General features: G+C 52.8%; 4 protein-coding genes across 12 annotated transcripts; 1 reads left to right on the plus strand and 3 right to left on the minus strand.

The window, feature by feature from the left end:
- Positions 1 to 17,990: 17,990 nt before the first annotated feature.
- On the minus strand, positions 17,991 to 27,054 carry MIIP (migration and invasion inhibitory protein). Of its 5 annotated transcripts, none has more exons than XM_010957519.3 (10): positions 26,939 to 27,054; positions 25,330 to 25,525; positions 24,757 to 25,080; positions 24,234 to 24,318; positions 20,940 to 21,048; positions 20,806 to 20,858; positions 19,968 to 20,097; positions 19,710 to 19,806; positions 18,616 to 18,750; positions 17,991 to 18,325 (listed from the first exon to the last, which is right to left on the minus strand). In XM_010957519.3, the coding sequence occupies exons 2-10, from the start codon at positions 25,441 to 25,443 to the stop codon at positions 18,239 to 18,241; spliced, it is 1,134 nt and encodes a 377-aa protein (XP_010955821.1). In that variant the 5' UTR covers positions 25,444 to 25,525; positions 26,939 to 27,054; the 3' UTR covers positions 17,991 to 18,238. The 5 variants fall into 5 exon arrangements, with proteins under 5 accessions (XP_010955821.1, XP_045374480.1, XP_045374479.1 ...); XM_045518524.2 differs by lacking the exon at positions 26,939 to 27,054 and adding an exon at positions 26,626 to 26,922; XM_045518523.2 differs by lacking the exon at positions 26,939 to 27,054 and adding an exon at positions 26,516 to 26,922.
- A 7,777-nt stretch (positions 27,055 to 34,831) lies between these two features.
- Positions 34,832 to 62,062, minus strand: MFN2 (mitofusin 2). Of its 5 annotated transcripts, XM_074377416.1 has the most exons (21): positions 61,923 to 62,043; positions 61,167 to 61,292; positions 60,562 to 60,699; positions 60,072 to 60,139; positions 55,965 to 56,143; positions 50,994 to 51,129; positions 47,939 to 48,101; positions 47,124 to 47,248; positions 46,307 to 46,415; positions 46,086 to 46,193; positions 45,012 to 45,165; positions 44,721 to 44,788; positions 44,458 to 44,579; positions 42,977 to 43,103; positions 42,513 to 42,617; positions 42,169 to 42,271; positions 41,515 to 41,735; positions 40,758 to 40,913; positions 39,151 to 39,347; positions 38,177 to 38,311; positions 34,832 to 36,977 (listed from the first exon to the last, which is right to left on the minus strand). In XM_074377416.1, the coding sequence occupies exons 5-21, from the start codon at positions 56,137 to 56,139 to the stop codon at positions 36,908 to 36,910; spliced, it is 2,274 nt and encodes a 757-aa protein (XP_074233517.1). In that variant the 5' UTR covers positions 56,140 to 56,143; positions 60,072 to 60,139; positions 60,562 to 60,699; positions 61,167 to 61,292; positions 61,923 to 62,043; the 3' UTR covers positions 34,832 to 36,907. The 5 variants fall into 5 exon arrangements, with proteins under 5 accessions (XP_074233517.1, XP_074233514.1, XP_074233515.1 ...); XM_074377413.1 differs by lacking the exon at positions 61,167 to 61,292 and having other exon boundaries at positions 61,923 to 62,062; XM_074377414.1 differs by lacking the exon at positions 61,167 to 61,292 and having other exon boundaries at positions 60,072 to 60,156; positions 61,923 to 62,062.
- A 4,675-nt stretch (positions 62,063 to 66,737) lies between these two features.
- On the minus strand, positions 66,738 to 92,006 carry PLOD1 (procollagen-lysine,2-oxoglutarate 5-dioxygenase 1). Its single transcript, XM_010957787.3, has 19 exons — positions 91,761 to 92,006; positions 84,731 to 84,822; positions 83,587 to 83,720; positions 82,971 to 83,134; positions 81,752 to 81,864; positions 80,317 to 80,380; positions 78,966 to 79,063; positions 77,982 to 78,083; positions 77,305 to 77,436; positions 75,667 to 75,788; positions 74,513 to 74,617; positions 73,982 to 74,107; positions 73,527 to 73,668; positions 72,737 to 72,850; positions 72,009 to 72,074; positions 71,329 to 71,433; positions 69,951 to 70,097; positions 69,071 to 69,196; positions 66,738 to 67,630 (listed from the first exon to the last, which is right to left on the minus strand). The coding sequence occupies exons 1-19, from the start codon at positions 91,834 to 91,836 to the stop codon at positions 67,475 to 67,477; spliced, it is 2,184 nt and encodes a 727-aa protein (XP_010956089.2). The 5' UTR covers positions 91,837 to 92,006; the 3' UTR covers positions 66,738 to 67,474.
- Positions 92,007 to 96,765: 4,759 nt separating this feature from the next.
- On the plus strand, positions 96,766 to 102,839 carry KIAA2013 (KIAA2013 ortholog). Its single transcript, XM_074377418.1, has 3 exons — positions 96,766 to 97,977; positions 99,922 to 100,775; positions 102,135 to 102,839. Exons 1-3 carry the CDS (start codon positions 96,945 to 96,947, stop codon positions 102,150 to 102,152), a joined length of 1,905 nt encoding a protein of 634 aa, XP_074233519.1. The 5' UTR covers positions 96,766 to 96,944; the 3' UTR covers positions 102,153 to 102,839.
- The last annotated feature ends 1,256 nt before the right edge of the window (positions 102,840 to 104,095 follow it).

Raw genomic sequence — 104,095 nt, forward strand, 5'->3', positions numbered from 1 at the left:
AAAGAAAAAAAGAAAACTATAAATACAATCATGTTTTTTAGAACATTCATTGTAAGTTTTGGAAATACCCTAGTAATCACGATGACAAGGAATAATAGTTAAGGAAACTGTGGTACATCCATTTAATAGAGTACTACACATCCATAAAAAATGATAATTATAGGGGGAGAGTATAGCTCAGTGGCAGAGTGCATGCCTAGTATGCACAAGGTCCTGAGTTCGATCAGTACCTCCATTAAAAATAATAATAAAATAAAAATAAATAATAAATAAGTAAATAAAACCTAATTACCTCCCCACTCCCCACAAAATGAAAATTATAGTGATGCTGTGGAAACCAGTCTCTCCCTCCTGTCTTTCCTCTCCTTGGGTAGAAAGGGACCTTTTACCAAGCCTCCTCTGTAGGGGTTCTCATCACCTGACAAATTATATCTTTTACTTATTGTAGGAATAGTAGCTGCCTTGGAGTGCTTACTTTGTGCTAAGAGTTCCCAGGCATTGGTTCTTGACTCAGGGGAACCCTGTGCAGAAGATCCAATGTTTGTGCCCATTTTGCAGGTGAGGAATTGAGGCACAGAGTCGTGAATCCATGAGACCAGGGTTCCCAAAGCCAATGGTGCTCCAGGCCCTTCCCCAGCCGGCTCGGTCCTGTGTCTCCAGCTTCACTCGTGTCTCTCCCCTTCACCCTCCAGTCTCTCATGCTCCGCTGCCCCCCTCCATGCCCTTGCCCGTGGCGGTCCTCCTCTTGGAACACACTTCAGACTCCTACTTATCTTCAGAACCTGCTCCAACGCCACTTCTCTTTGCTGCTTTCCTGGCACTGGTCCCTCCCCGCCCTTAGCCGTTTTCCCAGTCAGAAAGGCGGTTTCTGTCGTTTTTGGTACCTCAATTCTAGAACTGATCTGGTTGCTGCGTGCCAGTAATGACTGACTGATTCATGTATCCATCTGCCTCAGGAAACTGTGGGCTCCCAGAGCACCAAGATGTCCCGGGGAGCCGGACACAGTGCCTGGCCCAGGGCCAGTGACCGGCCAGCCAAGAGAAGGGCAGCTTCCGTGGCCAGGGCACAGGCTGGATCCCGGGAGGGCTTTGGGGGCAGGGGTCAGCCTCTCCTGGAGACACTGCAGCAGCCTAGGAAAAGGGCAGCTGGGGGGGCAGAGGGGGGCCTCTGCAGAGCCAGCCTTGGACAGAGCTGACTCCGTGGCTTCTGCAGGTTTCAGGCGGTCCCTGAAGCCCTGAACGCGTGTGAAAGTGCTTTGAAGAGCAGGAGGGGAAGTCCCTCGGCCCGGTGTGAGACACGGCAGCGGGCCCTGTTGTGGGATCGCAGGGGGCCCCACGGGAGCGAGCCAGGGAAGCCGAGCTCCCAGGCCTGCAGGAGGCAGGGAGGTGCACAGCGCTACCCGAACTATCTCATCTCAGAGGAACGGGGCGGAAGGCAGGTGCAGCAGGAAGCTCTCCCAAGGGGACCAGGGACCTGTGTCACCAAAGGGATGCTGAGCAAGATACAAGGTTCCGACTTGGTTCAGGAAATTCAGGGACTTCCCCAGCAGCTGGGAACCCCAGCCCCAAATGGCCCCAAAATACCCTCAGCAGATAAAGGGATTCTTTCTGCCACAGGCAGCAGCAGGCAGGTAGCAGGCTGAAAAACCAGGCGGGGGCAGGGGGGCGGAGGGTGAACATCTGGAACTTTCTTCTTTAATTGGCACAGGTACTCCTCTGAGCACCTTTCTTGAGAACCTTGATGGAAATGGACTCTCCATTTGTGGGCCTCTCTGGCAGGCCCTAAGTGCCAGGCTGCCTTAAAATCAACCCCCCAGAGCGCTCCCCTCCTCAAGGCCCAGGCCTAGATAGATCTACCTGGTCACTCAGCTCCTGCCCCTTGGAGGGAAGTAAGAAGTGGCCGCTGAGAGCCCAGGGCAAGGAGTTCAGGCCTGAGTTGGGAGCAAACACTAGGGGCTCCCAGCTGGCTGGGTGAAGCACCCACAAACAGGATACCCAGGCCCTTGGCCAGACATTTAAGCCTGGCAACAAGATTTCATTCAAGTCAATGCAGCTATCTCTGCTTCATAGATGAACAAACTCAGAGTGGTTAAGTAACTCGCCTCAGGTCACACAGCTTGAGGGTGGCAGGGCTGGGATTTGGCTCCAGTCCTGTCTAACTTTCAAGACTCAGCTGCCATCTCTTCCCTCTCTAGGCCCCTAATGCCCTAGCTTTCCCCAGGAGAAACAGCACTGGTGTGGGAGTCCTGGTCTGGCCGTGTGACTGTGGGCAAGTCCTCTCATATCTTAGAGTGTAGTAGTTATCTATGGCTGGGTACCTCAAAACTTGGCAGCTTAAAACAGCAAACATGGTATCACACAGTTTCTGTGGTTCAGCAATTCAGGGAAGACTTGACAGGGTGATTCTAGCTTGGGGGTCCTTGTGAGGTTGCAGTCAAGATGTCATCTGGGGCTGCAGCCATCTGAAGGCTTGACTGGGGATGAGAACCTGTTTCCAAAATGAGCCGCTCAGGTGGCTGTGGGCAGGAGGCCTCAGTTCCACGAGGCTGCTTGAGTGTCCTCACAACAGGGCAGCAGGCCTCCTCCAGAGCTGGGATCTCGAGAGAGCAAGATGGCAGCCACGTTGTCTTTTATGAGCTAGCCTCAGGAATCACACGCCATCATCCCCATGATGTTTTTCTTTTTTGGTTGCGCAGGCTGGCTCTCCCCAAGGCGAGTAAGGACTGCACAGGTGCAGAGAACCAGGAGGTGGTGGGGATCATCCGGGCATGTTTCTTTCTCTGCCAGATGTGGATTTAGCCCTACCAGGCAGCCCTGAATAAAACAGTGGACACAGAATGCTCTTTGGATGCAAGGGGGGAAGGCTCTTCCAACCGGAGCCCAGGGAGGGGCTCCCGTCCTCAGCAACAGCCTAGCCTCCAGGCTCAGGCACTCTCGCCTGCTCTGCAGCCTCGTGGCTGTTACCCCTCATGAATTCCTGGGACTGGTAGCTGGTGAGGAGTTCCTGTTGTGTTCCAGTGTTTCCTTCCACCTTCCAGAGAGACAGAGGAGGAAGCTGAGACCAGAGAGGGAAAGAGACTCGGCCAAGGCCCATGGCAGGGATGACCCTGTGGGCGGAGACTCTCCATCACGGAGTCCCTCTCTCCCCCAGACCTTCCTGCTCAGCAGGTCCGTTGTGAATGGGGGTGAGTCATTTAGACTTTCAGGAAACCAAACCTAGTCCAATATTAATCACGGAATCAGAGGCATCGGCTGCAAGAAGGAAACAGAAGCAACGGATGGTGGCAGCGACTCAACCAGAGGTGAAGGTGAGGAGGGTATGTCCGTGCAGGGAGGTCCCCGGTCCTGCGTGTCCCGATAGGAAGGCCTGGGGCTGGCCCCCAAGAAGGAGACGACCACTCCTCAGTGCCTTTTTTGTCCCGATGAGCCATACTCCCTTCCAAGAAGCACTGTCCCCACCCTACAGAAGGAAAAACTGAGGCCAGGGTCTGCTGGCTTCTTGGAAAGAGAAGAATCTCCCCAGGCAGGGATTTTGCCCATCGTGTTCAGTGCCTGGGAGTAGGTAAGACGCTCAGCAAAAAATGCAGAATAAATGACTCTAAGGTGCTTACGGGGTACCTGGCACAATGGCCCTGCAAAGTGACAATTTTTTAAAGTTCTATGGGAAAACAGATGCTCAGAGCAGTCATTTGCCCAAGCCACCCAATTAGTAAGTTCTAGAGCCATGATTCAAACCCAAGTCTGTGACTCAAAGTCTGTGTCCCCTCTTTAGGGTGATTTTTTTGCTGTAATTTGAGCCCCCACATCTAGTTGTCCTGAAGGCCGCGGGGCAGCCCACACCCCCTGGTCACTCTGAAACCTGCTCTTGGCTCCCAGCACTGTCTGTTGTAAAGGAATTTACTCTACAGAGATTGGTCTTGGGTTCCCTGTCCCCTCGTGGGCTGAGTCTCTGGCAGTCAAGCCGGGGAAGACTCCCAAGGACCAGCTCTGGAGGATTTGAGGGGGCCAAAGTTACCCCATCTTCAAATCATGACTTACAACACAGCAGGTTCCAGAAGCCAGCTTCTCTTTCCTGAAGGCTGAGAATTTAGCGACCCAAAGAGGGATTGATCAAGACTCCAACCACTGCCTGCCCCTCGGCCTGAAATTCCACCATTACTCACTTCTTCAGGCCAAGGTACTAAATGCCCTGATTAACATGTAAATTATTTCTGGGGGAAACCACTTGGTAAGTCATTAGTGAGTGTCACCGCCCTACATGAGCTGGTTCTCAGAAGAGCCTCGGAGGAGAACAGGGCCAGAGGGTCTGATGGCCAAGTGTAACATGCTGCTCATTCACCAATCAAGAGGGTGTCAGTGAAGCATTCAGATTCAGACCCAAGCTTCTCAGCTTGGCCAAAAAGGGCCCTGTGGGACCCACACCCCACTGACCTTATCCCTGTCACATTCCCCACTGGCCTCCTTTCTGCTCCTGGGGTCACCAAGCTTGTCCCTGCCACAGGGCCTTTGCACTCGCTAGTCCCTCTGCCTGAAACTCTATTCCCCCAGCTCTTTGGCCCTCTGAGGAAACTTGGGGTAATGGAAATATTCGTTACCTTGGTTATGGTGATGAATGCATACAGATGCCAAAATCTGTCAAATTATATACTTTAAATAGGTGAAGTTTATCATATGTCAATTACACCTCAACAAAGCTGTAAAAACTATTTTTTTTAAAATGCTGCTCCTTCTCATCCTTCACGTCTCGGCTTAGAGGAAACCTTCTCAAAGAGGCCTTCCCTGATCACCCAAACTGATACTGCCACTCTGTGTCACTTCACTCTGTTTATTCCCTTCAAGGGACACATCACACCACCATCTGAACCCGTTTATTTGCCAGTAGCCTGACTCTCCCCCTAGGATGGGAGCCTATGGGCACAGGGACTGTCTGATGTGAAGGGGGCTTGGCTTAATGCATACTTTCTGGATGACTGAATGACCAAGGCCAGGGGCCCTGGGAGGCGCAGCGGACATGAGCCCAGCCTCCTCCCTCCAGGGGGGCAGCATTGAGGCTGAGACAGACAGACACTGCTCTGAAAGTGAAACCCGGAGCAGAGCCCTAGCGTCAGTGCCATCATCCATGCAGTCACGGCAGGCGGGAGGTGGGCCGCACTCCGGGTGAGGGTACCCTGTTCCCAGCAGGAGCTGCCCATGGATGTGCGGAGTTCATTCAGGAAAGCTCTCTGGAGTTTCACTCAGCAGTCCCCTCACACCACTGGGGGAGGATCAGCCTCACACCCAGGATCTCTTTCTCCAAATAGGAGCCATGAGGCCCTAAGGCCTGGTGGAGCCTGGGGCTCACCAGCCATGAAATCCTGGAGATCTGAAGAAACTGAGGCATGGCCCCGACTCTGGCCTCAGTACTCATGGAGTTCCTGCTGGAGACTGGGACCAAGTTCTGGGCTAAGAAAAACCAACAGTTATCATCCACAGCCCCCAGCTACTCATTGCTGACTGGTTTCTGGTTTGCATAAGAAGGTGGCCCAGAGTGTGAAAGCTTAGAGGGGTCTAGCGAGCATGAGTCCCTTCCCCACCCATAGTCCCTCCCCTACCCAACTTACACTGACCCTGAGGCCAAAGTCAGGCAGCAAGTTAGTGCAGAGACAGTCCCAGACCCAGGCTCCTGACCCCTCACCTGTGCCATCACTTGCATTGTCATGTTTACCTGCCACTTTGCATCATCTGCCTTCTCCAGGCCTGCCATCAGGGGAGCAAAGTCTGGACCCCAGAGTTTCAGACCCCAGCCAGGGAAGTGGGCAGGGAGCCGGGGTGTCTGCGTGGCCGTGACTGCAGAGACTGCTGGAATGTCACGGGTTGGGGAGCAGTGGGCCTGTTTGAATTCCACAGGCACAAATTCCCACGAGCCCACAAGTGCCAGCACACCCTCCTTCCCCAACACTCAGAACAGCTCACCCACCTGCTACCTGGAACGAGTCCTGGTGTCTATCCAAAGAGATACCGGGGAAATGAGCGCTGCAATGGGGATAAGAAACAAGTGTGACATCTGTCCTGTGCCACCCCCTGGGGACTGTGTGCTCGTGGGCTGACAAAGCATTTCAAAGGCCCACTGGGTTGGCGGCCATAGCCCAGAGGAAGCAGCCTGTCCTGTGTTCCTCGAGGCCTAAAGTCCAGCCACTCGCTGGCATCCCACCCTCCTGCGTGGTCGCAGTTAGAGCGGCCACTGCCCTGCCTGGGACGGCCTCTGCTCCAGGGACCGGGGCACCTTCTGAGCCATGACCTTCCAACTCTAGAGGGAGGGGTCACTGATCTAAGTCAAGTAAATGAACCATCCGTGCCTACAGGTACTCGTGGCCGTCACTGTGTTCCCAGTCCCCGAGGCCCCTTCTGTGCTGTGCTCCAGGGACCAGAGCTTGGCCACTCAGGCCTGTGTGGTGTGTCTAGCGGGGCAGGGTGCCCACTAAGTCCTAGAACTCCACCAGGCTGCTTCCCACGGGACCTACCAGTGCTGTGGGTCTAACATGCCTTCAGGAACGAGGACGGATGAGAGAAACACATTTCCACTTGTTTGAGGTGGGCGGTGGGGTTATCATTCATTCATGCATTCATTCAACAAACACTACAGGTGTGTGGGTAGCAGGCCTCGGACTAGGTGCTGGGGATACAGCAGCGAACACAGTCAAAACGCCCTGCCTTTGAAGAGTTTCCATTCTAGTGAGGGAAAGACAGACAACACATAAAATAAATGAGTAAAGACACGGGATTTTTGAAGGGGAGGTGTGCTGTAAAGAAAAATACGGGGAAAGGATGCAACACAGGTGTGCTGGGGCGTAGGAGTACACATTTAAATAAAGTGTGAGGAAAGGCCTCACAGAGAAAGTGATTTGTGAGCAAAGACCTGAAGAAATGAGTGGGGGTGGGGGCGGGGGAGCCAGGCAGACAGACAGGGAGCACAGAGCAGCCAGTGCAAAGGCCCTGAGGTGGGGGTGACCCAGGCTGGGCAGCAGGTGGGGGTGAGATCAGAGGAGCAAGGCAGGGCTGTGCAGGGCCTGTGGTCACTGTGCAGACTTTGACTGCTACCCTCACTCAGATGAGGGCCACTCAGGAGCCTTGAGTAGAGGAGAAGCATGACCTGACTTAGGTTCTTCCAGGGTCACTCTGGCTGACACGTTGAAAATAGGGCTGGGCAGTGGGGTGGAAGAATGGAAGCAGGAAGACCAGACAGGAGGCTGACCACAGCAATTGGTGGGAGGGGTGGGGGTTGACAGAAGCTCGGACCAGGAGGGAGCAGGAGGAGGGGAGGAGAAAAGTGGCCAGATGCTGGTGAACTCCAAAGGGAGAATAGGCAAGGTTTGCTGACAGAGGCATCGAGGACGACTCAAGGGATTTGGCCTGGGAAACCAGAAGGATGGAACTGCCTTCAACTAAGATGGGAGGATGGGGTAACTAATTAATCACCCACTGGTGACTGTTAGGAGAGAGGGCAGGTGCTGCAGGAGCACGTGTTCAGGGCCACCTAGCCAGATCGTGACAGAGTGGGCTTGGTGGTCAGAGAGGGCTTCCCGAAGGAGATGACATTTAAGTTGCGCCTAAAGGAAGAACGAATGGGCTGGGGAGAAAGGACAAGAACCAGGGCTGCTGGGAAGACCTCGATGAGGGCAGTTAGGGGGAACTTCCAGTGGCCTCAAGGGGCCCGAGTGTTGCTAAGGGCAAGGAAAGCGAGCTCCAGATGAGGCAAGAGGTGGGCAGGACTGGCCGGGCTGCTTGCTCAGCACCCACCAAGAAGGAGGCTTGGCCCTCAAGCGCCCAATCAGACCGAGAAATGGAAATGGGTAATAAATAGCCACAGATGAGTCATCTCAAGCCCCAATTTTGAGCCTGCTGTGCAGCTCTCCCCAGCCTGCATCTTCCCGGGAGGGGCCCCTGATTTCAGAATGACCAGGTCAGGCAGAGCTCAGCCCCCGGGGCCCCCAGCGCAGGGAGCTCAGCCCTGCAAAACCCCAGGCGGCACAGCAGCTCTTCCTTGCAGGACCTGGGCCCATCACCGTCCCCAGGACTCAGATTAACATGAACAGTGCACAGAAAACCTTTCTCAGGCCATCAGGGCTTCAGATGTTTTTCAAAAAGGAAAAGAAAAGCCTTGTACTCATAAAATGCAGTTGGAGGTAGTCAAGTATTTTGTTTGTTTATTTGCTTAAGCATTTGGGAAAGTCAGGCAAAGCTGGGTTCGAATCCCACCTCTGTCACCGCCACAGCTGAGCCACTTGGAACAAGTTGGTTAACCTCCCAAGGGCCTCTGTTTCACCCACTTCACAGGGCTGTGCGAAGATTAAAGGAGGTGATAAAGCTTAGCACAGAGCTGGGCACACAGGAAGCGCTCGAAGACTCATTGCCCAACCACTACAAAGACAAAGATCTCTTCTAACTATGTGGCCACCGAATCGGGCCCCAACCACACGAACAGATGAGGCCACCATTCTCTCCTCGGGCCCCCTGGGCCTCACACCGGAGCACCTGCTCCTGGCATCTCAAGACCTCCACTCTGCAAACATCCTTGGACAAACTGTCCAGGCCAACGCTGACGTAAGAAATGTAGAATCACCAGGGAGAGTTATCTCCCAGCAATGCTATCCACTACCGTTGTTCAAGCAGCTACTATGTGCATGCCAGAGGTTACAGTGCTGGCCCTGGCGTTCGTTACCGTCGCTGCTGCAGCAAAACGCCCGAGACTGGGTGACTTAAAGAACAGCAATTCATTTCTCACAGTTCTGGGAGCTGGAAGTCCAAGATCAAGGTGTCGGCAGCTGTGGTTTCTCCTGAGGCCTCCCGCCTTGGGTTTGCGCATGGCCGCCTTCCTGCTGTGCCCTCACATGGCCTGGCCATGCATGCATGTCCCTGGGGCCCCGTGCTCTTCTCTGGAGGACTCCGGTCCTACTGGATATGGGCTTCACCCTTATGACCTCATTTAACCTTATTTTACATCTTTAAAAGGTCCGTCTCAAGCTGGTGGTAGGGGAGGAATAAATTAGGAGTCTGAGATTAGCAGATACTAACTACTGTATACAAAATAGATAAGCAACAAGTTTCTACTGTAGAGCACAGGAAGCTATATTCAGTATCTTGTAGTAGCCTATAATGAAAAAGCATATGAGAAGGAATATATGTATGTACATGGATGATTGAAACATTACGCTGTATGCCAGAAACTGACACAACACTGTAAAACTGACTATGCTTCAATTAAAAATAAATAAATAAATAAAAATCCAAGGGAAAAAACTATCTTGTAATAACCTATAAAGAAAAAGAATATGTGTATATACATATGACTGAATCACTAGACCATACACCAGAAACTAACACAACACTGCAAATCAACTATAGTTTAATTAAAAACAAAAAAAAGGCCTGTCTCCAAATACAGTCACGTGGGGGTTAAGGCTCTGTAACAGCCCTTACCTGCATGAGCTCATGTGTCCTCCCCCATATCCCATGAGGCAGGCATTCTAATACCTGATTTATAGATGTGAAACTGGGTTGAGAGGTTAATCATCCAACATCACATCAGAAAAAAGGATAAAAGCACAATTTTCTGCTATTCCAGTGAATAACACACTTCTCCGTGCTCCTCCCTCAAATCCAAACAACCTGGCAAAGAAGAGGGAGTCATGGGACTTGGGGTCTGAAAAAATCTCTAAGCAGGAAGAGGCTGCTTTCTCCCAGGGACGCTCAAAGGCGTCCTGTACCCGACAGCGCTCAGGCAATGAGGGCTCAGAGCACCTTGCCCGGAGCGCCTCTGCCAGCAGCAGTCGAGCTAGACTCAAACACAGTCCGCGGGGAGCGGGTGGGAGGCCACTTGGAGATCCCAAGCGTGACGGCCGGGGGAGGCGCAGCACATCTGGGGCAGGCAGGTGTCAGCATCCCAGGGAGAACCCTGTGATCAGCTGGGGATCCCAGCAGCCTCAGAGTCCTCCCTCCCCGAGCACTTCTCAAATGGCTCACAGAAACTCCAAGCTGAGGAGGTGGAATGACAGGCCTGAGCTCTAGGGGTCTACCCACCCCCCAGCCCGGGGGCTCCCCTGTGATATCACGTCTCCTCCCTCAGCCTTCCTCTCTCCCCTCCATTCCGCAAATGGCTGGGCAGCGGCGGGGCTGGTGACGGGGCCATCCTGGGCCTGCCCCCAGAGTGGATACGCGGGAGAGGCCAAACGGGGCTGGGGAGGTGGGGGGCCGGAGCTACAGGCGCTGGGCTGTCAAAACCACGAGAGAGAGAGATTGAGAAAAAATCCTTCTCAGTCAGAATGAAAAGTGAGACTGAGAGAAACTGAGTGAGAAGATCCTGGCAAAAGAAAAGCCAAACGTCGGCTTCCATGAAAGCAGCACGGCCCAGTGGGTCGTCAGATGACTAAGTGCTGGGGCCACAGTGACAATGACGACGGGGCCTCCTGCAGCACGTGTGTGTGTGCGCGCGCCCACAAGTGTGAGTGTGCGAGCCCTTGAGATTACGCGTGTGAGGTGTGCGGACACAGGGCATGTGTGTGTGAGGGGGTGTGCCCGCGGCGATGTGAGTCAGGGGGGGTGTGTGCATGCACGTGTGCGCGGGGGTGTGTGGTCAGAGAGCATTAGGATCCTCTCCGCTGCACAGCGGTCCAGGTAGAGAAGCCCTGTCACCAGGGAGGAAAATGAAGCTCAGGGCAGGGAGGTCACTTGCCAGTGTTCCCAGCGTGGAGCCCACACTCAGGACCAGGCTTTGCCACTGGTCCCTGCCGAGCTGCCTCCCAAGGGAAACAAGTCCAACCCAAAGCCAGCCCCAGGAGGAAAGACAGACCAGGATAGTCGTCACCGCTGGGTGTGTGGTGTAGGTTAGACACACGGACTCTGGAGTTCAAGGTGGTCTGAATTCAGATCCCAACTTGGTCATGCTGCGTGGCCTTAGGTAAGTCACTTAACCTCTCTGTGCCTCAATTGCTCCACATGTAAATGGGGATAATAACCTTACCTCATAGGCTGGTTTTGAGGACTCAAAGAGATAAGAAATGTAGCGCTCTTAGAAAAGCACCTGGCACATAACAAGTGCCACATAAATCTTCCTTGTTATGATCACAGCAGTGAGCTTGTGGATTTAATAAGCTCCGGGGACAGGTGAATTCCAGGATTATAAAATCCCAAGATGCTGGAATGACCAGACACCAAGAACAGCTAGGCTAAGTCTCAGCGTGGTGGCGACTGGGGCAGAGGCAGGTGTGGTGGGGCGTCCTGTCCCCAGGCCTGTCTGCTGCACCCCCCAACCCCCACCCTCTGCCCAAAATCTTGTCTCCTCCATACATTGTCTGCGAGAGGCTGGTTCGGCTGGGAAGATGGCCCGAATTTTCAGGCAGAAAAAAACGAGGTCCAGGCCAGGGCAGCTCTGGAGCGCAGGGGTCACTGGTTAGGGCTGTGCAGAGTCCGCCAGCTCCCTCCCACCTCCCCAAGTCCCACAAGGAATTTCCGGGCGTGAAGGTGTCTTAGTCTACACAGGCGGCCCTGACAAAGCACCACAAACCAGCTTAAACAACAGAAATGTCCTGTCTCACAGTCCTGGGGGCCTGGAGGTCTGAGATCAAGGTGCTGGCTGCATTGGGTCCTTGTCAGGCCTCTCTCCTTGGCTTGCAGACAGGGGACCCCTGCCCTTCACAAGGCCCCCAGTCCAGTGAGGCGAGAGGATCCAATGAGCCCACCAGGCTCTGGCCGAGAGATACACAGGAAGATGCAGGCTGACAAGGCAGCCAGGAGGGCCGAGGAGGGCCTGTGGCCAAGCAGGGAGCCCAAGGCCAAGTTTGGGCAATAGACTCCAAAGGAGGAGACAGATGGAGCCTTGGGTAACTCCCACCCCAACAGCCCAGTATCTTCCCACACTGTGTCACGCACTGCCCCACATCCCCCAGAGCTCGAACCCAAGGATTCCTGGAAGGGCCTTAGTGATTTCCAGGCCTCTAACCCTCCCACCCCAGCCCAACAGAATTATTCTCACCCACTCAGCCATGTAACTCCCCCAGAAATGCAGGCCAATGGGGGCACAGCCCAGCAGGGACGCTGAGACAGAGCCCCTCATCAGTCGTTCACTGGAGAAACGACCTAGAGCCTTTCCTGCATCCTCTCTCATCCCTGTTTCAGGCCAGGGGGGGCAGACTGCCCCAAAGACAGGATCTGCATCTGCAATACGCACATGGGCCCCTGTTTTCAAATAATAACATCCCATATTTATTAAGTACTTCCTAAGTGCCGGTTACCGCACTAAGCAGTTCATCATCTCAGAATTGTCTCATTTACTCCTCAAAACACCTCTGTAAGATGGGTAGCATTATAACCTCCATTTTACAGGAAACTGAGGTTCAGAGAGGCCCACTGGCTTGCCCTGAACCCCAGGCCTCGGCTCCAGGCCCAGTGCTCAGCCCACACAGCATTCACTGACCCCGTACAGACCCAGGAGGGTGTCCCTGGAGCCAGGGGAAGTTTGTCAGAACTCGCTGGGAGTGGGAGGGCAGGACAGCTGGGTCTCCCTCTGGGCTGGAGCCTTCTGAGCCTTCTGATGCGGGGGATCCTCCCCCACACCAGATCTGGGATCCGGAAAATTCTCAACCCCCGACCTTCCCTTCCCTCCCATGGAGATCCCACAGTTCCTGAGCCCTGGCTGGCTGAGAAGGGTCTCGTGGCCTTGGGAGCTGGGCTTAGAGCGCCCAGGTCCTCCTGGCACCTGTCCAGACAGCGGGGTCTGGGGGGTCTCTGGTGAGTTTCAGGGGCTGTGTTGGGGGTTTCTGGGGAGAGAGGGCCATAGATAAAGAGGGCCTGAGGGAGAAAACCCTGTGGTCAGGGCTCAGCCCGGTGCCACGACAGAGGGATGTCCCCAAAGGCCACCCAAGCCACCATCAGGCACCTCGTCATCACCAGGGCCCAATCCCATGCCACCCCTACCAGCTACAGCATGGTCCCATGGGGCCCGGGCTTCCCCTCTTGACTTCCTGCATGGCCTCGGCAGCCACCCTCACACCCCCAGGGAGCGCTGCCGATGACAATCGCGATGTCTTATCACTTATCACCCTCTTCTCCCGCCAGCCATGGGCAGCCCTCCACCCGTCTTGAGCTCCCTCACCTCTCACTGGTCCTAACACCCTCTACAGATGATGAACCAAGCTGTGGAGGTGAGATGACGTGCCCAAGGCCACAAAGTCAGGAGCAGCAAACCAGGCTGGGGTCTGAACCCCGATCTCTTTGAAGCCAAGCTGTGCCACTCCCCCAGGTCAGGCTTTTAATGCAACTTTCCAGTCGGGAAAGCCACGTAGGAACTTTTGTTGCAACAAAATGTAAATCCTGAGAACACCATGATGCTATGTTCAAAAGGCACAGGGAAATAATTTTGGAAAATCCAATTCTTTGTGTTTTCTGGAGCCATGCAGGGTCCACCTACATGAGGTCACAGAAGCAGGAGGTCCAGGGAGGACCACCCTCTAGATGGCAATCAGGAGATGCTTCTGTTCTTTGGGAAGCGGGAGGGGTCCCTTGGGAAGCCAGGAGTTCATTTGTTTACACACACTCTCCATCCTCTTACCAAGGGACTGGGACCATGGCTGCTGACAGGTGAGGGAGATGTCACAGCTCTCCCCAGTCACTCCCCACCTCCCATCCCAGGCGGCCAGATACCCCAGGGGGCTGGTGCTGAGCGAGACCCACCACAATCTGCCTGAGACACAGGACAACGTGAGGAACTCCAAACCGGTAACAGCTAGAGCAGCTGCAGCTCACGCCCGGTGCCACGTGCCTGGAACACGCTCACTTCCAGTCCCTGCGCTGTGTGGCCTCCATCATCCCAAGACCTCAGGGTTCATTTATTCAACATCTGTTTAGTACACACCCATTATATGCCACGTGCTGCGCAAGGACAGAGCTGAGGGTCTTGACAGCAGAGCATAAGGGCAGGTAGGATGGGGACACAGAAGCAGGATCTCTGATTCGGCCATCTCAGCCAATTCTGTGGGACCCGGGAAGGCCTCTGAGGAGCGGACATGGAAGCTGAGGCCTGAGTAGGAGTTTGTGGACAGAGGGAACAGCGTGGATGAAGATCTAGGGGCCGGGGGAGAACCAGACAAAAGCTTCAGCGGGGCTGGGGCCATCTCTGCGAGCGGGCTCATTTCAGCCCCAGCACAGGCAGGGAGGCTCCCTGGGGCCACTTTTGCTGTCACTGCTGTCTCTGGTTCACCACTGGGTCTGCAGAGCCCAGCACAGTGCCTGGCAGGGTAGGCCCTCGGTGCCCATGTAAATGAATGAAAGGACGGATGACCTGTGTGAGTCTGTGTCTCTCTGCTGGGACACAGGCTAAAGTTGGACTCTCTGTTCTTCCTACTAAATGCCTGACATCAATTTTGGAAGATGTAGGTGATTTTGGTTTTTTCCTTTGGCATTGATGCTACATATTCAGAGTGGACACATAAAAGACAACACTGAATTTGGAGGCAGGTGGGAAGCATGCAAGGTGTCCAGCCACAGGGGTCCTTTGGTTCAGAAAAATGAAAGCATCCTTCCCACCTGTCATGATGCAGGTGGGGAAACAGGAAAAAGCCAACTCTGGAAATACAGTCACTACTTCTGAGAAAACTGGGGGAAAAAATTTCCAAACTAACAGAAGAATGCCACCTTTGCCATACGGAGCTTAAATTCTAGCAGGGGAAAGGGGGGCACTAACGCAAAGAACCCCATGATTAGGAATCGAATAATACGGCAGGGCTGAGATGAAGGAGGGTGTGACGGGGTGGGGTGCATCCGAGCGGCCCAGGGGTTCAGGGAAGGTCCTCTTGAAGGAAGAAGCACTCCAGCTGAGACACGGAGCTGGAAGGGGTGAAGGTGAGGGAAAGGGAGAGATCTGGGCAACCCCATGTGAGGGAGGGAAGGGCTGGAAGAATTAGGAATGGCTGGCAGGTACCTGGGAGGGCAGCGGTGACCTGGAACAGTGCGGGCTGCAGGCTGAGGGGGGCAGAGCCGAAGACCTGACGCTCTGTTCAGGGGCCGCTCTGCCCGTGACCTTCATTCTCAGGGCCCCTTAGGTTTGAGAAAGCCTGTTCCCCACGCTGAAGCCACCACACGCAGGGGGTGGCCCTGCAGAAGCCAGACACCTAAATTTTCCAAATTATTGTCCTTCCAGAGAGACTGCTTGCCCTGACAATTTAATGGGGTCTGGACTTTTATGGGAAAGAAACATTTCTGTCTTGTTCAAGCTGTTGCTATTCTGGGTCAGCTGAACTTAGGCAGCGATGTCAGCTGTAAATTTTGTCATTTTGTTTGTTAGAAGGTTTCCAGACTCTCTTCTCCCTCAGGCCAAAGAATTTCTAACAAAACCACTGACTCCCACAGGCTCTTTGACTTAAAATCACATGTGGAACAACAGAAAACCAAACAACCTCAGTCAAAAATGGGCAAAGGACTTGATTAGACATTTCTCCAAAGAAGATAATACAAACGGCCTCTAAGTACAGGAAAAGATGCTCAACATCGCTACTCATCAGGGAAATGCAAATCAAATCAGTAACGAGCGGTCACTCTCCCTTGCCTTCTGAGACGGCCGGCACTCTGTCTATGGCATGTGTATCTTCATGGCATGTGTACTTTAAACATCCTCACACCTCGTGTTCTCTCTCCCTCTCACCTTTTGAGGTGGTCCATATTCTGCCTATGGAGTATCTCCCTGATTAAACCTGCTTTCACTTAAAAAAAAAAAAAAAAAAAAAGAAAGACCTAAGTGAGATATCACGTCACACCCACTAGGATGGCTACCATCAAAAAGGCAGGAAGTAAGCGTTGGTGAGGATGTGGAGAAGCTGGAATCCCTCTGCTTTGTTGGTGGGAATGTAAGACGGTGCAGCTCCTCTGGAAAACAGTACAGTGATTCCTCAAAAAAATTAAACCTAGAATGACCATATGACCCAGCAGTTCCTCTTTGACGTACATACCCAAAAGAACTGAAAACAGGGGTTCAAACAGATATTTGTCCATCCAGGTTCACAGCAGCATTGTTCACAATAACAAAAGGGGGAAGTAACACAAAGGTCTACCGGCGGATGGATGGATGGATAAGCAAGATGTGGTGGAGCTGTAAAATGAAATACTTTCCAGCCTTAAAAAAAAAGGAAGGAAATTCTGATGCTGTACAACATAAACCTTGAGGACATTATGCTAAATGAAAGAAGCCAAGTAAGAAACAAAAAAGACAAATACTCCATGACTCCACTTGTAGGAGGTACCAAGAGTAGTCGAATTCAGAGACACAAAGTAGAATGGCAGTGGCCAGAGTTAGTGTTTAATTGGTGTGGAGTTTGGGTTTTGCAACAAGAAAAAAATCTGGGGATGACTGGCGGTGATGGTCACACAGCACTGTGAATGCACTCAATGCCACCAAACTGCACATATAAAAGTGACCAATTACGGTATGTATGTTTTATATAATTAAAAATCAATTTTAAAGTTGATTTAAAAATTACAAGTAGGAGACTGTTTCTCCAGGTGCCAGACTCAAGCAAGCAGCAAACCATGACCTGCTACTGAACCTGCCCAGACACGCAGAGTTTGCATCATTGAGGCATTTGAACTTGAAAGCCTTTGGAAGGGACATGTGCGCACCAGGTGGCCCTGAGCCCACCTTACCTGTCTGGATTCTGAGGCAGAGGTTGGAACCCCAGATGGAGTGAGGGAAGGCTTTTAGGTGAGAGTTCGTAGTGCCTGTTATTTTGCCAAAGGCCTGGGAAGTCTGTGTGTCTGTCTTGCATGGACAGACCTGGGGGAGGCAGGATGTGGACAGTAAGGCTCACCCAATATCTGGTGAGCCCCCCTCCATGTCCTGACTTTTTGCTATCAGGCAGGGCCCATGTGACTAGTTCTGGTCATGAACCATGAGCAGAAGTGACCTGTGTGTCATTTCTGGGCTGAAGCAACTGGTGATCTCCTCCACAGTGGGGCCTCCGTTGGCCTGGGTCCCCAAAAGACAATGTCAAAAGCAGAGGCCCCACGGGACCCATGACGGACAGGTACTGTGAGCAAGTCAGCAAGAAATAGCCTTTATGTCCAAGCCCCTGAGATTTGGGGGTTAATTTGTTACTGTGGCATAACCTCGCTTATCCTGACTAACACATTTGCTGTGAATGATGGGGAGAAGGTTTTCTCAGCTTCACAAGCTCCAGGTGGAAGCCACAGGGGACCACAGCCTGAGCTCCACCTCTCTAAGCTAGAAACCTCAGAAAAAGCACATGCCTTCTCTGGGCTTAGGTTCCCCATCTATTCCATTTTTATCCTAAAAATCAGGAATTTCATATTGCTCAACCTATGGGGGAAAGACAGGTCCTTTTAATTAATCCAAGAGGGTTGATCTGGGCTCTCAGCCAACCTGCTCTGATTCTGAATCCTGGCCCTCCATCCCCAATGTGTCCCTGCTGGCGATCTGGATCACCTGTGGCTTCTAGGGCTGGGAGCAATGGAGCCACCTGGCCCAGGGACTTCAAGAGAGCCCCTCCATCACTGGATCCCCCATTTCAGGGACCAAGAAGAGGGCTCACTCACTCCCCACTGTCACAGTTTCAGCCTCATCCCATAGGGGACAGCCTGAAACCCCAATCTCCTTGCTGAGATGATTTTTTTAAAAATAAATGGCAGTAATGGGGATTGAACCTAGGACCTTGTGCACGCTAAGCACACGCTCCACCACTGAGCTATACCCCACTGAGATGGCTTTTTAATGCTGACCTTGGTCCCCGCCTACTTGGGGGACCCTCACTCTCATCTGTCTGGGGAGGCCACACACCCAGAGTTGGGAGCTGCACAAAGAGCAACACTCAGGGTGCTGGGTTCAACCCGCCCAGCACAGGTTGTCAGAAGCATCGTTCCCCAGGTGAGGGGAGTGTAGGCTGAGGCCGGGGCACCTCCCGGGCACCGAGGGCACCAGCAGGGCAGACCTAGCACACGCGGGAACCAGGAGCTGCAGGGAGCTCTGAACTTTATTTACAAACGTGTCACAGAATCCCCTCACCCTGACCTCAGAGCCCACCCACCTCTGTACCCAGGAAGGAGACAGGCCTGGGCCCACCCACCTGCTCAGCCTAGGTGGGTGGGGCCTGAGTCTACCTCCAGCTGTGCTTGGCAGGGCTCCTCTCTCATGGGCGCCCCTGCCAGAGGGGAGAGGCTGGGACGACAGCAGAGGCACTGTCCTCCTCCAGGTGGCCAGTCCTCAGGGCTTCAGCTGGGGGGCGCAGGGCTGGGGCACCAAGGGTTCTGACCAGATCGGGGTTGGGGGTGGGACCTGCGTTGGCAAGGCCTGGATAGTGAAGGGAGAGGTGTCAGAGGGGCCACTTTGGGGGCAGGTTCCCCCCATATCCAGCCTCATCTCCTTCTGGGTCTCAGACTTGGGGTCACCTTCCAAAGTGGGGTAACCAATGCAGAGCAGTGAAGCCTAGAGGGGTGCCGTGGGTCAGGGCCAGGGGGACGAGACCCCACAGAGTCACTTCCAGGCTCTGCACTCCCACCCAAGTCCTGCCCCCAAGGGACTCTGCAGTCCTCAGGCCTGCTCCAAGGCATCTGATCCTCCCAGGGCACCCTGGGCCATACCTGGCAGGAAGGGTCGGCGGCTGACAGCTTCCGGTGCTGGGCCTCAGAGGAGACACAGGACCAGAGGTCCAGGCTCTTGGGGGCTGAACTTTTCTCAGACTTTGGAGGGAGAATGTCCCAGCCCAGGAGGCAGTGCTGTGGAGAACAAGGGGTTAAGGTGCCTGGCCTGGGGCAGGCCTCCTCGCTGCCTGAGCACACCCCAGGGAGGGGCTGTACCTCTCCTCTTGGACTGGCAGTATCCTCTAAGACACGGCTGTGTCCCCCGTGAGGGTGAAGGGGTCCCCAAATAGTCAGTGTCTTCCACAGACTGAGGCTCCCCCTGGACAGGGGTCTGTGTCCACCCACTGTTACCCCAGGCCTCTTTCCAAACCCTGCTGACCCAGGCCCTGGGCCTCGACCACACATAGGCAGAGGGAAGGCTGTGGACACTGACGGAGCTCATCCTGCGTGACAGGTTCTGCTCCAAGCCCCTGACAAGTATCGATTCACTGACCTGCCCCACCTCACCCCATAAGCCTGAGGACAGTATTTATACCCATTTCACAAATGAGCAAACTGACTTTCCTCAGCACCCCTTCTCTCCCGCCAACCCCAGCTTCCCCAGCCTCAGTTGGGAGTGGGGTCACCATTGACCCCTGTCCTACCCAGGAGACACTATGGAAGTATAAGGACCTGGGTTCAAATCCCAGCTCTTCCACCTGGCTGACCTTGGACAAGTCACCTCCCTTTTGCCTCAGTCTCCATCTGTAAAGTGGGATAACACCAGTACTCTTGGTTGCTGTGGTTCCACAAGATAATCCTCCTAAGGACTGTTCACACAGCACACAAGAGCTCAAGAAATGGTGTCCCTCTGCACTACACCAATATGCAGGCAGACACCTCTCCTGGAAGCCGTGGGGTAGGGAGGAGCCCCACCTCCCTCAGGGAACAAACAGTACCGATGATGCCAGTGGCCCAGCATGAACTCCACACACTTGGGTCCTTGAGCCCAGCCTCGCCGTGTGGCCTTGGGACAGTCCTGACCCTCTCTGGGCCTCAGGCAGGACTCATCCAGGGACTCAGCCAGACAGGGGTCAGCCCACACCCATCCTCACCCGGGGCAGTGCCAGCGTGTCGGAGGCGTCGAAGCTTTTCCGCCGGTGGATGCGGTACTGGTGTGGGGGGTCCAGGACGGACAGTGGGATGCTCACCCTGGGCAGGGGTGACAGCAGGGGCATTGCTGCAGGTGCCTCCTGGCTGCTATGGCCCATCCTGCCCTCCCTCAAAACCGCAGGCCCCAGGCTCTTCTTCTCCGCAGCCGCTGCCCCTACAGCTCCCTCAGGGTGGGTGTCCTGCCTGCTCTGGCCGCTCACCTGACCTGCGCTGGCTGGGCCAGGGTCTCAGGACCCCGCTGGTCCCGTGGTGTCCTGCACAGACGGCAGGGGGTGCCAGGATCCGAAGGCACCAGAAACAGGCGCCGGTTGACACGGTAACAGTACATGCCTGTGAGACCCGCAAGAAGCAGGAGCCCCGCTCAGCCAGGGCACCTAGATCCCTGGGCCCCGACCACGCAGGCCCACCAACCCCTCCACACCCCCGACAGCCACGCTCACAGGCCTGGCCACCTGCACAGACAGAGCATGCACGTGTACACGTGCCCACGTGCACACCGAGCAACCCCTTCTACACAAGCATGACACCCGTGTGCACACGCGCACACGCCTGCATCTTCACACGTGCACGTCACCCGTGCAAACACAATGCACGGCTTCGCTGAGTCATTTGTGGACATATGTGCATGTGCTGATGTGTAATCACACACACAGGGTGCACATATACCTGTGTCCATGTACCTCACACACACATGTACACGTGTATTTACACTGTATGCTGCAAGTGCAAATCCACAGCTGACTCAGGTGCTCGTGTGACTGAGCTGGCATTCCCCCCCCCCGCTGATGTGCAGAAAGGAGGGAAAATGAGGCAGCTGGGGGGGAAATGAAGGTGGCTGGGGAGCGGAGAGGAGGGTGGCACAGGCGGCCCTGCTCCCCACGAGGCCAGGCCTCAGCTCTCCCCTATCCCCAACCCAGGGCTTGCCGCGCCCCGTCTGGACCCCAGACCTCCCTCCCCGAGTCCCCAGCACCTCAGCTGCCTCCCCAGGCACCTAGGCCTTGGCTGAGCTACAGGTGGCCACCGAGGGTTTACACTCACACTCATGATCTCCCTCCACGGCACCGCTCTCCTGCAGGCCTAGGAACTGGGGTCTGTGAGGGCGAGAGGGTGAGCAGACCAGGGCGACGCAGACCCTGAGCCGCCCTGCCCACCCCTCGCCTGCCCCTGCTCACTCGGGGTCACTGCAAATACACTCCTCCTTGTTAGCTTCCCGGAACTTCTGCAGCTTTGCGAAGAAGGCCTCGGGCTTGCTGGTGATGGGAGAGCTATTGTCCAAGGACCCTGGAGGGGACAAGGCACAGAGGAGCTGCTGTGTGGCCAAGACTCAGGGGATGCTAGGCGCGGGCACCCCAGGCCACCTGCTTTGCCCCTCCCATGCCTCGCACAGACCTGGAGGGGACCCTCCACTCATGTGACTGTTGGTTTTGTGTCTATGTCTGTTTAACTTCGCACATACCCATATTCCACGTAAAAACATTCAGAGAGCCCCTACTACAGAGCCAGACACTGTTCACGTGCTCAGGAAAGAGCAGTAACCGGGACAAAGCCCTGCCCTCGTGAGGCTTACATTCTAATACGTGGCAACAGATGAACTAGTCACCAAAGAAACCTGTGATACAAAGTCAAAAGGTGACACCTGCCAGAAAGTAAGAGAGTCAGGAAACCAAGCTTGGTCAGGCAGGGAAGGCATGGGAGGCCTCTCTGAGGAGGTGACACCTGATAAAAGGAGGGAGGGAGCCATGGGGACGTCCCAGGAAGATGGAGGAGCAAGTACAAAGGTCCTGGGGTAGGCATGTGCTTGGTATGTTTTAAGAACATCCAGGAAGCGAAGTGGGTGGAGGGGTGAGGGTAGAGGAGATGAGGCCGGGAAGCCAGTGAAGGGTTTGGGGACAAGGCACAACACCATCAGATCAGCCACGTACTTTTAAGTATTGCCCTTCTGGCTGCTGCAAGGTGGAGGGAAGCAGGGACACCATGTAGGAGGCTACCTCAGGCATCCTGGTGGGCACAAGTAGTCGAATTCTAGAACTATGTTGTTACTAGGATGTGCTGATGGACTAGAGAAGGAATATGTCAAAAGGAGAGGCGTAATCAAGGCTGATTGAGATGATGGCCATTAGCTCCATAAATGGGGTTGCCATTTACAGAGATAGGAAAGACTGCAGGAGGAATACGTGAGGTGGAAAGCAGGACCTTGACTTTGGACGTGACATGAATCTGAGACACCTAACAAGCTAGGCAGAGAAGAAAGCCAGATCTACAATTCTGGAGTTCAAGGAGCAGCATGGGCTGGAGATAGCTGGAGATAGATAAATGGGGGAGAAGACAGCGTGGAAAGCACTAGCGCTAAGGGGGCCTCGGGAGTTTGGAGGTTGGAATAAGGAGGCAGATTTAGCGGAGGAGAATGAACAGAGCAGTCGGGGAGCTGGGGAAGAGCCCAGGGAGTGCCTGGGTCTGCAAGTCAAGGGAAGAAAGAGCTTCAGGAAGGAGGGAGTGGCCGCTGTGTCCTCGCCTGGGGCCAGGAAAGATGCTGAATGAGAACTGAACCGGGAGGTCACTGATGACTCAGCCGAGGATGGCCTCAGTGGGTGCCAGGGGCTGAAGCCCGATTTAAGAAAAAGTCAGGGAGAGGGTATAGCTCAGTGGCAGAGCATGTGCTTAGCATGCACGAGGTCCTGGGTTCAATCGCCAGTACCTCCATTTAAAAAAAAAAAAGTTGGGGAGAGAAACTGGAGACAGCAAGTCTAGTCCAGTGGCCTCTTGAGGAGCTTTGTTATAAAGAAAAGCAGAGAACGTGGGTGGTAACTAGAAGCAAACAGAAGGTAAAAGGAGAGATGCTTTATCAGTATGGGAAATACCAGACTGCAGCTTTACCCCAACCAGATGTGAGACTTGGCTAAGTTCCTCAGTCTCCTGGTGCCTCAGCCTTCCCATCTGTCAGTGGGGACAGTAACAGCATTAACCCAATCAGATCAGCATGAAGAGTAAAGGAGCTGATGGGAGTGGAGCAGAGTAAAGCTCTTGAAACAGGGCCCTGCACGTAACAGCCACTCAGTAAAATCAGTGCTCACTAATAGTCCTGGGTGTTCACGTGCTGATGGGGAAGAATGATTGTGGAGGAAGGAAAGGAGGGAATTACAGGGGGCAAACCCTCTGGGAGCCGAGAGGGGATGGGGCCAAGTGCGCAAATGCAGGAACAAGCCGGAGATGGGAGCTCAGAAAGCAGGGAGGGAACGCACGAACACAGGGCAGGCGGGGGCGGGCACATCCACTTTCCAGACCCGAAGCAAGGCAGTGAGCTGGCAGTCTGGGAAGTCCTTGGGACGGGGCCTGTGATCCCACCACTGCGGGTCCCAGCAACCCCAAAGAGCACCCCGCTTTGGGCAGCAACTCAACCTCTCTGTGCATGTTTCCTCCTCTGAAATGAGGATCCAACAGCACCAACCTCAAAGGACTGCCCATTTGCTCTCGCTCACTCAACCAGTGCTGGTTGAGGGCCTACCATGTGCCAGGCACCATTCTAGGCTCAGGCTTGGGAAACAGAGCAATGAAAAGACAGCCAAGCCCCTGGTCCAACGGAGCTTATGATCTACTAGAGTCAGACAAGAAACAAGCAAACAAGGTGACTTCTGAGAATGAATGACATGAAGACCATACAAATGGCCAATGCAGGAGGCAATAATGCAGGGACAGTGGCCCTATGACACCGTGCTCATGGAAGATCTATCACTGGAACTGAGCACTCAATAATGGAAAGGAACCAGCGTATGTGAACCTGGGGAAGTGCATGCCAGGCAGAGGGAAGAGCAAGTGCAAAAGTCCTGAGGTGGCTGTGACCATGGCAGGTTCAAGGAGGCCAGCAAGGCTGGAGGGAAAAGTCAGAAGGTTAGAGGTCATGCCATGGGGCCAGCAGAGGCCAGGCCTCACATCTAATAAGTCTAGATAAGGATTTTGGATTTTACTCTAAGAGCTAAGGACTCTGAGTGACATGACCTGATTCCCACGTTCAAAAATTTGTTCTGGCTGCTGTGTCAAAATGGTTGGAAATGAACAGCAAACCTGGAAAGAACAACAACAAAAAAAGATTGTATTGAGGGAGAAAGAGGCCAGAGGGAGACCAGCCAGGAGGCCACTGAGGTGCAGAGGGGTGGGGGGGATGGGCAATGAAATGCAAAGAGATGCTACACATACAGAACTCTGCAGGGGCCTGGCACACAATAAATGCCAAAAAAAAAAAAGGGCAGCTGTCTCATTCATTCATTCAACAAGCACTTGATGGGCACCGTCTGTGCCAACGGCCGAGAGAGGAGACACAACACTGAAGGTCCTCACTGAGGAGAGTGGGACAGTCGAAGAATCAGCAGCAGCACCTGGTGGGGGCTCAGGCAGGGGCGTAAGCAAGCTGGGCCCCCACCTCCCCCCATCCCCGCTCCCAGGCAGGGCGTGTGCACAGGGGAGGGCCACACCTGCAATCCAATCATAGCCCAGGTACGGTCTGAGGCGCCAGCTCCTCTCAGGCACTGGAGACTCCTTGTCGAAGGTCACTCTTGGCTGAGGGGGGAGGCAAAGAGGGACAAGGACTAGGCCAGCAGGAACAGCCCAAAGGAGGCCCCACTTTGCAAGGAGGAGAGGGCATGTGTCTTAACTTAGACCCTGACATGGGCCCCGGGCCTCTGCTGGCGGCTTGGAGGCTGGAAGACCAGAATTTGGCCCTACCACCCTCTATGTGAACTTTGAACAAGTCTGTCCTCTGGGCCTCAGTCTTCCTATCTGCCTAATGGGGCTCGTCATCTTCTTCCCAAAGTGCTCTCTGAGAAACTAATGGCCAAAACTTTTCAAGCACTTAGGCTGAGCTGGACACAACTCACAGTATCTCCTGGGAGTCCCACACCCTGGAAGGGAGGCTGCCCACGAGTGCACCCCTTAGGAAGAGGGAAACTGAGGTTCAAGGAAGTGCCCATCAATGGACGCCCTGCTCTCCCAAGTTACCTTAGACAACTTGCTTCGTCGGGCCAGGACGGACCTCAGGGCCTGTGACTCCTGGGTCCCCAGACTGTCCAGCTCTGCTGAAAGCTCTGGGTCATTCGAGTCTGAGCTGGTCAGCAAGGGAGCTGACTGGGGCCTCAGTGGGCCCAGAGACTCCTGGTGCTGGCACTTGGTAGATGGGAGAGAGATCACTCCCGAGCTGGCCCCGCCAGGCCAGGACCTATCACAGGAGTCACTGTGGTGGGCACCCTGTGGGCAGGCCATGCAGGTCGTTTCTTGAGATGATGGCACCTCTGAGTTATAGCTGCTGCTGGAGTCCAGGCTTGACTGGAACACAGAGGCCAGGTCACCCAGTCACCCACCCAGCTGGCCTGCACTAGGCATGAAGTTCTGGTCCTCAGCCTTGCTCCAGCCTCTGCAGTGTCCCAGGCCAGTCCCTCTCACACTGGGCCTCACTTGGTTTTCTCACCATCAATAAAATGGGCACGTTGCAGATGACCCCCCCAAAGGCCAGGATTCCAGCCTGAGGGTTAGCCAGCCTCTCCCTCAGCCCTGGGACTTGGCCAAGGAGCTCACCTCTGAGGCTGCCTTGGCCACCGACCGCCTCACGGCATCCTGCCCGACCCACAGCTGCCTCAGGAGCTCCAGATTGAGCTGCCGCAGCTGCGCCAAGTCCCTGGTCTCCACCATCCCGGGTGTGTGGGCTACCTTCCTGCGGCAGGTGTCACAGACTCCCAGGCTGCAGAGCACCCTCACAGCTGGGTTCTTCTACCTGAAGCCAAGACAGACAGCAAGACACAGCCCTAAGGAGGCTGTCCTGTGGAGCCAGAGGCCTGGGTTCAAATCCCCACTCAGATACTCCCTAACTGTGCAGCCTCAGGCAAGTTATTTAACCTCTCTGTGCCTAACTTTCCTCATCTGCCAAACAGATAATAGCAGCATCTACCTCATTAGACTGTTACCAGGACTAAAGGAGGTAAGGCGTATTAAATCTTAGGTCAGTGACTGGCACACAGTAAGCACTCAATAAATGTCTATTATTTTTAAACTGGCCAGGGCGTGTTTCCCATCATGTCAAAAGAGAACAAACCCCCTTTAACAACCTTAACTATGAAATTACGACTAGTTTAACTTGTAGAAAACAATTAGGGCAAGTCCACAAGTATAAAGCATTATAACTTTCAAATTCAACACAAATCAGATTTCTGAAGGGACTCGTCCCTCTCTCCTGCCCCCTCTTCTTCTTCCCTTTCTTTTTACAAATGAAAAACCAAAGTTGAGAGAAGTTAAGCCACTTGCCCCAAGTCACACATCTAGTAGGTGGCAAAGCCTGGACCTGAACCCAAATCTGGCTCCAGGGTCCATGGTCATGCCAGCCTTTCCCCAGCAGTGAGGAGAGGGGCCTGAGAAAGCGCCTTCTCTTCCTCCCACCTTTTGGCCCCCCAGGGATCCAGGCTCGGGACACACTGATGCCACTGGAAGGGAATTCTGCAGGCTAGTGGGAGGGGCTTCCTCTTCCTTCATAGCCTCAAGCCCAGACTCCTCCAACCAGTCTCCCCCAGAACGCACTATCCCTTTTAAACTAGGTCCAGACATCCTACTCTCATCCTACTCTGCCCTGCCCCCAGCCCTCCCATTCCCACTCCTCGCCTGTGGACTGCCCACACCTGGGGGTCCCCTCCTCAGGGCCCAGTTGCGGGGGTGGGGGAAGCAAAGAGAAGACAGACTACACTGCCCTCCCCCAGCCCCCACATATGCTCACGCAGGTAACAGGGACCGCGGAGATGCGAGAACAGACGACGCTGGGGGTGCGAACAAGGAGGGCAGGACTAGGCCTCCGCCCTTATCTGACCAAGCGACTCTGGGCCCGACCTATAGTCCGAGGGTCTCCGTTTTCTCACGGAGTTAAAGAGAACAGCCTGCATTGCCCTCCTCTGGCTCCGGCCGCGCTCTGGAAAGCTAAGCTGCGCCAATGCACCGGGAAGGCGACGTTCAAAAGAGAAACCGGGGCAGTAAGGGTCCCAGAGGTGGTGCCGGGGAAAGCAGGGGCGGGACACCCGGGAAAGGAAGACTCAGCCTCCTTCTTCTTTCCTATCGCGGGCCCCGGGCCCTCCGTGAGGGCGCACGTAGGGCAACCCGCCTAACCCTTCCTTCCTATCCCCAACCCCGCCGCTCCCGCACTCACAGCCCAGATGTCCCGGAACCACGCAGCCCCCCGCCGCCTGCGTTGCCGGGAGTCCGCCCCGCCCACAAACGCAGCGCCGGCCGGGGGCGGGGCCCTGTGCGGCCGCTCTGATTGGTCATACGCGTGACGGAGGCGGGACGCTCCGGCGAGCGTTACTTCGCCTTTAGAAGCCGCAGATTCAACATTGGGGCGGAGATAACAATGGGGATCAGCAGTTGATGGGTCCACTTGTATTGTAGGAATGGGGAGGGCCCCAGGAGGAAGGGCTCCGCTTGGTCAGGAAGAGGCCGCGGGCTAGTTCGCTTTTGGTGGCGGCTGTTTCAGAGTCTGGACCTGACATTGTTCCAAGCCGTGGGGTGCGGCTGTCCGCGGTGGGTAGGCAGCAGTCAGCGACCCATTCTTTTGTACCTTATTTCAAGTGTTTACTGTGCCTATTTTTTGTCACTGTAGTAAGCACTGGAGCCAGGAAAGAATTAAGAGGGGTCCCTGCCTGGAGGAGAGGGAGAGGCGGCAGCGCGTAAGATGAAAACACAGATACCTATGAACCAGTCTGTAAAATATTGACAAGTTTATACGGAACGCCTACTTTGCGCCAGGTATTGTCCATATGCCAACGCATGCCAGCCTCATAAATGTGCTTTAAGATGGGTTTTGTCCCGTTTTTACAGACAAAACAAAAATTAGGCCATGAGAGATGAAGTGACTTGTCCAGAACCTTTTATAATCAGTGTAATCCCCAAGTTAACAGACGAAAGGAAAGGAAGAAAATCTACCTCAATAGATAACAGAAAAATCCAAGCACTGTCCCTTCTTAGTGTTGGAAGTGGAAGTGCCACAATATTTTAACTTAAAGAGATGTTCCAGCTTTTGACAAAACGCAACATTCATTTCTGATTAAAAAAAAAAAATCTTCCAGTTTTATACAACTCAATTACAAAAAAAAAAAAAAAAGTCCAGTTTAAAAATGGGTAGAGGATCGAATTGGCATTTTTCCAAAGAAGACATAAAGCTATATGGCCATGAAAAGATGCTCAGTATTAGTAATCATCAGGGAAATGCAAATCAAAACCTCAATGAGTTATCACCTCACATGTGTTAGAATGGCTATTATCAAACAGGCAAGAAATAAGTTTTCACAAGGATGTGGAGAAAAGATAACGTTTGTGCACTGTTGGTGGGAATGTAAACCAGTGCAACCACTATGGAAAATAGTGTGGCGGTTCCTCAAAAAATTAAAAATAGAACTACCATATGATTCAGCAATCCCATTTCTGGGTATTTATCTGAAGAAAAAAACACTGATTTGAAAATATATACGCACCCCCATGTTCATTGCAGCACTATTTACAATAGCCAAGATACAGAAACAACCTACATGTCCAGCAGTGGATGAATGGATACAGAAAGTGTGGTACACACACACACACACACACACACACACACACAGAATGGAATATTATTCAGCCATACAAAAGTGGGGATCTTGCCATTTGCAACAATATGGATGGAACTTGTAGGCATTATGCTAAGTGAAGAAAGATAAGAAAAGGCAAATACTATATTATCTCTCTCATATGTGGAATCTAAACAAAACAAAACAAAAACAGAAAGCAAGCTCATAGATACAGAGAACAGATTGGTGGTTGGTTGCAAGAGGCAGGAGTAGGAGAAATGCATGACATGGATTTTTTTTGTTGTTTAAATAAATTGAATTTTTAAATCTTTAAAAATAAAAATAAGAATGTCCCAGAAAACTAAGACTGGAAGGGAACTTCCTCACTAATAGAAGGCAGCTATTAAACACCTACATTTAACAGCATATTTCATAATAAAAGACTGAACGGAGGGGAGAGTAATAGCTCAGTGGTAGAGTACATGATTAGCAGCATGAGGTCCGGTTCAATTCCCAGTACCTCCACTGAAAAAAAAAAGAAAAAAGAAAAAAAAGTTGTAGAGAGAGTGATCTGATAATGCATAGGTAAATTAACTATCATATATCCTGTGACCTATCCATCTTATGGGAGGGTGGGGGGTATAGCTCAGTGATAGAGTATGTGCTTAGCATGCAAGAGGTCCTGGGTTCAATCTCAGTACCTCCATTTAAAAAAAAATTTATTAAAAAAAAGAAGATGATGTTTCTCCACTACAGTTAGGGAAAGATAAAGATGTCTGCTGTCACCACTTCAGCTCAATATTACACTAGAGTTCTAGTCAGTGCAAGAAGAAAAAATAAAAGGCATATAGAATGGAAAGAAAGGAGTAAAGCTGTATTTACAGAAGCATGATAATAGAAACTCTGATGGAATCTACAAAAAAGCTACCAGAATCATTAAGTTTTGCAAAGTTGCAAGATACATATACAAAAATCAGCTGTATTTCTATAAGCAATAAACAATCAGAAATTGAAAACTTTAAAAAACACTGTTTCAAATGGCATCAAGAAATACAAAAATGAAATACTTAAGGATAAATCAAACCAAAAAGAGTACAAGACCTGTACATTAAATTATTGTTGTGAGAAATGAAAGATTAAATAATTGGAGAGATACACTGTGTTTATGGTTTGAAAGACTCTTACAATCCCAAGCAAAATCCCAGTAAGTTTCTTGGTAGAAATTGAGAACTTCTAAAATTCATATGGAAATGCAGAGGACCTAGATAGCCAAGACAATTTTGAAAACAAAGAACAAAGTCAGATGACCTACACTACCTGCTTCAAGACTTATTGTAAAGCTACAGTAATCAAGAGAGTGTAGTATTGGCATCAAGGTAGACAAAGAGATCAATGGAACAGAATAGAAAGTCCAAAACTTGCCTCACACATATATGATCAATTAATTTTTGACAAAGATGCAAAGGCAACTCAATGGAGAAAGGACAATCTTTTCAGCAAATGGTATAAGAACCAATCATATGCCAAAGACACATATACCACAAAACAAAATACAAATCTTAAAACCCTTTATCTATATGCTTGTACCATAAGTAAAAATTAACTCAAAATGGATTATAGACCTAATTGTAAAATGTAAAACTATAAAACTTCTAGAAGAAAATCTTTGTGACCTTGGATTAAGCAGAAATCTCTTAAATATGATGGCAAAAGTATAATCTATAAAAGAAAGAATGGATAAATTAGACTCTGTCAAAATTAATAACTTCTGCTCTTTGAAAGACATTAAGAGAATGGACCTACAAGCCATAAGATCAGAGACAATATTTGCAGATTGCATGTGTAATAAAGAATTTATATCCAGGTTATATATAGAACTCTCACAACTCATAAGAAAACAACCCAATTTTTTTACATAAATAAGAGAAGATTTATTATAGGAATTGACTCACAAGATTATGGAGGCCAGACAGTCCCACGATTCTCTATCTGGAAGCTGAAGAACCAGGAAAATCAATGGTGTGATTCATTCCAAGTCCAAAGGCTTGAGAAACAGAGGAATGTCAGTGTTCAAAGTTGGGAGAGGGTAGATGTCCCAGCTCCAGCAGAAAGAGCAAATTTGCCCCTTTTCTACCTTTTTTTTTTTTTTTTTTTACTGTTCAGGCCCTCAAGGGATTGGATGATGCCCACCCACATTGCAACCTAATTTTTTTTAATGGGTGAAAGAATTGAACAGATATTTCACCAAAGAAGAGATACATAGAGACAGCAGATAAGCACATGAAAAGATGCTCTACATCATAGAACTCTCCCACTGAAGTTAGTGAGAGATCCCACACAGCATCCTTACCTACCACGAATACCTCTGGCACCAGCTTTCATCCCAGTCTGGCTTTCCATAGAGTCTTCTCTTGCTCTGGGCTCCCTTCAATAGGTAAGTGTAAAATAAAACCACAACGAGATGCCACCGCACAACTATTTCTATGTCTAAAATGATGGCATATAAAATTAAAGACACTCTACCAAGTGTTGGCGAGGATGGCGAAAAACTGGAACCCATGTGCTCTGTTCGTGGGAATGTAAAATGGTACAATCACTTGAGAAGAGTTTGGCAGTATCTTTAAAAGTTAAATATAAATTCACCGAATGACCCAGAAATTTCAGTGCTAGATATTTACCCAAGAGAAATGAAAACATATGTCCACGCAAAGACTTGTACAAGAACATTCCTGGCAGCATTATTCATAATAGCCACAAAAAGAGGGAAATAATCCATATGTCCATCAACTCACAAATGGACAAACTAAATGTGTTTCCATACAATGGAGACCATGGGAATGAAAAGGAATGTTTGCCAGCTGTAGCTTTGGTCAGGGTAAAGGGAGATAGAATGGGGGTGGATGAGGGCCAGGCCATGTCACCTTGAAGGGAACTCTGTTTGATGGGACGTCACCCTCCCCTTTGGGGGAATAAGGGAGGAAAAGCAATAGCAGATCTGGGTGGGTTGGAGGAGTGACCCCTCCAGACCCTCTTGGCCTTACTTGCCTCTTGTCCAGCTCTGCCTCGGCTGAGCTGATCTGATGCAAACACAACCTGCCCAACCACACCCCCTGCCCATACCCTGCCCCTCTGACCTCCACCCCCATCCGGGGGTCCACCTTGGCACCTGAGCATTTTTATATGCAACCAGAAATGCATGGAGTCAGTACCCCACAGGGCAAATCTTCACCCAACCGGAAGAGGGAGACCATGGATAAACTCTGCCCCCTTCCTCCCCATGAAGAAATGGAGCTGAGACTCATTACATGGCTTCTCAGAATCACATTTGGTGGCAGCAAACTCCACCATGCATGCTTCTGCTGACTCTCTTTCCTCCCAACTCCCGCCTCCCTCACTGCATCTCTCTGGGTTGTTCTGCAGAATAAAATGAGGGTGCACAAGCTCTCTACTTTAGGCTCTACATTTTGGGAACCCTGGCCAAGACACCATCCACTTGGTGACTCTCCAGTGTGCATCGCCGGGCCAGACTTCACCTGAACTCCAAATTCACATGTCCAACTATGGAAGAGGGACCCTAAATTCAACTTGTCCAAAATGAAACTCCTGATCCTCTCCCCCAAACCTGCTTCCCTATCCTACCATGTGCCCAGGACAAAACTCGAGTCAGCCATGACTCATCCAGTCTGTCAGCACATCATATCATTTCTGTCTTCAAAAGTTCTCCAGCACTGACCACTTTTCACCCCCTCCATCACAGCTGCCTGGTCCAAGTCACCATCCTCTCCTCTCTGGAATGTTGCCATCGCCTCCTGACTGGTCTCCCTGCTTCCATCCTTACTTTCTATTGTCTGTTCTCGCCACAGCAGCACAAGAGCCCATGGCCCAGAACTGTCCAATGGCATCTTCCTCGCTCCCAGTAAAGCCAAGGTGCTCTCAATGGCCTGCGAGACCCCAGTCTCCCCTGGTTCCTTTTCACACCTTATCTCCTATTACTCTCCACCTCCCTCACTCTGCTCCAGCCATACTGGTCTCATTCTGTTCTTTGAAGATACTGGGCATGCTCACACGTTAGGGCCTTTGCACATGCAGCTCCCTCTGCCTGGAATGCCCCACCCCAGATATCCACAGGGGTCCGTTCCCCTGAATTCATTCAGGTCTTCAAACGTCGTCTTCCCAGCGGGGCCTGCCCCAACCACACTCTTGTTACGTCTTCCCTGACCTTCCCCGCTTCATTTTCCACCATAGCCCTTACCTTCTGACACTATGTCTTCTACTCAACGGCTTTGCCTGCTGTCTGCCTTCCCCGACTAGCATACAAGCTCCATAGAGGCAGGGAGTTTTATCCACCTTATTCATTGCTGTCTCTCCAATGCCCAGAACCGTGCTCAGCACACAGCAGGCACTCAAATATTTTGCTGAATTAATGAACTTCTTCATTTGTACAAAGGGGAAAAACAGATGACTAGGTGTTTGAGAGGATTTGAGTTCATGCAGCTACATGTCTGACACATGTCAAGCCCTCAATAAAATCTCAAGCCTTAGAGTCTGACTCAGAGACAGAAAGCTCTGTCCTGGAGGTCAGAGTGAACTTAGCTGACATCTGTAAGGAAGGCCCAGCGCTTGGAACAGAGATGTACACTCTTGGCCACATACTTTGTGCTACGTACTTTGTGACTAAATGGTGACATTGTTACTGAAGGACCAAAAATCTCAGACTCTTTATTCCCCAGAACTCTCAGTGGGCGGAGGTGGTATGAGAAACCACAGCAATGAGTCTGGCCTTGACTGGGAACACAGAACTAGGAGGTGTGGAGTGAGGCAGACGGGGTAGAACATCTTTCTTCAAACTACCAGTCATGATCCAGGAGTGGCTGGTGTGCAGGTTAGTGGGTTGCAAAGAGCAGCTTCTTGATGAGGAAACACCTCTGCAGTGCAGAAAAGGGGTAATGACTGACTTATATGTGTGTACTCAATCACGACGGATTTCTAAAAATGGGTCAGGATGAAAAAAAAAGTCAAAAGCCACTGGGCTTTGGGGAATTAGGACGGGGCTCCAACCCAGGCTGCATCATCCCTCCGGCTGCTGAGGTTTGAGAGTCTCAATCTCTCTGAGCCTGTTTCCACAGTGGGGTTGAAAATGCTAATTACTGAATACACAACACACTTCAAGGCCCCCGGTGCCATGCCCACCTATAGGAACTTTCCAGTAGCAATTATTAGTTCTGTCCCCCAGCGCTAGAGGGTTGATAAACGTGTGACTGTGTTATCAGGACAAAGTTTGTTAAATCACCAAGTATTCCCTGAGTTCGGATTCTAGGTCTGGCGCTGGCCGAGATGTCAATACACAAAACAGACATTTCACATTTTGCTTATGTTCTTAAAGCTTGTGCTCCAGCAGGTGGAGACACAAAACAGTATTTCTCAGATGATGCTCAGGTGAGGGTACTTGGAAGTCCCAGGAAAGAGGGAAGGAAAGGAAGTTTTAACTGGGGGGTCTGGGCATACCTGGAGGTAACAGAATCAGTCAGCCTGATGCTGTCCGAAGGGCAGGGGGTTGGCCCAGGCACAGGCCTCCCGGAGGAGTGTGCTCAGCAGCTTCAAGGAAGAGCAGGGACCAGTGTGGCCAAAACAGAGGGAGCCGAGGGAGGGGTAGTCAGAGGCAGCAGATCCTGAAAGGTCACCGCAAGGACATGGGCCTTGATTCTGGGTGGGACAGGGAGCCAGAGCAGTATTTAGAGCAAATATGTAACAAGAGCTGAGTTCTATTTCCAACCTATGTCAAGGTCACTCTGGCTGCTGCTTTGAAACAAGCACAGGAAGGCGAGGGTGGAGGGAGGGGCTGAGTTGGGGGCAATAACCTGGGTCAGAGCTGTGGTTGTGAATGGAGCAGACGATGTGGTCAGGGGCTGGGTTTATTTTGAAGACAGAAACTGACAGATAGGATGTAGCACGTGTAACTGAGGAGTCCAGGAAGACGCCCCAAGTCTGTAACCTGGGAATCTGGAGGGGTGAGGGTGCCATCCACTGAGGTGTGGAAGCCACCGAAATGGATGGGCAGGGTGGGCGGTGGGCGGTGCAGAACCCAGGGGACAGGTGTGCGGAGCCAGCGAAACGGACTAGTCATGCCCAAGCCACTGCTGAGGGCCCTCCAAACACAAAGAAAGAAAGAAAGAAAGAAAAGGTCACAACCAAGTTCTCAGAAGGCAAACTAGGGTGGACCAGTCTGAGTCATTACTTTTTAAGTGAAAAATGAATGGTTTAGAGTTATGGAGAAATCTGTAAAGAAACCACTCTAGATTTCCTGGTTCTCAAAGATCAGTTACGCTTTTTGTTCTTCTGAGAGTATCAGATTCCTTCCAAGAGTCAGGAGGACCCCACAGGCAGATTACAGTGGGAACTTCCCCTAAACGAAGTCGAGGTCACTTCAAAATACAGCCTGCAGACTTCGTTCATCATGTCAAAGAGTTCGCAGAAGAACAGTAAACTGAGGAGCTCCCACAGACGGTTTCCAACTAGGTTTTATTTTAGTGTCCAATATTATCAGCAATGATACAGGAGTAATTCAGGCAAAATACATCACCTTGAACGCATCAGAGAAAAAACTCACCATGTCAAGCACATCTCGCTCTCCAGCAAATGAACATGAAAACCGAGAACAAAGATAGCAGCATTAAATTAAAGTGCTTTTTGCCACACTTCTTTCAGAGTCTCGCCCTCAGTGGTATAAATTTAATTTTACTTATTGTGTAAGAAGCTCAAAATCCCATTCACTGCCCAGAGGCTACATTCAAAATAATTCATATGTTTAGTTACCCTCAATAATTTTTTCCCCAAAAAACACAAAATTCATTGGAGTTGTGTGACACTGATTTTTCCAGACGCACTGTGTGGTGACCACCATCCGGGCCTGGCAAAAAGCTCAGTGTCCTCCTGCTGCACAGTGGCCTTGGTGAAGTCCATCACTTTGTTCCCCACACCAGCGTAGACTAAGGGTTTGAAGAACAAGCAGGCACCTGGAGAGGATGCCACCTGCATGGCCACCCGCCAACGAGCAGCGGCCAAGTCATTTCCCCGAAGCCGGAGGGTGGGTAGATTCAAAAGAGCAGGAACAGCCCCACCTCTCTGCTGGAGCCCCGCCTCTTTCTGGGAGAGAGCTGCTGGTGGCTTCTAGGAAGTTCTCTGACCTGCACTGCACAGGCTGTCACCCAGAGGCTGCTTGCCCCAGACCGTTAACACCTTGGAGACAGGAACCTGCCCCAACTTTGACCAGTAACAATCCTCAAACTCAACAACAGGAAACACTTCACAAAATCAACATGAGGCCACGTGTGTCAGCTGGAGGCTCTGGGGATCAGGGAGGGTGGGAGGATGGGTGTTGGGTTTACCGCACTGTCTCTCGGCCAAGTGCAGCCTCGCTGGCACAGGAGACTTTGTCCAGAGGACTGGTGGCCAAGGGGAGCTTGGGCCAAGGTGGGGTGAGAAGTGGGAACGTGTCTCTTAGAGGGCAAAAGAGAGATGCCATCAAGCAAGTAAGGTGGGCTCTCAGACCCCACGACCCCCTCACAGGGTGAAGTCAAACAGAGGGCCCTGTTCTGTGTCGACTCCAGATTCTCCAGCCGTCCCAGGTGGGGCCCACTCCCCTCAGACTGCCACCAAGGTCCCCTCCTTCCACCATCTTTCCTTCTACTACATCCGTTAATGATCTGGACCAAACCATCTTGCACCAATAACAAGCCAGACTAACAGGCTAAGGACGGAAGCTAGAACAAGGGACACGATGAGGAGAAGCGGGGCAAGTCCATCCTCGTCACAGCCCCGGCCGCCCGCCAACAGCACAGACACAGACATCATGACCCACCCTCCACACGCCATCTCCCCTCTGCTACTCAGTACTCCAGCTGCCTCTGTGACATGGCACAAGGCCCACCTCAGCCTAAGACCCAAGGCACACTGAGCGCCACCACCAGGACTGAAAGGCTGGTCTGGAAGGCTCTGAAAACGGGACGAAGCATGAAAGCCGAAAGACTAAACCGACACATAAACCATGGGCCCTCCCGGGACGGCCCGGACCTTCCTGGAATTGTTCGCAGTGCAGTCTGGGAAGAAAACGCAACCACCGGCGAAGGCTGTCGTTCTCTGCCGGTGAGCTGGGGTGCACGGCGGGCACGTGTGCACGGGTGGGTGTTAGTGTTGGCCAGAGGAGGGGGTGCCGGCTGATACCCTCAAAGGCCCCAGCCAGGCACTCTGCAATGCTGGCCCATCCCAAGACCTCAGCAAGCAATCAGATGATTCTCAGTCAAGGGAACCTGACAAAGCAGAGAAAGGACGCGACTTGACTCCTCGGTACCATGCTGTCCATAGTCATCATTTTTAGAAAAAGTCTCCTTTAGGGGTAAGAGCTGGAAGATCTTCCTGCAACAGCAGGCAAAGGATAGGGGAAATAACTAGCGTTTAAGGGCTCAAAACGGTGGGAGACAGCGGGTGCTTTCACTCTCACGGTGGCGGCAACAGACAGGAGCCGTGCGGGCCCTGCGCGAAGGCCCCGTCCCGTGCAGGCTCTGGCTCCGGGCTGCCCACTATCTGCTGGGCTGCAGGTACTGGTGCGTGAACATGTTGAGCTCGCTGTCCAACCAGCCGGCTTTATTCCTGCGGAGAAACAGTTGTTTTGTAGCAGTGATAGCTGCTAACAGGTACCAGCGTTACCTGTCAGGCGCTGCACACAGACTCACTTACTCATTTAATCCTCTGATAACTTCTACTTCCCAGAAGAAGAAAATGAGGCCCAAGAGATAAAATAACTTCCTACCACCGCGCCGTTAATCAGCGGTGGAAACAAAAGTCACGCTTTTCTGCCCGTCAAGCCCAGTGTTTGCTTCACCCCAGGACCACAGGCAAGTCCCTAAACTGATGGGAACACAGTTCTCCTGCCTGTCAGCAAGGGGCTGGGCTGCTGACGTGCAGCCCGTCCCAGGTTCACTGGGTCCCTGTATGTGACGGCAGCAGGGACACCCACCCCGAGAGATTTCCCAGGGGGTGAGCAGTGTGTCCCTAGAAAACAGCTTTCCCAGGTGGTGGGCGGGGAGGGGAAGGCCCGCCGAAGCCCTCCGCTCAGCTGCCCTCGGCGCTGACGGCGGGGGCGGGGGCGGGGGCAGGAAGCACAGGGTCCCGGAGGGCTGAGGAGGGCTGATGTTATCTCGGGCCGAGTGGGCCGAGGACTCCTGCAGAGCACTTTTACGTTCAGCTCTGTGGCTGTGTCATGAAATCTGACTCTACTTTACAGAAAACAAGACACAGGACAGCTCAGTGATTTGCGTAAACCCGAGTGTCAGGACCAGAAGCCAGGCCTCCTGACTCCTCACACCCACCCTTTCTCCACAAACTGCTGGTGGAAGCCCTGCCTTTAACGGAGACCCTACGCAGACCTGGGTCCCGATCACTGGCTGCCTGGCCAGCTTCCCCGTGGGTACAGATGCTGATAAGCCACCTTCCTGGGGCTCGCAGAGAAATGGCAGAAAATGAGGGGCAGGTCTAGCCCAGTGTCCCAGCCACTCTGGAGACAATCAACGTGCGGAGTGTCCGAGGGTGCCGAGGCCCAGCACATCCAGACTCTCCTACTGCTGGCCTGACCCTGTACTGTTGGACCACAGCTAAGTTTCTTAACCTCTGAAGGCCTCAATTTTCCTATTTATAAAATGAAGGTGATGATGTGACCCTGAAGGGACACTGAAGACTGAGTAGGACGGGGCACGTCAAGGGCCTGAGCCGCCGCAGTTACGGAGACGGTGCCTGTGAGCTGTAACCTCACGGGCCTGGGCTTCCCCTGATGCCACGATGGCCAATCTCACCTGAGCAGTTTGGCTTTGCTCTGAAGTGAATCAAGAACCTCGATTTTCTTGTTCATGGCGGCAATTTCTTGCTCCAGGTTCTCCCGGGTAACATCAACTTGCTGGCACAGATGAGCAAAGGTCCCAGACAGTTCCCTAAGGAGGGGAGAGTGAGGATCAACCAGGCCATGTGGGGTTGCAGAGAACGCTGCTGGCAGTCAATCCCATCTGTCACCTACTGCCAGCTCTGCCCTGCGCCAGTCCTGGCTTGGCAGAATCCCCTCCCCACCCCTGCTGAGACCGTGGGTGTCACAACCACCACACATGCTGGCATCACCACAGTGTAAGAACCAGGAGCACAGAGCAGGAGGCCCCGGCTTGGGCACCGCAGCCCAGGATTCAGATGCCGGCTCTGCTGCTGATCAGCCGAGTGGCAGGGAACACAAGACTCCTCTTCTGATCTCAAGTTCCTCATTTTGAAAAAGAAAATGCTGATAAAAACATCTACCTCAAAGGGTTTGGGGACAAAATGAAAAATCAGGTGCAAAATGCCTAGCAGAGGGCCTGCCACATAGCACTAGAAGGCAGGCAGCTGGCACCTTCATCCCCTACCACCGAGATCAAGCGATCTATTACCACATGACCGAAGATGCGCCATGAAGAATGAGCTGTGGCTTAGAACATCACAGCGACATCCACAACCCAAGCCCTTTAAGGCAACTTTTAAAAAAACGTTACAAGTAACACCCCTCATCTTCCCATGTCTTCCTTCCTGGGGGGACCAGAGGCCTGTGTGGCCCCAGCCCAGGATGTAAGGTGTCCCTGGAGAGACTCCTCTCCCATCCCTGGCCTGCAAGCTGGCCCTGCACAGCTGAAGGCGGGAACCAGACAAGGTTCAGGACCCAGTGGCTTCCCAGCCAAGTTAGAAGGGAACCGAGAGGAAGTCCTGAAGCACGAGAGGCAGCACTGGCCCCAGGGGCCGAAGGGGCACTCACTGCTGGACCTGGTGGCTGCAGTTGGAGCCGGTGTAGCTGATGACAAGCTGCAGCTTCTCGCTGGCGTACTCTACAAACTGGCGCTTGAAGGCCCTCTCCTTGGCCTTGGTGGTCCAGGTCAGACGCTCATAGACGTAGAGGAGGCCATAGAGGCCAAAGGAGAGGGCGATAAGTCGCCAGCCCACGGCCTTCCACACCTGCAGAGGCATAGTGGTCAGCCAGCGCAGCCTCTCGGCTGCCCAGCCGCCCATCCCCTCGGCCTGTGGCTGCCTGGACTTTCCCACGAGTCTCAGTCAAGGAGTCTTTGTGTTTCGACTCAGAACTGTCCATGTCTTCTTTGGTCCCACTGAGGCCAGAAGGGCAGGGACCATCTCTAGTTTGGAAATGAGAGAAACAGTGTGGGCCCCACAATGTGACTTGTGGGGTGGGGCCACCTCTGTGGTTGTTAGGACCAGAAGCACAGATCTGGGCCAGCAAAAATCTTAATGATAAATGCTAGAGTATTCTGAAGTGACACTCCATTACGGTGACACTGACAATAAGATTTCTGCACACTGTTCCTCAGTGGATGGCTTCTTACGGTCTGGTTGGTAATCCTTTAGTTCAAAGTAGTGTAGTTACAGTCAGAGAGCACTGGACTTGGAGCCAGAAACCGAGGCTCTAGTGCTGCCTGCCATCCTAACTGTGGGACCATGAGCAAGTTTGTTTACACCTGTTTCCTCCTAAAATAGGAATAATGGCCTCCACCCAATTCCCAGGGCTGTTTGGGTAAAATCAGACACTGATTATAGAAGAGTGACACAACTGTCCTTGTCAGAGTCTCAGCTAATTCTCTGCCAGGTCACCGTCTGTGAGAAAGGAACCAGCGTGTACCAGCTGCAGACCAGGAGGGAGGGGCCCCATCTCAGCACGCTGAGAGCGCAGCTCCTGGCAGTTCTGTTACCATCACGTTCTGCCACTGCTCTACAGCATCACCAGGAAAATGCAAGCCATAAATTACTCTGGCTGCTGTGTGTCCTGCATCAGGATGTGGGGAGTAGCTCAGTTACCAAGAAGGCAGTGATCTCAGTCCTTGGGGCAGAAAGGAAAGGGCAATAAAACCGCAGATGGAGAGACAAGGGTTCGAGGCCCAGCCTGGCCTCTTTTTTGTCTTAAGCCCTTATAAGTGTAGCTCAGTCTCCTCACCTACAAATGCAAAACTCCTGGTCATACCCATCTCTCTAGAACCCAGGGTTGTCACTTTCTCATGTCACTTCCCTATCTATCGTGTAGTCCTGGACCTACAGGGGAATGAACGTGGCCCTGGAGTCAGATGGGGCCAGAGTTCAAATCCTAGCTATGTGTCCTTGGCAAGCCAATCACGGATTTTCTCCTTCTGGAAAACGGGAACAGTGCTCTGTCACGTTAGCTGAGTGAGACTTAGTAAGTTGATACATGTGATGTTAAAGGGCTAAAGCTGCACAGTTCCTGAGAGCAAAGTGAGAGGTGGCCGTGGATGTGAAGTGCTGGGCTGATGCGGGGACCCCTCCACCCCAGACTGTGCCCCTTGGGCCCCACCCGCCTGCCCCACCCTGCCCCACCCTGCCCGAGCAGGGCTTGTCACTGACCACTCCTCCAACAACGAGAATGCCCATGGAGGTCCTGGACGTCAGGGAGGCCAGGCCGGTGACCATGGAAACCATGAGCTCCTCCTGGGTGAGGGAGCCCTGGGGCAGTGGGGGCATGCTGGGGTTGGCTGGGGTCAGGGGCATGGGCCGCTGCACCTGCACAGAGAAATGAGGAGAGGAGTAAGAAGAAGGTGACCAAGTCTCTTACTCCACGGGACCTTCAGTGACCCTCCAGGCTAGGAGTCCAGAACAGGGACATGGAGAGTGGCTCTTTAATTTCCAAAAGGAAAATGAGCTTCACATGTAGCAAAGGATTTAAGCTTCCTAACAGACCTGCCACCCCAAAGGTGAGCACTGTGGGAACCACAGAATGTGAGCAGCGGCCACCCTGGGACACTTCAGCACAGTTCCCCAAATGTGGGATGTGCAGCAAGAGCAGTACATGCAATTACTCCAGTGGTGCAGAGATGGGTGGTTTAAAATCTAAGTGCTAAAACGCTGGTACGTGGATAGATACGTCATCTGTGTTTAACAGTCACATACTTACTTTAACGTGTAATAAAAAAAAGAGCTTGCATTTGTAGTTTCACCAATATTAGTGCTCAAGGTAAAGCTAGATTGATTTCTGGCAGAACCTGGACCGTGTGTGCTGTGTGGTGGCATACACGTGAGGGCTGTGACCTCAGAATGGTCATGTGTCTGGAGGCAGAGCACAGATCGACCTCCCCAATGCTCAAGGGTGAGGGGCTTTGCTTGCCTGGTCGTTGTAACCCATCAAGGCCCGGCGGCCGTTCTTGGGCCCCAGGAACCTGTTCACCAGCATGGTCCACCCGAGAGAAAAATGAAACTCGATGTCCTCCTGGAAGTCGGCACACAGCTTGTCACAGTTCAAGTCGTAGCTGAGGGAGAAGCACTGCCGAGGGACCAGCACGTCCATCTGACTCCGCACAGACGCAGGCAGGAGGGGTTTCAAGCCGTCTGTTGGGAATAGAAACGGGAAGAAAGCACATCAGCTCTGCCCTGGGCCACGCCAGCGCCTGGCCTCAGCGCGCGGGCCGCGCCTGCCCCTGCCAATGGTGCCGATGGCGCTGCCCAGAGACCAGGCCTGGACGCACGGGCCTCTGGGGCGGGGAGCGCCTCACGGGGGAGGCCAGCTCTCCCTGGGGTGTGCTGACTGAGGCTCCCTACCTGCTAACGTGTGGATTTAAAGAGCAGGCCAAACTCTCAGCCTGTGACAGTCCCATGTGTAACGCAAAATGGCTCCCCGAGTCTCTGTGTGGTGTGAACTCATGACACGCACCCAGAATCTGAAGGTATCACGTTGACTCATCGTAAAAGGTGACAGATAAGGAAAGGTCATTATTTCTGTATCCTGGCCTGAAACTGTATCCGGGGCCCCTGCAGCACTGACCTATCATCTCCTGCTGCATGGTTTGCAGGGAGCTGGTGATGACCGTGGAGCAGCGGTCAGACATATTTCGGCCCAGTCCTTCCTCTATGTGGCGGTGCAGTTCCTGCAGCCAGAAGAGAGAGGTTAAAGGAAGCAGCAGCCTCCGCCAGGGGCTCTTTCTAGGGAGCCCAGGACCTGGTCAGCCTGGGCCCACCGGTGATGGCAGAAGGCTGAGTGAGCCTGGGGTTCATCTCCCAGGCTGAGGGGCCATGATTCAGACCAGAAGGGGCTGAATCCTGAATTCCAGTAGCCAGAAGAAATTAAAGGGGACCCTTGCCCAGTGCACCTGCCACTTAGTGACTCACATTCTTATAAACCTTGAGGACCACTGGAGAGGGGTGGAAGTCCATCTGGTACTCGTCCACCAGCACAGACAGGCGCCGGATCTCCTCGGCCATCGCGGTGGACACCTACAGCAGGAGGAAGCGTGCTGTGATGCATCAAGAAGAACAGGGCCCAGTTCTCAGTACCAGATGGACTCTAACAGACTGGACATCCTTCCCCTCAAACCAGCAGTGCCCTCAGCCAGTATATGGAGCTAGAAGGGATGTTAAAGATTGAATGACCATGCACTCATCTAAGAAATGGAGGAGGAGGCCCAGAGGAGGGCGACCTGCCCAGGGTCATACGATGGAACAACAAACGCAGGGAGGCACCAATTAAGGCTGAGAAGCCCCCGAAGAGGAAGACGTCTGTGTTTTCACTTTTCTAGTGCCGAGACCTTATTCAAAGTCCCAGTCTCCCCAATGTGCTTCCTCCCATTTCTCACCTGCCTTTCAACTTCCTCTGTAATCTGCTTAATTCGCAGTTTGTAGTCTTGCGCCAAAAGCTCAAGCTGTTTGTCAATAAATCTCAGCCTCTCCTGCCGCTCTTCACGTGTTTCCAGGCAGTAAACCCTGGAAGAAAGAGCACTGGTTACAAGACACAGATCCCCACTCAACGAAGCAGAGGAGCGAGACGGGTGCCAGAAAGCCTGCATGGGTCCCCGGCCATGGTCCTGGCCACGGTGAGGTCGGTGGGGCCGTGGCAGTTTCATGCGCAGACCCGGAAGCGTGCTCCTCCCCTTCCCAGGTATGAGGGAGAGACGGTGCCGACCACTCACTCTTAAGTCTTTCAATTTGGGAGATGTGGTGGTGACGGACGGGGGGAGGGTGCTTTCAAGGGGTTAAAACAAGTTCTACCAATAAATTAAAAAGAAAAAAAAAAAGCTCAACCTTAGTAATAATCAAGAAAAAGAAAAAAAGAGGTACTATGTCACCCGGAAGCCTCAAAAAGATCTCCCAGTCTGATGTACTGGTGAGGGTCAAGGAAATGGGAGTTCCAGCATACACTGCTGGTGAGACTGTGAATGGGTTCAGATGTTTCAGAAAGCAGCAAAGATTGGGTGAAACTGAAAATGCCAATACTCTAAGATAAAACAGCTCTACCTCCAGGAATTAGTGCTAGAGAAACTCCTGCAGGCGTGTGCAAGGGGACGCACAAACTGGCATCCACTGCAGCAGGGTTTGCAATAGTAATGAAATCTAAAAATCCACCTATGGGAAAATGAGGTATATTCATGACAGACTGCTTTATAGCAGCTAATAGTCATAAACCCCAGCTACGGGTACCAACAAGGACAAAGGCCAAAACAGGGCCGAGTGGAAAGAGAAGCCAGGTGCAGCATGATACTGTATCTGGACGTTTAAAGCGTGTGCGGAGCAATTCTTTAGGATTTACAGAAACAGTACTTTTTAAATGGATGGTAGGACTACACACCAAATTCACGACCGAGGTTGTCTCTGAGGAGTGGGTAGAGGGACACTAGGACGGGGGCTGAAGAATCGAAGGGCATTCAACATTTTTTTCTGTGTTTTAACTTAAAAATAATATAAAGCAAATATTGTCAATTCTGTGTGATAGAAGCAAGACGTATTATTTTCTGTACTTTCCTGTATTTTAATTTCTCCAAAAAAAAAAAAAAAGGTATTTTTAAGAAAACGTGTTCTGCTCCAGGCTCTGAGAATAGTCATGGTGCTCAGCGCAGCACTGTGCCAAGGCCACCAGCACAGGCTTGTGGGGAACCTCCCCGTACAGGCCAGGGTGGGACAGACAGACCCACAGCTTCCTCACCCAGCTACTCCGTGTGGCCCTAACATGGCTTGGTGGGAACCCAGAGACTTGGCTCTGCCGGCTGGGCTCTGGCCCTAGGGATGTCCCCAGGTGGGGCAAGGCGACTGCTACCACGCACCCCTCCGCCTGGGCTCTTACCGCTGCTCCTGCGCCGCGACGTGCAGAGAATCCATGATGAGGCGGACTGCCTCCGCGATCTGCTTGGCCCGGACTGTGTGCTGCTCAAATTTGGTCTTCACTGCAGACTGGGAGATGCACTCCTGGAACAAACAAGAAACGTTGAGGGAGGCAGAGGCCACCAGCCAAAGGCCAGGCTCGGGCATTCACTGCCAGGGACATGGCCAGTGAGAGCTGGGGAGGCATAGAATCGCCAGATACCAGAATCAAAGGCTCATGCTCACCTCAAATCTCCTCTCAAAATTCTGAAATTCAAACATCCTCACTTGAAAGCCTTCTGCAAGAGCGCCCCCTAGGAGAATTGCACCACATTAGTCCAGAAATTACTTGGCAGGTGGGAAAAGTAGTGAAACCTCCCAAAGGGAACTTGGCTGAGCACTGGCTGGGGAGCAGAGAGCTTCTCACCCACAGCTCTTCTCACCACCTCATTCTCAGAACTATTTCCAACAACTGACTTAGCACACGACCAAACGTCTCAAATAGCAGGGAAAAGCAAGAAGCTGTTCCATCGTCACCTCCTTCGGGCATGCCCTGGGCCTTCTGGATCCTGGCGTTGAGCACCTCCTTGGCAGACACAAAGAAAATGCGGTCTCCGGCCTGGCCGCGGTCCACCACACCCAGCTCGTCCACCAGGAAGCTGGTACAGCGCTCCATGTGCTGCCGCCGCACCTGGGGCCCAAGGAGACGGATGTGTGTGACCAGGTGGGGTGCAGGTGGCCCCTCCTGATGGAGCCCACAGCCCCAACAGCTTCTTTTAAAAAAACCAGGTAATCTAGTCACACAGCTCAGACTCAGAAGGCACAAACACACGCAGCAACCATCTCCCACCATCTGTCTGTCCTCCAGCGACCAGGCTCCCCAGAACCCATGTCATGGGGGATCCTTGGGGCACAACCTGCCAAAGACACGCAATAAACAAGCAGAAATGCTTACACACGCCCCAAACTGCCTCGTCAGAGCTGACACAGTGTCTCACTTTGGTGGCCCAGAAGGGCGGGAACCTGGGTGTCAAGAAACCCAAACCCAGACTCTATACTGACCTACCGAGTCCTCCCAGGGCTCGTTTATAAAATGAGTGGGCGCCCTTCTAGCTCTGAAGCCCCGGGGTTCTACTGCTGGGACTTAGAAGTGATGACAGCCTCTCGTGGACACTTGCCACGTGCTAGGTGCTTTTCTCTAGGTTAACAGATCTTCATCCACTCTGAGTTGTCAGTATTACCAATTACTCTTCCCTTCTCTTTTCAGCTTCTTTCCTGGAGGTCTTTCTAAAGCTAAGCCTGTTCTATAATGATTAATTGTTTGTGAACTAAAGAGGGCACTGGCCTCAAGCAAGGGTACAGCTAAAGTCGGGGAATGCTTCTCAGACTGGGATGAAAGCCTTTTCAAGAGCAGAGGGGTCCGGGAAAGTGAATGGGAGAAGTGAGGGAGTAGTTTTAAAGCCATCAGAAGCCACCACAGCAACCCCAGGGAACACCTGGGACATCTTTGCTGATGAGATTTAGTCAGGGATGCAGACTGGGAGAGCACAGAGGCTCTGGGTAGACACAGGGGGTGGCACTCCCCACACGGCTGAGGAAAGCGGTGCCCACCTCCTCCATGTACTCGGGCTCCGAGGCGGACGCGTCCCAGCGGTTGTTCAGGATGAAGATGTTCGGGCGGGACAGGCGCTCGCTCACCTTGTGGAAGAACTGCTTTTCCTGGATGGAAGGGGAAGACCTCAGTGGGGGAGGACTTGTAACAGCCAAGGCCCTGCCAGCCCTCCTACTCGGCTGGGTTCTCAGGATGTGGGAGAAGACAAAGGAGTAGCTACCGTCTGCATCAGGGTGGACTCCGAGTTGGCCACGAGCACAAACACATCAGCATCCAGGCAAAACTTGTCAATCCAGCTATCCAGCTCTGTCGTGACATCGATGCCAGGGCTAGAGGTGACAGGGGCAAACCCTCATCAGGCACACAGACCACAGGCTCTATACCTCCTGCTCTGAACAGACCTGAGGCAGTCAGGCAAAGAAGGAGAGAGCTACAGAGCGGAGAGAAGTCGGGTCTGGCCCTTATTACAGGGATTTTTACTTTTCATCTCATAACCTCGCAGATTGTCTGAAACTGTGTTTTTTGCCACGTGTATCTATCACTTTTATAAAAACCTAATGATACGAATTTCACGTTGGGGATTACAAATTAAGGTGAAGCTGTGTATTTATATGAGTCCGGTAAGCACTCTAGTACTACATTTCTTGGTGTAATTATAACCTATCCACAAAGCAGAAGCAAAGCGTTCCTTCGAGAAAAGTAAAATACAACGCGGACCTCGCCACGGCAAACTCCACACCCCCCACAATAAACAACTGGGTTGAGTCTGAGAAGCTTCCCAACTTGTGAGCATCCCTCCTGTCCCTCTTCCCAGACCACCACTGGGACATCTTCAGGGCCCTGATGTCTCCCAAGGGATACAGCAACCAGATCCTGGGGGAAATCCAAGAGGCAGGATTTGGTTGAGCCAGTTTGAAAGGCAATATACTTAAGCAGAGCAACAACAGGACCTGGGGGGACCCTGGCCTGCAAATCCAGGAATGGAAACCTGGTGCCCTCCCAGTTTGGACCTCTGAGGGAGGCACCTTCCCTCTTACCTGTCCATCAGCACGAGGTCATCCTTGAGAAGCGGGCACTTGGAGTTGGGCCACATCACACTCACCAGGCTGCCGGCATGCAGCTGTTCGTCCTGGTGAAGGGCGTGGGCCAGCTGGTTCACAGTCTGGTGGGGGAGAAGGGAAAGAAAGATCAGAGCTGAGGGAGAGCCTCCAGGCTGCAGATTTCCGGCGCCACCGGCCACAACACAGTGGCCTGAGACCACTGCCCAATCTGCTACCCCTTTTCCTTTCATTTCACACATAAAAAGTCAAGAGCTGGAAGTTTCCAATAAGAACCAACTGTTCTCCGCTCCTCTTTTATGTTTCTTTCTTGGATGCTGTCCTAAAGCTGAGGTTTTTCTGCATGAATTAATTCTTTATGAACCAAAATCAGCACATGTCCCCAACCAAGAAAACAGCTGGCTCTCGGCCAAATGAAAACATGCAAGCCCCTAGCTGATGTGTCAGAATCACAGGGAAAATGCAGGCTGTTCTCTGGCAACACCCCAGAAAAGGACAATGCACATACATCTTCACTGCAATGGGAAAAGGCAGATGTGCTGTCTAGCAATTCACAAGGAGTGCGAATCCTGATTCCCAGGGCTCCAGGCTTCACACCCTCCCTGAAGCGCTCGAGCCTCCCAAACAGCCAGGCTAGGACAGGGCTTCCCACACTCCACCCCCCTGGACACTGCCCTCTGCTTAGAGGTGTCACTAGTCCTGTCACAACAGGCACACTGGTGTAAGCCCGGCTCAGCCTGCCGGGTGCCCAGGGCTGAAAGCGGAGCTAGCAGTCCCCACGGCTGCCGCCTCACCTTGACGCTCCTCTTCTCCTCAGAGCCCTCGGTGAGAAGGAAGGCCTCGTGGCCGTCTGTGCCCTCCACCCGCAGGAAGCAGTTGGTGGTGTGGCCGATCCCGGAGGGCAGCACTTTGTCCCAGAGCATCGCGTTGATCACGGTGCTCTTCCCATTGCTCGTCCTACGAGGAAGTCCTGGCTGTCAGGGAAGCTATCAAGATCTCTGTTTCAGGCTGTCACAAAGAAGCTGCCAGCCTGGAAGTCCCAAGTCTCGTTCTCTGTAGTGACACTAGTGCCCAGACAGGCAGGATGGGTGCTGTGTTTACGAAAATGGATGGATAACACCTCTGGCTGGTGCCTGGGACGCGCTCCTGGTTCATCACGGCAAACCAACCCTCAAGAGGCTCAGGCAATGCGGCGCCAGCACGCAGACACTACCTGCCCTCGAGTGAGCCTGCCACCCACCATGAGGTGCTCAGAGTCACTATGGAGACCACCTGTCCGTCTCCAAAGGATAACCCTCTCCTCTTCCACCTGAAACCGCTGACTCACCCCCAGGGTGTCCTCCTCAGTCTAAGCGACCTCAGCTGAGTGACCCCAGTGTCCCTGGTTCCCTACAAGAGGCCGGTTGTGCTGCTCTCCTCCCATCATGCTCTTCCCAAACTGAAGCCCCACCCCATCAGTCCCAGCTGATAACTGCCTGCGGGGGCAGATTACTGGAGCACCCCTGCCTATCACGCCCCTTTTCTACATTCTGGTTCTTGAAAACAGCTCTACTCTGCAGACTCACAGGCTCCAGCTCACAGCAGTGAGGGCCACACCTCTGAAGTCAGGATGAAAAATGGCAGCCCAGAGGGCTGCAGGCCACCTCTGAGGTCACGGGTCATCGGGGGCAGGGCACACGACAGAGTGCCTATTCCTCAAGCTATCACAGTGTGTACAGCATCCAATCTGAATGGGTGCCTTTTTTCTTCCCCCCATATTGGACTTCACCTTTTTTTTTAAAAGGTGCTGTGGTGTGATAAGAAATATATTTGGGATTTGTCCCCAGTTCCTGGCACAGAGCTCTTAAAACCCCTGGAATTTCCTGAGTGATAGGAGTGTCTTTAGTGACACACAAGGAGCCCCTTTTGAGCAGACCTGTTTATGCTAATGAGGTGACTCAGGGTGAGGCCCCCAGACAGTCTCAAGATGGGTTGGTCACCAGAAAGACCAAGTGATTAGATGTTTGGGGCTTCCAGTCCCACCCACGACCTCTGGGAAAAGGAAGGAGAGGGCTAGTGCATTAAGCTCCATAAAAACCCTTGAACAATGAGATCGGGGTGGATGAAGCCGGAGGCGATGTGCCCCAGCTCCCTGTGCTCAGGGTCTTCCCAGACCTCGCCCCGTGCACCTCTTCATCTGTGTCCTCTACAGTCTCCTTTATAGCAAACCAGCAAATGTAAGTAAGTGTTTCTCTGAGCTTTGTGAGCTGCTCTAGCAGATTAAACTCAAGGAGGAGGTCATGGGAACTTCTGATTTACAGCCAACTGAGCAGAAGCACAGGCTTCCGAGTGGCATCAGAAGTGGGGGACACCCTGTGGGACCAAGCTCTGAATCTGTAGGGTCTGCTGCCACCTCCAGGGAGAAGGTGTCAGAACTGAGTTCACTTTTTAGGCCAGCCAGTGTTCACTGAAAACTGGAGAATTTCTTGGTGCTGTGGCAAACATTCCAGAGGTACCAACTAGACCTCAAAGTGTAACAGGCAGATCCGAGGGCTAAAAGTATAAAACACTTAGAAGAAAACATAGGGGGAAAGGCTCACGACACTGGATTTGGAAATTTCTTGGATATGACACCAAAAGTATAGACAATAAAAGCATAAATAAATTGGACTAGATCAAAATAAAGAAACTTCTGTGCCTCACAGGACAGAGTCAACAGAGTGAAAAGGCAACCTACAGAACGGGAGAAAACATTTACAAATTGTATATCTTATTGATAAGAGACTAAACCCCAGAATATATAAAGAACTCCTAAAACTCAAAAACAAAAAAAACCCAATTTAAAAGTGGGCAAAGGACCTAAATAGATGTTTCTCCAAAGAAGATATACAAATGGCCAAGAAGCACAAGAAAAGACGCTCAACATCACTAATCATTAGGGAAACGTAAATCAAATCTGTAAGAGATACCACCTCACGCCCATTAAGATGGCTACTACCAAAAACACACAAAACAAGCCTTGGGAGGATGTGCAGAAACTGGAACCCTTGTGCACTGCTGGTGGGAATTAAAATGGTGCAGTCACTATGGAAAACAAAATGGTGGGTGGTTTCTCAAAAAATTAAAAATAGAAAGATAATATGATCCACCCATTCCACTTCTGGGTATAAACCCAAAGAACTGAGAGAGGGTCTCAAGCAGATACTCGTACACCTACATTCACTGCAGCATTAGCCAAAAAGTGGAAGCAACAAGTGCCCATCAAGGATGAATGGATAAACAAGATGTGAGGTATACACACAATGGAACATTATTCAGCCTTAAAAAGGAAGGGGGTTCTGATACCCACTACAACATGGATGACCTAGAGGACATTATGCTAAGTGAAATGAGCCAGCCACAAAAAGACAAATACTGTATGATTTCACTTCTATGAGGTTCCTAGCCATATTCATGGAGACAGAAAGTAGAACGGTGGTTACAGGGAGTTGGGGAGAAGGGAATGGGAGCTGCTATTTAATGAGTACAAGAGTGTCAGTTTTGTTAGGGGAAGCAGCTCTGGAGATGGATGCTGGTGATGGCTGCATGACAACGTGAATGTATTTAACAGAACTGAACTATACACTTAAGAATGGTTATGGTGGTAAATCTTATGTTATGCGTATTTTTTTATTGAGTTGTAGTCAGTTTACAACGTTGTTATGTGTATTTTACCATAATTAAAAAACACGGAGCGTACTGAACTCTGAGGCATGCCAGCTGCTTCCCTGCCTTGGGGCCCTCAGATTCGATCCTCCACAAAGCGCCGGCCTCCCTCCCTCCCCGCCTCCTCGCTGGGAAGCGAAGAAGCACAAGGACTTCAAGACTCACCGGCCAAAAAAAGCCACTTTCATGTGCCTCCGGGCCAGCACCTCGCTGATGCCCCTCACTTTGGACAGGTAACCTTTGACATCCAGAACCTGTTCTTCTGTCGTAACAGGGTCCAGTTCCGCGTTCCTGTAGGTGTCTGGAGGTGGAGATTGAAAATAGCTCGTCACGTGGTCAGAGTTCCACAGTTACAGGGCTGGAAGGGACAGAGTCCAGCAGCACAGCTCCCTGCTACCGCTGGGCTGCAGGTCCCGATTCCCTACCGCGGGGCCGTAGTGCAGCAGTTAAGAACACGGCTATGCAAGACTGCCTGGCTTCCAGTGCATGGAAGTGCTGGTTTTTATCTCTTCCTAACTTTGTGACCTCAGACAAACGAACCTTTCTGAGTTTTAGTTTCCTTGCCCTTAAAACAGAGATGACAATTGTACCTACTTCCTGTGATTACTGAAAGGATTCAGTGAATTAAAACACAAAAAGTCCTAAGAATGGGGGCTGGTACACGGTGAACCACTTGAATGCTAATCGCCATCATTTACTTGCATGTTTTTTACTAAACATACACTCACCAAGTTCTCACTGTATGCCAGTCACTGTTCTGATCACTTTTCAAACACAGTCTCATTGAATCCACATCACGTACCGATCAGAGTTAGTAGATGGCAGAGCCAGGACTGGGACCAGGTACCTGTGCACCTTCACGAGGGCCTGTTGATCCGGCCCTGCTCACTGGACATCCTCTGCCTCGCACTCCGCCCCACCACCTCCCCACACTCGCCACTGCTCTGGGCTTTGCTCAGTGCTCCCCCTACCCCAACATACACACCCTCCCACTCTGAAGAACTAACTAATGCACCACCTTGGGGTGCTCTGGCTCAGTCCCGCTTAGCCTGCACAGCGCCCAGGAAGCCTAGCCTGACCCCCCTCACCTGAATCAGACCCCCTTGTTTGTGCACCCACAGCACCATGTACTCCCTCCCACCTTAGCCCTTATCTCACCCCAGTGTAACTGTCTAGCTCACCTGTCCAAATCACCGACCACGTGAGGGCCGAGCTGCCTGATCCCAGCACCCAGCACCCAGCAGTGAACGGATACTGGGAGCACTGCACTGCTTTTTCCCAGTGCCCTTGACATGCGGATGGATAACAAATCACAACAGATGGGAGCAAGTGAGCAAGATCTCGCCTGCATCCCATCTAGTACTGCACCAGGAAGGTGCGTCAGCTGGCTGGGCGGGAGCCCAGCATTTGCCCCTCAGCACACTCTTGCTGAAATGGACTAAAAGTTTATGTGGCCCCCTCGTGACCGTATATGGTGTGACGGTACAGTTGACCTTTGAACAACATGAGGGTTAGGGGCGCCAACCCTCCACACAGTCAAACACCAGCGCGTAATTTGGTCAGCCCTCCGTATGCACAGTTCCTCATCTGTGGATTCAACCAACCACGGATCGTAGGGCACTACCGTAGTGTCTGCTACTGAAAAAATCCGCATGTAAGTGGGTCCAAGCAGTTCAAACTTGTGTTTTTCAAGGGTCAACTGTGTACAGAGGTGGAGCCCTCGTGACAGGGATCAGTGCCCTTAGAAAAGAGGCCGAGAGAACTAGCGAGCCCCTTCTGCCATGTGGTTACACGTGCTGTTACAGAGACAACAGTCCAGGACACCAGCCCTCGCCAGACACCAAGTCTGCTGGTGCCTTCATCTTGGGCTTCCCAGCCTCCCAAACTGTTAGAAATAAATTTTTGTTGTTTATAAGCCACCCAGTCTATGGTATTTCTGTTACAGCTGCCAAACAAACTAAGACACTTGCGAACCACTGGGCTGACAGGCCCCAGCCCTGAGAACACTCCCACAGCATCCGGAGCATGACAACTGCTTTTCAAAGATGCCCAGTGAGTTGCACCATCTGGTACCACAAAAGGAAGTAACCAAACAACAAGGCCTCCCCATGTCCACTGGTCACCCCTCCTCAGAACCATCGACATTCCTTCCTTATGTGGGCACGTGGGTGTGGCCTTTGGAATGTGCCTTGGAGGAAGCTGGCTTGCAAGCCTGTGGCCACATTTAAAAAAAACAGCCAGCATCTCAAAAATTTTCTCCTAGAAGAAATAAAAGCAAGAATAAACAAATGCGACCTAATGAAACTTACAAGCTTCTGCACAGCAAAGGAAACCAGAAGTAAAACAAAGAGACAACCTACAGGATGGGAGAAAATCTTTGCAAATGAAACCGACAAAGGCTTGATCTCCAGAATATATACGCAGCTCGTATGACTTAATAAGAAACAACCAAACAACCCAATCCAAAGATGGGCAAAAGACCTGAACAAGCAATTCTCCAAGGAAGACATACAAATGATCAATAAGCACATGAAAAAATGCTCAATATCACTAATTATCAGAGAAATGCAAATCAAAACTACAATGAGGTATCACCTCACACCAGCCAGAATGGCCATCATTCAAAAATCCACAAATAACAAATGCTGGAGAGGCTGTGGAGAAAGGGGAACCCTCCTACACTGCTGGTGGGAATGCAGTTTGGTGCAGCCACTGTGGAAAACAGTATGGAGAGTCCTCAAAAGACTAGGAATAGACTTACCATATGACCCAGGAATCCCGCTTCTGGGCATATAACCAGAAGGAACCCTACTTCAGGATGACACCTGCACCCCAATGTTCATAGCAGCACTATTTACAATAGCCAAGACATGGAAACAGCCTAAATGTCCATCAACGGATGACTGGGTAAAGAAGAGGTGGTATATTTATACAATGGAATACTATTCAGCCATAAAAACCGACAACATAACGCCATTTGCAGCAACATGGATGCTCCTGGAGAATGTCATTCTAAGTGAAGTAAGCCAGAAAGAGAAAGAAAAATACCATATGAGAGTGCTCATATGTGGAATCTAAAAAACAAAAACAAAAAAACAAAGCATAAATACAAAACAGAAATAGACTCATAGACATAGAATACAAACTTGCAGTTGCCAAGGGGGTGGAGGGTGGGAAGGGACAGACAGGATTTAAAAATTGTAGAACAGATAAACAAGATTATACTGTAAAGCACAGGGAAATATACACAAGATCTTATGGTAGCTCACAGAGAAAAAAATGTGACAATGAATACATATATGTTCACGTATAACTGAAAAATTGTGCTCTACACTGGAATTTGACACAACATTGTAAAATGATTATAAATGAATAAAAAAATGTTAAAAAATAAAAATAAAAATAAAAAATAAAAGAAACAGCCAGGAGGCCCACAAGCTCGTCACCTGCCCTTTACAGAACAGTCCCAAAGCAGCAGTCATCCCCTTCCCTAGCCAAGACAATCACAAATACATCTCAGGATCACTCTGGCTCCTTCCCTTCCAGGCTGCCAATTGTAGAGGCCTCGTATTTTCACAGAAAGAAATCAAAGCACTTGCTCCGGATGCCATCACATAAACACCTTCATTATGAAGCACTTGTTCGTCCACAGAACCATCTGAGTGAGTGAGTCAGAGCATCACAGGGGGTTTAGTCTGGGCTCTGGGGGGACAGAGGCCTGGTGTGCCCCGTCCCTGCATGCACAGTGCCAGGCACCCCAGAACCACTGCTAAATAAACAGGTGATGAACTGGAATATTTTCAACCACCAAGATTCTAACTTGGAAATTCAAAAATTTAAATTTAACAAATTATGTTAAATTTGTGAATACCCTCTCTTGCATCAAGCACCACGTTAAGGGCAGGGTATAAACAGTCCATTCTTAGTCTGTTCAGGCTCCTATAACAAAATACCATAACTGGGTGGCTTATACATAATAAAATGTGTTGCCCACAGTTCTGGTGGCTGGAAGGTCTCAGCTCAGGGAGCTCACCTGGTCAGGTGCGGGCAGACTTCCTGTCGTATCCTCACGTGGCCAAAGCGGGCGAGGGAGCTTTGTAGGGTCTCTTTTATAAGAGCACTGATCTCATTCATGAGGGCTTCACCCTCATGACCCAATCCCTTCCCAAAAGCCGCACCTTCTAACACTATCACGTTGGGCCTTAGGGTTCCAACATGTGATCATGGGGGGACGAACATTCAGATCATAGTAGTGGACCCATTCCCCTCCTTTAAAGGGAGACTTAAGTGACAGTCTGGCATGTAAACCAACCAGAAACCAAGCCACTCCAGCGGAAAGCAAAGAATGGAGTGTCCCTGGGGCATTTCCACTGAATTTCTAGGGTTCTGCAGGCTGGAATTTAGAAACTCTTGGTCTCACTTGAACCCTTTTTTCACAAACAAGGAAACCAAGGGCAGATAAGACTCAGCTACTGGGTCTTCACTGACAATCCCAGGACCTAGAGCCAAGGTGTGTCTTCTAGAGGGAGCCTGAGAAGCCAGTGGCTGGAGGTGGTGCCTAGACCGAGTGGGACCCTGGGAACCAGTCCTCCTCGGCTGCTAGAGCAGGGATTAGAGGCTGGGCTCAAATTAGTAACTAGAGGAAAAGGTGCTGGTGACACAAGTTTCTTATTCATAGTCCTGCTGTCTAAAAATATCAGAGAAAGGACGCCCTGGTCAGGAACAGCCAACACCCAGCCAGCGCTCAGTACTGATGGCAGACTGGACCAAGGAGAACACCTGGGCTTTGGAGTCAGAGACCTGGGAAAGCCCGCTGTGTTACTTACAAAGTGTTAAACAACTCTCAAAACCTCAATCCGCTTGTCTCTTAGATGAGGGGACGATTCACCTACCCCTTGTGATTAAATGGAACAGAGTATGTCAAATTCTTCAAAGACAGGTCCCTAGTCTTCCTGGCCCAATCTCCCCAGAGCCCAAGTCTATAGGATTCCAAAAGCAGAGCGCTGCTAAAGGTGACAGCCCATCCGGGCACGAGCTCCCCAGAGCAGGGCTGTACCTCCCTGCCGCCAAATCCTGCCAGTTAAATACAGAAACCAACAGGAGTGGGCCTGGCTGAGCAGGCTGGTTGTCTCTCACCCTCGAGGAAGGTGGCACTCTCCTGGATATAGGCCCCCAGCTGCTCAAAGATGCCATTGATCTTCTTCTTGGCAGTGACAAAGTGCTTGAGTGGGGAAGCATTCACTTCAGCCATGTGTCTCTTGTCCTTCTTGACTGTGACAATGGAGTTGCATCGAGAGAAGAGCAGGGACATCGCGCTGCAAGAGAGAGACCATGTGAGCAAACCCAGGGACACCCGGCTCAGGACGTTCTGCTGGGGTGTGGCAGGGAGCAGCGGGACCAGAACATGGGCCCTCCAGGACGAGATCAGGGACAGCGAGATCAGAACCAGCATCTCAAGAGTAGGAAGAGACCACCTGGGCCAGTCTCCCTGTCCCACACTGTGGGACCCAGACCCCTAGAGCCAGGGCCCTGAGTGCAGGCCTAGTGCTGGCTTTTTCCTGCCTGTTGAACAGGGACAGGCCCGCCCTCCCCACCTCAGAGAAGACGGGGTGCGAGGCAAAGGGAATCACAAGGTAACACACGGAAATGCCCTCCTCTGACTCACAGGCAGACAAGAATGGCAGAAATCTCATTTATTTCCTATACATCACCCACCTGAGGAGAAGTATTGAATACTGCAAGCAGTGAAGGCGAAGTGATGCTCAGGGTCTGGTTGTCCCACCACCCTCTCCGGGCCACTTGGTCCTGATGGCCCCAGCTCCTAATTGGTTTTGTTTTTTTGTTTTTATTTTTGGTGGGAGGTGGGGGTAGACAAGCAAAGCTGATTTTCAAATAAGAGGTCTACTTCTACAATTTACTGAAAAACATTTATTGTTCTCTTTCGTTATAAATGTGTACAATGTAGGGAGGATGGATAAAACAAAAATAAATGAGTTGATGGCTATTGTAGCTGGATGGTGGGTACATGGGAATCTCAGTACAAGTCTCTCTACTTTTGTATGTAATAATAAACTTATTTAGCCTTTTTTAAAGTTAAATGAATAAATAAATAAATGTGTACACTGTAGAAAATGTGGAAAGTAAAGAGGAAAAACACCATAACCCCATCATCCTGTGATAAGAACTATTAACGCCTGCGTATCATCGCAGTCTGTTTTGTGTGGGTAGCTCTCTGGCGCTCACTCAGTCACATGTACATGTTTGCAGCTTATTTCTTTTCCCATGGCAATAACATGTTCAGGGCCTTGAGGTTTAACTCCAAAGTCCTAGAGCTCTTTGGTCAAAGTCAAGAGGCAGACAGACCAGAGAAGGTGGCACCCAGATGTGGCTGGGACTCTCCAGACTGGTCCTCAGAGTTCCCACCATGCACAGACCTACCTCTTCAGCACAGCCCTCGGATTCTGGGAAGTCAAAGGAAAAAGCCACCCCCTCCCCCAAGGAGGAGGAGGAGTGTGCACAGCTGTGTGCCTGCTCTACTCTCCCCAACAGGCAGCAATGTCTCGTTGGCCCTGCCCTCCCCAGCCACCCTAATCACAGCACCACTCGCTCCCCACCCAACCCGGCACTCACTCTATCTGGGAAATGAGAGGGCATTGCTCATGCGTGGACATAAACGACAAGCGTCCAAAGAGTGCCAAAGGGTGTGGAATAAGGTCCTGAGAAGCAGAAAGAATATCTGGGAAAAAATGCCTAACAACTGAAAACTGGCTGCTATGAACTAACCATCCCAATGAGCTGGTAGAGAGACCCCAGGGAACTGGGAACCACTTGTTTTGCTTAAACCCACAGATCATTTTGTGATGCTAATGATTTCTGGGGAGATGAGCGAGAGAAGTGACTATATGTCCGTTTCTACCTTCCTCCTCAGGAATACGCCACATCTGTGAGATTTTCTTAACATGGAGGCCATGAGTCAAGGGCTTAAATAAGAAAGACAGCAGGAAGAAAAAAAGACAGCAGAGCTCTGAGAAGGGGAATTGGGAAGAAAATACCACCGGCTCCTCCGAAGCAGAAAAGGAGAGGACACTAGAACCCGGCTTCCCGTGGCCAGGCAGGAAAGGCTCTGAGAGAAACAGGCGACATGTAAGCAGAGGAGGAAAGTCACTGAAAGGAGAACAGGGTCTGGGATGGGACGGCATGTTGTAGCTAGTGCTGGAGATGACAGGCTCTGGAATCAGACAGAGCCGGGTTCAAACTGTAACTGTACTATTTCTGGGCTGTTTAAACTTGAGCAAGTTCTTTAACCTCAGAGCCTTGGATTCCTCATGCATACAAGAGAGATTATCACACAGATCATGAGAAGATTAAAGATGACACAGCACAAGCTCAAAGGTAGCTTTACATGTCCTAAAACAACAATAATAAACTCTACCACAAGACTCCTTCCTCAAATCTCCAGCCTTCAGGGAAGGGCAGAGGCAACCCCCCCACCCCCACCCCCAGGGCTGCCGCACGGCTGCCACAGGGATCAGAGGACACAGGTTTGCTCAGGGGTGAGGCTCAGCGGGGCCCTGCCCCAGAAGTGACTTGCTCGCAGGCTGCAAGTTCCCAGAGCTCAGCTGGCTTTGAGAAGCAAATGCTTTCAAGTTCTGGTCACTGTTTGCGAGCCCAAAGGATATGACACTAAAAGCATTAATATTCAGGAAATGCAAGATTCAAAAGCATGCACTCTAGTTAAAGCTTAGTGCTTCAAGGTTATCTTGGAAGTCAGCCCATCCAGGAGTTGCTCAAACATTCCCCAGCCGGCAGCTACATGCCCAGAACCTCTCATGTGGAACCTACTGCCAACCCTTCTGAACTGTCTGATTTCTCTGTCTCCATTTGTGCCCGAGCTGAGAGTCCATGTTTGTGGTACACACGCTGCTTTCAGCCTGTAATCCTTTTTCCTTTTTCACCCATTTGGCCTGCTCCTCTTGTCCTTCTAGACCCACCTCTAGTGTTACTCCATCCATACCATTTCCATGGGGGCCATGCAACCTGACCAGACTTCAGGGGTTTTTTTAATCATAATTTGTCTCCTTCTAATCTGTCAGCTTCTAAATAGCCAGTCTCTGATAGAGAGCAGTGACCCATTTCCATTTCCACTTTCCTCCCTCCCAACTGTGAGAGACCCGGTTTGAGTTAGTGAATGCCCCTGAAGGGGAGCACTCTCCTACCCTCCATCCCTGGAAGACATACATACATGCACTTTTTTCTTAAAAAGCAGCCTTGGGTTAAGGATCTGTCTCTTAGTATTTGACGCTCAGTGAGTCAAGAGTGTTGAACAAACCTTTCCGATTCCAGGATTTAATCCTTCCAAAGAGCAAGCTGGGCATACATATGTGCACAAACGGACCAAAGTTGCAAAATACACACACACAAGCCAAGTTAGGGCCTCTGCTATCTTGGGGTTTCGCCTGCTGGCTTCTTAACTGTCTAGAGTAGGAGGAAGCAGCTGGTTCCTGCTCCTCCTCTGGAAAGCCCTGATAGTCCCTACTTCACTGCAGGGCTCACCGCAGGCATGTGGGGCTGGTCCCCCAGGTGCAGCTGGGCCAGAGTCCAGCTCCAATAGCAACTATACACTAAGCGGCCTGCTTCAAGCTGCTGTGACTGCCTCAAAGTGCTCTTGAGGACATGGCTTCAGAGAGTTTAACGCAGCAGTTCACAAAGTGTGGCCCACAGAACTCTAGTGCACCCAACGTTCCATCTAAAAAGGGTTCCATAGCAGAATCGATTTGTCAAACACTATATGCTATGGTTCCCTTCTGTTTGAGCCCATGAGCAGAGCAAAGACTCTGGGAAGGAAAGCCTGTTGTAAAGACCCTAGTTTAACTGTATTTCATGCAGCATTTCAGAAATTTATCTGAAGAAAACCTTCTCTGTAACAGTTTTAAAAACCTTGTGAATCATACTTTGGGAAAAGCCTCATCCATCCTGGTCGTGTCCCACTCCCATTCCAAAAAAGTTCTGGGACATGGTATTAACAGATATCAGCAGATATTAGCAGATACTAACCTACGACCAGAACCAAACCCAATTCTAGACTGCTCTTAGCACTCCAAGGTAATCAAAAGCTCTGTCTCGACCTAAGCTGTTAGTTAAGGAGCATGAGGTGCCTTGCGTGTAGTGACAGCAGCAGCAAAATTCACTGTAAGGTGTGTCTGGATCCCAAGCACAGTCCATGAATCCACACCACCTCCTTACCCAGTTTAATGCACAGCAGCTCCTAGCAGGAAAAATAAAATGGATCCACGGATCGTCTGCTGGCACAACTGGAACAGAGGAGAAGCTAAGAAATTGAAACAAAAGAGTATACAGGGTAAAGGGGCAGAGCAGATTCTTAGAAGAGCTGTGATAAGGAGCCAACGAGCCTACCTCTGCTGCGCAGAGAGGGGAAGGGAGGAGCCAGCACAGCAGAGAACAAACAAGGGAGACAGGGACTTGTTCTTCAGAGAGCCCAGAGATCCCAGCCACTTTCTAAACTGTCAGCCTTTAAACAGGCTCTCTCCCCAGTCAGTGAAATCCTTCATGGAAGTTGAAAGGAGATAGTTTTTTTTTCCAACACAGGCTGGGAAACTCGAAGTCTGTGAAAAGATGACCCCATCCAAGAGAACTGCCACTGGATGGCCAGCAAAGTACATCCCTTTCCACTCAACCCAGATCCAGGGTGCCAGATGTCACAGCCACCACTTACTTTTTGGATGGTGAGACCTTCACAGGATGGGCATCATGGACATGGCTGGAGTCAAAAAGACGAAAAGAATTTGAGTTCTTCTCTGTCCTGTCTCAGGTTGAGGATGGTTACCGATTGTGTTGACTCCACCAATTCTGACTAATTGGAAAGGAAAAGGGAAAGGTCAACAGGCAGGAGAAGAGAAAAGAAAAAAAAAAAAAGCTGGTGCTAAACAAGTCTAATCAGGTTTAAAAGCCAAACAAACTCATCCCAGAGGGAAGCTTATTCATTGAGGTACTGGGATGGCATGTGAGGAAGCGCCCTGGGGGAAAAAACACAGCTGTGGGGCCAAGCCTGGGTGTGCACAATCACGTGTTCAGCCATGTGCTGTTAAGAAGCAGGGGCCCTGGTAAAGGCACATCCAGAGGGGCGAGAGGAGAGAGCAGGACAAGGGCTGGGCTTGAGGACTGTGGAACTGAGGACTAGAGACGGGAGGGTGGAGTTTGAGAAAGAGAAGTGGAGCTTATTAAAAGCCTCTCTCTATCTGCCAGATGCTGTAAAATATCTACTTAATTCTCAATTCTATGGTGCAGAGAAGCTCAGAATATTTAAAAAGATTTATAGACCTGCCAGTTAAGTCCAAGCTGGGAACTGAGATAGCACGTCCCTTTGACTGAAAAGCTTGTTTTCAATTATGTGGAGCTGCCTTACTCCACCCTTGGGGGTGGGAAGGGTGACAGTCAGAGCCCTTTCTGGGAGAAAAAAAAAGAAAGTAGATAGATTAAAGAAACAGCAATGAAGGCTTACAACAGAAGGGAATGGGCCGTTTTGGCTTCATGCATCCAAGGAGCTAATTATTCGGCATTTTCTGTGTGCCTTCTTGTGTGTGCTAGGCGCTAGAGTTAGGGATGGATTAAAAAACAGTCCCTGCCTTCAAGGGGCGTACCGTCCGTTAAAAAGCCAAACAAGTAAACAGACTACTGTGCGAGAGCAGTAAGTACCCAAATTTGGGGAAGTCGGAGAAGGGCTTTAGGTGAAGAACGTGGGCACCTATCATGTGCTGAATAAATGCTGCCAAATATAGAGAAATGGACGAGAAGTGGGGAGAGGGCAGGGGTGGAAGGCGGCGGTGAACGGTGAGAAGGCAGGAGTAACAAAGAGCCTCAGGGGACCCCACCCCCGAGTCCCGAGTCCCGCCCCCTCCCCTCAGGGCCGTGAGGGCCCGGCGGGGAGGCCGGAGCGTGTGGACGCCTGCCAGCCTGAATCCCGAGCCCCCGGGAACCCAGCGTCCCGCCCGCCCACGCCGGATTGCTCTGGACTCGCCAGGCTGTGCCGGGCCGGGCCGGGCCGGGCCCCACCACCCGGCGCGCTCGCCCTCTCACCTTCACCTTCCCAGCCTCCCGGCGGCCATTATAGCCCCGACGTCAACGACGAGCGCCACCCCGGGGACAGGTGGGAGGAGGAGGGAGGACGCGCGCGTCACCAGCCGCCGCAGGTTTGCCGTTCTAGCCCGGGTGAGTCAGTGGGCTCCGAGTTCAGCCGGGTTTACCCTACTACTCATTATGGGTCAGGGGTCCGCTGGGTCAGCGCCTGGAGAGGCGTCTCAGCGCCTTGATTCACCGCGGCGGCGTCCCAAGCCGATGACGTAAAATTAGGGACTCCCGCTGCATCATGGGGACTGTAGTTCTGCCGGGCGTTGGTCAGGGCTGGGGTGGGCGGGGCCTCGAGCTGTCAAGGGGAAAAGAAACCTAGGGCTCTTTCGTTTGTTGCTGGGGAGCCAGACTCCAAGGCCTTGCCCGCTCAGGAATCCAAACTTGCGTTTGGTAGTTTTAGAGAAGAGCTCTCAGGAAGAAGACGGGAAGCCAGCCTGTGCCTGCTGCCCTTGAGCTGACTTTGAGGAAGTACACTGCAACAACAGTCGCTGAGCAGGACATCTACCATACATCATTTTAACCTTCACAACAGTCCCAGTTGGCTCAAGGAGATTACCCCCGCTCACATATGGCAGATCACTGGGCCTCATTATGTGCCAGGCACTGGGATACAGCAGTAAACAGGCTCCTGTTGGCCTCAGCCACAGCAGGGAAGGCTCCAAGCCTGTGCTGTCCAGTATGGTAGCCACCAGCCACATGTGGCTACGAGCTCCTGAAATGTGGCCAGTGCAAACTGAGATGTGCTGTAAGACTTGGTAGGAAAAGGAATGTAAACTATCACATTGATATTTTTATATTGATTTTGTGTAAAATGATATTTTGGCTATATTGGGTTAAATAAAATATACTACTAAAATCAAGTTCACCTGTTTTTTTTTTACTGTTTACTACGTGGCTACTAAAAATCTAAAATTACATAAGTGGCTTGCTGTGATATTGTGGCTTGTAATAAGAACAGATACAGGAAAATGAAAGAATGTGAGAGGATGGCCGTGTCCCAGGTTTCAGTTGAGTCCCTGAGATGCGCCCCACTAAGTGAGGGTCCTTGGTTTCACGCAGGATAGAATTCAGTTTTAGTATACGTGCTGCCGAAGCAAGCACTCGTGCAGGAAAGAATTCAAGAGTGAGCCATAGGTGAGTAAAAGTGTATAATGAAGCTCAAGATCCACTGGAGGTCAAGTCTCCCTCTATCTCGGGCCTCCAGGTCTATTGGGAGTTGACTTTTCTGCCATCTTGGTGCTAATTGCTGTGTCATTCCTTTAATGGCTGTGTGCTGCCCTCTTCCTTCCTGTCTGAGAACTGTGTATTTGGTCTTTGTCCACTGTTCTGACACAGAGCTCCTAAAGCCCTCGTTTACCTATATTAGAGCCAGAGGAGCATCTTTTGTTATAATATTTAATTTTGTCCTCAGTTTCTGAAATACCTTCAAAGCCATTCAGATAAAGGTGAAATGAATGTCTTTTGTTACACATAACAAGCCCCTTCCAACCACTCCTGAGTTTATGTTAATGAGATGACTTTGGGAAAACCCCTAAGGATGGGGGCTAACTGCCAGGGGAACCAACCACGTGATCAGAGGGTTGGCACTTTCAGCCCCAACCTCCCGAGAAAGGGGTTGGAGATTGAGTTGATCACTAGTGGTCAACGCTTTAATCAATCATGCCTGCATAATGAAGTCTTCATAAAAATGCCTGAAGTTCAAAGAACTTCCAGGTTGGTGAACACGTGGAGGTTCTGGGAGGATGGCCGGCCCAGGAAGAGTATAGACGCTCTTTACTCCTTCCCACGTACCTTGTCCAATGCATCTCTTCCATCTGGCTGTTCTTAAGTGGTATCCTTTCATAATAAAGTGATGATCCAGTAAGTAGACTGCTTTCCTGAGTTCTGTGAGCCACTCTAGTAAATTAATCGAACCAAAGAAGGGGGTCATGGGAATCTCCAATTTATAAATAAATGGTCAGTCAGGGGCACAGGTGACAACCTGGATTTGCAATTAGCATTTGAAGTGGGGACAGTCTTGGACTGAGCCCTTCACCTGTGGGATCTGACACGCTGTCCCCAGGTAGAGTGTCAAAATGAGTTAAATTTGTAGGACACCCTTTCTGTGCCCACTGAAAATTGGAGAATTGCTTGATATGGGAAACACCCAGACATATCTGGTAACCAGAAGTGTCAGAGGTGGAGTATTGTGTGGAGTATAAGGAAAAACAGGAGAGTTTTTCTCTGCGCTCGAATTTATGGTTAACATTATACAGTTGTACCTCGGTACCTGCAGGAGATTGATTCTAGGACCCTCTTTGGATACCAAGATCCTCAGATGCTCAAGTTCCTTATATAAAATGGCATGGGACAGTCAGTCTTCATAGCTGAATACATATTTGGATGCGGAAGGCTAAATGTATTTTGACTGGACAGCACTGCTCTATTACCATGGTAGAACCTTACTATAAATACCTCAAGAGGTAAATCATTAGCCTCTGGAAAGACCAGCTTCTCAGTTCCGGGTGAGGTTGGTGAGAGGTAGCCGTCCTGCCCTTTCTGTCCTAAGTGAGCTAACAGCCTCCTGTCCTGACAGTCAGACTCTGGACCGTGAGGCCACACCTAGGCCCTGCCTTGAGGTGTGGCCAGGCCTCTGGGATGTGGCACACACTGGGTCCTGTTACTTGGTGCCTTGTAGCACAGAAGTCTGTTTCCTCCTCCAAGCTCCCTGGCTTCCCTAAGGGGACTGTCAATTCTCCAAGGGCAAGAAGTGAATTCCATTGCCCTTCTCTGGCAGAATCTTGTCCAAGACAGGAGGAGGCTTGGACGTTCTCCCTCCTAACCATCTGCCTATCCATTCCCTCCCATAAGCTCTGGCCCAGGCGCTGGCCACTTGCCTGGGCTGCCACAGGAGCCTTGGAATCCATTCCCAGCCTTCTAGTCTGACCTCCCCTCAGCACGCCACTTTCTCTCTGAAACATGGCTTCAAGCTGTGAGGCCCCCAATGACAAGGCTCCCCCAGCTCGGCTGACAGTGTTATTATGAGGATGCAGGGCAGGGTTGGGGTGCAATCACAGGACATCTTTTCCACATTACCTATTTCTATTTTGCTGGACTTTTCCACAGTGGACAGGAATTGCACTTGACATAAGAAAAAGGTAACACTTAAAAACAACCCTAAGACAGACAGACAGACACACACACACGCACACACACTATAGCACAGATCAGCTCAGAAGGGACACCCAAGAAACAGATTAGGCATGATCACTTCCGGAGAGAACTGGAAAGCTGAGGGTGAGAGATGGGAAAGGGGTTAAGATTTGTGCTGTCTGAATTTAGTGTGGGTCAATTGAAAAAATAAAAATGTATCAGGGGGAGGGTATAGCTCAGTGGTAGAATGCTTGCTTAGCATGCACAAGGTCCTGGGTTCAATCTCCAGTACCTCCATTTTAAAGAAAGGAAAGGAAAGGAAAGGAAAGGAAAGGAAAGGAAAGGAAAGGAAAGGAAAGGAAAGGAAAGAAGGAAGGAAGGAAGGAAGGAAGAAAGAAAGGCAGGAAGGAAGAAAGGCAGGAAGGAAGAAAGAAAGAAAGAAAAATAAACCTGATTACCTTCCCCCCAAAATAAAAATAAAACCAAAAAACTTATCTTGAGAACACATACACAAGACTCCTGAATGACTCCAATTAAATAAAGTCCAACTCCTCCTTAACCTGGGAAAATGGGCTTTGCAATCTGACCCCCTCCCCACCACCCACACCAGCTAACCTGCTTCTCAGATCCCACCTGAGCCTTGCTGGTTCCAGCCCCTGACCTGGAGTGTCTCTCTGCCCACTGGAAACCTCCTCTCCATCTCAGGCCCAGCTTGAATGGCATCTGCTGGCAGCCTTCCCAGTCTCGGCACTGCTGGTATCCAGGGCTGGGTAGTACTTTGTTTGGGGGCATGGAGTGCCCGTGCCTTGCAGGATATTTAAGAGCATCCCTGGCCCCTACTCCTAAGTGCCAGGAGCATTCCACCCCTATCCCAGGTTGTGACAAACCCAAATCCCTTCAGACATTGCCGAATGCCCCTCTGGTGAGAGGCACTGTGCTACACAAGCCACTGGTCCCTCCTGCTCCCCACAGCTGTTCTTACAGCCATCAGGCATTTCTGACACTGAGTCCGCAGTGAACCGCCCTTGGCTCTTTCTGTTTCCACCGCTGACTACAGAGTGCCTGGGGGTGCAGGAACCAGATTTCTACTGAAATCATATTCAAATCCCTGTCTCTTAACTGTTGTGCAACTTTAAGCCAATTATCTGGCCTCTCCAAGCCTACATGACTCATCTATAAAAAGGCCATCCTAGCCCCTACCCAGTGGACTGTGTGTGGAGCACCTGACATGCACGATGCCCAGCCCACAGCAAGGGATGGATAGAGCTTAGCGCTTATTATTGATAAATGCCCCGAAGTGCTAGGGGTACTACAAGAGTCTGTCCAGAAGTTCTCCGTTTCCTGATGTTCATGTTTGCAGGAAGGGTGGTCAGCCAAGGCTTCAGAGGAGGTGACACTTGATTCGGATCTTGAGAGATGACAGTGCGCCCCAGGTAGTGGGGCTTGGCTCCCATATTGGGTTTATGAAATATACAAATGACACAGAGTTCACATGTGACTGGGTGTGGGATACACAAGTCACCAAGCCTGCTGACACGGCCTTCCTTGCCAATCATGGGCTATTAAAACCTCTCCCTCCAGATATCCACCCTGACATGTGCACACCCACCCACCGCAGCATCTCCCACTCAGTGGTTTGAATGACCTTTAATAGAGACTCTCCTGTTTCTGACTGTCTGTCCTTCTCTTCAGAGGCACCCAGGACAGGGTGATGCAGTGCAGTGTGAGGACACAGCGCTTCCTGCTCCACCCCCCAGCACAGGTCCAGCAGAGGATGGAGCTGTGGCATCAATGCATTTCCTGTTTCCCGGGAGGTTTTCTGAGTCACTGTCTCCAAGGGACAGAGTTTTGCTCTCGTGATAGGAGCCAGGAAGGAAGGGGCTTCAGCTGTCCCTCAGTCAGCATGGGGACTTGAGTCTGATCCAGGTCTTGGTGACAATCCTGCAGTCCCCGGGGCTGCAGCTCCACCTGGGAGAAGCTCCAGGGCATGGCTTCTTACCCCTGGAGTCTCTCTGGGCAGCTGGGTCAGCCCCTGTTCTGCTCAAGTGTTGCCCCCTGGAAGAAGCAGAGAGAGTGGGACTGGGTTTTCCAGGAAGATGGGTGGGAAGGGATGAGTTGCGACAAAGCAGTGAAAGTGAACACTGTCTCTCGGGGCTGCGTCCACAGCACCAGGAAATCCCCAGCCCAGGAGGTGTGCTCCGCCTCTGGTCTGTGGCTCAGGTCCAGTCTCTCCGATGGTGGCTCCAAGAGCAATGAGAGGTCAAGAGTCCGGCAGCTGGACCCTTCCCTGGGACCCCCAGGCCCCAGAGGCTGCTGGGCAGTGGTTGTTGATGAAGAGGAAAAGGTCCGAGGTGGCTGGGCCTGGCCAATTAGGGATCGACGAAGGACACGGCGATGTAGCGGGTGCCTTTGGTGGTGGGGAGCCCCTCGTGGTAGTGCGTGAGTCGCCCAGGGTGCATGAGGGTCCAGCCCTTCCGTGGGGCTCGGATGGAGCAGTTGTAGCGCAGGAACCGACAGCCTCCGCCCTGGGAGACAGGAAGTGTCAATTCCCCCACAGGAAGTGCCAGTTCCCCCATTGGACACTGCCCCCTCCACCAATCCTTCCCTCTGAACCATCGCAGCCAGGCAGCCCTCAGCACAGCCTGCCTGGGGATGCCCTGTGGAGTGACGGCCACTAGATGCCTAAGGTAAGGAAGACCCTCCGCAAAGAGCAAGGGACCAGGAGAACCGGCCTGGGCGCCAAGCAGCACTGGGCCAGTGTCGGCTACATCTTTCACTAACTTTGTGACCAACCTGAACCTCAGTTTCCCCTTCTGGAAAATTAAACTGCACATTTAATTGTGAGAATTAAATGAGATGATACAAGTAAGAGCTTAGGGCTGCGTTTCTCAACCTCAGCACTATGGACATTTTGGGCCAGATAAGTCTCTCTCTTTTTTTTTTTAATTGTGGTAAAATACACACCACATAAACTTTACCATCATAACCATTTTTAAGTGTACAGTTCAGTGGTATTAAGTACATCCAAACTGCTGTACAGTTATCACCACCATGGGCCAGATAATTCTTTCTTATGGGGGGTGGTCCTGGGCATCCCTGGCCTCTACCCACTGGATGCCAGTAGCACCCCCATGGTTGTGACAATCGGAAATGCCTTTGAATATTGCCAGTGTTCCCCTGGGGGAGAGGCAAAATCATCCCCTATATGAACCCTTGATGCATTGTAAACTCTCTAAAAATGATCAGTGTTTTTACTGGTGTCTTTCACCGTGCCAGGACTGAGTTCCAAAAAGCTTAGAAAATAGTAGCTTAATGAGTAAATGAATGAATGAATGACTGGCTCGCTGGCCGATGACACCTACAGGCCTTCCTTGGGGCCCTGAGGCCCCACAGAACTGCTCCCAATCCATCCTCACGTCTTCCTGGTTTCCCCAGGCCTCCCATCTGGCCACAAGCCTATGCCCCACACCTAGACTAACACTGCACTGACATTCCCAAAGCTGCCTTCTTACTTTCAAGAATGAGGAAAACCCTAAACTTTTTATTACTAATAGCTATCAATCCTTGAGTACTTAATATGCATCTATGTAAGCAGTTAGCTGGATGAGCTCATGTAATTGTCACAGCCATTCTATGGAGGGCACTCTAGGCTTTCCCATCTAAGATATGAGGAAACTGAGATGCTAAGAAACGTGCCTGTTGACCCATTACACAGAGCTGGTGATGGGGCAGGCAGGACCCAGGTCCGGGCAGTCTGGCCCCAGATGTCCTGTTCCCCTGCCCTGCTGTGGCTCAAGCCCTCTCCCTCCCACCAGCTTGTGCTCTGAACCCACCCCTTCCAGGAAGCCTTCCCCATGGACCTGACACCCTTTCTCTCTGGGCCCCTCTGCCTCAACCACCCCTGAGCTGCTCCCCAGACAGCCCACCCCTCTGCCCACCTCTGGCCCAGGGTGACCCCTGCTCACCTCGTAATCCACCCCGACCCGGTTCAGGGCGATGTTGATGGTGAAGGTGGACGCGTCATGATGTGGCATCAGAGAGGGCTGCTCGTCAGGCTTGTAGCGGACAACAAAGGCCAGGTCGAACTGCGCCTGTGCCAAGGAAGCAGGACAAGACAGACAGCTTAGAGAGCGGACCCTGGAGGCCAGGAAAGGCGGGGGTGCACAGAAGGGGCCCCTCATCCACTAGCTGGAATGTCGGCCGTGAGGGCAAGTCTGCTTACCCCGTGTTCTCCAGTGCCTGGCACAAAGAAGGGCCTCAATTAAAGTGTGCGGAGAAAGGGAAGGACAGGGAGGGGAGGAAGGGGAGAAGGTGAAGGAAGAGTTGGAAGAGAGAGAGGAGAAGAGAGGGGAAGAAGGAAGAAATTAACTTAATCCTCACAACCCTTTTTGGCTGGTGATTCCTTGAGGGCAGGGCCCAGGCACATTCAAAGCAGATTTTTGGAGAAAACCGTGTACACAAGGAGGTGACTGAGTGAGGGAAGGCGTGCAAAAGCCAAAGAGGCGTCAATGGATACACGTGTGAGGGAGCTGAAGAGAAGCCGAGGGCAGGACTGGGCACGCTGGCCAGCTGACCAGGAGCTTGTTTGGTGGGCTGGCCTAGGAGTCAATGAAGCAGGATTTAAGTACACAGAGAAGGATGCCAAGGGGAGAGTCAGAGGCCAGAGGCAGAGTGGCTCCCCAGTGCCCCAGACGCCTTGCCTCCCAAGGCCCCACCTCACACCTGATGGGAGGAGGCTTCACTCTTTGACACCAAGTATTCAGACCTCTCCCCCAAGCCAGGAATGCCCCCCACCTCACCCCTCACTCCCTGCCCTCATCCTGGCTGCACCCCAGGCACGCCCACCCTGGTGTAGTAGCCTGGGTAGAGCTTCTCCGTCATGGGGGCGATGTACTCCACCAGGAACTTGTGCCACTCCCGCTCGAAGCTGATCTGGTTCATGTGGATGTCGATGGTCGGCACGTTTTCGTAGCCACCCTGGATGCGGTTGTCCTGGAAGTGACCACGGAGAGTGTGGTAAGCAGAATTCTAAGATGGACCCTCTTGCCCTCAAATCCCAGCCCCTTGGTGTACAGCCTCTGTCTAATCTCCTCCCTTTGACCTGTGAACAATATGAGGGATAAGGTTAGGTTACAGGACAAGGGTGGAGATGTTCAGCAGATGTAATTAATTAATGAAGCCTGTGTGTTCGCTTTGGGTCGATCAAAAGGGAGATTATCCCGGGTGGGCCCTTTAAAGGAGGATCTTGAAGAGAGAGACTCTCTCCTGTTGGCCTGGAAGAAACCAGCTGCCTGAAATTCTGCAGCTGCAAGGAAATGAGTTCTGCTACATGAGCTTGGAAAAGGAACCCCCAAGCCTCAGATAAGACCCCAATCCCCACTGACACCATGTCTACAGCTTCGTGAGACCCTGAGCAGAGGACCCAGCTAAGACTTACCGGACTCCCAACCCACAGAAACTGGAAGATGGGAAGTGGGTGCTGTTCTAAGCTGATAAAACATGCTTCGTGGTGATTCATTACACAGCACAAGGGCCACACGTTAGCTGGGGCACTAGTGTCCCAGGGCGGGCCTGGTCACCGGAGCACAAGGGTTCACCAGACACCACACGTGGACTATGCAAGGTACTGAGCTCTGGAGATGAGATCAGCCACCAAGTGTGTAGATCAGGCAGTAACTAGAACCATGCTTAGACCAGCTGCCAGCCCAAAGGCTAGCCAGGCTCCGAAGTACACAGCCTAGGGGCGCATGTGCCTTTAAAAATGGTTCCTGAACTTTCCAAGGTGAGGGCAGGTATGAATTGCTCTTTCAGGCACTGGATTGCCTCTCACATCCATCATGCCACTTGGTTCTGCTGTCTGGTGAACTTGACATTGATGTCGCTTCCTAATTCTTCCTTATCCCACACTTGCTCGTTCCTTTCCCATTTCCACGCCCAGCTGGGGGGAGGAAGCTAAATCATTCTAATAACAAATCAGGAACTGGACACCTAGCAACTTAAGATGAAGGCAGCTCAGTCATCCAGCAGCAATGGCAGCTCAGGGACCAACACTCCATCCCATTTTCCAATCCCTCTACTCCTAAGTGCCTCAGGCACCCCTGCCAGCACCCCCATCTAGAGTCCCAGGGAGTCTGGCTGGCTTGCCAGGAAAAGAGCCCAGAGCAGGGCATGGGTGGAGGGGCAGCCTCCCCACCGTCCCAGTCTAGGCGTCCGGGGCTCCCACCTTGTTATCTCCCAGAGACCACTGGCCGTAGTGCTCCATCTCCTCCACCAGCTCGTCACAGGCCGTCTCCGTGAAGATGGGGAACCAGTAGACATCCGGGCAAGGCTGGAGAGGGTGGGGACTCAGTCACAGGGTCCAGAGTGGCACCACCACATCCTCCCCCTGCCCCCATGGGTGTCCACAGAACCCACTGCAGGCAAGACCCCTCGTGTGGTCTATCCCCAGTCCCACACCCAGGCCTGTGAGTCCTCCGAGTGCCCCACAAGTGTCTCCAGGGAGCTTGAGCAGGGGCTCAGTGAGCCAAAGGGAGGAAGGGGCAGAGCTCAGAGCCGGCCCTTCTCAGCCAAGGTCACAGAGCTGCCAGGGCTGGGGCCAGGAATGGGATGTGTGTGTCAAGGGAGCAGAGGCTCCAGGGGAAGCAGAGAAGCACTTGCTTCTCACTCCTGGCCATGGTCCAGTTGAGATGATGTCTGGGGACATTTTCCTCTTTCCTGCGCCAGCCAGCAAAGAGCGTCAGGCCCCCAAGACCCCTGCAGGCTCCAGCTGGAACGTGCCAACAGGGGGAGGGGGCCACCCCACTGCCCAGTCCCTCGCCCCAAGCACTGCCAGAGCACAGAAAGGCGCCTCCTCCCCCTCCAGGCCAGCCAGCTCCCATCCCCTGCAGGGCGCCCAGCCCTTACCGTCTCCACCAGCTTCCCCGCCAGGGCCTTGGTGTAGTTCTCGTGGATGTACTTCTCCTTCCAGTCCTGCGGGAAAGGTCGGGAGCTGGGGTCCTCAGGCCAGGCCTGGACCAGCGGGGCTCACCCCTTGTTCTGCTGCATGGGCTGCTCCAAGAGAGGGTTCTGCCCGCCCCCAGCCCCATGCAGTGTGGGTGGGTGCACGCGTGCCTGGAGGAGCTGGTATGTGCCTATGCCCACTGGGTCATGCCAGCCGTTTGGGCACAGTGTGCCCACAGGAGGGGGTGTTTGCACGTGTGTGTATACAGGTGTGCAGGTGTGTACAGGTCTGCCTGCAGGTATGTGCCCACATCCACATCAGCACAATGTCACCACTCTGCTCTCCCCTGATCATCACATCACCCTCGGAGGTGAGGCAGGCTAGGGCAGTGTATCCATTTTAGAGCTAAGAAAACCGAGGCCCCAAAGGTGGAGAGTCTCAACTAAGTCACAGCTTTTGGGCCACAGACCTAAGCCTCTGACTCCCGGTCCCTCCTCCACCAGATGGCGCTGCCTCTGGAGACTCTCCCCTCTCCCTACAAGTCCTGCCTTACAAGCGCCCCTGGGCGGAGGGAAGCAGGGGGCCCATGGGGTACCAGCCATGGTCGTGCTCTGAGAGGGATGCACCTCAGGCCACAGGATCACTGCAGTCCCTTCAGCTCCCACCCATGCCCACCCACCCAGGGCCTCACCTCGGGGTTGCTGAACACTTCCCAGAGGTCGTTGTGGAGGTGGGTGGTCTGGTAGCTGTCCAGGGAGAGCAGATGGCCGAAGGCATGCCGGTTGGTCAGGAACATGAACACATCCTGGGGAGAGCAGGCCGGATGGAAGAAAGCTTCCCCCCACCCAGGACACCCCCCTGGGGGTCAGGAAGGACCACAGCCTCCTCTGCCTACCACATTCGAGTTCATAAGATCAGGGAACTGGGTGTGGGTCACCCCATCTCCCCAGTGCCTGGCCCAGGCCTGACAATGGGGGTGCCATCAGGGAAGGCTTCCTAGAGGACTGAACAGGAATGAAAGAATGAACGTGCAAAAGAAAAGGATGGCGTTCTGATTCTGGAGTTGTAGTTGTGGGCACAGGGGAAACACCATCCTGCTGCCACATTTAAAATACGATTAATCAATCAATCAATCAAAATAACCACAAAATAACACAGGGTGGGGCCCAGGGATAGGGTAAGGGTATCTTTTGGGCACATTACTTGGAGAAAAGGCAGAGAATTTAGTTTTAGGTAGAAAGTTTAGTTTTCTTTAGGCTCTGTCAAAAAATGTAAATAAAAGAGATGATGTGAAAACTGGGTCCGCTAACATGTTCCCACAGACGCCGAGGACAGCCCTGATGCCCGGTGCCCCAAGTGCTCCCACCAGGGCCTGGCAGCCTTTGAGCATCCCTGCTAAGATCTCAGAAGCTCCAGGGCCTATGGCGACAAGTAGCCCATCCTCCCCATCAATGGGGCCTCCTCTGACAGCCCAGGCTGACCTGCTGCCGGACGTTGGCACAGAAGGACATGTCAGGGTCCAGCTTCCTGTGATGGAATAGGTCTGTCTGCTGCAGCTCAGCCCGCAGGGCACTGCCCTTGATCAGGTAGATGTTCGAGATGTAGGGCACGTTCCAGACCCCGCTAAGGGAGAGAAAGCAAGGTGGAGGGTGACGTGGGTGACGGTGAGGGGGTCATAGGGTGGGAGTCAGGGGTCAGAGGGAGGGGAAAGTCACAGGCTGGGAGGATAGGACAGTACTGATTTGCTTCCCCTACTACCCTCAACACATGGACCCAGGATAATTGTCAGGAAGTCCTTCTGTGCGTCTGACTGCAGTCTTTCTTGCTTCAGTTCAGAGGAATTTGAGGGCAACAAAGACGGGAATACTAGGGAGGGTGGTGCTTCAAAGCCAGGAGGAAGACAGATGAAGGGTGCTCCAATCCTGCTGGTACTCACACACGCCGCCCCTGCACGATGTCCACGTAGTCCTCGGAGCGGGCGTAATAGCCATCTGCACTCAGCGCCCCCCAGAAGTTTGACCACAGCCTCCCGTGGCGGGTCATCAATGGGGCGATGACGTTCCTGAGGAAGGGAGCATCTCAGTGGGAGCCCCTCTGCCCACAGAGTTTGGGGCAGATCTAGGTATGGGGAAGGGGAGGAGAGAGCCTTCATCCTGCAAGCACCTCCCTGGGGCAGGGCCTGGAGCAGGGTCCGCTCCCTCCCATAGGGCAACCAGGAAAGCAGGGGAAGGGTTACAGGAGGTGGGGGGAGTGACGGCTTGGGGCTTGTAGCCAGGAGGTGGGGAACATCGTGGACCAAACCAAGACAAGGTAGCCAGGCCAGCTTGAGCCCCAGGTAATAGGTGAGGCCAAAGCGGAGGAGGAGAGGAAAGGCAGGTGAAGGGCTCGCACCCCGGGCCTGGGCCCAGGCCTATCCTGAGCGGTGCTGGGGCCCGGAGGCCTGGCTGCAGCCCACCCACAGCCTCACTTGTTCTGCTCGATCAGCAGTCGCAGGGTTTTGGGCTCAGTTAGGGCAACGTCGGCATCCACGCTGAAGTAGTAGGTGCAGCCACGGTCCTGCCGGCACAAGTCCCTGCAGGCAGGGGTCGCAGGGTCAGCGGGGCTGGGGCTCTGGGCAGCCTCTCCACCCAGGATCCCAGAGCTACCCTGCACTCTCCACCGCCACCCATATCTATGAACACCAGGTACCAGCCAACGGTCTTTAGAGAACTCAGGCTGGCCTGGTGCGGGCTGGGGCCAGCTGCCTCGAAGGTCCCTCCCAACTCTGAGACCCAACCCCTGGGCTGCTAGGCTGTCAAAACAAAGACTCAGAGCCTGGACACTGGTTATTAAGTGCCCTGAAAACCTTGGTACTGGGGAGAGCAGGCCCACAGACAGGCCCCTAGACTGCCCAGGGCCATGGGTAAACTGGTTCTGCCTTTCTGGAGGGCAGTTTGGTAACTTGGACCAAAAGCCTTAAAAATCGATATTCTTTTTGTTGATCTGGTGCTGGGCTCAGCAAACTATGGTCCACAGACCAAATCCAGCCTCCTGGCTGATTTCACATGGCTCATGAATTAAGAATGGTTTTACATTTTTAAATGGCTGGGGAAAAAATAAATCACAAGAAGTCACGTGAACATCATCTGAAATTCAGATTTCAGTGTCAATAAATAAAATGTTACTGGAGCCCAGCCACAGGTCATTAATGCTGCAATGGCCGAGCTTGAGTGGTGGAGGCTGAGCTCACAAAGCCAATTTACACAGATTTACTATGTAGTCCTTTACAGAAAGTTTTGCTAACCTCTGATCGGTACTAACTCTTCTACAGTCAACACAAATTATCCGTTTGTTTTAATAACAAAGGGAAAAAAATCAGAGACTTTTTCCTTTAATTGTCAACATATATCTACTCTGGCCCTCCAGTCCTCTTTCTCTCTCCTGCTTCCTGAACCCAAAGGACACTGCTTAGCTCCGTCTAGGAGTCCTGAGGTTGGCAGGACAGACTTTTCCCCATTTGACAGATAGGAACACAGAGGCCCAGAGAGGGGCTGGAGACCACACAGCCTCCTGAACTTCCATCTTCCCACCTGGTGCTCCTGATACCACGGCCCCCCAGCCATGGCCCCCCAGCCAACTCACGCGCCCATGTTCCTGGCATCGGCGTTCGCCACCCGCACCTCTGGGCCCACCAGTTTCATGGACTGGTACTCGCCACCATGCTCTGCCAGGAACTGCTCCACCTGAGCCTTGTGGTGTTGCTCCTGGGGGTGGGGGGGATGAGGGTGAAGATGAAGCTCCACCACAGGGACCACGGCACCTTCCACTACTGCAGGCTGCCCAGCCCCCATCATCCCTGGCACATCCCTGGCCACCTACTTTCCTATCTCCAGAACTTGGCCCACACCAGACCTTCTGCCTGGAGTGCCCTTCCTGGCCATGCTTTGACCATCCTCCCCTGACCAGGCCGGGCCCAGAGGCCTCTTAAGAACTTCTGTCACCTGGATAGCACCCCTAACCCCGAAGGCCCCACATCCAGAGTTGGTGATTCTGCTGATCTGGGGTGTGGCCCAGGGATCTGCTTTACTATAAAACTCTCCAGGTGATCCTCAGATAATGCTTTGAAAAACAAGTTTATACCAGGAGCCCCTTGCCTGGGAAAGCAGAAAGAGCAAGGTGTTCAGAAACAAACCCAGGGTTCAGAGAGAAGCCTGGCTCTGCTGATTGGATGCTTAACCTTGGACAAGTCACTTCACCTATTTCTGCTTCAGTTTCCTCCCTTGTAAAATGGGAGGGCGATCGTGCCTCCCTCACTGGGTCACTGTCAGGCGTCAACAAGTCAGACATAGCACAAAGTAGGTCCTCAAAGACTACCTGCAACGGTTCTCTATTCCTACGCAAAGTCACAGTTCGTGGACATGAGGTTTGATGTCTCCGGGGAAGCTGGGAGCCTCTAAGGGCAGGGCCTATACCCTTCTCCGGTTTCCAGGTGGCACAGCTGAGTGAACGTCTGTGACACAGGCAGAGCCGGGTGCGGGACCACAGGTCCCCAGGAGTGGGGTGCAGACAGGCAGGACCGAGAGGTCTCAGAAACGGGTCACCCTAGATGGGGCAGCTGAGAAAACGCCATGGAAGACAAGAAGCCTTGATGACAGGAAGGGTTTGGAGAGCATACCTAGCTTCTCCTAGCAAAAGCTGAGAGGTGGGACTTTACCCAGCTAGGAGGGAGAGGCCGACAAGGGACAGAGCTAGGAATGCTGAATCCAGGCCCGCTCCCCACAGAGCAGCAGGCCTCAGGGCCCTCCCTGATTCCTCAGAAGGTACTCAAGGAATGAAAACCAATTTGACTATCACAAGATCAAATTAGGAAAGACTGGGGGAAACAATGAGAATGACATCGGCTAAAAGTACCTACTATGTGCTTCCTATGCACCTGGCACTCTTCCATGTGCTTCACAGGTCAACAGTTTAACCCTTGCAGCAGCTCTGTGTGGCCAGCACTATTATTAACCCTATCTAATAGACGAGAAAACTGAAGCCCAGAGAGGTTGAGTAACATGCCCAAGGGCACACAGCCAATATAAGCAGTGGTGTTGGGATTCAAACCCAGCCAGTCTGACTCCACAGTCAACCCCGTGATTGGGTCTAGAGCCCAATTCCCACTTCCATTTGGCCCAGATAACCCAGTTCAGTCAGTTCCTCAGCGGAGTCAGGGCATCTTGAGGGGCTATGCCCTTGGCCCAAGCCACAGAGCGACCCCACCGAGTGCCTGCTACTCACATGGTTGTGAATGAAAAGCCGCATCCGTTTCCGGGGGTAGTGGAGGCGCAGGAGCCGCTGGAAGAACAGGGACAGGAACGGCGTGGGCTGTTCGATGAACACGCCAACCAGGACCGTGGGCAGAGCCTCATCCTGCGTGGGGAGAGGGCGGCACAGGAGTCCGGCCATGTCCGGCCACTGCGCCACAGCCGAGCCCCTAGGGTGGCCTGAGGACTCCAGAGCAGAGGCGTGTGGACTTAGCAGGAAAGGGGCCTGGGCTGGCGCGCTCCGAGCAGGATGTGCAGGTGGACAGAGGCAGGGACTGGTCGGGAAGCAACAAGAAGCTGTCCCTGCTCAGGGCAGGGAGCAGCGTGAGCCCAGACTTGGAGCAAGGACTGCTTGATGGCACACTGTCAGGAGAGCTGGGCTGGCACAGAGTTTGAAGTGGGCCATAAATGAGGAGAAAGGGTCATGGGGAAGAGGGCTGCAGGAGAGCCTGAGCGACCAGGCAGAAGAAACGGGAACTTAGGCATCGGAGAGAGCTGGAGCCATGTGTGGTCTGAGAAGGCTTCCAGGAGGAGGTGCCTGGGTGGGGAGGAGGATGGGACCCCAGACAGGGAGGACAACAGAGTCTCTTCCAAAATCCTCCAACCTCCCCCACCCCAAGGGATGGAGCCCCCGGTGTCCAACAGCCTTACCCCGATGCCCTTGAGGCTGCGCAGGCCCTCGTCACACACGGCACATCCCGTCTCGAAGGTCCAGAAGCGCGGGATGTAGTTGGCCAGGTAGTTCAGCTGCAGCTGTCAGGAGACGAGGGGTCTGAGAAGAACCAGGCCAGCCTCCCTCAACCCCCGCAACCACCAAGTCACATCTCCCAAGGCCCCTGGTGTGCCCAAACCCCAGCCTTCTGCCACCCCTAAGTGGGCAGGAATGTGGCTTTATTTTGGGTGGGTCCTGGGGAGCGTGTTCGTCCCCCCGGTGATCACCAAAGCTGCTCTGAGCGAGGGCCGAGGGAGGACTCAGCGCTCTGGTGCTTCTGCATCTTTGGATCTCCTCGGAGCTTGTAAAATGCAGATTCCTGGGCACCAACCCCTCAGATATTCCAACTGAGCAGCTCTTGGGTGGTGTCAGGAAATCTGCATTTTAAGATGCTCCCCTTCTCCTTCCGCCCACGTGATTCTGATGAGGGTGGTTAAGGACCACACTCGGAGATGTGTGCCAGGATCCAGGGGGCCAGCTCCCCAGGGGCAGGTTAGGTCTGGCTGCACCCTGGCCCCTTCTGGAGCCCCAGGAGCACAGGGAACTGTCTGTCCTGTTCGAGGCTGCCTATGCCTCATGCCCCGGTGCAAACATTCAATAAATGTTTGTTGAATGTAGAAACTAGTCTGCCCCGGGGTGACAGAGTACGGATGACTCAGGGCAGCCCAGCTTTGGACTGGGTGGGGACAACAGCCTCTTCTGTGGTCAGCAGAGATGGACAGGGCATCATGGACCACCACGATAAAAAGAGAAGGTGCCATGCTCAGTTCAGATGTGAGGTCAGAAGCAGTGATCTGGCAGCAGGTCCCAGGAGGGTGGCCCTGACCCCAAGGAGAGGCTGTGGGGTCACACTGAGAGCACAGTCAGGTGTGCTCCTAACCGCCTGCTTCCCACTCTCCTGGGGGGCTGGAGCCCCTCTGTACCTTGGTGGGCCCATTGCCATGAATCAGGACCGGGAGGGTGTCGTAGGCCAGGTTCCTCGCTCTCACTTGTCCCATTTCAAACTTGAGTACGACCTCATCTGGGGGTCAGACAAGCACAGACCTGTCAGCATCAGGTCCACAGGCTGACAGACTGGACTCAAATCCCAGCTCTCCCCCAGTGAATAGGGCGTGGCCCCAGCGTAGTCACTTCACGGCTCTGAGCCTCAGTTTCCTCATCTGTAAAATGGGGGCCAGAGTGGGAGGATTCTGTGTCCAGTGAGCACTTAGCACCATGCCTGGCACATGGCGAGCACAGAATCCAAGGCAACCCCCATTGTTTGTTGTGATTCCTTATTAGATCTGGAAGCAGGGGATGAGAGCAAGTGAAGACCTGAACCATCCCAGCTCCAGGTACAGCTCAGCCCCACGGGGAGGCCCGGGCAGGGCAGGGACAATTCCTGCCCTTGTGGAGGGAGCCCCTGCAGTGGGGTCTCAATACCCAAGCTCTGACCCAGTTAGTCTGCACGTAAGAGTGCGGGTAGGAAGCTGCTTTGTTCGACAATCATAAAATTAGCAGAGAAGGGCGTTTTCCCAGAGGCTTGAGAAGATGCTGGGGAGGGAGGCCTTTTGTGGTGGGTGCTCAAGTAAAAGGAGCCCCTCTGTGCAAGCTCCTGGCCCTTCCAAGAAGTGATCTGGACTCAGCTTCTTAACAGAGATTCACCAACTCCCAGAACCTATAGGCCAAAGGGTGCGATGCTTCCGCAGCTTCCCAGGAGGGTAGCCAGAGTGTCTTCAGGTGCTCAAAGGGGTCCACTGACCCCATGAAAACACCAATCAACTTCTCTTTCCTAAAGATGGGAAAACAGGTCCGAGGGATGTGTGTGTGTCTTGCCTGAGGTCACCCAACAAGAGAGTGGCAAAGCAATGTCGTCACCAGCTACGGACTTGGGACCAGGACAAGAACATTGTGGTCTCAAGGGCCAAGGGGCCTCTCTGCTTCCCAAGTCACTCATCAACCCCCTGCCCCAGCCCTGGGAGATGGCAGGACAGGGGAAGGAGGTGAAGCAGGCTCATCTGTAAGGACCAGGGATGCAGGGCAGGGGGCGGGTACCTGTGAGTGCACCACTCAGCTCCTCCCAGGCTGAGCAGCTGCCTCCTTGCCTGGTGCCCTGGACTGACCTCTTGGTCTTCCTTTCTCCACCCCCAGAGAGACACAGCTCTGCCTCCAGGACATCCAGGTGGTCTCTGGGGACCCGGAGACGAGGAACCTCCTTGGCTCAGGCCCTGCCTGGAATCCTCATCTCTTTTCTACCAACCTCTCAAGATCCCCCTCTTCGTGGGGGCTACTCACCCAAAGCTCCATCCAGATTCTGGAAGATACGGCAGCGGTGGTCCAGGGTGATATTGATCCGCTCCTGCAGGAAAAAGGGCCCCAACCCTAAGTAGAAGCTGTGGGGTCACAGTAAGAGTAGGATGGGGAGCGCGCCCTCTTACTCCTGCCACTTCCTCTCCCCACACCCACTTTGCCCTGTCACCTAAAGGCAGCGGGGAGCCTTGGGAAGGCCAGCCCGTGGCCAAGCCCCTGGGGTCTACTGGTCTAGTGGCTCTATTCACGGAACCAGGGACTCTCAGAACTGGAAGGAATCTAAGGAAACAGCTGTTTCAGCTACAACAACAAGCGCTGTAATCATAACAAATGCCTGGCTAGTAATTACTCTGTGCCAATCACTTATTCTAAGTATTCCACATACTTTAATTAATCGAATCTACACAACATCCTTATGAGAAAGTACTATCATCACTGCATTTTACAGATTCAAAAACAAAGCACAGAGAGGTTGAGTAGCTTGCCCAGAGTCACACAGCTAGTAACTGGCTAAACTGGCATTTATACCCAGGTAGCCTGGTCCTGAGGTCCATGTTCGCTGCACAATGCTGCCTCTTGAGATCGGACTGTGTCTCATGGAGCCCTAGGCCAGGCTGACGAAGGGCAAGTGGGACTCTAGGCCCAGTGCTCATCCCATAGGGAGTAGCTCCACTTTTATATTTTAGACTGTGGGCTTCTGCTAGCCATGGGACTGGAGGCAAAGGGGAAGGAGGAGGAAGGACTGAGTCAACAAAAAGATCAAGTTCATAGCTACCACTGCACAGGCAACCGCTTTACTTCATTATTTCATGGATAATAAAAGCCGAGGCCCAGAGAGGGGAAGTGACTTTCCCTAGGTCACACAGCAAAAGTATAGATGGAGGTTGGGGTGGGTGGTTAGCAGGGCAGAATCCAGAAATACTGACCCCTGAGGGCTCCCTAAATTTCTCCTGCCTGCCCAGAGAACACTGGCTGGATTTGGGTACACTGGTCTACCACCTCCAGTCCCCTCAATGATCCTTGCCTCAAGACAGGCTCAGATGCCTGGCTTCTGGGGCCCAGGTCCAGCCAAGATCTCATCAGCCCCCAGGAACCCCTCAGGCAGGGTGGGACAGGAGCAGCTCAGCCTGTCAGTTCCTTTTCATCACCACTTGACATGAGGCTGTAAATTCTGTTTCCCCTACTCGAGGGGGCAGAGAGCCCAGCTGTCTTGTTCACCGCCATATCCCTGCCCTACAGCTGACAGTACCTCACACACAACAGACACTTGATAAATACCTGCTGAGTAAATGAGTGCATGGAAGAATAGATAAATGAAATATCAATGCCCAACCTGGGGGTCAGGCTTAGGAGGGCTGCTCCCAGTGCAGTCTGGTCCAGCCCCACCCCTACTCCTCAGCCGCACACCCCTGCCTCTCACCCTCTTCTCTGGGTCCAAGAAGATCCTGGTGTAGAAGAGCTGGTCGCTGTCGCTGTCCTGACCCTCCCACTCAGCCACCAGTTTGCTGAGGTTAGGGGCATAACCAATGAAGCCTAGGGGTCAGGGGACACAAAGAAACAGATACTTAGCTTCTGGCCCCTAAGCCAGGGGCCTCTTCCCAGCCTCTACCCCATCTACCTTCCATTCTTTACGCAGAAGCCCTGTCTCCTCTCAGAAGTCCTCCTGGATTGAGGGGAGGCAATGTCTATAGGCTGGAAACAGCCTGCCAGTTAATGCCACTTGGTGACAAGTTCCCACTGAGCCCAGAGAGAAAAATCAATGGTACCCATTAAGCTGCGCCAGCTCAGGTCCTGGGCACCACACAGGTGAATAAAGAATTAGACTAGGAGCCCAGAGGAGCAGGGCTGGTGGGACATAGGCTTGGAGTCCCATTTCTGCAGTTATCTGGGAAATTTGACCCAGAGAAGGAAAGAGGCTGGGCCAAGGTCACACAGTACAGGAGGGTTTAGAGGGTAGAGCCCACACAGCTCCCTGGCTACAGTGCAGAACGGAGAGAGAAGAGAGAAGGGAGAAGGTGGCAGTGAGGGAGGGCCCTGGCTCAGGGGACACCCCACCCCTGGGCCAGGGCCAGGCCATCTGGATTGCACTGACTCTCTCGGCCAATGGGGAAACGTGGCTGCTGGGGGCGGATCCCCCTTCCGTGGCCGCACAGAGGAATCCAGAGTAAAATAGGGATTTTATTCTCTGTGCACTGGGAAGCCACTGAGTGAGGTGTGTGGACTCGCACCTGGCTGCTGGGTGGACATGGACTGGAAAGGGGTAAGGGGGTGAGGATGGAGGCTGGCAGAGCAGTTAGGAACGACTGCCAATGCCAGGGGCCATGTGAGGCGGTGGCAGTGGGTGTGGACATGAGAGGGCAGATTCCAGAGATCTTTCAAATTGGTGGGGGGAAGGCAACGGAGGAATCAGGGGTGACTCCCTGTTTTGCCCTGTGCAGACAGAGGGCTGTTTAATGAGATATGGAAGGTCGCAGGGGAGTAGATGTAAGGGTTAGAAAATCAGGAGTTCTACTGAGGACACTGTGCAGGACCAGTTAGACACAGGATGTCAAGCAAGGGGGGATCCTCACAAAGGCAGTGGATGGACCCCGCTGGAGTCTGCCCAGCCCCCCCACCCACTCTGCACCCAGGCTCCGCACCTCCAGAGCCCAGGAACCTCTTGCCGTCGGACACCACCGGGTACTTGGCCTCCAGCCTGCGGTCCGGGTAGATGAGCTCCTCGGCGGAGAAGACCACTTGGCTTCTGGCCTGCCGGAACTTCTTCAGGAGCTCTCGGGGCCCCGAGGCAAAGACCACGTCGTAGCTGTGGCCAGAGCCGGGAGAAGACGGGGTGGGGCCGAGGTGAGCAGTGGCTCAGGGAGGGCACAGTCAGGAGACCCAGATCAAGGCTCTTCCAAACCTCCCACGCCAGCCCTGGGCCACATCTGGGACACAGATCTGCCCTGTCATCTCTGCCCTGCCAGCCACATTTCCACCCACTCCCTGGGCAGAGAGATGGTCCCCAAAATCCATGCCTGTCTCACACTCAAAGCACAGCTCACCACACTTGGGCAGGCCCCCCAACCCATCTTTTTATGAAGATTAGGAATGGGCCACACCAGAGGGTCTTTTCTGGGGTTTACAGGCCTCTTAAAACTGTAGGCACCCTTAGCTAGAGTGATCCTCCCTCATCGCTCATGTCCTGGGAGGGCCTCATTCTAGAATATTCTATCTCTCAGCTGAAGGGCCCAGTCCAGGAAGCCCCCAGCCGCCTACCTGTCTGTGAAGAGAATGACCAGGTTCTCCTTGTCTGCGTGCTTCTCCAGGGCTTTCTTCAGCAGCCGAACCTTCAGCCCTCCGCCTGCCGATGCCTCCTTCTCGCCATGCCAGTCCTCCCCTAGGCCCAGTGCCTGCAGAGAAAGGCCCCTTAACATGGGCTTTTGGTAAAGGAAAAATCTGGCCAGCTATATTTCCACCCCCACCTGGGCTGTGAACATCTTTGCTTCCGTCTGTCCAGCCCCTCCTCCCCTTCCCATGGGGAAACCATTCGAGGATGTGTGTGAGACTGAACAGGCTCCTGGTGCGGTCATGTAATCACAGCTGACCAGTCAGAGTGTCCCCATCTCTCTCCCACAGCCGTGAGCTTGAGCATGTGACCCAAGTATGGCCAATCAGAGTCTTCCCTGGGACTGTTCTGTTAAAACTAAGGAAAGGCTTTCTTGGTCTGAGGTTGAGAAGCTGGGGCATGTGGGTCTGCGACATGTGGGTTTGGGGCTGTTGGTCATCACGCCACCATGTAGAGAGAGCATGTCTGCAAATAAAAACAAACAGGGCCTAGAGGGGGAAAGACAAAGCCTTTACCATGCTGCTTGGACTCCTAGATCCAGCTATGCCTGAAGCAGCCCTCAGCTTCAAACCCTCATTCATGTGAACAAATATACTTTCTTTCTGTCTCAAAGCCACCAAATTGCAAGCTGTGTAGGCAGTGCCATCATCTGTCTTGTCCATCATTCTGACCCCAGTGCCCACCCACCACTGTACTTGACACACGCAGCACACTTAGCTAAATGGAGGAATGTCTCCCTGCAAGGCTCAGCCCCACAGGACACTAGGGCAACCCAGAATCACTTGGGGGGAGGATTTGTAGAAATGCTGATCTCCAGGTCCCACCCTCTAAACTAGCCACATGTCCCCAGGACAGTCCTATGCAGACTAACATGAGCACTCCCACATCTCTCTCCAGTCTCACCTTCCCACACCCTCCATCTCCAGTACCTCGGAGATTTTGCTTATGTTCTTCCCATCTTGCTTTTCCAGCTTTCCCTGTGGCCCCAGGTCAGTTTGGGAAAGGCAGACACCCAGCTCCTGGACTCTTCCACCACCCCTTGGCTATCTCTACCCCGCCTGGGGAGCCCCTTACCTGGATCTTGTAGTTGAAGAACTGGGCTGAGCGCTTGAAGCGTCGGAACCCCTCAGTCTCCTTGGTGGCCACCGTAAGGACCAAAAGGTTGTCTAGGGACAGAGGAGGGCATGGTGAACGGAACGGAGGATGAAGAGAGATGACAGCAGGAGTGATCAGTGTGCCCAGTGGGATGTGTCAAATCCCACAGGATATGTCATCCTGTCAACATTACAGACAAGGGCCCAAGGCCCAAGTAGGAAGGGATGTGCCTAAGATCGCTCAGCTGGTTAATGACAGAGCTGAGACATAACCTGGGTCTCCCAATCTCCTTCAGGGCTCTGTCTACCTGGTAACTGACCAACATGGCAGGAAGTACACAGAGCAGAGATGTCTGCACCTTGCACTGTGGGGCTTGGTCTCTCTGGATTTAGGGGTCTTTGGCCTCCCACAGGAGCAGAGGAAAAGATTCGCTCTGAATGCTGACCACCAGCAGGACCTCTCTGGCCAATATCAGACATTAGCCCAGGGACAACCACCACTCTCCATGCCTGCACTCAGGGTAGACATTGCTAATCAATTGCTAACAGACTTTCTTGCTAAGCCTCACTTGGCCTTGGATTCTCCCCAAACTGTGAGAACCAGTAAGAGTTGGCTTGGAGTGGAAACTGACTTGAAATCCTGGCCTTTGGTCAGAGCAGCCCTGCTACCTTTTTAACAAAGGACTACTCTGGGCTCTGTAGTGTGGTTTCATCTCTACACTAGAACCTGCTGGAAGCACTCCCCAGATGGCATCTCTGGAAGCCCTGGGGAAGCCCCTCCCAGACCACACATTGAGGCTGTGTTCCCTGAGAAGTAAAGGCTCTGAAGCTGGCCCGGTTAAACTCCTAGCTCTGCTCCTTACCAACTGTGTGACCTTGGGTAAGGTAAGTCTTTGACCTTTCTCAGCTGCAGTTTCCCCCTTGTAAAATAGGGATAGTAACAGTACCTACTTCCCAGGGCTGCTGGCATTAAATGCAATGAGAGTGGGCCTGTAAAATCTTTATTGGGATGCTGGCACATGCTAAGAGCTATTACTGGTGCTGATTAGTGAGAGGCAAATGCCTTGCTCTGGCATTCAAGGCTCTTGCTGATTGGCCTAGTAACATACTCATTCCCTCCACAGAGTGGACCCTCCTCCAGGCAAGAATCTCACCTTGCCAGGCCCCTCCCTCCTGCCAGGGCTTCCCCTCTCTGTCCATTCTCTAACCGTCTTCCAGGTCCCAAGGCCAGTGTTACTTCTTCCCTGCCACCACCTCTATGAAGCCTTCTCGGATTTCTCCTGACCTCTCTCCTGCCCTCAGAGGCAAGACTCCACTTTGCAGCACCCATATTGTTTCACTGGGTGAGCCTTACTTCCCTGGGGTCCAGGACTTAACATTCTTCAGGGTGAAGAGAGCCACTAAGTGGCCAGGCCAGCACAGGCAGGTAATGCCCTCCCAAGCCCACCTCCCCAGGAAGTCAGGAGAAGCCTGGGCTAAAAGAACAAAGGGGTCCAGTCTGGCAGCGCTGGCTGAGCCGAGGGGCAGGCTCTCAGTCCCAGAGCAGGGGCTGGTGCCAGGTGGCCCAGCCAGGATTGGCAAGAATCTGCTGGGGGTGGGCCTGGAGACCTGGAACAGAAAGCGGTGGGTTCACTAGGCAGGTGTGGAGAGGAGTGGCCTCACCATCTGACCCTGGGGTCCAGGAAAGAGGGGAGCTGCTCACACTTGGGGAAGGGCTCCCCCAACTGCTGCCGGGATGGTTAAGTCTGCCCCAGGTGAGGAGAGCCAGGGCTCCAACTCAGGCCCTCTTGTCGACAACAGGGGCTACTGGGGACAGGAAGAGTGTCACATTTCATGGATGGAAAAAGCCAGCGTGTGCATCTATGAGATTCTGGATTCTCCATTGGATCAGGGCTCCTGAAGGCAGGCAGATGGGGAGAGGAAGTTAGGAAGCCAAGGCTCAGACACGATGAGTAATTTGCCCGAGGGAGCCAGGAAGCAGCAGCACCGTGTTTGGACACAGACGCCTGCACCCGGCGTCCCCTCTCTTAACCTCTGCACATACTGCCGAGGCCTGGGATGGTGGCCAGGCATCTGTCTCCATCTGTCTAGAGAGACTGCCCAGTGAAGTGGAGGGGAGTGCCACAGGCCATGCCAGACCCTTCCCACATGCCCCTGCAGCTCCCCCTCCCCAGCCTGTCTCTGCTTGGTTTTCCTGCCAGGTGCTCACAATGGGGCCTTAACAAATCCTGGGTTCTCTGGGCAACACAACACCCACCTTCCTGGCCAAGGACCCCACAAAGTCACCCAGGCCAGAGGGTCCCAACCCTGCTGTATATCAGCACCACAGGAGAGGGTGTGAAATCCAGACTCCCGAGCCCCAGGGCCAGAAAGCCTGGGATGGACCCAGAAGTCTGGATTTTTCCTACATTTCCCTGGTGATTTCTGATGTCAGCCACATTTGGAAACCTCTGATCCAATCCACCCCCAGTCCTCTGACTCTGGGTTCCAATGCAGAGGCCTGGGAGGGGGTTCATAGCAAGAGAACTCAAGGCAGGCCCCTCTGCCAAGGGACCCTGGCAGCATCTCTCAATACCCCCAAGAACTGCCTCAGTGAAGCCATTCCCTCATCCTGACTGCAAAACTTGCTCCTTCCCCTGAAGAGGCCCTAGGCCACCTCCTCCAGGAAGCCCTCCTTAATCTCATCTCCTTATCTGGTCAGTTCTCAGCCTGTGCAGGCTCCATGTACCCAGCAGACGAGGTACCAGTACAAACCCGCTCCTTCTCCCTTTGCCAGGCCAGGCCCACATCTCTATTTCCTTGGTGTCCCTCTCCCTCCCCAGGACTGGGACCGAGTGTGCCTTAGGCCTGGTGTGCACTGCCTGGCCCTCAGGAGCACTGTGGGAAGGTGACTCTTACCTGTTAAGCCTTTACCAGCTGCCACACACTGTGTGAAACTTGTTATATTCATTATCGAATTTAACCATCAACACCTTCTGCGGTAGGTGATATTTCTACCCGCCCCTTCTACAGGTGAGGAAACTGAGGCACTGAGAGGCTAAATACTCTGTCATAGAAGCTGGAAGTGAGAAGGGAATGAGCTGGAATTTCAAATGCCCAGGCCCTTAACCTCACTCCTTCCCTGTTCCCCATCCTGGAATGCTGGGAATCCCAGTTGCGGACTGAATCCAGCATTTCCAGCCACCTTCTTTCAGGCGTTCCCGCTTGGGCACCTGGCTCCAGTCACGCGGTGAGGTCTCTTCCCAACTCACCGCACAGCCAGAGCTCTGGGCAGCTCACAGGCCCACAGGGTGTCAACGTGGAGGATTCGTTCCTGCCCACCAGGGCCCCGCCCACCTGCTTTCTGTCTGGTCCAGCGGGCCGCCCTGGGCTGGGGCTCTCAGCCCTCCTGACCTGCCGTGCAAAGGCCAGCAGTGGTTTTCCCAGATGGATGACCTATGATTCAGGGTCAGCCGAGATACACCAGACAGCAGAGTGGAATGGCAAGGAGAGATTGCTGGGCAAGTAACTCAGCCTCTCTGTGCCTCTGCTTCCTCATCTGTGAAATGGGAGTAATAACAATAGTACCTTCCTCCAGAGACTCGGGTGAGGATTAAATGAGCTAAGGTGTGCGAAGGGCTTAGCACAGCACCTGGCCGTGATGGCCACGGGGGGTTCTTGTCATAGGGACCCTCCCCTAATAGAGGGAGCTGTGCACGGGCAGGTGCTGCCCTGGGGGGGGCAGGGATGGAGAGAAGCGCCTTCCTGGGAGAGAGAATGATGCGAGAGGCTGAGCCAGGAACTTGGGGGGGAGTGCAGACACCTCTCTGGGGTCCTGAGATGAGGCTGAGGACTTAGGCCTGGTTCGGCTGTGCTCGGTCAGATGCCGCCTCCTTCCTTCCCCAAGCAGCACCGGCCCAGGCCAGGGAGCTGATGGTCAGCATGCGGCCTTGGCTCTTCAGGCGTAGTCATGACACACCCGGTCTGCTCTCCGGGGAGATGGGAATGAATGAAACTCCTCCCCCAGCCCCCACACCCACCAGGGGCTAGAACAGAAGCCAGGCAAGGGTCTGGCAGAATGCCAGGAGATGGGGATTCCCAGAGCCAGGGCCAACCCTCCTTCCCCCAGGTCTGGCCTCCCACTCAGACTCCCCTCTCCCGACACACACACGTCCAGCTGGGTGTCCCTGACTCTCCACTTCCTGCTGTGGAGCAGCAGCACCTGGGACCCCACCCAAGCCCCGCCGGCATCCCCATCCCGGGAGCCTCAGGTCTCAGCAGACACTGGGCTCGGGCTGGTCCCTCCCCTTCTGCAGATGGAGTCCTGCAGAGAAAGGCGTGAGCCCAGGCAGAGAGTGGGGGCTCAGCTAAAAGCATCTACAAAAGGGAGAAAAAAACCATGTGGCATCTGGACTCTCCCACCCCCTCAGCTCTGTGGAAATTCGCTTGTTCCGATGCTGCTTTATTGAAGGCCTTTTTCTGTCCATCATAGTAGTCTGGGGGCTACCATGAAACAGGGCAATGTCTCCTCCATCAGGCACAGGGCTCTCTGGGAGCAGAGGGTTGCATCTCCCCCACTAGACTGGGCATCCACTTGGGTGAGGAGCTCTGTATCCCCCCCTCAGATTGGGAGCCCCCAGAAAGTGAGAGCTGTCCATCTTTCTCTCCATGTACCGAATCCTGGGTGTTTGGATGAGGGTGCACAAGCCACTGAAAGTATCTCCACCCACCACACCCCCCAAGACTCCACAGCAAACCCCTGCCCCACTCCAGGCCTTGCTCTGCCCCTAAGGGACACATGGCACCATCCCTGCACCTGCCCCAGTGGAATCCTCGTCAGCCCCATCCCAGCCACCTGATGCTGGACTGGGCATCCTGGTGCAGCCAGGGGAAGGAAGAATCTGGCCTCTACGGGCAGCTGGGGTGCCCCTTTCCTGACACCAGTGGGCAGCTTGGGCAAGACCTCCGGGAAAACTACCATCCTACTCTCTCTTCTTGGCCAGCAGGCTGAGGGGTCCCAAGCAGTCAGGTCTGGGAGAGTCAGGCAGACGCCCACAGGCAGCATCTCTGGGCAACAACCGCCCCCATCCAGAGGCAGGGGTCTGCATGAATGCGCAGAGGGTCTGAGTTCCAGTCAAGGACTCCACCTCCAACTGGCTTTGGCAACCTGAGACCGTGTTTAACATTTTAGGGCCTGTCTTCTCATTTGCAAAATGAGGCTAATGATTCTTTATGTATCAAAAGGGTCTGAACAGAGCAAGGGAAGCACAGGGGCTCAACTTGAGAGCAGCCCGACATGAGCCCTGTGCCTGCGGACACGCTGTCTCTGAATGCTGATTATCTACTAGGTGCTTTACCTGGATTCTCTCGGCAACACCCTGAATCCTGCACCCTCTGTGGGGGCTGCCTTGTGTCTACTGTCCCTTCCCATCATCTGCTGGGAGTCAGGGCACCTGAAGCCTTGTCGTCAATTTGGTCCCTCCAACTCCCTGGACTTCATCGTGGGCAACTGAAGTTTCTCTCCTGGGATGCTCTGGGGTGGAGGGAGCTCACATCAACAGATGCAGAGGGAATAGAGGTCCGGGGGAAAAAAGGCCAGCAACTGGACACCGACCACAGGCCCTTTGCATACACCACCAGCCTAGCTCTGTGCTTAGTACCTCCCTCACTGGATTTTTTGACCTGTCTTACTGCTCTGCTGTGATACTTCAGGAAAGCTGGCAGCGCTGGGCCCAAGCAAGAAAATGCCTCTATGGGTTGGGCATTGAGCTGAACTCTCACCAACAGGCCTCATCCCACGGAATCCCTGTAAGAGCTCTAGGAGTGAGGTATTATCACCCCTGTTTTGCAGGCTAGATCACCAAGCCTCACAAGATCAAGCACCACTGCTTCACCATGAGAGACATGTGGCCTTCGGCACAATCTGGCAGAAAGGAAGTACTCAAGAAATGGAGGTTCCCATCCCTTTTCCTGGCATCAGGGGTCATCCATCTGGGAAAACCACTGCTAGACTTTGGACAGGGTCTGCTAAACTGCTACCCTGCCTTCCTCCCAGGTTCTCTAGGAGGGTAAGCAAGAGGAACTGGGGGCCATGGAATGGGTGGCTTCCCTGGGACTGCCCACGGTCTATGCCCTCCTGGGGCTCCCAGATGCTCATTGGGTGGCCTTGCAGGAGGCCCAGGGAGGGCTGGGGAGTAGGCCCCGCTCAGGAGAGAGGGACACACTTTGAAATCCAATCTGCCTTGGGGATGTAGGAGACGGGGCACTAGACCTGGAGTCCAGCAGATCTGGGACTCACCACTCCAAGGCTGGACAACCCTGGGCCATCACTGAGCCTGTCTAGGACTCAGTTTCCTCGTGTGAAACCTGGAGAGAGTAAGACCTACCTGGCAGGGGCAGAGCAGACCACAGAGGACAGGGGTAAAAGCACAAATGGTTCTTCCATGTGAGCCACCCCACCGCCCAGCCAAGGGGTCCCTCATCCTCATGGTTGTGAGGCCTAGAGGCTCCCAGGTGGGCTCTGGAACCAGACACACTTAGGTGTGAATCCTGGTTCCAAAGCCCACAAGCTAAGGTTAGGCAAGAGAATCAATTCTAGAGCCTCAGTTTGCCCAGCTGGAAAATGGGAATAGAAGGATGCACTTAGGAAGGTTGCCATCCTGCTTGATTGATGCTTCACCCACAGCAAGTGCTCCATAAATGGGAGCTATCGTCCTTATTATTATGAACGCTATTATTAATCGACCCTCTGGTTACTGAACGGAACTCCGGCTGTTTCAACCCTTCAACTGCACGAATGTGGGAACCGCAACCCTACGAGGGGAAGTGATTTGTCCAAGTCACCAGCGAGTCAGTGGACAAGTAGCCTGAACCCAGATGCCCTTGGAAGTCCAGGCCTCGCGTACAGACGGTCCTAACGATGGCAGCCCCCCAGACCAGCCCTCCCACCCGCGATCCCCTACCCTGCTCCCGCCCATGATCCCCTCTCCCGCCCCGGATCTCCCTCTCCGCCCTGGGACCGGGGCCCTCACCCTCCGGCTTGGCATCGCCCTTCGTTTCGGCCAGGAGCAGCCAGCCCAACGGGGCCAGGAGCAGCAGGGGCCGCATGACCGGGGTCTTGGGAGGTCCAGCCGGTCCAGCGGCGCTCACGGGCTGGAAACTTCGCGACGGGGCCGGCGATCCCGCTGCCACGCACTGGGCCCGCCCCGGAGGCGGTGTCGCGCCGCCCCCTCCCCCTCCGAGCCGCGCAGCCGGGGGGAAGGGTTTCCTGCAGACTTGCCCGAACCGCGGCCTCCCGAGTCCAGGCAGCTCCCTTCGGCCTGTGCCTGCGGCTCCCGGGTCCCTCCGCCGCCGCCTTCTCCCCTCCCTTCTTAAGGGGGCTTCATCCCGACCTGGAAAAGGAAGGGAGACGGGAGCGAGGCAACAATTTCTAGACCCTAGACTCCGCGCCAAGGTTTGATGGTATCAATAAACGTTAGCCTTAGTTTCCTCGCTGCAAAAGTAAGGATTATACCGACCTCTCTTTATTGGTTCTTGCACGGGTTAATGACATAGTTACCTGTAGTGCACTTAGAACAGCTCCGAGATAAGCCCTCAGCAAATCTCAGGGCTTAAGATTTCATTAGTCCTTCCCCAACGACGTGGGCGTGAGGGTCTGAGCCTGGAGTGGGCAAGGCCCGGGAGGAAAGTGTTCAGAGGCGTCCACACCTCTGCCGAGACCTTCCTGGCTGCTGGAAGTGCAGAAGGCGCATCACCATGCGGCAAAAAAGGACTCACTTAATCTGCCTTTTTGTCCCTGGGAGGTAAAAGGAATCTCTGAGCCAAAGAAGGTCTTATTTCTGAGGTCGCATTGGTGAGTGAGTGAATGAATGAATGAATGAAGAAAAGAAAAGAAATTGTTTAGGGTCTCTTCATAGATGTGGGTCTTCAAAGCCCCCAAAACATCAATATCTTGTAATAACCTATAACGGAAAATAATCTGAAAAAGAATATGTATACATATATATGTGTAACTGAATCACTTTGCTGTACAACTGAAACTAACACAGCGTTGTAAATCAACTATACTTCAATTAGAAAAAAAAAATTCCCCAAAGTCTCCTGGAGCAGGTGTTAGCTGGAGACAGCCATCTCTGGGGGGAAAAAAACAAAAAAACAAAAACACAACTCCTTTCCTTGAAAGAGACCCTCAGACGGAGTTGGGGGAGCCTCTTTCCAGCAGGTTAGGCTCCAAAGGCATGGGTAGTGGGTGCAACCCTGAGTGGACAGGGGGTTCCCCTCCCCCAGGGGGAAAGGGGAGAGGGAGAAGAAATGTCATGGACATCAATGAACCATGTAAAGCAGGCCATGCTAGGTGAGGGGGAAGAGAGAAGTCCACAGTACTGTAAGGCTTCTTCAGCAAGAGAAATGCACTAGTGAAATGATGTTAAGTGGAAAAAGCACTATATACAGTATGACCCCACTCAGCAAAAACATATCCTTAAAGATACAGTGCATAGAGACAATGCTAAAAGAAAGTGGCATCAAATTTTTACAGTGATTATTTCCAGCTTGTGTGATTATATTTTTATAATACATATACATACATACATACATACATACATACATACATACATACATATACATATACAATTGCCAGATGGTTTTTATTTTCTTATTTATATTTTTCCTTGTTTTTAGAATCACTTTAAAATGAATATGTATTATTTGTACAATCCAAACAAAGCCAACACATGTTCTTTTTAGAAGATATGTGGGAACCTGGGAGATCATCTCATTGTGCAGAGATTTACTCACTGTAAAGATGGTAGAAGTGAGGCCCCGGGGACCTAGCAGCAAGCTCAAGTTCACAAGGCAAGTAAAAGGAAGAGGCGTGAGTGCAGGGCCTCTACCACTCTGGGGCCTGGGACCCAGGACGAGGAGTTTCTACAGCTGGGGACAGGACTCGGTGCCAGAATCCACCGGATGTTTTTGAACCCAGGAGGATGCAGACTGAAATTCCAACTCCTTCAGGGAGGAAATGGAGGGATAAGCAGAGGGAAGGAGAATGAGTATCAGTTGCCTGGCTCAGTTTTCAAAGCTCTGGCTCATGCCATGTTCCCAGCAGCCCTGCAAGTCAGGCAGTATTGCCCCTGTCTGCGAAATGAGGAAACGGGCTCAGAGATGTAAAGCAACCTGCTCAACGTCACACAGCTAATGTGGGACCACAGTAAGGGAGTTAGCTTTGGAACCAGGCTCTAACTTCCCATTTACTGGAGCTGGAGGAGAACCTCGATGGTGAGGTACTATGGGCAGAAAAAAATCCTTGGGCAGTGGGGTTCCCACAGTCATTGCAAATCAGGAGGAGGAATCAATCTTGGAGGCTGCTGGCCTTCCCTGGAGAAAGGATTCACCCTGGTGAAGCCTGCCAGCACTACTTCGGTATCCATTCCCCGCTCTCTTCAAATCGCTGGAACTTGAACTCTGTCCAAGCTTCATCCAAAAGGAGGGGCAGTCTCTTTCACTAGCAATGGCTGCCGCCCAGATGTTACTCCTGGTACGTGCTGCACGTGTTGTGCACAGTTAAAGGAACAGGACTCTGCTTTTCTGGGAAGGTAAAGGAAGGATAGCTAGGCTGGAGGGCAGTTGTCTGGTGCCCCAAGGAGATTCTCTCCCTTTCACTCTCTGCTTTTATCCATTTTTACCATTTTCTTTCTTGACTCGAGGAAGAGCCAAGGCCTCAGCAAACAGCCACATTCTGTGCAGCCTCCTCCCCTTTATACCCATCAACTAGTCCCACTGGCACCAAGTCTCTTTAATAATGATAACGATGATGATGATAATAATAGAATTTCCAAGCTGTTCCCTTAAATAAAAAAAGTAATATGCATGTGTACATCATATGCTATAATTTCTGTGAAGGGAAAAATACTGATATATGTCTATATATCTGTAAGTGAACAGAATTTCTGGCAGAGTAGCCAAAGAACAGGAGGCAGTGGTTCCATCAAGGAAGAGGAACTGACTGGCTGGGGCCCCAGGAAAGAGGAAGGTTTCATGGTCACTCTTCACTCTTTTGTATATTTTGCATTTTGTATCATGAACATGTATTTCCTGTTTCCAAGTAGAAATAAATTAAATAAAGAATGGTTATTTTAAGCCAGGCAGTATGCTAAATGTTTAACTTGTTTGTCCAACCTAAGTCTCAGAGCAATCCTACTCTGTCTTGTGATCCCTATTTTATGGATGGAAAAACTGAAGCCCAGGGAAGTTAGTTGACTTGCTAGCAAGAGGTGAGGCCAAGATTCAAACAGGCAATCTGATGCCGGGTCCTTACTAATGGAGGTACTGGGGATTGAACCCAGGACCTCGTGCATGCTAAGCATGTGCTTTACCACTGAGCTTTACCCAACCCCATTTGTGTGTGTGTGTGTGTTTGTGTGTGTGTGTTTTTTTTGGGGGGGGGGGGAGTTAGGTAACTAGGTTTATTTATTGTTATTATTTTTTAATGGAGGTACTGGGGATTGAACCTGGGACCTTGTGCATGCTAAGCATGTGCTCTACCACTGAGCTATACCCTCCCTACCAGGATCCTTACTCTGGCCCTCTTGGCTTTGTTGTGGCTATATTGCTAACCCTTGGCTGTGATTCCCTCCCCCTAGGGTGTTTGAGAGTGATAAAGGCATTAAGGGTACCAATAATGAACCTTCTCTTTGACCTAGGAATCTACTTCCAGGAATTGCTCCCCCAGAAACATTCACAAAAATGAGTCAAGGTATATGTCTATCACACGGATGTGTGTAACAGCAAAAATAATTATGTAGGTCTACACTTACTGCACACTTACACCATGTCATGCACCTTGCTTGCTTTGCCTGCACTTATGTGGTCGTCCCCATTTTTCAGGAGGGATCAAGCGTGGTTCAGTCCTTTGCTGTCACCTCACTGTTCCTCCAAGTTCTTTGCTTCCCTGAGGGGCTTGGATGGATCCCCTCTCTCTAGTTGTAGGTCATGGATTCCTGTGCATCCATGAACATATTCTGTGGGGTTTGTGAACTCCTGGTGGGAATTAAGAATTCTGTGGTTATGTTTTGATAATGACCTTTAAAAAAAAAAGTAGGATCACCTGGACAGGTACCTTCTCTTAGGGTGCTGGCCGTAGAAGTTGGCAAATACCTCTGTGTCTGCCTACAGCCCACAAGAAGCCACCTGAAATGACTGCTTAATTTTTAAGAACTGGGAAGCACTGTCTGGCTTTGGAATGTCCTGAAACCAAAGTGGGAACAATCACCCCATTGTCCGCCCCTGTGCTCATATTGAATTTTTTCCCCAGAAACAAAACAAAATTTCTCCTTTGCATGGATAATTCACAATTTAAAGGCATTTCAAAGTAAGGGACTCTAGTATTTTATGTTATTTAATAAGTTAAAACTCAGAGTTGACTTCAAGTAGACAACTTGGTGTGGTAGAGGAATGGACAGTTCTGATTTGTGGCCGATACACTGTACATGCAGCCAGCCAGGTCTGGAAGAGTTGTCAGCGAAATATATCCTCACAAGCCTGGTTTACAGCAGTTACTCTCCTTTCTTTCTTTCTTGTACTATTTAGTGCTAAGGTTCTTTCGTTTGTTTGGTTTGGTTTTGGTTTTTTGTTTGGTTGTTCTGTTTGGTTTGGTTTGCTTTGCTTTGCTCTGCAGCGAGGATCATTTTTACAGAAAAAAGTTTTTTCTTTATTATTAAAAAAAAAATCTTAGGGCTGTTGAATCCATCAGTAGCAAACGGGGCCCAACACGTGTTCGGTTTGGCTGGCTTGGTGTCTTTCTTTTTTCTTTTTTCTCCATGAGTTGGATGCTTCCAGTTCTCCCCAGACCCTTCTCTTCTTTCGGACTTTACCCTGTAGGCCTGAGAACTGGTGGCCCAACCCCCGGCGGCGCCCGCCCCTTCCTCGCTGTGGCCCCGCCTTCTTGTCTCGGGCCCGCCCTTCTCCCCTCCCGCCGCCCTCCCCTTTTCCATCTGTCGCAAAAGAGTCGGCGGCGCTTGACGGCCGGTGTCGTTTGACGGCCGGAGGCAACCGAGGAGGAGGAGGAAGCAGCAGTGGCGGCTGCTGCGGCGGCTGTGACGGGCGCCGGGGTGGTCGCGGCGGTGCGGGCCGGGGAGTGAGGCGCGGGCGGCTGGGCCGGTGGGCTGGGCGGCGGGCCCGGCGGCCCCCCCCGCGCCGCTCCCGCGCCTGGCGGCCCGATGTGGCTGCAGCAGCGGCTTAAGGGGCTGCCGGGACTGCTATCGAGCAGCTGGGCCCGCCGCCTACTCTGCCTCCTCGGGCTCCTGGTGCTGCTTCTGTGGTACGCTGGCTCCGGGGCGCGGCGGGCAGCGGGCGGCCTGCAGCTGCTGCCCTGGCCCCGCAGCGAGCCGGGCGCTGCTGAGCCCTCGGCCTGTCTGGAGGCGGCCACCCGCGCCTGGCGCGGCCTGCGGGAGCGGGGCGAGGCTGTACCGCTGGGCCCTGGAGTGCCAGCCCTGGTGGCCAACGGCTTCCTGGCCCTGGACGTGGTCGCCAACCAGCTGTGGGTGACCCCTGGGGAGCGGGAGCCCGCCGTGGCGCCGGACTTCGTGCCCTTCGTGCAGCTGCGCCCGCTAAGCGCGCTTTCCGAAGCCGGAGAGTCAGTGTTGCTGCTGCGGGAAGGGCTGCTGCGGCGGGTGCGTTGCCTGCAGCTCGGGACCCCGGGTTCCGGCCCTGCGGCCGCGGGCGCCGGCCCCGCCTCGGTCTCCGGCCTTGTCACAGGATCTGGCCGAGACTGCGTGCTGCTTCAAGAGGACTTTCTGGCCCACCGGGGCCGACCCCACGTCTATCTGCAGCGCATCCAGCTCAACAACCCCACGGAGCGCGTGGCCGCGCTGCAGACTGTGGGGCCCACTGCCGGCCCACTCCCCAGGGCCTTCACCAGCACCCTGGAGAAGGTCGGAGACCATCAGTTCCTCCTCTACTCGGGGCGGTCCCCGCCTTCTCCCACGGGGCTGGTGCATCTGGTGGTAGTGGCTGCCAAGAAGCTGGTGAACCGTCTCCAAGTGGCTCCCAAGACGCAGCTGGATGAGACTGTGCTGTGGGTGGTGCACGTCTCAGGCCCTGTTAACCCCCAGGTGCTCAAAAGCAAAGCAGCCAAGGAGCTCAAAGTGCTCCAGGACTTGGCACGGAAGGAAATGCTGGAGCTCTTGGAGATGCCGGCGGCTGAGCTGCTTCAGGACCACCAGCGCCTCTGGGCTCAGCTCTTCAGCCCAGGTGAGGTCTGGCAAGTGTTTGGTCCACCATCCACACCTTGCAACACCGTGAACACGGTCCACCCTGGAGATGCCCTTCCAAAGTCTGCAGAAGTGACACTAGGGTGGTTCGAACTTGGACTTGGCGTTTGATTTGGGGCCGACTCTCTGCTCCACCACGTAGTATCTGTGTCACCTTGGACCAGTCGCCTAGTCTCTCTGGGCTTGTGTTCAGTAATAACAGTAGCACCTACCTCAGAGGGCTTTTATGAGGTTTTAATGAAAGACAAGCGTAAAGGGCAGGTTTTATTGTTATTTGTTCTTGTAGACGAGGCCCCATTTGAGCAGAGTGGGTTTGGGGGTCAGTTCATAAAGGATAAACCAGAGGCCTGGCCCATCCGGGGATTCTTTCCTCAGTTCCCCACAGTTTGGCTGTTGACAGGCATGGGCTTCTAGACATGGCTCCCGCTAGGCTGAGGTATGGCCCAGCTGTCGGGGCTGCAGCTTTTTCACGGGGAGGTAGTGGAATCCCTTCAGCAGGTGGAACACACCTGTCAGATGAAAACTTCTTCACTGACTGCTGAAGAAAAGAAAGTCCTAGTCTAGATGAGAGAGAGATTGAGAGGTTTTGTTTTTCAGAGTTCTAGTTATCTGCATCCTTATATTTCATTTATTCAACAAGTATATATCAAATGCTTCTGCCAGAGGTGGTTCTCCATGTGGGAGATGTGGAAATGGTTAGGACAGAGTTCCTGTTCTCAGGATTCTTAAATTCTGGTTGGGAGGAAGACAGGTATGAGAAAAGTGGAAATTTGAATAAAAAAGCAAGATTGCCTTTCAGAATAAAAAGTTGTAGGGAGAAAAGATAAAAATATGTGATCGAGGGTGACTGCAGTGGGGGTGGGATAGGATTGCGGGAGGGTGGGGCCTGTGCAGCTCCAGTTGTCAGGGAGGCCTCTCTGAGGAGGACACACGGAAGCTGAGGCCTGAAAGGCTGGAGGAAGCGCCATGTGATGATGTAGAAGGAAGCCAGCAGGGCAGCAGGACCGGTTTGGTAGAGCGGCCAGCGTGGCTGGCAGGTGGTGAACAAGGGGAGGAGGGCGGGAACCAGATCCTAAAGAGCCTTTGTGGACCTGGGTGAGGACGGTGAATTTCATTTTAAGTGGGGTGGAGAGCAAAGTTGAGACACTACCCAGTGCACATTTTTCAGGCTCCCGCTGGCTGCTATACAGAGTACGGACAGTACAGGGGGCAAAAGTGGAGCGTGGAGCCCAGATGAGAGGTTTTTGCAGGAGCCCTGGTGGAAGGGGGCGGCTGGGACCACAGTTGTGACCGTGGAGACAGAAGTGGATGCTTCTGATACTTTTGGAGCTGGAGCCACCTGGGCTTTCCGTGGACCAGCTGTAGGGAGTGAGAACTTGAGGGTGACTCCTGGATTTGAGGGGAGGGCTTGAGCAGGTGTCTGGAGACAAGTTAGGGAAGGACTGGTGTGGGGCTGGAAGAATTCAGGCCGTGTCAGGTTCAGAATGACTGTCAGACATCCCGGTAGAGACACCAGGCGGGCGGTCAGCTCTTTGAGTCTAGAGTTAATACAAATTTGGGAGCTCCTGTGTTCAGAATTTATTTAAAGCTATAGGCCCTGAGAGAGAGAAGCAACCCACGACTGGCCCATGATTGATGACAGTTCAGCATTGGGGGGACTGGGCTTTTTATTTGGTGCCATAGAGCTAGCTAAGTCTGTTCTGCGCTCTGGCTGAAGACCCCACTGCCTTTTAACAGAATTTTCCGTTTCAGGCCCCCAGGGCTCAAGGTGGTCACGTGAGGAGGCCAGGCAGGATGACTTCCGTGTACTCCAGGGAGACTGGAACTGCTGTTTTCAGCCCTCGGGACAAAAGCTTCACGTCTCTCACGCTCGTGGTCTCCAGCGTGCCATCCCTCCTTAACATGCCACCTTTGTGTGTTACAGGTGTAGAAATGAAAAAAATCACGGATGCCCATACCCCGTCCGGCCTCACCGTGAACCTGACATTGTACTACATGCTCTCCTGCTCCCCGGCCCCGCTGCTCAGCCCCGACCTGAGCCACCGGGAGCGGGACCAGCTGGAGTCAACGCTCAACTATGAAGACCACTGCTTCAGTGGCCACGCCACCATGCACGCCGAGAACCTCTGGCCGGGCCGCCTGTCCTCCGTGCAGCAGATCCTACAGCTCTGGGACCTGTGGAAGCTGACCCTGCAGAAGCGTGGCTGCAAGGGGCTGGTGAGGGCGGGCGCCCCGGGCATCCTGCAGGGCATGGTGCTCAGCTTCGGCGGCCTGCAGTTCACGGAGAACCACCTGCAGTTCCAGGCCGACCCCGACGTGCTGCACAACAGCTACGCCTTGCGCGGCATCCGCTACAAGAACGACCACATCGACCTGGCCGTGCTGGCGGACACTGAGGGCAAGCCGTACCTGCACGTGTCTGTGGAGTCCCGCGGCCAGCTCGTCAAGATCTACGCCTGCGAGGCGGGCTGCCTGGACGAGCCCGTGGAGCTGACCTCGGCGCCCCAGGGCCACACCTTCCCGGTCATGGTGACGCAGCCCATCACGCCGCTGCTCTACATCTCCACCGACCTCACGCACCTGCAGGACCTGCGGCACACGCTGCACCTCAAGGCCATCTTGGCCCACGACGAGCACATGGCCCAGCAGGACCCCGGGCTGCCCTTCCTGTTCTGGTTCAGCGTGGCCTCCCTCATCACCCTGTTCCACCTCTTCCTCTTCAAGCTCATCTACAACGAGTACTGCGGGCCCGGCGCCAAGCCGCTCTTCCGGAGCAAGGTATAGGCCGGGGCCTGGCTGCGCCCCGCCCCGAGCCAGGGGGCGAGGCCAGGGAGTAGTGGGGTGTCTTTCTGTGCCTGTGTCCTCAGCACAGAGAGAGGAGTGGGTGGTTTTGAGAGGACATTAAAAAGTGACTTCCAAGAGGAGACTGTAGAAAGGGACTGCTGCGGAATCCAGGTGTGAACAGCCAAGCCTGCCGGCCTCCCAGGGACGCGGGCAGTCCTGTCCTCCAATCGCCACCCACCCCCAGCAGTTAAAAATCAGCAAACCCTAGATTGACCTGAAGCCTCCACCTGAACTGCCGGTGGGGCCCCGCCCCCACCTGAGAGCCGATTTACTGCGGTTCAGAGGTCAGTCCCTCGCCGTGGTCTGGCCCGAGGCTGTCGTCTCATCTGCCAGGACAAGATCATTCTCCTCCCGTTTCTTGAGACACCGTGGTCCCCAGGAAGCCATGGTTTTGACTGGGGTCGCTGGGGGACTCTTATCTGTAACACATTTTGGGGCTCAGGAGTGATGTCCCAGGGGAGGCTGCTTGCTCTGCCTGCCACCTGGTCTTCTGGGCTGTCCCACTGCAGGGCCTCCTGGGGAGAGGACAGGAGGGAGTCGTGGGCAGTCCTGGGAGAAAGCACTTCCGAGGGGCTGAGCTGGTCCCCTGGCCTCCTCTGTAGTGAGGTGGGGGCGCTCCACAGCGCCAGCTCTCTGCTCCCAGTTTTTAAAGAGCCAGCAGCACCTCCACACTCTGCGGAGGGGGCTCTGTGGCATCTGGTTTCTAGTTTCTGGCTCGAGACCAGGACTTGGAGAAGTAAGTGGCACTTGACTTGAGGGAGTGGGAGAAGGGCCAGAGGCAGGTCTGAGCTCCTGAAGCTTGAGGAGCATGGAAAATCAGATCACAAAGGCATGTGCAGGCGGCCTTCCTGGGCGACCAGCATGGAACAGGGGCTACATTTGCATCACGAGGGTCCGGCAGCCTCTGTTCAGCCAATGGGCTGCTTTTCCCTGCTGCTTGGTGGGCTTCTCTGCTCTTAATCAGGCTTATCCCCATCCGCCCTTGGACCCGCCTTACCTGGGGCACAAGCCACACTGTCTTCCCGGGTCCTGCCCCAGTGAACTAATGCCCCCCGCTTTACTCAGGCTTGAGCCTGGTCTCGCCAGAGCAGAACCCACCTGAGGAGGTGCTGGGGCCCCTGAGTCCTTCGCAGCTCCAGCACGTCTCTAGGCCAGGTGCTGTCAGCCAGGCCAGATAAGAACCTGGGTAGGGTGCCACCAGGGTGTCTCCACTGCGCATTTCCCTTAAACTTTTCGGTAGCTGTCCACCAGGGTTGGCGTGAGCAGTAACAACCTGTCTTGTCACTTGAACAGGAAGATCCCAGTGTCTGAGTGAACCACCAGTCCTGCTTTCAGTCGCCGTTTGCACAAGACACCCAGCACTGAAAGTCCTGCTGTGAACAAGGGATCCTTTGAAAGCACCCAGCCTTTTGTGCCTTGTTGGGGGACACCAGTGACGCAGAAGCGCGTGTGGATGCTCAGGAGTTTGCATCGGGGAGCGGGAGGGGAGGGGCCGGTGGACTTTTTGTAAGCTTTCGACTCAATAAAATGAACCTATATGGAAAATACTTGAAATTGAACTCACTCCTTCTACCTTCCCCCTTTTCTTCTGTCCCAGGAAATGGCCCCTCTTTTGGAAAGACTCTTGTCTAGGAAAAATTGTGTCCTTTTCCTAATTTAATGTGTTCTTTCTTGACTGAATTTTTAATTTATTGTTAAGGTTTTGCTGGATGGCTTTTGCATCCACTCCAGACAGTGAATCTTGGTGGTGATGCTCGATCTGCGGCCCCTCGGAAGGTTTGGAGGCCTGCGCCGCCTGCGTGGAGGGGTGGGCCTGGGTGGGCGACCCTCCGGTTTGCACATTGTCTCTTTCTTATCCTGAGCCTATGGAGATCTGTGGTTTTGTACTTCTGGGCTTCAGGGGAAGTGTTTAACTTTCTAGTGATTGATCATTGTTGGATTTTGAAATACCAAAGCTTTTTTGTTGTTCTGTTTTTAAATAAACCTCTTTCAAATTTCCATGACCAGTTTGTGTGTGGTTGAAACCTCTGGAGACATCAGACCTTCCTCTGTCACAGACTTTGGGGTAGAGTCAAGCCCAAGGTCCAGCCACCCCACCCCACCGTGATGACAGTTCTTTTCCCATGTCTTCTCTTCAGAGGAGTCCACTCAGATGATGTGGAGGTGGCCCCCGTGCTGCTCACCTGGGGGCTTGGCTGGGTGAACAGCATCACCTTGGTCCCCTGCCTGCTGGGGTGCCTCTCCCGCTACCTGCCCTGAAGAGCCGAGAGTTGCCTGCCCCACTTTGCTTGCAATAGGACGCGGTGGGGACAGGAGAGGACCCTGAGTGGGCCTCCTGCTGGTTCCCAAAACTAAGGACCGACTTCTGTCTTTGTGGGGAGAATGGAACTAAGAGGGGCCAGGCTGGACATGCAGTCCACCTTGGGGATCGTCACCCTCAGTGTCGTGGTTTCCCTGGCTTCCCAGATGGGTATTTTAAGCTTCTGACTCACCAGGAAGCCTGGTTTGCAAGCCGAGATGCTGAGTGTCCAGCCCACAGCAGGGCTGGGAGAGAAAGTAAACCAGTGTCTCAGGCTTTCCTCTGAGTGGCCCTGCTTTTCCAGCCGCTTCTGTCCCACGCACACCCCTTCCACACATGCTCTGGAGGGTGCAGAGCAAAGAAATGCGTCCCACTTTGGGCCAGAGGGCACTGGCTGGCAGGGGCCAGTGGGGTGTGGTTTAGGGTGTGACAGGCTCTCCAGTCGTTGCATTGAACTGGAAGGTGGGTGACAACGGGAGGCACACTTCATGCTCTGGCTCGCTCTGTTTGACTCGGAAACAGGCATGTTGTTGGCACCCAGAAATGTCATACTGAAGCCAAGGACATGCCAGGGAAATACCGACCGAACAGTATTTGTGAATTACAGGTCTTGTTTAAGTGAGCGTGTATGTTAGGTGTTTTACATCCACATGGCTCCATGCGAGGAGGGGGTGGTAGTGCTGAGGGTTGAGATCTCATATTGAGATCTGAGGGTGAAGGTGAAGACACGACCTCAGAATCATTTGCTCCAGGCCATGCAGCCCAGGCTGAGATGCAAACTGGGGCTCGCTGTCGGCCCAGCCTCTCTGTGAGCCTCTGCAGCCACCGGTGCCAGGGGCGTGCTGGCCTCATTTGGGAGCCAGGTGGGCACCATCGCTGGTGGGTCCACCTCCCACGGTCCAGTAACGCCCTGGAGCTTTCTTCTTGGCCTTGGTGGCTGGACAAGCAAAGAGGC

Source organism: Camelus bactrianus, chromosome 13 (assembly GCF_048773025.1).
Source record: "Camelus bactrianus isolate YW-2024 breed Bactrian camel chromosome 13, ASM4877302v1, whole genome shotgun sequence".
Taxonomy (NCBI): Eukaryota; Metazoa; Chordata; class Mammalia; order Artiodactyla; family Camelidae; genus Camelus; species Camelus bactrianus.

Bases quoted from the DNA above. Each gene is read 5' to 3' on its own strand.
- MIIP (XM_010957519.3), bottom strand. From the start codon at position 25,443: ATGGTGGAGACCAGGGACTTGGCGCAGCTGCGGCAGCTCAATCTGGAG. The intron at 25,081-25,329 runs GTGAGCTCCTTG...TCTGTGTTCCAG, and splicing joins TGGCCAAGGCAGCCTCAGAG to TCAAGCCTGGACTCCAGCAG. The intron at 19,807-19,967 runs GTGAGCGGCCAG...ACCCCTGCCCAG, and splicing joins GCCCAGCCAGCGCAGGTCAG to GGTGAGCATCCCACTGTCCG.
- MFN2 (XM_074377415.1), bottom strand. From the start codon at position 56,139: ATGTCCCTGCTCTTCTCTCGATGCAACTCCATTGTCACAGTCAAGAAG. The intron at 46,416-47,123 runs GTAAGAGGGAAG...TGTCACCTCTAG, and splicing joins GACCTCGTGCTGATGGACAG to CCCTGGCATCGATGTCACGA. The intron at 43,104-44,457 runs GTAAGAGCCCAG...TCTTTCTTCCAG, and splicing joins GTCGCGGCGCAGGAGCAGCG to GGTTTACTGCCTGGAAACAC.
- PLOD1 (XM_010957787.3), bottom strand. From the start codon at position 91,836: ATGCGGCCCCTGCTGCTCCTGGCCCCGTTGGGCTGGCTGCTCCTGGCC. The intron at 83,135-83,586 runs GTAGGCGGCTGG...CTCTGGCCACAG, and splicing joins GTCATTCTCTTCACAGACAG to CTACGACGTGGTCTTTGCCT. The intron at 81,865-82,970 runs GTGCGGAGCCTG...CCTGACCCCTAG, and splicing joins GAGGTTCCTGGGCTCTGGAG to GCTTCATTGGTTATGCCCCT.
- KIAA2013 (XM_074377418.1), top strand. From the start codon at position 96,945: ATGTGGCTGCAGCAGCGGCTTAAGGGGCTGCCGGGACTGCTATCGAGC. The intron at 97,978-99,921 runs GTGAGGTCTGGC...TGTGTGTTACAG, and splicing joins GGCTCAGCTCTTCAGCCCAG to GTGTAGAAATGAAAAAAATC.